The sequence below is a fragment of the Papaver somniferum genome, chromosome 9, assembly GCF_003573695.1.
Source record: "Papaver somniferum cultivar HN1 chromosome 9, ASM357369v1, whole genome shotgun sequence".
Lineage (NCBI taxonomy): Eukaryota > Viridiplantae > Streptophyta > Magnoliopsida > Ranunculales > Papaveraceae > Papaver > Papaver somniferum.
In genome coordinates, this window is record NC_039366.1 from 7,904,216 (window position 1) to 8,017,372 (window position 113,157).

The 113,157-nt window shown below is 37.6% G+C and overlaps 6 protein-coding genes, 3 long non-coding RNA genes, 5 other non-coding genes and 1 pseudogene across 16 annotated transcripts; 6 read left to right on the forward strand and 9 right to left on the reverse strand.

Moving 5' to 3' along the window:
• Positions 1 to 2,216: 2,216 nt before the first annotated feature.
• TRNAV-CAC lies at positions 2,217 to 2,290 on the reverse strand. Its single transcript has one exon. It is a non-coding gene; the product is annotated as a tRNA-Val (tRNA).
• LOC113309390 (B3 domain-containing protein Os01g0234100-like) lies at positions 2,247 to 4,793 on the reverse strand. Of its 2 annotated transcripts, none has more exons than XM_026557812.1 (6): positions 4,604 to 4,793; positions 4,289 to 4,356; positions 4,086 to 4,215; positions 3,791 to 3,997; positions 3,464 to 3,554; positions 2,247 to 3,376 (listed from the first exon to the last, which is right to left on the reverse strand). In XM_026557812.1, exons 1-6 carry the CDS (start codon positions 4,631 to 4,633, stop codon positions 2,637 to 2,639), a joined length of 1,266 nt encoding a protein of 421 aa, XP_026413597.1. In that variant the 5' UTR covers positions 4,634 to 4,793; the 3' UTR covers positions 2,247 to 2,636. The 2 variants fall into 2 exon arrangements, with proteins under 2 accessions (XP_026413597.1, XP_026413596.1); XM_026557811.1 differs by having other exon boundaries at positions 2,247 to 3,367; positions 4,595 to 4,793.
• A 4,678-nt stretch (positions 4,794 to 9,471) lies between these two features.
• Positions 9,472 to 14,298, forward strand: LOC113309993 (serine/threonine-protein kinase ATG1c-like). 2 transcript variants are annotated; one of them, XM_026558529.1, is made up of 14 exons: positions 9,472 to 10,032; positions 10,290 to 10,407; positions 10,504 to 10,562; positions 10,727 to 10,791; positions 10,966 to 11,059; positions 11,145 to 11,225; positions 11,324 to 11,432; positions 11,521 to 11,593; positions 11,703 to 11,864; positions 11,950 to 12,077; positions 12,322 to 12,545; positions 12,968 to 13,235; positions 13,454 to 13,524; positions 13,655 to 13,941. In XM_026558529.1, exons 1-14 carry the CDS (start codon positions 9,760 to 9,762, stop codon positions 13,883 to 13,885), a joined length of 1,956 nt encoding a protein of 651 aa, XP_026414314.1. In that variant the 5' UTR covers positions 9,472 to 9,759; the 3' UTR covers positions 13,886 to 13,941. The 2 variants fall into 2 exon arrangements, with proteins under 2 accessions (XP_026414314.1, XP_026414313.1); XM_026558528.1 differs by having other exon boundaries at positions 9,473 to 10,032; positions 12,190 to 12,545; positions 13,655 to 14,298.
• A 150-nt stretch (positions 14,299 to 14,448) lies between these two features.
• Positions 14,449 to 14,522, forward strand: TRNAV-AAC. Its single transcript has one exon. It is a non-coding gene; the product is annotated as a tRNA-Val (tRNA).
• An 11,446-nt stretch (positions 14,523 to 25,968) lies between these two features.
• LOC113308278 lies at positions 25,969 to 27,047 on the reverse strand. Its single transcript, XR_003339632.1, has 2 exons — positions 26,670 to 27,047; positions 25,969 to 26,372 (listed from the first exon to the last, which is right to left on the reverse strand). It is a non-coding gene; the product is annotated as an uncharacterized LOC113308278 (long non-coding RNA).
• A 1,204-nt stretch (positions 27,048 to 28,251) lies between these two features.
• LOC113307667 lies at positions 28,252 to 29,600 on the reverse strand. The gene is made up of 3 exons (XM_026556115.1): positions 28,906 to 29,600; positions 28,704 to 28,810; positions 28,252 to 28,615 (listed from the first exon to the last, which is right to left on the reverse strand). The coding sequence occupies exons 1-3, from the start codon at positions 29,246 to 29,248 to the stop codon at positions 28,397 to 28,399; spliced, it is 669 nt and encodes a 222-aa protein (XP_026411900.1). The 5' UTR covers positions 29,249 to 29,600; the 3' UTR covers positions 28,252 to 28,396.
• A 4,129-nt stretch (positions 29,601 to 33,729) lies between these two features.
• LOC113308194 lies at positions 33,730 to 35,270 on the reverse strand (annotated as a pseudogene).
• Positions 35,271 to 41,849: 6,579 nt separating this feature from the next.
• TRNAV-AAC lies at positions 41,850 to 41,923 on the forward strand. The gene has a single exon. It is a non-coding gene; the product is annotated as a tRNA-Val (tRNA).
• Positions 41,924 to 45,048: 3,125 nt separating this feature from the next.
• On the forward strand, positions 45,049 to 45,122 carry TRNAV-AAC. The gene has a single exon. It is a non-coding gene; the product is annotated as a tRNA-Val (tRNA).
• Positions 45,123 to 45,502: 380 nt separating this feature from the next.
• Positions 45,503 to 47,745, reverse strand: LOC113314176. Its single transcript, XR_003342315.1, has 3 exons — positions 47,468 to 47,745; positions 46,121 to 47,223; positions 45,503 to 45,991 (listed from the first exon to the last, which is right to left on the reverse strand). It is a non-coding gene; the product is annotated as an uncharacterized LOC113314176 (long non-coding RNA).
• A 1,451-nt stretch (positions 47,746 to 49,196) lies between these two features.
• Positions 49,197 to 50,336, reverse strand: LOC113307795. Its single transcript, XR_003339321.1, has 2 exons — positions 49,971 to 50,336; positions 49,197 to 49,653 (listed from the first exon to the last, which is right to left on the reverse strand). It is a non-coding gene; the product is annotated as an uncharacterized LOC113307795 (long non-coding RNA).
• A 5,517-nt stretch (positions 50,337 to 55,853) lies between these two features.
• LOC113311287 lies at positions 55,854 to 56,363 on the reverse strand. Its single transcript, XM_026560127.1, has one exon. The coding sequence runs from the start codon at positions 56,361 to 56,363 to the stop codon at positions 55,854 to 55,856; it is 510 nt and encodes a 169-aa protein (XP_026415912.1).
• An 11,218-nt stretch (positions 56,364 to 67,581) lies between these two features.
• TRNAV-AAC lies at positions 67,582 to 67,655 on the forward strand. Its single transcript has one exon. It is a non-coding gene; the product is annotated as a tRNA-Val (tRNA).
• A 495-nt stretch (positions 67,656 to 68,150) lies between these two features.
• On the reverse strand, positions 68,151 to 72,727 carry LOC113313842 (probable pre-mRNA-splicing factor ATP-dependent RNA helicase DEAH5). Its single transcript, XM_026562631.1, has 2 exons — positions 69,310 to 72,727; positions 68,151 to 68,746 (listed from the first exon to the last, which is right to left on the reverse strand). The coding sequence occupies exons 1-2, from the start codon at positions 72,585 to 72,587 to the stop codon at positions 68,353 to 68,355; spliced, it is 3,672 nt and encodes a 1,223-aa protein (XP_026418416.1). The 5' UTR covers positions 72,588 to 72,727; the 3' UTR covers positions 68,151 to 68,352.
• A 1,686-nt stretch (positions 72,728 to 74,413) lies between these two features.
• LOC113311288 (receptor-like protein 46) lies at positions 74,414 to 78,459 on the forward strand. Its single transcript, XM_026560128.1, has 2 exons — positions 74,414 to 74,798; positions 75,653 to 78,459. Exons 1-2 carry the CDS (start codon positions 74,414 to 74,416, stop codon positions 78,457 to 78,459), a joined length of 3,192 nt encoding a protein of 1,063 aa, XP_026415913.1.
• Positions 78,460 to 113,157: the final 34,698 nt, after the last annotated feature.

Genomic DNA, 113,157 nt, shown 5'->3' on the forward strand with positions numbered 1-113,157 from the left:
ATTTCATTATAATTAGGATTTTTGAATCCAAGGCTCTGCAAGAACATGATTCTGAGCAGATTAAAAAACTGATAAATTTATGTTGATTCCATGATCAAAATTTTTATTTATTATACTCGACCCAGCAGTCAGTATCTTAAATTAATATTTTATTTGGTCCCGCTACCAACAATTCATCAAATGAGCAATATTCGCTCAAACCGGTAATATTTGCTCGAATTAGCAATATTTTCTCAGATTCAAGAATATTGATTCAACTATCAATATTCAAAAATTCAACAACGCAGTTTGCTCGTCTTAGGTAATCAACATAATAATACCTCGTCTCAGCAGACATATTTAATTCATGAGTTTCAGAACATTTGCAAAATCATGTTCAACTAAACAATACATGGACTCATCGTCCCATAAAGTCAGCAACTGACTCCACAATCATGAGATATCAATCGTGTCACATGGGGGGATATTAATTAGGGTTTTGGTCTAGCAGTTTACGACACGTGTGTTCACCCACGACGAGAATGTGATCAAGTCGTGCAATCAGTTGGAAGAGTTAGCAAAGTAGTGGGTGGAAAATTAACCAAGTCTCCGCACGATGAGCAACTGGTTTTAACACGATTTCCCACTTCCTCACTCTCTGATTCCAGCAACTGTCGCACTTCATGGGATCATGGTGTTTTCAACTCCGGCATTATAAAATGTCTCTGAATCCTGATTGAAAATACAAGATTCGAATACTCGAACATTCGTCTAAAACAAACAAGTAATTTCTCGGCAAGTTCATATAGACAATATTTCGTCTACATGAACTCATCGTCTGAGCAATCACTCTCATTTGAGTAAAATTCAATCATTCAGAGCAATCTTACGCTGAATTCACAACACACCTACAATCTCAGATCACCATTGATCCCACAATTTCTCAGCTTCCCTCCTACAGATCAACCCATCCTCTCTTGTGACCGAATTGACTCTGGAACGACCATTGTTCTTGGTTTAGGCCAGAGTCCTACAGATTGATCTCTCGAACTTCAAGCACTCCCTTCTTGCAGTGCATTTGTGTGAGGTTCAACATTTCGTCGGTTCAAGGAGTCTCCACACGGACATCTCTTCAATTCCGTAAAAACCAGCAAATCGTTTTTCCCCATCTACAACGACAAATATTAAGTCTAATATCCAAATGCTGGAAAATGCATATCAAATAAAAATTATGCCCGTGCCGTGTTAATCCCTAGTCAAGAAATATAGTACAAAAGGTTTATAAGCTCATTTTTATCAAAAATATTGGGAATAACACTAGATTTTAAAACCATGTGCTGAATGCGGGAGGATATGTGCCGAAAATTCTTTATTCGAGCTTCTTTTGCAATGTAGTCCGCCGCGGAGTTATATTTCCTGTTTATATACTTTACCTGTGCTTGCGGAAGTTTTTCCAGTGTTGAGCTCACTTCTTGTCCGCGGTCCAAGGAGAATCTTTGCAATACTTGTTGGTCGTCTCCGCCAGAGTTTTACAATCTGTTGCTATTGAGACAATGGATAATATATTTTTGCTTAACCAAGAAGACGCCGTTAGCAAGGCTTTTGATTCTGCATGGAAGGCTGAAGAAGCCCAATCCGAACCAGCTTCAATCTACATGAAAGTTTCGCCGTCCACTGAATAAGGTAAAAAAGCATATCCCATGGTCGAATTCTCTTTTTTGAAAACCGCATCAGTAAAAGTTATTCAATAGATATTTCTTCTTTCTATCTTCATTGTTTTTTGGATCCTTTTTAAAAGCGGCATCAATAAAAATTATCCAATCCCAGAACAAAACTGGTCATAAAAACCCAAGGTGACCAAACTTGTGGTACAAAAACTCCACTCAAATGTTGGGATCCATTAAAACTCAATCGTAAACAAAATTGATACAAAAACCTCAAATTTTTAAAAATTGATACAAAAACCCCAAATTTAAATGATGAAACCAAAATAAAATTTGATGAAACCAACATTTAAATTTGGGGTTTTTGTGTTAATTTTGTTTTGATGGGGGTTTTTGTGTTACTTTTGTTTTGATGAGTTTTTTGTGGAAGGATGGTGACACCTATGGGGTTATATTTATTCCAGAATGAATCTGGCCATTTTTCTTTAGAGATATTTATTCTTTCTGGACTTATTTTGTTAAAGAGCGATTGATTTCGGGGCAACAAAAAAGAAATAAAATAATAAATGTTTTTGTCTAAGCCCAGGTTCGAACTGGGGACCTTTTGCGTGTGAGGCAAACGTGATAACCAACTACACCACCCAGACATTTGTTGTTAAGGTTACACCAAAAATTTTATTACAGCGTGGCTTTTCATCCAAATAGACAGCACACAAGCGCTGCAGTTTTAGCATTCCTAAACGAACAACACTTGTAGAAGACTAATTTTAAGGCGCTTTCATTTGTATTTAATAATTACAGACACTTGGAACAGTCATTGAGGCTCTTCAACTACCTGAGGAGGTCCCGAACATAGGAAGGCCAACCGGAAGGTGCTCCCGGTTAAGACTTGGCACCAACAGTTGCACAAAACAGATGGAATTTGCGCTCCGTACCTTTATCATGAGTCAAGAGCTTAAGAACAGAACAGTACCCCATGGCAGCCAAGTAAAATCACCAAGGAGAGTTTACGATACTTTGGAATGCTGATTCGTGCTTCTCTCTGTTGCTTTTCAGATTTCTTAGTTGTCTTTCCAGTCTCACCCAGTCATTTCTTAATTCAAGAATTTTTACACGGCGAGCTGCTATCTCCTCTTCCAGACGGTTTTCTTCTATCACTGCAGCGTTGTAATCGAATGCTGAAGATTGTTGCAGAAGTATGGTCACACGAGCCAGCAAGAAATCGACATTCATTCCCATGTGTTTACAAGATTTTAGGCTCTTCTCCCATGCTTTAAATTTATCCTTGGGAGTACTGAGCTTACTGCTAGATCTGATGGCATCCACAATATTTACTATTTCGGAGATGATTTCGGCAATGATTCTACGGTTTAGTCCCTCGACAAGATGTTTATGAAGATAAGATTTCTGACTGCAGCAGAGCTCGTGGTATTTAGTTCGAACATCTTCAGATATCTCGGTATCTATAAGCATTCCGTCAACTACTATCTTGAAACTATCCAAGCTCATGAAGAATTCTGTCTCCACAGCACTAGTATGTTCATCATGCTGTTCAAGCTTAGTTTTAAGGAAAGGGATCGAAGGATGAGACTCCATGTGCTTTTCTGCAGGAGTTCCATAAGTTGCATTCACTTCACCACAAGTTGACGGGATAACCATATGTTGTCCAGAATGATATGTTAGGTTCCCTGTGCTTTTCTTAGTTATTTTCCTTCCAGTAGCACCTGCGGCACCAAAATCCATGAAAAGAAAGAGTGAAGGCACTTAGAATCACAACAATGAGGATACGGGGGGAGAATGAGGGGAGATGTAAAAACTACCTCGGAGACTCCCTTGTGGAGGAATATCACTGCTTGGAAGATCACAAGGAAGGTCAGCATCTGCCAAGCCGCATGCTCTGACTACGTAAACCTATAAATTGGAAGAAAGAAACTTAAAAAGTGTTGAGCCAATTGCTTAAAATCTCAGAATGCTAACAGTGACCGTGCCAAACATAGGATGGAACAGATTCATTCAACAGAAATCAAGACGCGCATTGTATTAATAATGTCTGCAGCGATAAAGGATTAGGAAAAATCTGTGACATGTGTTATCAAGGAAGCAATTGGAAGGCAAATTAAAATAAGAGACCAAATAATGATAATCACCTTGAATTTATAAGCCTCGACTAAATGGAAAACCAAGGCATCTCCCTCAACTAACTTGTGTGCAGTGGCAAACCTTGACCATCCAGCACTCAGTGCGAACCTTGGAGCAACGCATTTGACCGTGTATTCATCCCCTTGTTCATCCAACAAAGTAAGAAGAATGTTCTTTCTTGGTAGATTCGGAGTGCAGAATGCCTTTGGAAGTTTCTGTTAATAGGAAAGCTGGTGTCACTAAGACAATTTGGTTCTGAGTTCGAAAATTATATTACATGGTTAGATGGAAATTTGTAATTACCAGCCAAAAAGACCCACTGACATGTGAACGGAGCAACTGTTTGATGAAGCTAGGGTAATTTGGATTCAAACCGGATTGAATTTCTTCAGCTTTATCAAGTACTGCTGATTTAGGAGGCTTAACTATTCCCCTTAACAAAGACAACATTTCTTCGTTAAGAAAACATAAAACAAAATGATTAAATGTAGCAAACATGAACTGACCTTGATTTCTTCTTGAAAGAATTGGTGACTGCCGATTCGATAGTAAAAGGAGTTTGCCTTTTCAAATCCTGAAAACGAATTATGGTGATTCAATTTACTAAAAATAAACAAATCCAAGAGACAATCAAATGCTACAGCATTGGGAGTTAGAATTTGGGTACTCAAAAATACAAATTTTATGTGATTAAATTTTAACTAAAAATTAGTTGATTGATCATAGGATTAACATTAATCAGAGAACAGTGAGAAGATTTGGGTATAAAAATCTAACGAAGCAAACAAATGAGAAGAGGGAGAGCTCAAAACCTTGGTGACCCTTGGAGGGATTTCTCTCTTTAATTTCATTTCCAATTTTTGTTTCAGATTTTGGATTTTTCTCCTTCCTTTGAACACAGTGAGTAGGCATATGTTCTTCAAACTGTGCTAAAGATAAGAAAAGCTGCAATGTTGCATTTCAACACTCTTTGGTTGCAGAGAAAGGAAGCGACTCGAATAAAGAGAAGAAGACTTGAAGTTCTGTTTTTGATTGTTTTCGCATCTGGGAACACGTATTAATAACACGATGATTGGACCAAACACGCCACTAATTTCTTTTGTTTTTTTATACCAAAAGTAAAAGTGAAAACTACCCATTTTTATACATTTCCCTACCGTAAAATCCACGCCCACAAAATTTCACGGGCGCACCCAAAACCGGCCAACAAATTATTCGTTTATTTTATTTTTTATTTCCCAGTTTAGCCTCAGTTTCAGTTTCAGAGATTTAGGCGCAGATATTTAGATCCAGAGATTCAGTTTCTGAGAGATTGAGAAGGAGATAGAATACGAGCGAGAGCGAGAGCTGAGAGAATGAACTATCGATAGCTGAGAAGGAGCTGATTGAGATATTCGATTTACTCAGAAAAGATAATTCAAGCTTTAGCCTCACTTGTTCAGATCGAGAGATTGGTTATCGAGAATTGTCCTTGATTACCGAGATTTAATTTACTCACCAAGCTTTAGCCTCACTTGATTACCGAGATTCAATTTACTCTGCAAAGCTTCAGGTTCGTTCGTTTTCATTCCAATCTTGATTCTGATTTTTTTTTAATCTTGATTTGATTCTATGTTTTAGTTTCTGTAAGATTAGGATCTATTATTTTAGGTTTTCAAAGCTTAATTTAGTTTTTCGAATCGTTTTTTAGATCTTTTAAGCTTGTTTTTGAATTTTTGTTTATTTTTTAGGTTTTGAATTTGTTAACATCAATGTAGATCTTTTCTATTCAATTTTTTTGTTTCGATTTCATGTTCCGATGTTGACGTACCAATTTACTAGGTTTTGCTTCTGTTCTGTTGGATTTTTTATTTGATTTGTTTTTTCATTCTTATTTTTGATCTGTTATCTGTTACTGATTTTGATATCCTGTCGATTTCTCATCTGATTATGGTTAATGTAGATTGTTTGCTGTTGTTGATTTGATCCTTTAATTTTGAGTAAGAATTTTTGTGAAGCAATATGCAGGATATATATGTTTGATTTTTTCTCTTTGTGTTTTGCAGGGTGAAAATGCCTGTTGGTAGTGCACTAGCTGTAATTCACTACTTCCGTGAATTCTTAGCACACCCTGTTGATGTCAACACAACTTTGGAGTCTTTGAAGACAGCCGTTTGCCAGAAGTGGACTCGTTTATTAACGCATCATGTTAGATTTTCAAGAAGGCACAATATGTTATGCACACCATATTATGCATATTTTTTAAGAAGGCACAATATGTTATGCATTTGGTTTTTTAACAAGCATGATTGTTTTACATACAAACAAGCAGGTAAATGATAAGAGAAGTTTATTAACTGATGCATAACAGGAACATGAAGGAATTCAACACACCTAGTTTATAAACAACACATTGCTTATTAGATTCTTCTTCCTCTTCCTCTTCCTCTTCACTCTCGGATATTTCTATTTGCTTGTTCTTCATCCTTTTCAGGTCTTTCGATTGTTTGGGTTCATGTCTTTTTCTTTTCTTCTGATGATCAACAACTTGCCTCACTGAAACTGACCAAATCAATATTGAAACAAATCAATGACACCAATTAAAAAATATATCACACAGAAGATACCAGAAGCAAATCTTACCATCTTCGGCATCCTCATTATCTGTATCATCAACCAATACTTCCTTTGGCGCAACATTAATTCTTTGCTTTCTTTTTTCCCTTAGTAGCTTTTTCAGGCCTAGGTGAACTAGGTGATACTTGAGGTGACACCTGATCTTTTAATCTTTGCGACTTCCTTGACAGGGTTGTTTCAGGATCTTTTCAACACACAAATAAATAAGCTATTCATATTAAGTTTTGCAGTAACTATGGTAAGCTTAGGTTATGCAGTAACTTTGGTAAGAAGAACCTGTTATGCATCTGCATAACACGTTATGCACATTTTTCTACAGAATTTTGTTATGCAGATGAATCACAGACACACGAAGGAACGTAAATGCATACCCGCGACTTTTCTTTTCTTCTTCACAGCGTCGTGCTTTTCCTTGGTTCTTGTCTCCTTTGGTTGCTGGTCACCAGCAGTTTCCCTTTTTTTCTCTTCTAGGTTATCATCATTAGCATGTAAAAATGATGTTAAAATTTAAATAGATGAAAATTAAAAAACAACACTTAAAAATGGGTGTTATGCAGTATTTTTTTTTGTAAGCATAACCTGTCATGCATCTGCATAACAAGTTACACACATTAATTTGATGTTGCATACCCTGTCATGCATCTGCAGAACAAGTTTTACAGATTTATGTTATGCAGTTTTTTTTTATGCAGAATCAACACATCAACTAGTGAGGATGCATACCAGAGACTTCCAATCTTATCTCAACATCCTTCTTTGCCTTCTTTTTCATCTTTACCAGTGTTTGATCGCTATCACTTTCTCCTTTTTCATCTTCAACATCTTCAGGTAAAATTAATGTTAAAATTTAAGAGTGGGTAAGTTATATAGAAAAAGAAATTAGGGGTATACATATTTAGGATGAAAATTTCACCAGAAACAATTTTCTTCTCAGATTTGTTCTTCTTTTTGTTCTTAGAAATTAGGGGTAAACATATTTAAGATGTTACCTCATTAAAACCTTGTCAGGAAAAACCACATGGGAGAAAAACTGAAACGAAGGAAAAAGAGTACAACTTTTGACGATTCATGAATGCTAACTCAACAATATGAGTATCATAGAAAACAAGCATCAAAATCATAATTATAGTCTACATCATAGACAAGTTTCAAGCAAGCATAATATTTAAACTGCAGATTTAAGAAATAAAAGAAAAAAAAACATATGTTTCTAAAGCGTGGATTTTTGTGATTTTAAGGACTCCTCAAGAGACCAATAAAGTTGATATCATCAACTAATTAATCCGGATTTTCGGATTCGTACCAAATTTCTAAAAACACATAAAGGATTGTTAAACCTGACGTAAACGAGGCAGATGGCCGCCTGGATATAAATTAAATCCTATAAGGATTACAAATTTGAATATATTTTCCGAATGCAATACGAGTTCAAGGACTACCACGCCAAATGCATTATTTAGGGAGAAAAAAATATTGTTGAATCAATCCTAGGGTAGAAAAAAAATGAAACCCTTAAATCGTTTTTACAATAAAAAATTTCTCGTATAACGCATTATGACTACACTAGCCTGTAATTTATAGGCTTGGCATTTTTAAAGTATTAAGTTTTGGATCCAAAAAATTGCGTTAATTGAGAAATTAATCCAACTTAATTTGGATTGTATGCCAACCAATCACATATGTCGATATTCCTCTGCAGAGGGGTTCACAATCACCATCATTTATTTCAGTAGCTACTTTAAATGACTATTCGACAATAATTTAGCTTGCTATAAGCCAATACAATTCTCAAGTGTAAATTTAATCAATTACTGGTACCAGAGTCCGCGGATATTATAATCTCCTCATATTCAAGTGAGAAGATATTATAATTGAGAATGTGGATTCGGTACACTCAATTGGAGCACTACGTGTAGCCTCTTATAGAACACTACTTATCTGTTAAATGTGACTGGATTTCCTCTTAAGAGGCAAAAACTTAAATAAAAGCAAAACGAGAAATTTCACGCCAATCATATAATGAAGCCTACATCGATTTGATTGTGATGAGAGAGAAATTGATATAACATTTAAGTTAATTACACAAACTTCTGATAGTGTATAATCTCCCCCTGATTATGGCGAAAAGTCTTTTTCATCTCATATACGAAAACTTCAAGTTTCGTAAAGTATTATCCGATTAATTCGAGACATATATACTTAGAATAATTTATGGATTTTAAGAAAACCACATTGCACAGTAGATACTGATTTCAAAATCCATAAAAAAAATGTCCAAAAAAATTGTAGTTCATTCAAATTAAAGATCAACCATGGATTTTATTGGTTACATGAAAAATATGCACATAAAATCTCCAATAATTGTGCTCCCTATAGAGCCGATGAGATAATTATTGAGAATAAATTTATGGACACATTCTTTTTCAAAGAAAATTATATCAAGATAGATATAGTCACACAAGGACTAATTATATGGCCTAACACCCATTGATCTTTTGTGTCCGGTCATATTCTAACTACAAGTAGAACAATCTCAATTATGGAGATTAGTACTAGGAGAAAAAAATGCTCTATATCCCTCGGGAATGCAACAATTCCTTGTATTGGTGTTTGCAATTATGAATAACATGATAACGATGTTTAGCCCCTTTAGGATTGATAGGGAAAAACCAAATCTAGTTGGTTTATATGTTTCTTTTTAAGAAAAATAAACAAATCATCATCGCAATTCTTTGTAAAAAAATATAATGGTTGATTAACGATGGTTTATATGTTTCTTTGTAAAAAACAGGGTACTTTAAAAAAATATCCCAAAATTGTTTAACCACTTAAAACAGAAATAACTCCTAAATTCCAACAGTGAAAATGCAGTGGACCTTGTGAAGTAGAGTGAATAACCCAACCACCACACCGGTGCCGTCTTATCCACACTTCCTAGTAAGAGAGAATTGGGATGGAGGGAGTTGTACCCCACAAATTACATCTATTAGTAGTCTAGTCTAATCTAGTGCACGCCTTAGGTTACGTCAATGATGGACCAAGTCCCGGCAAAAATAAATGAATTAATGATGAGTCATGACTCGTACTAAACATCCACATTAACTGCTCATGTTCCCTGTCTTCCTCCCTCCCACACACTTCTTCTGGTTCAGGCCTCGCCGTCTCAGGCCGACAGACAGAGAATTTAGATCCAAGTTTAAAATAACTAAACGAAACCACCCCCATGTCCATTATTTATCGAATCGAATCGACTCATTTATCCAACTCTTTCTCTCTTTAGATAGACTGTCACTGACTCAGTAATCCCGTCATCCATCCATCTTCTTCTAGGGTTTTGATTTTGATATCGAGACACAACATAATGGCTCAATCATCATCAAATAGAGGAACTAGTAGTAACAGTAATAGTAATAGTAGGGTGGTTGGGGATTATATTGTTGGTAAACAGATTGGATCAGGTTCCTTCAGTTTCGTATGGCATGGAAGACATCGCGTTCATGGTCAGGAAGTTGCCATCAAAGAAATCATTATGGATCGGTTATCTAAGAAACTACAGGAGAGTCTTGTTTCTGAGATTGTGATTCTCAAGAACATTAATCATCCCAACATCATCAGATTACACGACATCATCGAGGTTGCTACTTTTATTCAATTCAATTTCCGATTTTTTACTATTTCTGTGGATGCATGAATGAAAATCACCAGACACTGTAATTATTCTAGTACTAATGATCCAAAATATTGCAAATTGGTGGTGGTGGTTGGACTAAATTAACCTTGATTTTTCTAGTAAGGAAGAAGGATTGAGTTGATTACCTTGAAACAGTTGGATAGAGTTGTTCTAGGATGATTCAATTCACAAAATTGATGTGCTTGATTTATGCAATTTAGGTCCAAGGAAGGATACATCTTATACTAGAGTACTGCAAGGGGGGTGATCTCTCTATGCATATCCTGCGGAAAGGGAAAGTTGCAGAAGCAACAGCAAAACACTTCATGCAGCAGCTAGGTGGGTATTAAGACCCAGACAACCCTGTGTTTTTTCAAATTACAACGATTTTGATTTTTGATTATTTTGGGGGTGTAACATTTGTTCCTTTAACAGCTGCTGGTCTACAAATCCTCCGTCAGAATAATGTTATACACCGAGATCTTAAGCCTCAGGTATTATTGTCAACATTTTTAGAACCCATTTCTAGTTTCCTCTTTCTCTTTCGTAATGCATACAAGAATTTGGTGTGGTCGTACATTACTAGTTTCTCCACTTGAGATGCTACTCTTCTAGCTTATGTAACCTTAACACTGTGCTCTGTTAATTGCCTTCTCAGAATCTCCTCTTGACCACGAATGATGATCAAGCGGTATTGAAAATTGCAGACTTTGGTTTTGCAAGGTCAGATTTCTTTGCATTTGAACTTGTCCCACTCGTCTGTTTATTTCTTGTCAATGGTCGAATGTGAAATCGAAAATGCAGAGTCACAGCTTTGAACCAGAAAGGACTTCGTCAAATGTATGCACTTTCACTTGTAATCCTCATGGTGGTTGCGTGTTTTTCTTTTCATTGCAGGTCGTTACAGCCTAGAGGTTTAGCTGAAACACTGTGTGGTTCACCTCTCTACATGGCTCCAGAAATAATGCAGTTCCAGAAGTACGACGCAAAGGTGACACATAACCCTAACATGAATGACATGACAATCTTTTTCTATCTCCGTTTCTTACCTGATTTATCTTATTCTGTATATGCAGGCAGATCTCTGGAGTGTAGGTGTTATCCTTTATCAACTTGTGATAGGGAAAACCCCTTTTACTGGGAATAACCAAATCCAGGTCTGACAGTTGTCTCATTACTTGTGTCTTAATTTAGTTACCATTATGCCGTGCTTTTGCCAACTCGTGATAGATCCTTCTTCTCGTTTCCTGTGTAGTTGCTGCAAAACATCATGAAATCAAAAGAATTGCAGTTCCCTCCCGATACTAAGGAATTAAGCTCTGACCTCACAGATTTGTGCCGAAAGTTATTACGTCGTGATCCAGGTATGATTCTTGTTGTCATATCTGTACTTTCCCTTTTTTCTCATTATCCCTGATCTACTCCCTGATTCTTGCATTTACATGCATCCAGTGGAGCGATTAACATTCGAAGAGTTCTTTGGCCACCTGTTTCTTTCTACCCACAAATGTAAAGAACCCTCAAGGTAATAAGAACTCCACTTGCCTGTTCTAGTGAATGGGACTATAATTTTGCTAAAGGTATCTGTCCAGATTTCAGTTACAAATTATGAGATCTTCTTTGATGAAAAGCAGGACAGAGCCAAGGACCAAAGTTGTTAATGCGGTGGCTGAATGCAGACTTGGAAGGCATCCAGAAGCAAGTTCTCAAGACGATTGTCTGCCTTTCGTTTTAGATGATGATACTAGTGGTCCTGATGCCAGTCCATCCAATCGTTCATTGATCGGATCAATGAGGTTTGCTTTATCTATCTTCATGTATTTCCTTGATTTTGGGAAGTTTGTTACGGACACCTAACATCATTGTCGGTAATACCTACAGATTTGGTGATGCTAGGCACAGTCATGAAACAGTTGTTTCAAATATTGAGCATCACATGGCTTCGTATGGAAATATCAGAGAACCCACTACAACCGCGGACCAAATACCATCAGGAGCTTCTTCCAGAGGTAGCCAGATTTTACTATTTTGGACTTCATCTTATTATCTTTTTCTTGTAATTATTCAATAGACCTAGAAACTCGGTATTTGTCTAATATCTAGTTTTCTTGGAATTCACAGTTATGGATTCCCTAGAAAACATTGACCTGGAGTATGTACTTGTCCCTGTGCACTCTATGGAGGACTCATCTTTATCATCAAATGCAAGCCGGGTTCATCATTTGCCTTGCAAATCTGATAGTTCTTCTACAGTTTCTCTATGTAAAAACAGCGTGCCAGTGCCAATCAGCGGCACAGGAACAAAGAACACCTATGAAGCTGGGAGCATGGAAAGCCACAACTCTTTACCTTCCGGGTCATCTCAAGGATCCATGGATGTGGGAGATGCTTTGGATCAGTCATATGCTCGTTGTATGACAAGGATTAGGTCGTTACAGCAATCTGCATCTGCGATAACGGAATTAGTTAATCAGAAGGTAAACCACTATCTTTATTCATTCCTCCAGAAATTTCTGTTTGTGTAATTGAGAATCAGAATAACTAGAACACTAAAGTACTGAACTATAACATGTTCTCTAGTCTTGTCACACTTAATATGTCTGGTTTCCAGAGGAATTGCAGTGGTCATGTATGTACTATGTCATCCTGAGGCTTGGAACTCTAAAATTTCACACCGCAGTGTATATCTTGCTTATAGTGGTGTATCTCTGCTGATCTGAAGATTGCTCTGTCCAATACACTGCTGTGTTTGTGACAGCTGAGAATGAGACCAGAAAACATATAGAATTCCGGATGGTACTTTTAGTGACAGATAGTGCAACTTATAATTTGATTAGCTAAATGAAGTTCTGCGTGTGAAGTTGTGGAAACTCATGTTTTTTGTTTGTTATTTGAAAAGATTGACTCAGGTAGCCAGTTAGAGGCCTTCTCACTCCAGCTGGTTAATCTGGCAATTTGGAAGCAAGCAATGCATATTTGCCATACTCTGGCTGCGTCAGCTATTGATGGAAGTCCTACCCAAGAAACAACTCGATTCAGGGGAGGAAAATCTCCAAACTTTGTTGGCACTCAAGGGCCTGAAGCAGTTTGTTCCCAGATCGAGAAGGAGTTTCTTCTTGAAGTAGGACATGCTGAGGAGCTTGCTACGGGTATTGTCCCAGTTGATGGTATGTGAGACTTTTCACTGTTTAATCCGTTAATTACGCTTCCTGAAACTTCCAGATTTGAGATCCCAATTACTTTCTGAAGGCTATGTATTCTTAATGTGATTATATTATTAAATCTGTAGAAGAAATTCTATCTAAACCTGGTGCTTGAAAGAAACAAATTTTAGATATTCTGAATTCCATTAGAGAATTTTTTTAATTGTACAATATGGTTTCAGGAAATGTGGAGATGCCAGACGCCATGGAAATAATATTCCAATCTGCTCTTGCATCAGGCAGACATGGCGCTGTGAGTATTATTCTCGTAAACATATATGCATTTTGAACAAGCTACAATATACAAAGAAAGATGAAATAGATCAAGAACTAATTACTGGTAAGAACCTGTTGTGTTTTTCTTGTTTTGTTACGGGTGCCAGGTGGATGAGCTGATGGGGGAGATGGACAGCGCGGTTGGTCGGTATTCTAAAGCAGTACATCTCTTGGTGTTTCTACTGGCGGAGGCACCTTCACTAATCCTGAATCCTCCCTTCTCACTCACAAATTCAGATAGGTTTCGGCTCCAGTCGTACATTGAAATCCTAAAGAACAGGCAAAACCAGTCGAGATCTCAGAGAATGTCCGTCTGCAAGAGTGAGGACCAACAATGATATACTTGATTCTCTGCTCTTTACTGCTGCTGCTGCAATGCGTTGCTTGGGCTTTTTGATTGGGTTGAATTTTTTCGGATCATTTATTGTAGTCTGCAGATCAATTATTGTACAGCATTCTTATTAAGTCGCCCTTAATCTCTCATATGATGACGATGGTGGTGGTGGTGCTGGTCACCATGTTGAGTTGTAGACTTTAGCTTGATGGACTAACCGATGGATGCTAATATTTTCATTTTTTTTATCCCCCAAGTCTGTATATCCTATGAATCCAATTGTGCAGGATGGATGAAATCCCTGGAGTGTCTTAGTTTGCTAAATTTTTGTGGATCTGGAGGCCACAACCACCCAAAGCATGAACATAACTTGGAAAATTCTAATTTATGAAATAAATAATGTACATACTAGTTTATTATTATTTTTTTTTTTATGTTCATTGTGAAATGTTAAAGGAAGTATGAAATGATGTCTGAATGTGCATTATGCAAGTCCTTGTTGTGGCAGTCAGATAATAACTCCAAGAAAGATCAAATAGCTAGAACATCGTGAACAGCAACAACAAAGGTTTCGTGGTGTAGTTGGTTATCACGTCAGTCTAACACACTGAAGGTCTCCAGTTCAAACCTGGGCGAAGCCATAAGATCTCTCTTTTTTACTCCAGATTCATCTTAGATGCGATTTCTTCTTCATTTAGATTTTGTGGAACAGGTCCATTAAGAATCTCTACTTTAAGCTCTTTGATTCGGCCTCCTCGGATTCTGATTATATGAAGAATAACATCATCTTAGATGCGATTTATTCTTCCTTCAGATTTTGTGGAACAGGTTAACCACCTATTTACCAGCTCGATAGCTCCGGTTTTTTCCGAGTCCGCTCATACCAATAATTATCAAGGCCGCTTCTGAGTTCTGACAAAATTACTCCAATCTGAGCTTGGTGTTCTTAACCCCAGCTGATCTGGTGCTAATTCTGTTGGAAAAAATTGGGTTTCACAAAGGATGAATGAATCAGAGAAGAAAGTGTTGCACTCCAAAACTTTCAAGGCTTGTATAAATTTCTTTTAGACAAATATTTCTACCCTCCCAATAACAATTGGCGATTACAACAGGTATGCGAAATATTGCCTTCAGGATACAATGAAAGCCCTGCAACGAAAACTGAATTCAAGGTTTGTACCCCTTGATTCAATCAAGAACACACAAAGAGATTTCTGATTTCTGATGATGCTTTTTGAAACAGAGAAAACAGATTGATTTTTCTTATATGTTAAACGAAACTGGGAGAAGCTATTTATAAAGGGTTTTGCACCTGTTGGGAATAGGTTTTTATTCGCCAACAGGTTTCTATTCACGAAACGTCAGGTTCCTTCATCAACAGACATCAATGGTGTCTTTTGGATTCGAAATTTTCGAACAGGCTTTTATCGGCCAAATTCCCCAGGACCCCCCTTTGGTTAGCGGCGTTGAAAATATTCCAACAAATTCCCAAGTCTAGGACAAAAAGAAATAAATAAATTTATATATGGTTTAGAAAAATTATTAAGCACGGACCAACAACAATTGCATAAAAGACTGCTATCTATCAACATGATCTCAACATGCATGCAATTGCAAGATAAAGGTACCCAATATAACTGCATAAATAATAATTCTTACACGTTGGATTTTTGGAGAGAGGCTTATAGCTCCAGATCTTGCAACAAAATCTTGACTGATATACTTTAAAGAAGAAATGATTTTTGTTTCAGGAACCGAAAACTGGCAGGGTAAATTGACGAGGATATATGTGGTTGATGTATATGAATACACAAGAAGCTGCTTGAATCCTTGATCGAAAATTTTGAACAGAAAGCAAGGTGATGAAAAGTTGATGTGATGATCAAGGTGATGGAGTTATAGTGTAATGTGATGATATTGGATACAAAAGAGAGACATGTAGCTCTTCTTTTATAGACAATTGCTGTTACAGCTAGCTAAAAGATGATAATGAAGGTTGTTGAGTCTGGTATGCATGAGATGTTAAATGCAATTTTGTTTCTAGAGAACAATAATTAAGAATGGGGAATGATGACTGAGAGGAGTCAGTGTTGGGTTTAGACTAGAATTCAAAATTCAATTGAAACCAAAAGAGGAAACAAGTTCGAAAGCAGAATAGTCTTTTTCAAGGAAATGGTAAAAGGATGGGCCATTGCCCCCCCAGCAGTACAACTCCACTAAAGGAACTATCAGCAGTATTATAATTAGTGGAAGGAGAAATTGACTAATTAATTGTATAGGAGGAGGAAGTCATCCCGGTAGGTGAACCTACGTAGAATAATCCAAGAAGAATAATCTGTAAACCCCATGAGAGTTCGTTCAACCATTTACTTACTTGATAGACGAGATTCATGAGAATGAAAAACCGGTGTCGTCAATAAAACTCAATCGATGTGCAATGATGGGATTTGGCCTGCAAAGTTTGACAATGATTTTGATGGTCGTTGGGTAATCTGGTGGTAGGAAGTTGAATTTTTTTGGGTAAAGCAATGGAATCTAAACACAGGGAAACCTCACATAATAGTCCTCTAAATACAATAGATTAACTCAAGAAGATAAAGACATCAAACGAATAGTTAGGTTGGTAGTGGGGGTTAATGGCCATTAATTTCTTACAGAAGACGAATCGGTTTGTTTTGAGCTTAGAAGAAAGTAACTAATGACTAAAAGTCCCATGTGCCCTCCTCCCTCCCAAGTTCAGTAAACTTCTGCAACAGCATTAATCCCCCAACCAAACTTTACTACTGTCATACCCAAGGAGATGGTGAAATGTCGTTGTTGAGGTGTTTGGTGGCAGAATGCACATTCATAGCTAATAACAAACCAAAACCCAGACGATATGCTACTTTTTCATGGGCTGAAAGAAACTGCCAAACTACTAACAACTTATACTGATTTAAGAGAATGGGCATGGAAAAATAAATCAAAGAATATACAAAACTGGGATTTCGTTACTAACTCGAGGAACATGAACACAACACTAAAGTCCAGCTACATTATCTTTTTACAGAATACTCCACTCTGATCGTTTCTTTGAATATTATAGCTGAAAAAGAAAATAACGTTACAAAAGCATGCACGTTATTTTGCTTGCTCAATGAAATTGGAGTCTCCTAGTTTGCCGAGGGTTTGGTGGTCATATTTCATTTATCCTTGACACTTGGTAGGAAATTGTAGTTGTCACAAATCTGACAATTACATTCTACTATCACTAAATGAGAATTTAGGTAATCATCTTCTTATTATATGAAATGTGGATAAAATTACAAAAATTGATTCAACTATTACAATGACCTGTTTGCCTTAGATTTACTTTCTCTCTCTATTTCTCGGCCAAGACTCACACACTAGAACCCTCCCACAAGTAATGACTTCTCTCATTTATATAGGATTTTACATAGTGGACGACAACTAAGAAACCCACTATTTTCGGGATCACTATGCAGCACATTCGCTCATCTTCGCATAGCGTACCTCTTCGCACAATTCTTCACACTTTACTCGTGACTTTGTTGACATCATCTGGTGCGTCATCTCAACTTTGCTGTGTGTGATGCTGTTCGCTTAGATTGTATTCTTTACTTCGCTTGGTTACTAACGTGTGCGATATTTTACTCCTACATTTTGCCTCTTCTCATTTCGCTTATTCTTCAGAGTGAGCGATATGAGAAACTTCCATCTTATGTCATCGCACATGTTAATCCTTTTATGTTTTATTTTACCGACAATTTTCCTGATTTCAAGCTTTCTTTATGTACACGTGTCCTTTTAACCGCTCATATTCCGACACGTCCTTTTAACCGTATGTTTCTATCCGTTCAATTCTTCGCATTAATGAGAATAAATCTCGAAAAACGGGTCGCGCTTTCCTATATACTCTCTTCTACCTTTTTTCTTACTCCTTTTATTTCTTTTATTCTTCTTCACCTTCTCTGCAAGTTTATACTCTTCATTCCCATTCTTCAATGGCTCCCACTGGTAAAAAGATGGAAATTGAATTTAACAGATTAAAAACCGAATTCAATCACAGGGGTTATGAAATTTCTCTTCCTCCTTCATCTAATTTCGCATGAAAACTTAACCTTGATCTAATCAAATCTGATCAATGGAATAATCGAAAAATTATCGTTGCGTTAGGTCAACTTTAATTTCTACCAATTCCTCTATATAACCCCGAGATTCCTCTCTTCTATAAAATTCTTGCTGATGATAGATTCGCACGAGGAATATTTCCGTTGAGTGGTGATGCTATTAGGATACCATTAGAGTATGCTCGTCGCACATCTGGTCTTGGAAATTCTTACCCTGATGAAGTGCAAAAAGAGGATCATCGTGATAGAATTATAGATCCCGCTGAGTATACCCTTGATAATTTATTTAATAACTATTACGTCGCTTTTATGAAAAGTAACGTAACTAAATGGGCTATTCGCATAAGAAGAGTAGATGGTATCACTGAAGATAAGAAAATTATGCGAGATGTTGACTGGAATTCAAATTCTAACCGAGCTGCTCGCAGATCCAATGATTCTAGTTGGCTTAATTGCCCTGTAATCTTAGAAGGTTCTTTTGTATCTGGTAAAGCTGAGGATGGTTCTGACAATCCTCTGCCCGAAGATTTCCCTCTTTACCAACCTTGGGAGTTTAAATTACTCGAAGATGAGGAAAAGAAAGTAGCGGTATGTGATCCTCTTGATCCAATTTGTAACTTCTCATAACCTTTCTTCTTATCTCTTATTTCTTTTCCTTCGCAGGGTGCCAAAAAGGACAATACTTCGCGCAAGGTATCAACTTCGCAAAATAAGGAAGTAAGAAACACTCTTTCTATTTTTAACAATATTGTTGCCTCTGTTTCTTATCTTGATTATTCACGTAAGTGAATCATTTGAATGACAAAACTTTAGGCAAGGGCAAGAGCGTTCCTAAAAAACCCACCTCAAAATCTATATCCAAGATAACTTCGTTAAAAGATGATGTCTCTAGGAAGCGTGCGAGATATGATTCTTCCTCAAGTTCGAAATCTTTAGATGAAGGTACTTTTATTTCTGAAGAAGAGGTATCGATCGATTTGTATCGGAAGAAGTTATCCGATCTTTTTTCTGGAGATGCTTTTGCTATTCTTGAGGATAATGAAATGGATCGTGCCTTCAAGATGGTCTCAAAGATTTGTACCGCTTCTAATTGGGAAGATCGATCTCTTCGTGGAGCTGCCTCTGCGATAAACCCAGATTTTCAATTTGTGATGAATGGCTTGGTAATATTTTGCAACATTTGTCTTTTATCTTTTCCTTAATATTTCTTCTTTTATTTATAATGCTTCTTTTATATTTTCACAGAATGCCCGCATATCTTATGCGATTTGTTTAGACAATGAAAGAAAGCTTCGCAAGTTGCAAGATGAGAATGCCAAGCTGAGACATGAGAAGTCTAATCTTTCGGATGCGAATGAAAATCTTACAAGCGAGAATATAAAACTTAGAAATGAGAATTTAACTAATTATAAATTGATTCTCAAAACCCGAGAAATAAATAAGGAACTCATTGGTATGTAACTTATATTTTCTCACTCCTTTTCTTTTATGCGATCATTCGCACTTCTTACTTAGTTATCTTCGCAGACCTGTATGATCTTTCAGATGAAGCGGCTAATCTTCACGATGCTGAAATTCTTTTAGAACACCTCAATTCCTCTTTAAATAGTTATCCTACTCAAGGATTTGAAAACCTTATCTTGGAAGAGTTAAAATTAAAATATACTACCCTTAGACCATGCCATAAAGTGCAGTATCCTCTGCCAATAGTTTTAAACGGCGTTTTTATGAGATGAGGGAACCAATTCAAGTACTGGAGGCGAAGAAGAACAAACTTATTATTGAAAAAGATGAAATCGCTCTTAGGGGTGCGAAGGCACTAGAACATTTTCAAGAATCTATTATTGAAATTAAAATAGACGTGATTCATATTTTCGTGAGAGGAACATGCTTATCGAGGAAAAAAACTTAATTCGATCTCAACTCCTTATAAAGAGTGAAGCTGAGTTTAACTGGGATGCTAGAGTTCTGAACGATGCTAGGAATAATTTAGGTGTAAATGTTAGTCTTCAAACTGAGCATTCCACACTGATTGCAGACGTTATTTCCAATTATGAAGGTCATTTGTTGTTCTTTAATCTTCACTCATACTTTTAAGAATACTTGTTCGGTATTTTAACTCATTTGTTGATACTTCGCAGAGAAAGCGAAGGAGTATCAAAAGAGAATTGCAGAGTTAGAAACTGGCTTAGCTGCTAAAGAAGAAGAATCATCCGCTCGTAACTCCAAGTATCAGCAATTGAAGGAAAATTGGTTCAACTTAATCCAAAACAGCAGTAACGATGCTAATCGCTCTCGTGAGGATGTTGTTAAAAGAGTTTGTCTGGAGAATGGTATTCCTTTGTCAAAGTACAGTTTTCCAGTGATTCCTGAAAATGTACCCATTCCTGATATCCAAGTTACTGATGGAGAAAAAGACTTTGAAGAAGATTTCGAAGAAGAAACTAATAATTCTGAAACTGAGCGAAGTGAGGAAGATGAAAATTGATCGCTTCTTCTTGTTGTAATTTTTTGTTGTAAACTCTTGTAAATTCAACTTTCATCTTTTTAATATAAATCTTCTTTTCTTCGCTTCATATTTATGACCTCTTCATATGTATATAGGACTATCAAAATGGGGCAAATAACACTTCCTTTACATTCCCATTCTTGCCTCTTTTTATTTGGCATATCTTGATAGACCAAGTATGATTGTTATCCTCTATCATAAACTTCTCTTGGTGCAAGCACATGTGGAACTTTATGAAGAATATTTTTTTTCTTGTATTATTTATGAGGTCTTATTTTTGCCTTCATATGTAAAGGTATTATCTTGCCTCATTCTTGTGCGACGAGATCGCAGGCGGTCTTTGTATTTTGGTACATCGACCCATTGATATCGTCTTATCTTTTTCGCTTGTATTATTTCCTCTTCAGGTTTGTCGCATAAATATCACAAGTCTTAATAATCGTACCAGTTAAAAGTCTTATGACATTTACGACTTTTGACACAATTCAGCTCCCTAATGGAGGGTGCCGTCCTTATCTTCCACCTGGTTGCCCCTTCAAGGAAGCTTACCTCTATCGGGTTAATATTATGGCTCTTCCCATCCAGTTATTCAACAACCAGTTGATTTCGCAGTCTAACATACACTACAGATAAGGTTTATGGAAGCAAGACCGCACCCTAAGTGGGGTATCTTCGGACCGAGTGCATCATAGTCAGGACTTGTCAAGAGTGGCAAGGTACGCTCTAGACGCCCCGAACACTCTTGACTCAACCGTATACCTCGGTGCCCTGATCGAGTTTCTGCACTCCTTGGGAGAGACTTTCTCACCTTAGGCTCTCAGTCTAAGATTACTATCTTAGACTGAAAATTTAAGGTATCTCTCCCGGATGGGAATTATCGTTCAATTCTCACCCCAAATATCCACAACTCAAGTTCCGGGGTCGGTGTAGCCTTCCCTTGAGTCATGCCTTCTAGGTCTTTCCAATTATGACGTGCGATAGGTATTACTATATTGCCTCTTGCATATGAGCGAACTAGGGTGCACGCCAGATTCAGATTCCTTGCCAATCTGATAATAAATATCATTTTATGTAGACTTTTATAAAGGTCTTATTATAAAGATTTCTCTTTTTGTTTTCTCATTATGGATTTACCATATGAAATTAAAATATCTCATTCCAATCTTTTAATTCGTACAACTCTAGTACATAAATACTTTTATCGAATCATCTTTTTCAAAGAAAATCAGATACACTTCATCCTACTCATTTGTCTTCTACTGTTTTTGAATCTTCTTAAGTTCGCGTATGTTTTCCAGAATATTCATTCGCATAATCATTCAGTTGACTTCGTGCGAAAGTCATTGTGCCCTCCAATTTTTGATATTTTGCCTCTATGCCTTTTCTTTCCATAGAAACTGTGTTGCTAATCTTGATTAACATTCTTTATTCGCAGAAGAATCTATTCCAGCACTTCGCATACTTGTTTCCCCAACTTCGTACACCGCATCAACCATTAGTCTCTCTGCTCTTTGACTATCTGCTGCATATGTTTTCCAATTCCGTCGTTTGAATTCTCTTGCTTCGCATTTGTCAATATCAATTTCTTGGCAATTTTTACTTTCAATTGTATCTCCTCTTATAATGCCAACACCCTGAGGTAAAGGAAACTTGATGCATTGATGAAATGTTGATGCAACAGCTAATATACTATGCAACCATGGTCTTCCAATGAGAGCATTATAAGGCGATTCGACATCCACCACACAAAATGTGATATCTGTTGGTAAATTTTGTAGAAGAATTCGCATAGTCACTTCTCCCTTTGGTTTATTCGCAGAAAAATTAAAGCCATAGATTTTGTATGTTGAAGGGATTAACTCATCATCTCTTCCACCCATGGTTTTATATGTATGATAAAACATAATATCTACAGAACTTCCAGTATATATAAGTATTCTATTTATCTCCCAGGTGTTTTTCTCATTTTCTTCCTCATCTTCTTCCAACGGCTTCAGATTAATTTCCAATCGCACCACCAGTGGACACTCATGTGATTCTCCTCCTCCCGGTGTTTCATCTGCGCTGAACGAGATTTTCTGCTTTTGCCATTCCTTTAAGGGTGATATTTTTTCCAGGTTAAGGATTTCCCTTCCTTCAGTATCTCTTGCATATACTCGACTTAAGACATTATCATGAAAATCTTCAATGTTTTTGAACGAGTGTATGATCGAGTTACAATATAAATTCTCTGCCTTCGCGCCCACTTCAGTAACAAATGTATTCCTATCTTTCTCCTTTGCATATGTTTTTCCTTGAGGTGGTGGTGGTGATAAATTCCTTGGTTGTTTTAGTAAGAAATGGTCTAACTTTCCTTGCTCAATCATTCGCAATATAATCTTCCTCACATTTCTACAGTTGCTTGTTGTGTGACCATGGAATCTATGATAAACACAAAATTCTTTACTCATCCTCCCTGGCGGTGGCTCTTCTCCTACATTATGTGGTTCTGGAATATCATCCATTAGGAGAGCGGCTTCCCATACTTTATCCACTGTAGTATTCAACTTTGGCAAATTTATCTGTTCCCACACTATTCTTCCAGTTTTCTTGTTATAATGTGTTTGTTGTCCTGCATAACTTCCTGGTTGAACTGTATCAGTACCTCCACGATTTTGAAGTTGCTTGTCTCTGTAGTCTTTATCAAATTCTGCTTGATCTGCACTTCCCATAACTACTAACTTTTATCCATCTCTGCATTATTCCTTCCCTGACTTCCCTGCGATGTACTCGCAACAACATTTGTCAGTCTCGGAAGCAAACTTGTATTTCCACCTTTCGAATCAGATATTGCGACTGGGTAAGACTCCATATCTCTTTGCTTTTCCTCAAGTGCTATGTATTCTTCTTGAAATTCGCGCAGCTCCGACATTGTTATTGTATCCTTTATTCTGAAGATTTGGGTATATAATAGATCTGTTGCAAAGAGAGCATTAATGAATGCAAGAATAAGATGTCGCTCATTCACACGTCTTCCCATTTCACTACACATGGTTCTCCAACGTGTCGTTAGATGACGCAAACTCTCATTTTTTCTTCTGCAAAGTCCGAATGTTGTCTCAATTCCCGGTCTGGATAGATTATTACTTATGTATAGCCCCAGAAAGGCATTTTGTAAGTGATGAAACGAACCAACGGATTCTACAGGTAGTCCTTCAAACCACTTCAAAGCTTCACTTTCTAAACTTGCAGCAAAATATTTGCACATTACTGCATCATTATTTTCCCACTGCAATAAAGATCTTGCATAAGATTTCACATGTTGTATCGCACATGCACTTCCGTCAAATATACTTGTAAATGCCGGTAAACTGCACTTAGATGGTATCGGTGCTCTCTGAATTTCCTTTGTAAAATGGAGTTTTTCCAGTTTCCTCCACTGCTTCCTCTAGTTGTCTTCTTCCATCATTTCTTTTTGTAGTCAGCATTTCTCTTAATTCTGCCATCTCCTTAAGAATTTCTTTGCTTAATGATTGATCCAAATCCTCTCGCATGAGTCTTTTTAATCTTGCTTGTCTCAATCTATTCTCATGATTGTTTTGGCATATTGCTTCTTGTATCTCCTATTGTTCAGTTTCTTCTCTCCTTCGCCTATGCCTTTCAGTATTTGCTTCAATTTGTACTCTATCATGTCTTTCTTCGTTACCTGTACGATCATATCAATGCCTTGATGTCTCTCTTTCTTGTGGTGTAACCCGACCTTGTTCTGTATCATTTATGTGATGACGCTCGCGTCTCCTACCTCGATCATCATAATCAATTTGACGCAATCCGCTTTGTAATTCTCTTTCTTTTAATTCTTCCCTTCTTCTCTGTCTATCTCTCCAACGTGCAGTCTCTCGTTCGCGCTCATATTCGTCTCTTAATATTTCTCTGCCATGTAATATCATCTGTCCTTGCCTTGGATCCTCTTCTTCCCTTTAAAAATTAATATGTGCACGACGAAGAAGTTCACGTTGATGTTCGTACCGATTAGTTGCCAAGTCAACTATACGTTTCCTTTCCCTTTGATCTTCCAAATTTTCATTTTCTTGCGAGTTTTCTTCAATGACTTCCATGTGTTACCTTCTCCTATCATTTCCTCGATTAGATCGACTCTATCGGGAAGAAATTCTACTTGATCCTGACCTTGAGCTTGTAGCACTCCTTGACCTTTGTTCTTGTAGTCTAAGATTCTCTTCTCTTAAATCATCATTTTGACGGATTACATTCGCACGCTCTTCTTCTTCTCTTCTTAGTTCAATTAGTAATCTTTTCCTAAGTTCTGCAATCGTCACATTTTCTTCACTCGCTGTAATTGGTCCTTCATTCCTAATTCTCTGTCTTTCCTCTGTAGAATCCGTTATTTCAATATGGACACTCACCCTATCATAATCTATATCATTATTCTGTCCTTGTTCTCGCTGAGATTCAACTGGAATTTCTGTTCTTTGATGTTCGTCCACTCTTTCTTCTTGTTGCTCAAGATTTGTAATTCGTCTTCGTTCAGCAATTTTGTTACTTCTTCTAGTTGTCATTCCTTGTTCAACAACAGATTCAATCCTTACCATTTCTTAAATTTTTAGATCTCACTTTTTTCCTTAAGATCTATGGTATACTATCATGAATTATCATCCAGAGCTGTTTCTGGCGCCAACAATGTAGTTGTCATAAATCTGATAATTACATTCTACTATCACTAAATGAGAATTTAGGTAATCATCTTCTTATTATATGAAATGTGGATAGAATTACAAAGATAGATTCAACTATTACAATGACCTATTTGCCTTAGATTTACTTTCTCTCTCTATTTCTTGACCAAGACTCACACACTAGAACCCTCCCACAAGTAATGACTTCTCTCCTTTATATAGGATTTTACATAATGGATGACAACTAAGAAACCACTATTTTCAGGATCACTATGCGACACATTCGCTCATATACAATCGCTCATCTTCGCATAGCGTACCTCTTCGCACAGTTCTTCACACTTTACTCGTGACTTTGTTGACATCATCTGGTGCATCATCTCAACTTTGCTGTGTACGATGCTGTTCGCTTAGATTGTATTCTTTACTTCGCTTGATTACTAACGTGTGCGATATTTTACTCCTACAGAAATTGAATTTTTTTGGTGCTATTTCATTTAATACAATGGATGCATCATAACTCAAACTACTGAAGAAAATAAAGACGTCAAATTAATTGTTAGGTTGGTGGTGCTATGCCAATAACAAGTCTTTTTTCATGTGCCCTCCTCCTCACCCAAATTCAGTAAACTTCTACTGCTACATTGATCCCCCAGCCGAACTTTACTCCTGTGTAGTCACACAGAAGGTTTTCAGTTCAAACCTGTGCGAAGCCATTAACATTGTTTTTTAGCCAATCTAGTTTACAAACTGTGCAAGCAAAATGCAAGAAGAGTAAAACTGTAAAATGCAACTTAATTTTCATTAGCTTGATTTTCTGTGTCCGCTCATATGGAGATATTACATTTTCTTTTCTTCTTTTTGAAACATATATGGAGATATTACATGAAGATTAGTAACTTAGATATTTCCTTCCTCTTCTTGTTGGTATTTGGAAATCGGACTTTCCCTGGAATTGGTTCTGGTATTAATTGTAGAAGGTTCTGGGGAAAGTCGTTATCTGTTGGATTGAAGGACGCTGACTGGCCTATGCATTTCCGAGTGCGCTCATACCAATAATTACGAAGACAACTTGTGACAAAATGAACTTCGTGTTGCTTTTCCTGTTCCTGTCCCCCGCTTTGGTGCTAAATTAACCAGCATTTTTCCCTCAGAGTCGGTTTTGTTAGAATCCCAAGTCTAGAATAGATGCACAAAAAAGAATTAGTTTAGAAAAGTTATTAAGCACAGTGACCAACAACAAGTGCATAAGAGGCTGCTGACAATTCCGCATCACTAGATCTATCTATCTATCAACATGATCTCAGCATGCATATTTATTTTAGTCAACATCATGGAAATTGCAAGATAAAGTTAGAGACAGACAGGAATCAGGATGATGCACTTTATATTGAGCCTCAGAAACATACATATGCAGAGACAAGAAGAGATTGACATAATTATCAGCTACTTACAAACACTCCAACAAAATCTTACCAAATGGAGTGGATATGTTTGGGAAGCTTAGTTCCAGATCAAGCAACAAAATCTTGGCAAATTTGGTTTCAGGAACCGAAATCCCAACAAATGTGGTTGTTGAGATATATAAACGCGCGATTACCGCAAGAAAATCAAGCAACCTAACTGAAATCATGCAAAATTGTTACAAAGAAATTGCTTTAGTCCGTCGTCGAATCTGGAGATGAAAAGTGAAAATTTGGAGATAATTAATTTGAAGATACTTGTTGTTTCAGAGTTGAATGAAGAAAGTTTTTTCTTATATGTCTTGTGATGATTTTGATGAAGGTGATGGTCTTTTTTTTATAGACAAGTAGTTACAGCTACCTAGAAGATGATGGTAATGAAAGTAGCTAGCCAGAGTTAAGGCAGTTGGAGGGTCATGTTAGAAAGAGAGAGTTAGTGAGTAGTGAATATGACTGAAAGAGAGAGTCGGTGATGCATGTGTTATGTTTTAAAGTTCAAATTCAATGAATCCAATTGAAACCAAAATAGGAAAGAAGTTTGAGAGCAGAATACAAGTCATTTGAACAAACAAATGGAAGAGGAAAGAAAGCTTTTTCATTTTCAAGAAAATGGTAAAACAACCAAGGATGGGCCATTGCCCTCCACTAGTAGAAAAATTCCAAGTAAAAAAACCATTGGTACAGTATTAGTGGAATGTGGAGAAATTGACTAATCAGCTAGTGGTATAGGAGGAGGGAGTTAGTCATTTGCTTGGATAGATTAGAGATTCAGTTCAATGTGTAATGAGCATTGCCCTGTAAATTAAGTTTGACAATGATTTAAAATTTGGATGGTGATTTATGCTTTGGTGGTGGTATAGGAAATTAAGTTTGACAATGATTTAAAATTTGGATGGTGATTTATGCTTTGGTGGTGGTATAGGAAATTAAGTTTTTGGGTAATGAAATCTAATCACAGGGCAATTTCACAATGCAGTCCTACAAATACAATGGATTCTTCTTAACTTTAGTACTTAAGAAGGCAAAGGCAAAGGCATCAAATCAAATTGTTAGGTTGATGGTGGGGGATAACTAAGGATCACCATTAATTTCTTATAGAAGAAGAATCAGTTTGTTTTTTTCTTTTTGTTTCATGTGCACTCCTCCCTCCCAAAATTTGTAAACACTTCTGCAACTGCATTAATCACAGGGAAATCTCACAATGCAGTCCTCTAAATACAATGGATGCTTCTCAACTTTAGTACTTAAGAAGATGAAGATATCAAATGAAATTGTTAGAAGAGTGAATCAGTTTTTGTTTCACGGAAAGGGAAATTGATGTTTAATTTGGTTGATTTTTCCAATATGTAATGTGCCTTGTTCTTGAAAAATTCTGATTTATGAAATAGATTTTTTTTTTGTTCATTGTGATATGTGAACGGAAGTATGAAATGATGGTTGTTTGGTGGAATTTACCGGATTTTGAGTTCACTTCTTTTGACGGGTTGCTATCAGTGAAGAAGGGCTTAGATAAGCAGCTGCAGGATCGGCAGTTGGTGCAATCAGTTTTTTGGACTATATCATGAGGTTGTGTCTCACCGTGTGTCAACATCTGCTTGGAAACTGTCAGAGAATTGTATTAAATACAGATTTTATCGGTACAGTTTCACCATGTACCTTAATCGATCTTACATCAACAAAACACTCTTCTTTACACAAAGTAATCGAGAGACAACGTTGTGTGAGCTAAATTTTCTTTGTCTATACAAAGTAAGCTCTGTATTTTAGCCGTTGGGTTCTTGAAATCTTTCGGTCTCTATTAGCTCTATGTGCTCTAATCAGCTCCAACTCTTCATCTTTCCTCAACTTTTTCTTGAGGTCTTTCCCAGTCCAACATAAAGTTTTCCCAAGTTCTTTAACTACACGATGCTTCCCTGGCAAAAAGTCTTGATGCAAATTGATCAATAATATATCAGTCTCCTGCTTGGAATTACACAAAAATACATAAGCTTGCGAAAAATGTACAAATGATATAATTACAAACTCTAGAACAAGTAGACATATATACCTCCGGCATTGATTTTCCAATTGTGTATGTAAATGAAATCCTCACCAACTCATGCAGCAGAAATTCCACATGCTCAACACCGCAACACACTTTTTTAATGCAGTGCTCTAAGAAGCAGACAGAATATGAAAATCTAAATTAACATCCATCAGAATTATAAAAAATCAATGAATACAATGAAATAAGAGGACTGCAAAACTACCTTGTGGCTGTATGAAAAAAGCTAGGATTTGTGCAGCCATTTCCTTGACTATTTTTTGCTTGAATTCCTCACAATTGCGTCTGAGACACTCTGCCATCCCATTAAAACGTTTTTTTTCGAAGTTTGGAACAGTCATCTGAAGTTGTACCTGTTGAGAGGGAATCTTGAGAGAGATGCCTTGAACCAAGAGCGTTATAGACTCTGGTGCCAATACAACAGGATCATTTCTCAAGACCAACTGCATGAATTCTCTTAAACAAATTATACTTCGCTTCATGCATCTTCTTAACCATTTTAAACTCCGCTTTGTGGATCTTCTCAACCAAATTAAACTGTACTCCATGGATCTTCTCAACCAAACTAAATTTTGCTATCTGAACGTACCCTGCTAAATGTGGTGCTATATGTGAAAGAATTTGTGGCTGAGGTTTATGCAAGAGAGAAATTGCATAAACAATTCTTCCACAGGGGAACTTGACAAATTTGGTTTCAGGAAGTGAGAACTTGCTGTCGAGGAAATGTTGTTGAGATATGAATGATTCCCTCAAGGAAATCAAGAAACCTAACTTAATTACTCCATACTGAAATCATGCAAAAATACAAGAAATTGCTCCAGTCCTAATTTTGAACAGAAAGCAAGGTGAAAAGTTGATAATTATGAAGGCGATGGAGTTAGTGTAGTGTGATAGGTCTTGTTTTATAAAGAATTAATTGTTGTTAGAGGTAGCTAGCTAGAAGATGATGATAATAAAAGAGGTTGTGTAGTTTAGTAGGGTTTGTTAAGAGATGTTTGTTTCTAGAGAGGAATTAGGAATAATGACAAAAGAAAAAAAGACAATTAACCAAAAGAGGAAACAAGTTTGTAAGTAGAAGTCATTTAACAAACAACAAATGGCAGAAGAAACAAAGATTTCATTTTCTTAAGTACTTAAAGAAGATAAAGACATCAAATGAATTGTTAGGTTGGTTGGTGGTGGGGGTAATGGCCATTAATTTCTTAAACAAATCCAGTAAACTTCTGCAACTGCATTAATCCTCCACAACCAAATTTTACTACTACTGTGATACACAAGGAGAACCAATTTGTTTTCTTGTTTTTATTTTGAGTTTACAAGAAACTAATGACCAGAAGTCTTTGTTACGTGTGCCCTCCTCCCTCCCAAATTCAGTAAACTTCTGCTACTACTACATTAATCTCATACCGTGTAAGTTGGTATCAGATGTTGATTGCAATTTTCTAGTAGGTGACTGAGAGACTGGTCAGTGTTGTGTGTTGGGTTTTAGACTAGAATCCAAATTCAATGAATGCAATTGAAACCAAACAGGAAACAAGTTTGAAAATAGATTACTGTTGGTTTTTAGTGCTACTCTTTTTCAAGGAAATGGTAAAAACACCCAAGGATGGGCCATTGCCCCCCACCAGTACAGCTTCCTCGAAAAAAAAAAACTACTCCTGTACTATTAGTGGAAGGAGAAATGGACTAATCAATGGTGTAGGAGGGAGTGAGTCATCCCGGTAGGTGAACCTACGTTGATAGAATAGAGCGCAAAAATAAGATAAAAGTTGACGATGACGGATTTTATCATTATAACGCATCCACAAATGCAAAAATCTTTGGCATTTGAGTTGAAATGACATGAAATTTCAACCATTTCTTGCTTGATAGATGATAATGGAAAACTGGTGTTATCAAAATCAAAATCAACCATTGAGTTAAAAATGAAAATAGACCAGAGAAATCCAATAGAGCAGAGAAATCCAGTTCAATGTGCAATGGGCCTTGTCCTGTAAAGTTTGACAATGATTATTTGGGTGCTTGTTCATACTTTGACAACACCTGGTCGGAAATTGAATTCTTTTGGGTGCCATTTTGAATAGCATAAGTTTTTGGATAACCACAATGTGCAATCTCATGGCATAGTACATTAATCTTATGCATCTTTAATTTACTACACAAATAGTACTTAGTAAAATACGACATACATTTGATGGGAAATACAAACAACAACTACTTATTTTTATTGGCTTAATTTTCCGAGTCCGCTCATGTGGATACCAAAATACGAACCGCCACGTGGATATAGGGAAGACACGAGAATCCAGCCAAAATATCTTATACCGTGCCCCGAAAATCTTCGTCAGTGACTTGTCAAATCAAGTCAGAATCACCATGGTTGACTAGTAAGCGAAGTAAAAATCACATGCGAGATAGTATCTCACGACGAAGTAATCTAATAGAAGGATACGAGCTACGAAGAATCAGTGAAGTACCTTACAAGATACCAACCACGAAGCTGAGGCAGGCGAAATAAGCTATGTTGGCAGAAAAGATAACTTGCGAAGTAAATGTATTGGGGAGCAAGAAAAGATACAGGTGTCCCGACAAGATGTCAAGATGGTGAAAGAAGGGGAAAAACTTTATGGAAAATGGACTGGGAGAAGCATAAAGCACCCCCGAAAGAACCTGGCGAAGTAAAATGAGCTGTATCCCATTAGGGTTGATTGGCCTATAAATAGAGGTCCTTGGGAAAGGCATGAGGGATCGGATTTTGGAGAGAGAAAAGAGCTTAGTGTAGAGAGCGAGATTAAGGTTTCCTTGTGTTCAAGAACTTGTATTTGTTTCCCTAGAATTCATCAATAAAAGATTTCTTAGTTTGTATTACTTAAACATGTCTTAGATCTTGATTATTTTCCTTTTGGGTGTACTACTGGATTTCCAGTAGTTATATTTTGGCGTCCAGAAACACGAAACTTAGATTGAGGATTCATCCTCATCTAAGAGTTTGAGAGAAAGAAAACCATCTAGAGACCGTAATAGCTTGAGATCCAGGCGAGTTGTTTTGTGTAGAAAGGTTCCATAGACTTAGCAGCTTACTCGTGTCTGAAATCTAAGATCCGGAAGAGAAATTTGGAGAGGCGGCAGACGGAAAATCATATTCAACCGGGACCGAACGATGGCAGGAAAAGCAAGACAAGCGAAACCCCTAGCGATGGTGAGAATATTGAGATGAGTCACCAGTGAATAATATAATTTCAAACAGATGTACAGACACTCCATAAGCTCTGTCCAATTGAAACAAAAATATGAAGTGCTCAACCAACTTTCTCACAGCCATCACGAATATGAAGTTTGCTTGCAATGTGGCTCATGATGGTATACTAAACATGCAAAAAGGCTGGGTATAGATCAGATGGTAAATCATCCAAGAGGGTTAAAACTTTGACCCATCAAATACTAAATTACTTACTTCTTACATAATCTCTTGAGTCGAGCAAATTGTAGAATGGAGATACATACAACCTATAGGAACCTACTAGTTCTGTCATCTAATTAGTGTACCAACACCTGTACACTCTCTGGCAGGTGGCAAGAACAAGAAACAGGAGATATACTATTTATGACATACCTGAGCATTCACGTCAGAATTCTTGCTGAGAAGCAACTCTACCATGTCAAGGTGGCCTCGGTCTACAGCCCAGTGCAATGGAGAGCGTCCCTCGCCATCTGCAATTATTCCAATTTTGGCAGAAGACTAGCATATAATTGTTTCGGATTGGTAGATACAATGATTATCAACAGGCCCTAAACCTCTACCAAAACAAAGAAAGTTCACAATAAATGCAAAGGTGTAACTTGCTAAATAGAAGACAGTCAGACACAGCTTCTGATACTTTGATACATCAGATACATGCTATTGTAGTCCTGTTCTATGTAGATTGCAAAACTGTGCGTGCAGTTTAAGTTGGAATAATTGCTGATATAAGACTGAACTATGCAAAGAATGTTGCAAAATCAGAACAAATATGATCAGAGTCCTGAAAACATGAGTTATTTCAAAGTGGCATAACCCTAATATGTCCTGCAAGTTAACACTAATGTGTCCGTACAATAACTTCCTACTAAAATTAAGGAACAGCTTTCACAAGCCTCATTCTCACTTCCCTGCAAGAACTGGAAACAAAAGCTCCAGTGTGCTTTCGTTCTTATGTTTGCAAGAGCTAAAGTTTCAAGAAGAGAACCACAGGCATGTGAAAGAGCTTTCAGTCATTCATTCTTTACACCGTAACAATAACTTGACCTAGTTATTCTTTTCCAGAATGGGTCATAGTTCATGGACTCTAGATAATCTGATATTTGTTAGAAAAAATTCTAAAAAGTCGTCATGTTCAACCAAGATGAAATCACATCAGAGAGAGACAGCTAGGGGTCTAGTAGGATGGGGAGCAAGACAAGAGACATACGGAAAAATTATCTTGATTAAAATAACAAAGGAAGTTTGCAATAGATGCAAAGAAGGTGAAATCTTCCAAATAGAATACACAGGCACACAGGTTCTGATACTTCAGATATATACTACACTAGTACTGTTCTACGTAGTTTGCATAACTGTGTAGTTTAAGCTGGACAATTGCCAAGATAAGCCTAAACTACGGAAAAAATGTTGCAGAATCAGAACAAATGAGACCACTGAGTCCTGAAAACCTGAGCTATTCGAAGAGGCTAAATAACACAACACGAATATGTCCTGCAAGTTCATACAGGGATAGATTTTTTTAACTGTTAAATGGTGAAACACCAATAGCTCCAGTTATATACAAGCACTTGGCTTACGAATTCTCGTTTAGGGCTGGTAGAAGAAAAAACTGCATACGCTCGACAAGACAGACATGTAAATACTGAGAGACCAATCTGTTGATATTCTAGTCGTCAAGGTGGTCGAGACCTTATCCTTTTAAATAACTTTTAACGGATAGAATAATGAATCAGATTCAGCTAACTGTTTTCAGTAAATAAATAACATGTTTCAGTATTCAATTAGCAACTAACCCTTAAGATTCACCGAAACACCACTCTCTATGTGTTTCACCAGATTCTCCAGCTCTCATTCTCTTGCAGATGTATGTATAGCTTCCATCTTACTGAAACAAGAAAAGCAGATGATCAAGAAGATAGTCGATATCATTTCAAAGTTCAACCTTCAACGACTTATAAGAAAAGGAAATAGAAAAAGTAACACTTCATAGCTATTCTATATATGAATCGAAAGGCAAGTAAAATTGTTCCAAAGTTTCCTATTCTGATCTAGTTTCATAATTATAATTGAGGTAGTTAAAGACCTAAAGAAACATTCACACTCTAAGAACCCATACATATTTTAAGAAGTTATTTGGACACGAAACAAGACCCAACAATCATCAAGCACATTATTCAGTCACAGATTTAGACATTCCAAACAAACAAAAATAACCTCATAAACATCTAATCCTTAAAAGACCTTACAGTTCATTATCGGACTCTTCCTCATATGCAAATGAGCTGAAAACAGGTCCCATAAGCCCCTTCGAATCATTTCCCCACCATGCTTCTTCTGGTCATCCCCATGTTCAAATTTCAGAAAATCAAAATCCAGAACTATCCAGACATACAAACACAACACAACCTAAGCAAAATTCCCATCAACAAAACAAACAATACACTTACCACAGAAGAACCAGATATCCAAGCAGGATAAATCTCGCTAACAATCGTAATGTACTTCTCCATCGCATCCTCCGGTGGCATTGCACCAAGTTTCTGCCAAGCATTCCTGCACAGAATAAAACAACCAATTACACCACATCTTCAACTTAATCAAATCAATTCAATTAAATTCAAAATACCTAAAAGCAATCAGAGACTGACCATTTAACTCTAGCAGTCATTTTGATAGCAGAAGGTTGAGGAGATGTACAAGGACCTTCAGTGCAAACCATACAATTCCAACTGAACATCATTTGATACTTTCTGTGACAACCTATCAGCAGCAGCTGTTGCTACAAATGCAGTAGCAGCACTAAATATCTCATCTAATTCAGTACTTTCAACTCCTTCTCAATCATCATCATCACTCTCACTTACAACTCTAGTAGTAGCAGCAGATTTCCTCTTCTCATCAGATTCAACAATCTTCTCATCAGGTTTAACTTCTGGTAATGATGTTGATTCCTGATTAGGTTTTGTATTGTCATCTTCTTCTTCTTGTTCGCGAGTTACTTTCAGATTTGCATCTTTGATTGAGATTACCATTGAAATTAATTTGGCGATGAGGAATGAGAAGATTAAACCGATTATGATTGATTGAGTAATCTCTTGCCAATCTCCTCCCATGATGTTGATCATCATCATCGTTCTGATTTTGGAAATTTTGGATTGAATTTTGTTTGAGTGAAATTGATTATGTCGATTTCACATTTGAAAGAGGAAATGAAAGTGACTGAGATAATAGAACACCGCTGCCACGGTGGGAGGGCCGACCGAAAAAAAACGAAACACTGCTGCAATGGGAGTGTAAAAGAAAATTTGTGATCCCCGAAAAGGCGAAGACAGATGCAACCAATTTGCTTTTCTTTACTTGCAAAAATGTTTGAAGAAAAAACATCTGAACATCATCACATTTCAAATTGAGATGGTGTATTAAATCACTCAAACTATACCGTACAATTTACTACATTCAACCAGTGTACACACCAGATGAATTGTATAGTGGTAAGAACTTTCAGCCACTCCAGAGGTGTTCAAGGAGAGTAGTAATTAGTGAAAAATCCCTACACACTGAATGGTTTAAGAGAGTGAAAAATGAAGCACCCATGGACCCCTTTTGGTTACACTAAAGTGAAAATTACCCTTGGTATACGATCTGTCAGAAACAAATTGTGTCAAAAAGTGAACTCAAAGAGTTTGCTGATGGGTTGCGTGGATACTTGAGAATTATGTATGAACACGAATCGGATTCTCCGATACCCGTATCGGATACTTCCAAAGGGCTTATCAAAAATTATTAGTTTTTCTAAAGGTTTTTTCTTCAGTTTTTCTTTTTAAGGTCTCTCTTGCTTTCACGTGCTTTGTACATGTAAAGAGGAGAGAAATACTTAAAAAGTAAAAAGAGAATGAAGGAGGTTACTTCCCTCATGATGAGGGTTGAGAGAGGAAATTTCAAGTTTGCTAGCAATGTGAGACTGAAATGTTGTGAACCATCCAATACCGGATACGTAGAATGCTATAAGCAGATACAAGTAAAGCTTATATATATAGACATCCAGTACACCTGTTGGCAAATGGTCACGTCAGTCTAGGACGTTTTTGGATCCTCTCGTCAATTTCATATCAACAATCCATCTTAGCAGAAATCATCTTCCTATCCCTCTTAGCAAAACTCAGTTTTATCTTAATACTCTATGTTAATTTTATTCTATGCTTGGTGTAATTTGAAAACTCTAATTTTTTAGGTTTTTCATCATTATCTCAATTCACTATTCTTTGGTATTTACACAGAATATTTCAATTTCCATATTACTAAAAAATGAGATATTGTAGCAATATAATGAGATACAAAATGAATGTTTTCATGTTTATCTAATTTTTGTTTTAATCTAATATACATTCCGAACATAACACACTAAAATAAATCATGATATCTTAGGAAGTACCCAAACAATTTTTCTACTTTTCGACTAATTACTTAGGTCGGTTGGGGTGGCCCGGACACGTTTCTGATTGTCCACCCCAATGGAGCAAAATATATTAGATATGTGTTATATGTTCCGGATTTGGCACAAAATTTGCTTAGTACTTGTGGAGCTTGGGTACGCGGTCCATTTGAAGATGGATATTGTACCATTTATGACAAGAAGCACAAGAACAAGAGACATGTCATGAAGAGTATCAAGATTGAGAAGAATAGAAGCTTTCCAATTGTGTTTGAAAAGCAAACAAATGTTGCAATGAGGATGGAAACCATTGATTGAAACATGGTTATGGCATAAAGCACTTGGGCATTTGAATTTCAATAATCTCAAGGTGCTTTCCAACAAGAACATGGTGCAAGGACTTCCACAACATATCAACCACAAGGATGGAGTATGTGAAGGTTGTGCACTTGGGAAACAACATCACCAACCATTCCCAAAAGGTGTAGCATGAAGAGCAAAAGAACTTCTTGGTTTGGAACATACCGATGTGTGTGGACCAATGAAGACACCAACTCATGGAGGTAATAGATACTTTATCTTATTCATTGATGATTTTAGTCGTATGACTTGGGTGTACTTCATGAGGCAAAAGTCCGAAGTTTTTAGCATCTTCAAGAAGTTCAAGAGTCTTGTTGAAAAGCAAAGTGGTCACTACATAAAAGTTTGGAGAAATGATAGAGGCAAAGAATACAACAACAAAGCGTTTGATAAATTTTGTGAAGATGAGGCTTAGAAAGACAACTAACCATGGGTTATACTCCTCAACAAAATGGTGTTTCCGAGAGAAAGAACCAAACCGTTATGGAGATGGCGAAGTCCATGCTTCATGACAAGGGTATGCCTAAAGTGTTTTGAGCCTAAGCCGTCAACACCACCGTCTACTTGATGAATAGGTGTCCAACAAAATCCGTATGGGATAAAACTCCAATTGAAGCATGGGGTGGAATAAAACCATCGGTAAGGCATCTTAAAGTCTTTGGTAGTGTATGTTATTCTCAAATTCCAAAGGTGAAGAGAACAAAGCTTGATGAATCAAGTGAGAAGTGTATATTCATTGGCTATAGCCTCCAATCAAAAGGTTATAGGTTGTATATCTTGAAGAACAACACAATGATCACAAGCCGTGATGTCTTGTTTGATGAAGGAGCTTCATGGAATTGGGAAGAAGGTAAAATTTAAAAGAGAACCATTATTGTTGATGAAGAGCAAGAAAATTCAGCAACAAATGAAGTTGAAGAAGGTGAAGAAGATGAGGAAGAACTACCTCAAACACCACCAAATACAAGACAAGGAGCATCTCCAAGTATGTCTCCAAGTACTAGTGCATCAACATCACCACCGTCGGCACCAAAGAAGTTACGAAGGTTGAGTGAAGTGTATGAAAGATGCAACTATTGTGTGGTTGAACCGGAAAATTTTGAAGAAGCATCAAAAGAACCAGTTTGGATAAAGGCTCTGGAAGAAGAAGTTTTTGTCATCGACGAGAACGATACATGGGAGAACGTAGCAAGGCCAAGTGACAAAGAAGTTATTGGTATGAAATGGATCTACAAGGTGAAGTACAACGCGTATGGATCGGTTCAAAGATACAAAGCAAGGTTGGTGGAAAATAGGCTGTCAATGGATACCCGAATATCCGCTATCCGTTCGAGTTCGTTTGAATCGTTAGGATATTATCCGAAGTTTCGGATATCGGTATCGGTGTCGGATAATCATATCGGATAATCACCTATTAATGTAACAGATTCGGTTGTGTTAGTATCCGACGAATAATTATCCGTATCCGATAGCGAGGGTATATATGTAATATACATATACCCGTAACCCTATTGACTATCAGGGTAAACTAAAAGAAATTCTAGAAACTAAGAGTCTAAGACTGAGACTCTAACTCAGAGACAGAGAGTAGAGCGACTGGTTTCCATTCTGAGTCTCAAAGAAGATTTGATTTTTTCCCGATTCATCAACATCTCATCCTCAAAAGCTAACACAGTAAGTTTGTTTCTTACTTTGTTTGATTTAATCATAGGATTGTTGTTTGATTTACATTTTGTTAACAATTGTTTTTTTTTTTTGAATGAACAGCAGAACAAATACTCTGTTTTTCAGTTGTTCTTTTCATTTCTTTTTGTAAGAAAAAGATCCGCAGAGTTGTTCTTCTCTTTTCATTTCAACATTTTAACTGTTTTTTAATTTATTATCGGAAACGGATAATTAAAGGATATTATATAGCGAATAAAAATTTCAATATCCGTCGGATTTTATTGGATAACGGATATCCGATAAAATTAACGGTAACGGATACGGTATAGCAATTATCCATTTCGATAGCTACCGTTGACAGCCCTAGTGGCAAATGGTTACTCACAACAACCCGGTATCGACTACAATGAAACGTTTGCACCGGTGGATCGTCTTGACACCATTAGAGCCTTGATTGCTATGGTTTCCCAAAAAGGTTGGTTACTTTATCAACTTGATGTCAAACCGGCATTTTTGAATGGAGAACTCCAAGAAGAGGTCTACGTAGAACAACCACAAGGATTTGTGGTGGAAGAAGAAGAAGACAAGGTGTAAAAGTTGAAGAAAGCTTTGTATGGCCTCAAGAAAGCACCAAGAGCTTGGTATAGTGATATAGATGGATACTTCAAAAGGCAAAACTTCAACAAAAGCAAGAGTGATCCTACACTATATGTGAAGACAAAAGGTACGTTTATTCTCATCGTTGCATTGTATGTTGATGATCTTATCTTTACGGGTAATGATGCTCATATGATTGAGCAATTCAAGAGAGAAATGATGATGAAATATGAGATGAGTGACATGGGTTTGCTTAAGTACTTCCTTGGTATAGAAGTTCATCAAAGTGAAGATGGAGTGTTCATTTCTCAAAGCAAGTATTCCAAAAAGGTGTTGAAGAAATTTGGTATGCTTGGTTGTAACCCCACATCTACACCACTTGTAGTGAATGAGAAACTCAAGAAAGATGATGAAGGAAGAAAAGTTGATGAGACTTACTATAAAGGTCTTATTGGAAACTTGTTGTACGTTACACACACAAGATCCGACATCATGTTTGCCTCAAGTATGGTTTCTAGGTTCATGAGTGCACCTAGTCATTTACATCTTGGCGCGACAAAGAGGTTGTTATGGTATATTCAAGGAACTATGAATTTTGGAATCATGTATTCAAGAAATTTGGATGTCAAATTAGTTGTCTATTGTGATAACGACTTGGGAGGATGTCTTGATGAGATGAAGAGTACATCGGGGTATGCTTTTTCTCTTGGTTCGGGTATATTCACATGGGCATCGAAGAAGCAAGAAACCGTAGCTCAATCCACGGCGGAAGCGGAGTACATTTCGGCATCAATAGCTACATCTCATTTTGTACGGCTAAGAAGAATCATGGAAGACATTCAAGAGAAGCAAGAAGACAGCACAATATTCTTTTGTGACAACAAATCAGCAATTGCTATGTCCAAGAATTCGGTGGAGCATTGTAGAACAAGGCACATTAAGCTCAAGTACAATTTCATTCGATAAGAGGTTGAAGATGGTGAGATAGAACTCAAGTATTGCAAGACGGAAGACCAATTGGCGAACATATTCACCAAGGCACTTCCCAAAGGTAAATTTCAACATTTTTGTGAACTACTAGGAGTAGAAGAACATCACATTAAGGAGGAGATTGTTGAGAGTTAATGTAATGTTCCAGTAATGTCATGACCCAGAGACTTATTGTCACGACACTGGATCACATCTAAAACATCCAGGAGCCATTCTCTCTCCTCATGCTACAGTAATGTCATGTCCCATAGCTTTATTGTCATGACACTAGATCGAGTTTGTTTTAGTAGAAATTGTATGGACAAGAATAGTCCACATGTAACTCTTCCCTTGGGTCTTATATTGACCAAGTGAAGAAAGAGAATGTAACAAGATATTATTATCATCTTTTAAGTTAATGAAAACAGAGAGTGAGAAGAACTTATCAAGTTCCCACTTCTCCATTAACAAAATCATCATAAACATATCAAAAATCACCCGAAAACAAACAACAAGAAAAGCAAGTACATTGACTAAAATGCAATATATTTGATGGGGAATACAAAACTATAATAACTTAATTTTCATGTTGTTAGATTAATTTTTCGAGTCCGCTCGTACAACTACCATCAAAATTAATAGCTTAGATAATCCCTTCAGTGTTAACTTCCATAGATTTGGTTATCGGTAGGACTTGATTCTTGAGGTTTTAAGAGCTGGTTCATCTTTTTGAGGAACTTTTAAACCAAAGAATTTGTACTTTGATTTAATTTCCATGACCCTTGTTTTTGAGCAGATAATAACAGGGATTGTCACCACTTGCAGGCCACTCAAGAAGATCTGCCTTTTTGGAGTCCGCTGAGACCAATAATTTATCAAGACAATTTGTGACAAAGATACTCCAATTAGTTTGAAAACATCTGAACTTGGTGTTTCTAATTTTCCAGTTCTTGTCCCCAGCTTTGGTGCTGAATCACCCAGCATTTCACCCTCCAGTCGGTTTTGTTGCAATCCCAAGTCTAGATCATAGATGCACAAAAACAAGAATTTATAGTTTAGAAAAAAATTCGCCAACAGTGCAAGGAACATAAGTGAAATGCATAAGTAATTTGTTTAAAAAAAAAGAAGAGAGAGAATAATACTTACGTAGTGGATTGTTGAGAAGCTCGGTCCCAGATCTAGCAACAAAATCTTGACTGATATACTATAAAGAAGAAATGGTTTTGGTTTCAGGAACCGAAAACTGGCCAGGTAAATTGACTTGAGGAGAAAATGTTATTGAGATATGATTATACAAGAAATTGCATCGGAAAATCTTAAACTGAAAGCAAAGAGGAAAAATAATTGACAAATAAATATTACAAAAGAGCCCAAGATAATAGGTCTTATTTTTGATTCAGAAGAGGGAGATAGGTCTTGTTTTATAGATAATGAAGGTAGCCACTGGCCCACTGCTAGAGTTGGAGGGTTTGGTATAATGACTGAGAGAGAGAGTCAGAGTTGCGTTTTAGACCCAAAGTGGAAACAAGTTTGAAAGTAGAGTAATACTGTTCTTTTTTTTTATAGGTAGGTTTAGGTAGAAGAAATTAAGCTTTCATTTACTTCCAAGAGAGTTCAACCATCAACAAATAACAGCTGAATTATGACGGATTTTATTATGAAAAATGATTTTTAACTAGCCACTCAACTAGCTTTTAGTTGTCATCACGGCATTGGTTCATAACATTCAATCATGGACCGATCGCAGGCCCTACAGGTTCACCATTCTCAGTCCAAGGTTCAATCTATCTGCAGCAAAAAAGCATGTAGTAATTGTGATTTGTGTTCTAACTTACATATACTTTATTAAACGTATTATAAGAGAAAATTGGACATTAACATCTGCGGTTTCGTGGTGTAGTTGGTTATCACGTCAGTCTAACACACTGAAGGTCTCCAGTTCAAACCTGGGCGAAGCCATTTCACGTTTTTTCCACCAAAATCTTTTCACTGTACCAACAAAAATGCAAGAACAGTAAAACTATTTTTTTATTTATTTTCACTTTAGGGCTATGGGAAATTTAGATAGATTAGAATTTCAGTTCATTGTGTAATGGGCATTGTCCTGTAATGTTTGACAATGATTTTAAGTATTTGGATGGTGGTTTTGTTTTGAGTTTTAGCAGAAACTAATAAAAGTCTTTGTTTGGTGGCACCACATGCACATGCCCTTGAAATTCCTTTCTTGATTATCTTGACTGACAATATACACCCACCTCCCCCAATCCAAAACACACTATGTTACTTTTTTCATGGGGCTGAAAGAAACTTCCTAACAATTTAAACTGATTTTTCACATCACCATTCCTATTCTAATGAACTTAATGACCTCAACTGCTGGGAGAAGCGGGAGAAAATCATGAAAACCAAAACATCCATGTTTCCCAAACTTATGGAGAACAACAAACAAAGAACATACAAAATCTTTTCTTTTTATTTATAGCAAAGCACATGTACTTTCAGCAAGACTGAAAGGAAATTGGATATCAATTAACCGAATGCAATCTAGTTTACAAACTGTGTCCGCAAAATGCAAGAAGACCAATAGCTTAATATTTCGAGTCCGCTCGTACATATATTACATGAAGACCAATAACTTAGATAATCCCTCCGGTGTTTGTAGTTAGACTTCGATAGAATTGGTCATTGGTAGAGATGGTTCATCGTTAGTGGAACTGGTACCTTGACTACAGCACCACAAGGATCATAATCTACAATACGCTGACGGAATAGCTCTGTGTTTTCCGAGTTCGCCCATACCAACTATCAAGACAATTGCTAACAAAAATACAAGGACATCTGGTCTTCCTAATTTTGCTGTTCTTTCCCCAGCTTTGGTGCTAAATAACCAAGCATTTCGCCCTTGAGTCAGTTTTGTTGCAATCCAAAGTCTAGAATCTAGAAAAGATGCACAAAAAAAAAGTAACTTATAGTTATTAACCACAGTCCAACAACAATTGCATATAAGAGGCTGCTGTTTAATTTCCACACACTAGATTGATCTATCAACAAGATATTATAGCATGCATATTTCAGTAAACATCATGGCAACTGCATTATAAAGTAAGAGACAGACAGACAGACAGACAGACAGACAGACAGACAGGAGTATGCACTTGATATTGAGACTCGAAACATAATTATGAAGAACTTAACAAGTACTACAGAAATGCATAAATAATTCTTACGAAGTGGATGTTTGAGAAGCTTAGCTCCAGATCTAGCAACAAAATCTTGGCAAATTTGGTTTCAAGAACGGGAAACTGGCCAGGTAAATTTGGGAGGATATGTTGTTGAGATATGAATGATGATCGAAAGAAAATCAAGCAACCTAACTAACTAAACTGAAATCACGCAAAATTACTTCAAGGAAATTCCGTGATGGAATCTTGAAATGAAAAGTGAAAACTGAGAGATAAATAATGGTTGTTTCAGAGTTGAATGGAAAAAGTTTTAGCGTATTTTTCTAAGTCTTTTGATGATGATGAAGGTGATGGAGTTTGTGTAATAATTGTAAGGTGATTGTCTTGTTTTATAGACAAGTAGTTACAGATAGCTAGACGATGATGATAATGAATGAAGGTAGCTATCTAGAGTTAAGACAGGAGGGTTTGGTGTGAGATGTTGAATGCATATTAGGAGTACTAGGATAGAAGAATAGATGATGATAATGAAGGTACCTATCTAGAGTTAAGACAGGAGGGTTTGGTGTGATATGTTGAATGCATATTAGGAGTGGGATAGAAGATTCAGTGAGCAGTGAATACTGACTGACAGAGTTGGTGATGCATGTGTTAGGTTTTAGAATTCAAATTCAATGAATGCAATTGAAACAAAAAGAAGAAGAAACAAGTTTGAAAGTAGAATATATATAAGTCATTTGAACAAACAACAAATGGCAGAAGAAAGAAAGTTTTCAGCTTTTTAAGGAAATGGTAGAAACACCCCAGGATAGGCCATTGGCTCCCCACCAGCACAACTTCCAAGGAAAAAACTACTGCACTATTAGTAGTAGTATTAGTGGAAGGAGAAATTGACTAATCATTTATTGATTTAAAATTTAGGAAGTGAGTCATTTGCTTAGATAGATTATTAGAATTCAGTTCAATGTGTAATGGGCATTGTCCTGTAAAGTTTGACAATGATTTAAAATTTGGATTGTCATTACTTGACACTTGGTCCTCTGGCAGGTGGTCGGAAATTGAATATTTTTGGTGCCATTTAGAATGGCATAAGTTTCTGAATAATTAATGGAATCTAATCACAAGGAAACCTGGCAGAGTAGTCCTCTAAATACAATGGATGCATATTAGTAGGAAATTGCATTTTTTTTGGGTGCCATTTTGAATGGCATAAGTGGTTTGGTTTGAATGGCATAATTTTTTGCAACCTCATGCATGGCACAGTATATTCACTGCTCCTACTACATAAGTCCCCCAACCAAACTTTGCTACTTTAATACTCAAGGAGATTAAATGTCCTTTTTGAGCTGTTTGGTGGCCGCACATGCATCGCATACCCTTCAATGAAAACCTCACAAAATCAAAAGAAGTGCATAACATCACATCATTGCTAATAAACTTAATGACCTCAACTGCTGGGAAAAACAAGCATCTCTCTGATTTAAGAGAATGGGCATGTAAAAATCACTGGGACTAATTTGTTACTAAAAGATATTTACATTTTCCCCCAAGTTTGTATATTATAATAATTATATGCATCCAACTATGCAGGATGGATGAAGTTCCCGGATGGTTGCAACAACCACTCAAAAATATGTTTGGGGTTTGATACTAACAAGTATTTTGGCACATAACTTAGGAAAATTGTATTTGTACATTGTTTATTCTTGTTGTTCATTGTGAAGATATGATTATGAGTATGAAATGATGTCTGCGTAAAGTTGGTAAAGTTTGACTAACTGTAGACACTCCAGCATTGTGTGAATCTGTATGTTGGTTGATCAGGAAACAATCTGGGGTAGGATTCCTAATGGCTTTTATAACATAGTAGAAAATGCGAGGTCTCGGAACCTTAACAACTGCGGTTTCGTGGTGTAGTTGGTTATCACGTCAGTCTAACACACTGAAGGTCTCCAGTTCAAACCTGGGCGAAGCCATTTCTCCCTTTTTGCACCCAAATCTTTTTTATACTCTGCAGATTAGAATTTCAGTTCATTGTGTAATGGGCATTGTCCTGTAAAGTTTGACAATGGTTTAAAATTTTGATGGTGGTTTTGTTTTGAGTTTTAGGAGAAACTAAAAGTCTTTGTTTCATGTGCCCTCCTCTGCCTCCCAAATTATGTAAACTTCTGCTACTGCATTAATCCCACCATCCAAACTTAAAGTCTTTGTTTCGTGTCAAAGAAAACCCACGCACCTCCCCCAATCCAAAACACGTACTATGTTACATTTTTCATGGGGCTTAAAGAAACTGCCTAACAATCTGAATTGATTTTTCAAAACCAAAACATCCATGTTTCCCAAACTTATAGACAACAACAAACAAAGAACATACAAAACTGTGTCCGCAAAATGCAAGAACACTAAAAATGTAAAAAGCTTTTTATTGGCTTGATTTTCCGAGTCTGCACATACGGATATTACATGAGGATGAATATATTAGATAATGTCCAGTGCTTGTAGTACCTTTGACTTCCATAGAATTGGTCATCGGTAAAGATGGGTCATCTTTGGTGGAACAGGTACCTTTTAAACCAGAGATTCTATACTCTGATTTGACGACCTTAATCCTTCTTCCATGGCAAAAAGTAAGGACCACAACACCACAAGGATCATCATCTAAAATACGCCGATGCAATAGTTCTGCGTTTTCCGAGGCCACTCATACCAACTATATTCAAGACAATTGCTACCAAAAATACAAGGACATCTGGTCTTCCTAATTTTCCTCTTCTTGTCCCCAGCTGATCTGGTGCTAAATAACCCACCATTTCTCCCTTGAGTCGGTTTTGTTGCAATGCAAAGTCTAGAAAAGATGCACAAAAAAATAATTTATAAGCACAGGCCAACAGCAATTGCATGAGACGCTGCTGTTTAATTTAACAAACACTGCAGGAAGAAACAATGAAAGCGAAAATGCATAAATAATTCTTACTTAGTTCCAAATTTAGCAACAAAATCTTGTTGCAGGAACCGAAAGCTGGCCGGGTAAATTTAAGAGGATATGTTGCTGAGATATGAATGATTATCAAGCAACCTAACTGACCGAACTAAAATCATGCAAAATTACTTCAAGGAAATTATTGCGTGATGGAATCTTGAAATTGAGAGATAAATAGTGGTTGATTCAGAGTTGAATGAAGAAAGTCTTGTAATGATGATGAAGGTGATGGAGTTGATGTAATAATTGTAAGGTGGTGTGGTCTTGTTTTATAGACAAGTTACGGATAGAAGAATAGATGATGATGATGATGATGAAGGTAGCTAGCTAGAGTTAAGACAGGGGGAGGGTTTGGTGTGAGATGTTGAATGCATATTAATTAGGAGTAGTGGGATAGATGAGTCAGTGAGTAGTGAATACTGACTGACACAGTTGGTGATGCATGTGTTAGGTTTGGGAATTCAAATTCAATGGCAGAAACCAAAAGAAGAAACAAGTTTGAGTACAAGTCATTTGAACAAACAAATGGCAGAAGAAAGAAAGCTTTTCATTAGCTTAATTTTCCGAGTCCGCTCGTACACATATATTACAATTCGTAGTTGGAGTATTGTTTTTGCTTCATTCCTGTTTCTTCTTTTTCTTTTCATATAAGCTACCTCTGGTAGTTCTTTGTACAGTCTTTTTGTCTGAATAAATCTCTCTCTTGCGATTAAAAACTGATTCAAAATTTGACAGAACAGGTCCATTTCAAACCAAGACTATGAACTCTCATTCTCCCTTACTTGGGGAAAATTAAGGACCATATTACCACAAGGATCTTCATCACCGACAACGCAATTTGGAAGCTTTGCAATTTCCGAGTCCGCTCATACTAACAATTCTCAAGAGAATTTTTGACAAAATTACTCTAATTAATCGGGAAACATCCAAACTTGCTGTTGGTTTTTCCATTCTTGTCCCTAGCTTTGGTGCTAAACTTCCCAGCATATTACCCAAGTCTAGAATAATCATGTCAATCTCTTCTTGTCTCTGAAATATGTGAAGTCTACCATCTGAACTCGGTTTTGTTGCAATCCCAAGTCCAGAATATAGATCATCTACAAAAAAAAAAAAAAAAAAAATTATATATAGTTTAGAAAAACTACTAAGCACATACCAACAACTACTGCATAAGAGGCTGGCAATTCAACACACATGATATCTCCACACATATTTCAGTAAACATGGCAATTGCAAGATAAAGTTAGAGACAGACAAACAGGATTATATATGCAAAACATACATACAGAGACTAGAAGAGATTGACATGATTATTAAGCGAAATGCATTAATAATTCTCACCCAGTAGAGTGGATGTTTGAGAAGCTTAGTTCCAGATCTAGTGGATGTTCAGATTTTTTGTTGAGATTTCGAAAGAAAATCAAGCAACCTAACTAACTAAACTGAAATCATGCAAAATTACTGCAAGAAACTCCGAGATGGAATTTTGAAAAGAAAGCAAGGTGAAAGGTTGATGATGATGAAGGTGATGGAGTTAGTGTAATGTGATATTGGATACAAAAGAGAGACAGGTAGCTCTTGTTTTATAGACAATTGCTGTTACAGCTAGCTAAAGATGATAATGAAGGTTGTTGAGTTTGGTATGCATGAGATGTTAAATCCAATTTTGTTTCTAGAGAACAATAATTAAGAATGGGGAAAGAAGAAGTTAATGATGACTGAGAGAAGTCAGTGTTGGGTTTAGACTAGAATCCAAAATTCAATAAATTTCAATTGAAACCAAAAGCGGAAACAAAGTTGAAAATGGAATACTCTCTTTCACCTCAACAATGATATTTCACCGTCTCCGTAAGTCATAATACTCTTTTTATTATGCATCTACCAATGCAAATTGCCATTTTAGTTGAAATGATATATACATATATTACCATCTACTTGATCGATGAGGATGAAGAAGTGGTGTCAACAAAACTCTAATTATAAGAAAAAGAGCCAGAGAAATCCAGTTCAACGTCCAGTGCGAAGTTTGACAATCATTTAGAATTTGGATGGTACTATAGACACTTGGTACTTTGGTATGGGAAATTGAATTTTCTGGTGCCATTTTGATTCGCATAAGATTTTGAGTAATGGAACCTAATCACAGTAAAACCTCACATAGTAGTCCTCTAAATACAATGGCTGCATTTCAACTTTCATACTTAAGAAGATAAAGACATCAAATGAAATTGTTAGGTTGGTGGTGGGGGATAATCACCATTAATGTTTTATAGAACAATCAGTTTTTTTTTGTTTTTGTTTTTGTTTTCAGTTTATAAGAAACAAACTAATGACTAAAAATCTTTGTTCATGTGCCCTCCTCCCTCCCAAATTCAGTAAGCACTTCTGCAACCCCAATAACACCCAGCCAAACTTTACTACTGTAATACTCAGGTAGATGGTGAAATGTTCCTGTTGAGGTGTTTGGTGGAAATGGCAAAACACCACAACTTCCTAGGAAAAAAAAGCTAAAATGGTACATGAGGGAGGGAGTCATCCCGGTAGGTGAACACAACCATCTATAAACCCCGGGAGATTTCAACCGTCAACAATTAGTAGCTGCATGGGGGGATTATATATTACGGATTTTATGTTATTGTGCAAAATTTGTGTCATATGAGTTGAAATGATAGATAAGAATGAAAAACTGGTGTCATCAAACTTAACCAATGTGCAAAGTTTGATAATGGTTTAAAGTATTTGGACGGTCATTTATACTTGGCACCTCACATAATAGTTCTCTATGGATGCACTTTAACTTAAATACTTAATTAAGAAAAACTGGAATTATGAAATGTTGTCTGAAACTCTGAATGTATAATAAAGCTAGGAAATTTAAATTTTGTATTAGTGTACACGACTCTCAGGCCAACATTATGTAAATCTGTATGCTTGTTGATTAGGAAACCCATCCGTGCCGAAAAGAAGGCTCTTTCTCTTCTCTATTCTTCTACAACTTATTTGCAGCAAAGCATGTACTAATTAGTAATGGTTTTTATCAGCTTATTTACTAATTTTACATACACTTTCAGAAAGCATAAAAAGAATGGGTTTTAAAATTGGACATCATTAACAACAAAGGTTTCGTGGTGTAGTTGGTTATCACGTCCAAGCCAGTACTTCTTTTTTTTGGCCAATCTAGTTTACAAATTGTGCCAGTAAAATGTGAGAAAAGTAAAACTGTAAAATGTATACATATTTTGACTCAGAAAGAGTAACCATTAGCTTAATTTTCTGAGTCCGCTCATACAGATATTACATGAGGATTAATAACATAGATGAATTCTCTTCTTTTTTCGTTATTAGGCTTCATAGAATTGGTTGCCAGTTAAGTTATGTGTGTAACCGATATGCCAACAAGAAAGCTCTGCGTTTTCCGACTCCGCTCATACCAATAATTATCAAGACAATTTCTAACAAAACTACTCCAATTAATCCGAGAACATCTGAACTTGGTGTTCCTTATTTTCCTGTCCCCAGCTTTGGTGCTAAATAAGTACACAATAAACAATTTTACTATATATATACAGTTAAGAAAAATTATTAAGCACATACCGGCCAACAACAGTAGCATAAGAGGCTGCTGACAATTCCACACACTAGATCTAATCTATCTATCAAATTGATCTCAGCATGCATATTTCAGTGAACATGGCAAGCAATTGTAAGGTAAAGTTACAGATAGACAGGAGATCATGCAGACACAAGAAGAGATTGATATGGTTATGAAGAGTACTTAACAAACACTGCAGAAACAAATTGAAGGATGAACATAACGAAAGCGAAATGCATAAATAATTCTTACATAGTGGATTTTTGAGAAGATTTGTTCCAGATCTAGTAATAAAATCTTGAATGATAGACTTTCAAGAAGAAATGATTTTGGTTCAGGAACCGAAAACTGGCCTGGCCGGGTAAAATCTTGAATGAATATACAAGAAATTGCTTCAATCCTTGATCGAAAATCTTGAACTGGAAGCAAAGGTGAACAATAAGTGATGAAAATTGACAGATAAATATTACAAAAGTGCCTGAGATAATAGGTCTTCTTTGTGATGATGATGATGAAGCGTAAAAATTGTAATGTGAATTCAGAAGAGGGAGATAGGTCTTTTTTATAGACAAGTAGTAGTTACATCTAGCAGATGATGATGAAGGTAGATACTTACTGCTAGAGTTAAGGGCAGCAGGGTTTGGTATGAGATGTCGAATGCAATTATATTTCTAGAGAATTAGGAAAAAGAGTCAGTGCTGCATGTGTTGGGTTTCAGACTCAATGAATGCAATTGAAACCAAAAGAGGAAACAAGCTTGTAAGTAATCTTTTCAAAGAAATGGTAAAACACCCCCAAGTTTAGGCCATTGCCCCCACCATAATTTTCAAGACAGAAACTATAGAAGAGGGAGTCATCCTGGTAGGTGAACCATCAACTATTAGTAGATGAATGTAACTATGCATCTATCAATGCAAAAATTTGTGTCATTTGATTGAGTTGAACTTTCAACCATTTTACTTACCTATAGATGAGAATGAAAAACTGGAGTCATCAAACTTAAGCATTGATTTAAAAACATAGATCCAGTGAAATCCAGTTTCATGTGCAATGGGCCTTGGCCTGTAAAGTTTGACAAAAGTATTTGGATGGTCATTTGTACTTCACAGTTGAGTTGGTACTTTATTTGCTGGGAGGAGCAGGAAAAAATCCTGCAAACCAAAGCATCCATTCTTCACAAATTTTGGGAACAACAAGCATCTCCCTGGTTCAAGAACATGGGCATGGAAAAATTAATACCATTGTTTCTTTTTATTCTATTCTGTTGTAACTTGACAGTTTGAAAATTAATACAATTGTTTGTTTAGAAAAAAAAATGGGCATGGAAAAATAATTCAAAGAATATAAAAAATTAGGATTTTGTTACTAACTTGAGGGACATGAATACAACACTAAAGTACAGCCACATTATCTTTTACAAATTACTCCAGTCTCATCCTCTCTTAAAAGGTAAATTTAGAAAGAGAATGTTGAGAATGTTGATTTATGAAATGGAATGTGGAATTGGAATTTAAGAAGTTAGCTATTTGATTTTAATATTTTGTTGAGAATGTTGTTAATGTATTTTTTTAATAATCAATTAAATTCATGTATAAGAATAATGCGTTATGCTTATTGAAACAATTATATGAAAATAAAACTTTTAGTCTCTTTCTGATCCGTAACGCTTCGAGTTCGGATCTCCATGTGGGTTTGACCCTGGTCCGGAGCTCGGGGTGTTACATTATATGCGGTCGTCTTTGCATGATATCTGAGGAGTCGTACGCATGCTAAACAGGTGTGTCGTATTCTGTACCCACATTTTTCCTCTTCTTATATTGTTCTCTCGGTAGAGAGAGCGGTACGAGAAATTCTAATTTATTCTGCCGCATCCGTTTATCTTTTCATATTCTTCTTGACCGACATGTCTCTGTGATTTCAGCTTAACCGTCTACACGTATTGACTCTCCCCCTTTTTAACCGGCACATCTTAAATTAACCGGTTGTCTTTTTTCTCTATTTATTAACTGGGACGAGAAGAGATGAAAACTTTTCTCGTTTTTATCTGATCTTCTTCTTCCTTGTGAACCTTCTGCAAATCTACTTCATTTTTGGTAATCTTCTGGTATTGTCTTCCTTCAAACCTTATGGATTCAAGGTGAGTGTACTCTATTATCGATGTATTTTGTTTTTCCGTCTTAAATTTCCCACTGCTATCGTTGGTCTACTATTGTTCTGCTATTGTTCTTCATATTCTCATACTGGTTTTATTGCAGCAAGTGTTCTTCTTCTGGCAACTCTCATTTTACAGTTCCCAACCCCAGATCTTCTTCGGGTTTTAAAGATGATGAATAATAATGATGATTCTCACAAGCGGAAGCCTTCACATAACAAGGTAGTAAGAAATACCTTATTTTCTTTAAAACAATATTGTTGTCTCTGCTTCTTATCTGTGTTGTTCTTCGTAGGATGTCGAGAGCGAGATTGATGGTGCGAAGAAAAAGAAAATTAAAATAGTTCGCAAAGCCCCCACAGTCAACACTTCTCTTTCCATTCCAGAACTCGAATATCAACCCCGTTCTCAGAGCAGGTTTCTTCCGATGACGTTGTTAGTATCCATGTTAGAGATGTCATCACTTAGACTGACGTGAATACTCCCGCATTGTCGATAGATACCAACCCCCCTAATTGTGCTACTGGTTCCTCTTTGGAGGGTTTTGTTGCCTCAATTCCCTCGGTCTCTACTCCTTCAAAGGAAACTCCTGCTCTCAAGGAAGCTGCCTTGGTGGATGACGCCATTATATAATCTCTTGAGAATGTATCCGCACCCGTGGTGGATAAGACTGTTTCAACTTTTGTGAATATTCCTTTATCAGCGAGTATTCCCGCATCCATGAAGGATATTGCCTCTTCTGCGCCTGCTCTTCTTCCTCTAAGGTTACTTCTTTCTCTTTGGAGGTCATCTCTGCTGATAAGGGGGTCTTGGAGGGAGTAAACTCTGCTACTCAAGCTTTGTCAAATATCGTCAGTGTTGTTTACTCATCCATTAATGATCCTTTTAAGCTCTGCATTTGTGACGCTCTGGTCAATATGCTATATGATTCTCCACCAAATAAACCAACAAGGACCGAAATCTTCTCTCAGATTGATCCAAGTTTCCATATTGCTCTGGATCTCTTGGTAAATACTATTTCGATTATACTCTTCTGTTTGAACTGTCTTACTGCATATTCATGCTTATCTTATTTCTCTTTTAGGAATCTCGTCGTCGCGTGGTTCTGGCTAAAGGGTTTTCTGAATTTATCAGTACCATATTAGACCTCTCTCGTCAAAAGGTCGCATTAGAAGAGGAGCTTAGTAAACTAAAGGGGAAACTCCAAGCTGTAACTCTTGAATTTGAAGATCTGCGCATCAAGAATCGAGACCTCAGAGGTATGTTTACCTCTACCTTGTATTTCTTATTAATTACTTAAGATAAGCTTTCATTCATGTCTTGAGTATTCTTCGTGCGTTTCTTAAGACTTAAACCAGAAGCTTGTTATGGAGATATTTTAATTATCAACATTCTACTGAAGATGCTCGCGCGGGCAATGTGAAATTGCAGAATCAAGTAGATCAATTAGTTAATAATCATTCATATTCGCTTGATCATATTGAGAATCTAAGAAATGAGAATCTTCTCTTATCTAATCAGAATGAATTTCTGGACTCCCAAGCATCCTATCTGTATGAAATGTTGTCTAGTGTTGATTTAAGACATCAAACTTTATGAGATGAGAATCAGATTATGGCCTCAGAGAAGCGTTATTTTTTAAAGAAAGAGGTGATGTTTTCGCGTCAATATCTTACTTTCCAGAAGGTTTGTGACGATCAAGAAGAATCCCTTCGCGTACTAAGAAATCAGTATGATGAATCTACGAAAAAATTAACTTTGGAGAAGGAGAAGATCATCCAGAGCAAGATAAATTTGACTGTGAAGATGAATATACTTCGAGAAGAATATACACAACTAAAAGGGTCTCACGATATCCTTGAGAAGGAAAAGTTTTCTCTTTCTCAGGATGAAAAGAAAATTCGCTCTCGTCATCAGGATTTAATCGATGATGATTTTGATACGGTTATGGAAAGTATGAAAAGTAGTATCCTTGCCTTATCTCAAGACCTCATCTCTCAGAGGGAAGGTAGTTACATTAAGCTGGATACCTCAGTTTACTTGCACTTTCTAATTACTCTCATCTTGTGCATGCGAAAATTTCGCTCCGATAATAATTAGATATCTTTTTTGCAGAATCTGAAAGAACGCACCAATCTACCATCTCCAAATTGAGGTCTTATTTGACTAAGGCCAACAGAGAACGTGGGAAACTTTCAGTAGCACTCGCCTCTTCCCGAGACAGAGCGAATAAGAGATGTTCGTATCTTGAAAATCTCATGAAAGTTTCCCTAGAAAACACCAAGAGGGGTGATGCGCGAGATGCTCATGTTAAGTCCCAAGTTATGCAAACCGAGTTTTCCTCGATAATTTGATTCCTCCAGTAGAGGTGAAACCTCTTGATGTGGATGCAGATGAGGAGCTTCCTGTGCCTGATAGCGATTACTATTATATGAGCGATGATGATGAAAGTGGAGACAATAAAGGCGTAGAAACTTTTCTTGAAGAGGGTCATCTTAAAAAGGAAGGGTCTTGCGGTGATCTTCCTAAACGCCAAAGTCCTGATGTTAATCCCAATCCTGAGGTTGGTGCTGAAGCATCTGCACCAGATCAGAACATCTCTTCAAATGATGCTTAGCTTTTTTCTTTCTTCGCTTCCTTGTGTGTCTGGATGTATTTAATCTTTGGATATTGATTCTTGACCATGTAGAAGTACCCTTTTATCTCTGCTATTTTTATGTGAGATCGTTTTGAACAAGGAGAATAATCCCTCATGTTTGTTATTCCTATACTAGCCTCATATTATTCTCCTTGCGAGAAATATCCTTTGTCTTTTCGTTGTGCCTCATTATTTCCTGCAAAACAATATCAGTTTCAACTTTATTTTTCTCGTGAGGTCTTATTGAGCCTCCCTAAGTAAATTTCTTATTTTTCCTAAGATATGATTTTATTATTGTGCGGCGAAAACGCAGGCGGTCTTTACATTTTCATGTAATGACCCATTGATCCCGCCTTATCATCTTCTCGTATTATTGCCTCTACGGGATGTATTGACGCGCAAATACGAAAAGTCTTATTACTCCCGTGAGTAAAAAACCTCATTATATTTGCGTGTTTTGACACAATTAAGCTCCCTAATGGAGGGTGTCGTCCTTATATTCCCCCTGAATGCCCTTCAAGGAAACTTACCCCTACCGGGTTAAGGTGGGTTCTTCCCATCCAGCGATGCAACACTCAGTTGTTTTCGCGGCCTCTTATCCCTCCGCCGATATGGCTTGTGGTTATGAGACCGCACCCTAAGTGGGGTTTCTTGAAGACCGAGTGCATCATAGTCAGGACTAGCCAAGAGCGGCCAGGTACGCTCCAGATGCCCCAAGCACTCTTTACTCAACCGTGTACCTCAGCGCCCTGATCGAGTTTCTGCACTCCTTAGGAGATACTTTATCACCTTAATTTTTCGATTAAGGCGCCTCTCCTGGATGGGCTTTCATTTCACCCCAAATCTCTATGACTCAGGTTTCAGGGTCGGTGTAGCTTTTCCTCGAGTCATGCTAACTAGGTTTTCCCCAATTCTGACGCGCGTTTGGTCTTATCGTTGCCTCTTGTTGTATGGGAACTAGGATGCACGCCACAATTGGATGCCTAGCCTCCCTAGTTAGAGTCTTTACTTCTTTTGCATTCTATGAAGGTCTTATTATAAGGTCTTATTTTTTCCTTTTTCTTGAGATATATATATTATGTATGAGGAAGGGAAATCATTAATTTATTCATTCGCTTGATTAGTACATCTTTGTTGAGTGTGAAAGACTTCGCATCTTCAACTGTCTGTACTTCATTTGAGTTGCATGTAATTGTCTTCTTTATTGATGCGGTTACTACCGCATGATTTAAGGATAGTATTTTTTTCAAATATAATATGTTCCATGGATGTTCCAGTTTGCAACCCGTGCTTCTCCCTTCAGGATCCATCAACTCATATGTTCCATTTCCTACTATCCTCTTTATTATATATGGTCCATCCCACTTTTTTCCAGTTTTCCGTCTCCTCCTTTCAGATAAGGCGGTATTTCTCTCAGCATTAGTTCTCCCGGATGGAATTCTCTTACCTTGACGCGCTTGTTATATTCTCGAGCTATCCTTTTGTGGTAATTTTGCATATGTTGCAGAGCAATCTCTCTATTTTCTTCTACATCAAGTTTTGTTAATATCAAGTCCGTGTTCAAATTCTTCTCCCATGCTTCTTTTTTGGTTGTAGGAATAATTACTTTAGTTGGCAGCACCGCCTCAACTTCGTATGTTAGGCAGAAAGGTGACATTCCTGTAGCTTCTCTCCGTGTCGTTCTGTATGCCCATACTGCATTATGCACTTGTTCACACCATCCTTTATTGTATCCTTCCAACTTCTTCTTCAATATATATGCAATAGTTTTGTTGGTTTCCTCAGCTTGTCCGTTGCTTTGCGGGTGTAAAGGAGTTGATTTTCCGCTTTGGATCTTGAACGCGTTAAACAACATTTCTATGTTTTCTCCCTCAAATTGTTTTCCGTTATCAAAGACCAATTGCATAAGAATTCCAAATCTGCAAATGATATTTTCAAATATGAATGTGAACACATCTCGATCTCGAATATGTTGCACCACTTTTACCTCTGCCCATTTTATAAAGTAATATGTTGTTACTATTAAGTATCTCCTTTGCGCACTTCCTGGTATGAATGGACCTACAATATCAAGGCCCCATTTTACAAATGGACATACGCTTGTTGATGAGTTTAGCGTCGTTCCAGGTGCATGTATCTTATTTCCATGGCGTTGGATGATGGACGCATTTATATGTCTAATTTGTCCTCAATGTTATGTATTGTTAGTACTCGATTTCGTACTTATTATGGTATTTTGTGTGTTTGTAGGTATTTTTTGGAAAAATGGGCTCGAAAAGTTGTCTAAAGCACCTGGAGGACATGTGTTATTTGGACTCTCACATTTGGATAGGGGGTACTCAATTACTAAGGGGCACCTCTTTTGATAAGGGCCACCGTCTTTACTATTCACACCCCAGGGCGTCACCTGCTAAGGGAACCCTGACTCTGGATAAGGGGCACCCTTCTTCATCGTTTAAACAATGCAAAATGGTGGGAACATATTTCAGTTTGCTGTGTACTATTCTGTTGGATTTTCGGAGGGATTACAGTAAGATTAAATCATTGATTTCAATTGGGATGATCTTGATAGGCCCAAAAAATGTTGGTATGGGTGTTCGAATGAATTTATTTGGGTTAGATAATCCGTTGGGATGCAAAACAGGAGAAGCTAGTTTTCTAGGGTTTTCTGGGAAAGATTGGGCAAAGACTTACTTGGATATTTTCACGGATTCGGACTTGTATGGTCCAGTTGAGTCACAACAGGATTGGTATGTGTTTTTGAATCGTAAAACTTGGGTTGTATGCGTGTCAAGTTGGATAACCGAAAGAGGAGGTATTCATATGATTCTTGGGTTTATTCTGAGAAAGTTACGTGCAGAGTTGTTCCCTGCAGTGAGTTTAAATCTGTCCGAGATGAGTAGCAGAATGTTGGAGTGTGCCAGTTCCAAGATAACACAGGAGAACGCGTGAATAAAAGAAAAATGGAAAGAAATATTCTCGTATCTGCACATAATTGAAGAGAGGATTATATGGAGTTAATACGGAAGATTTGATGCTGGTGAGGTATAAAAAGGTCCCTGGGATGTCTTAGAAGAGGGATGGAGATTTTGGGATAGTTTAGAACACTACAGAGACGCAACCAATCGAGTTGCAGGAAACTTGCATTGCTGCTGCTGAAGAATGAACGAAGAACATAAGACCCACCCACAACTGTCGTATTTGCTTCAGTGGAAACAACAAACAGATATCAGTCTTATAAGCTATAGTAACAGTGATAGTTATCATTTATCGTACTATGTAACAGTTCGGTTTGTAACAAATACAATTGTTACAAACCCGGTTTTATTATTTTCCTCCCATTTCATTATTGTGAACACCTTTTATAGTAATGAAAAATTCCTTTGAGCGTGTTTTCATCATGCGGAGATAGAACCCATCACTGGGACAACGGAGGAAGCAACTTTTCATGATTGTGGTAAATGAATTAATTATTTATATGACTTTTTGCATAGATTTAATTGCTTTATGATTTCTATTAATCAATTGTTATCTTGTTAGATAGTGTATGCTTAGTCATAGGCGCTTTAGATACACTATGCTTGTAATTTATAATTGACGTTTTATGAAATCTATTGTTGGCAAAGAATTAGAGTCACAACTTCTTTTGTTTGAGCTATATTGTCTAAAGTTAATGACCGAACCACAAGAATATGAAAAGTAGTGAAATCCTGCGTCCTAGTGTCTGTTCATCATGTGACAATATTTGTAGATATATTTTCTTATTTTTGAGTACGTTTTATATTTAAGCCTAAAATCAATTCCAACAAAGTCCGAGTGAACGACAACTCTTCTTACCACTATTAAAATTCGATCATTGGCATTCTTCGCATCGCCTGGATACCTCCTTTGCGTCTTCATGCATGTAGGTCCAGTAATACCCTTGTATCTTTGTTCTGTAGGCTAAAGACCTTCCTCCACTTAGTTCCCTGCGTCACCATAGTGTAGTGCCTTTAGGATTTCCATTCCTTCTTTTCGCGTGAAACATCTAAGTGATGGTCCAAGGAATGATTTTCGATAGAGCACGCTTTCTCTCAATTCATAATTTTTCGCTCTCCTTTTTAGCTTGTGTGCTTCTAATCTGTTTCTTGGAATTTCTCCTTTTTCCGAATATAGGTGGAGTCGTGTTCTCCAATCTGCGTCTTTGTCCGTTTGGCTTTCTTGTGTATCTTCCACCATCAATGTGTCAGCGTTTTCTTCTTCTTCTTTGTTAATTGAGGGGAAGGAGAGCGTCGAGCGTCGTTATTTTTATATACCGCGCAGTTGGGTCCACCATCATTGAAGAGGTGAATGCCAGTACGTCTACAAGTCGATTATATTTCCTGCCTATATTCCTCCAAGTTATATTTTCAATTTTCACTGAGAGCTCTTCGACGAGTTGTTTGTATTTTTGGAGAGATGGCTCATTTGTACTATACCAACCTTGTATTTGTCATATTACCAATTGCGAATCACTTGTTATTCTAATCTATTTTAACTTCATTTCAATTGCCAGCTTTAACGCGTGTACCACTGCTTCATATTCGGTCTCATTATTGGTTGATGCGAACTCCAATCTGAAGGAATAAGCCATTCTTGCTCCTTTTGGTGAAATGAATACTATTCCGAGTCCATTTCCCTCTCTGTTTGATGATCCATCCACCAATATCTCCCATCTGTTTGAGTTACTATCTTTTAACAAATCTTTAGGATTCCCTTTTTCTTCATCTATATCCATCATTTCTTCTACATTTTCGACTTCTTCTAATGGAAATTCTGCCAAAAAATCTGCGATGACTTGTGATTTGGTGAAGATAGTACTTCATACTTTATTTCGAAGTGGCCAACTTGTGCATTCCATCTTTCTATTCTTCCTGCTCTTTTCGAATTTCTGATCACTAATTCAATTGGTACCTCTGTCAGCACCTTAATTTTGTGGGCTTGAAAATAAATTCTTTGTTTTTGTGTTGCATAGACCAATGCAAGTATAAGCTTCTCGATCTTTGAATAATTTTTCTCTGCGGAATTATAGGTCTTGCTGATGTAGTATATTGGATTTTCGACTCCTTGATCCAATCGAAGCAATACAACACTTAATGAGTGCGGTATTGACGCTAGGTATATTAATAGTTTTTCTCCTGTCTCTGCTTTCTGCAAAATAGACAAATTTATTAGGTAGTTTTAATATTCTGTTCATTCGAACTTGGTCCCCTTCTTTAAGATGTTAAAAAAGTGTTTGCACTTGTCTGATGAGCGCGAAATGAACCGCCCTAATGAAGCTAGAAATCCATTCGACTTATGTACATATTTCATAGTCACGGGTGATGCCATGTCACGAACCACGCTTGTACCTTTTCTGGATCGACTTCTATTCCCTCCTTTGATACAATATAACCTAAAAAAATTCCCGACGCGACTCCAAAGATGCACTTTTCTGGGTTTATCTTGATGTTGAATTGCCGCATCTGCTCAAGTTGTCAACATGATCTTCAGCTTTTTTACTCTTCACCAACATATCATCAATATAGACCTCTAATGTTATATGTACGCATTTTGCAAATATCTTCTCTATCATTCTTTGATATGTCGCACCTGCATTTTTCAAACCAAAAGGCATTTTTGTGTAACAATACAATCCTATGGGTTCAAAAAAAGCATTATGCTCTTGGTCTTCTTCAGCCAGAGGAATTTGATTATAGCCTTTGTATCCGTCTAGCGTGTCATTTCCTGATGCTGCCTCTACCATTTGTGGTATCTCCGGTAATGGAAAACTTTCCTTTGGACACTCCTTGTTTAAGTCACTGAAGTCGATGCAAATCTGCATACCTTTGTTCTTCTTTAGTACCACTACCATGTTTGTTATCCATTCTGGGTACTTTGCTGGTCTTATTATTCCTGCATCTAACATTTTTTATAACTCCTCTTCTATTTGAGGATGATATGTTGTTGCTATCTTCCTTATTCTCAGCTTGAATGGTAGTGCGTTCTTGTTGATGTCCAACTTATGGCATGCGACAGAAGGGTTTATTCCCAACATCTCGGCCATTCTCCATGCGAAGATGTCTTTATACTCCCGCAAAAAGTTGATCGTCTTTTCTTCTTCTTTTTTGCCCATCTTGGTTCCGATTTTCAACATCTTTGGTTCTTCTTCTGTACCAACATTTATTTCTTTTGTTGGTTCCACTTCGGTGAAATTCGCTTTTGATTCGCCTGGTGGTGATGGTTCTTTTATACTATGCATCGGTTCACCTTCTTTTTCTGGGATTTCGCTTGGTATTCCTTTTCCCTCCTGCGCTCTTATCATGTATATCCTCAGTTCTTCTTCCTTATTCAATTCTTTCGCCCTCCTCCATCGATCTTTTCGCTTCTTCGCGCGTCCTTCATATTCTTTACATCTATTTGACTGCATATTTTCGCACTCTTTATATCACCTTTGATTTCGCTTATTCCGCTTAGTATTGGGAATCGCACACACTGGTGGAGAGTTGATGCCGCGCCTTTAATCGCATGCACCCATGGTCGTCCCAATATCATATTGTATGGTGATTCCACGTCAACTACGCACAATATTACTTGCGTTTCTATTTCTCCCTATGAAATTCGTATGGTTACCTCACCTTTTGGTTTTGTCATCGTTTTGTTAAACCCATGAATGTTGTATATAGAGCGCGTCAGATCCGCATCCTTGTATCCCATTCTCTTGAACGCGCGATAGAACAAGATATCTACCGAACTGCCTGTATCTACTAAGGTTTTTTCAACCACCCATTCTTCTGATTCTTACTAATTCTCATTTCTTTCTTTTCGTTCTGCGGTTACCGTAATCACTAGGGGTATGTTCGTCTTAAGTTCTCTTCCGGTATCTCTTCTGCTGTGAACGTTATTTCCTGTTTTTCCCACTCCTTCAAAGGAGATATCTTTCCCACTGTCATGATTTTCCTTCATTCAAAGTCTCGCTTATGTATTTTTCCTGTGACTCCTACATGAAAATCGTTGATAATTGTTTTGGTTATTGAATTACACTGTACTCTCTTGCTTCCTTCTTTTGCTTTGATGATTTTGATTATATCTGTTCGTCCATCTTGTGTTTTAGCACCTGCTTGGTTTCTGCATCTGTTCTTCTGTTGGATCTGCTCTTGGACTTGCTGAAGATTGTTGTTTCTTTCATCCATTTGTGCGAATTAAAACTTTTTTTTTTGTTAAAGAAATTCACCAACAGGGTATTATCATTCCGAGCTGTTTCTAGCGCCAAATGTAGTTGTGACAAATCTCACAACCACACCCTTAGTAAATCTATGAACAATTTATGTAATCATTATAAGAATCATAAGAACTTTTATTGAAATATTTCGATTAGATACAAAGTTTTCGAGAAAACCCTAACTTGGGAAGCAAATAACCTTTTCTCTCTTATAAATATCTTGTCTAAATTCCCCCAAAAGACCCCCTCCACACAAGGTCGCTCAGCTCTATATATATGAGTTTACATAGTGGAGGTTCAACTAATAAAGCCCCAAATTTCGGATCTGACGTGCGTCAATGTCGCATAAGGATTTATCATTGCCGCACGATTTCTTTACTACCGCATAGATCTTCACACTTTACTCGTGATCTGGTGACGTCATCTGGTTCGTCATCTTAGAAATGTGATATGCGGTCGTCTTTGCATGATATCTGAGGAGTCATACGCATGCTAAACAGGTGTGCGGTATTCTGTGCCCACAGACATGAATACAACACTCAAGTCAAGCTCCATTATTCTTTACCCAGATCTAGCAACAAAATTTTGACGTCAAATTTGGTTATAGGAAATGTTGTTGTTCAGATGTGAATGATTTCCGCAAGAAAATCAAGCAGATTAACTGACTGAAATAAAATCATGAAAAATTACTACAAGAGCACAAAAGTACAAAAATTACTACAAGAATACAAGAAATGCTTCAATCCGTGATTGAATCTTGAAATAAAAGAGATAAAAATTGTCCCCCACCATTACAAAAATTCCAAGAAAAAAAACTACTCCTGTAATATTAGTGGAAGGAGAAATTGAATTCAACGTGTAGTGGGCATTGTCCCGTAAAGTTTGACAACGAATGGGTGCCATTTTGATGGAAATTTTTTTGATCGCCCACCTGCGCAAGCAAAAATGAGCGAACACCTCTTCCACCATCGGATGATTAAGATGTGATGTCATCTAACATGATGACCTTACTCCAACTTATTTTTGACATCACATCTTAATTTGATGACATCACATCTAACATGATGACTTTCCTTGGTTATCTGACTGACTAAAACACAGCGGTTTCATGGTGTAGTTGGTTATCACGTTAGTTTAACAAACGAGTCAAGGTCTCCAGTTCATTCAAACCTGGGGAGCGATGCCATTAATTTTTTGTTCTCGGTTACAACTATGCCATCAAAATGCGCATACATGATATATGAAGTGCTGCCATTTTTCTACTTTTAATTAACCAAGAATAGTAATATGCAATATATTTGATGGGAAATACAAAAGGATAACAGCCTAAGTTTCATGTTGTTAGATTAATTTTCCAAATCAGCTCATACAGCTACCATCAAAATTAATAACTGGTTCATCCTTTGAGGAACTTTTACACCAGAGAATCTGTATTTGATTTAATTTCGATGACCCTAGTTTTTGAGCAGAAAATAACAAGGATCGTCATTGCTGCCACGAAACTGAAGATCTGTCTTTTCCGAGTCCGTTCATAACGATAATTATCAAGAAAATTTGGGCCAAAGATACTCCAATAAATCCGAAAACATCTAAACTTGGTCTTTCTAGTTTTCCTCTTCTTGTCCCCAGCTTTGGTGCTAAATAACACACCATTTCACCCTCCAGCCGGTTCCAAGTCTAGAATAGATGCAGAAAAAAAGAATCTGTAGTTTAGAAAAATATTCCAGGTCTAGAATATAGGTATTCTTTGTGATGATGATGAAGTGTAAAAATTGTAATGTGAATTCAGAAGAGGGAGATCGGTCTTTTTTTTTATAGACAAGTAGTTATGGCTAAGCAGATGACGATGAAGGTAGCTAGAAGAGTTAAGGCAGGAGGCTAGAGTTTGGTATGCAATTTTAGACTAGAATAGTACTTTTTATTTTATAGGTAGATAGAAGATACTAAGCTTTCATTTTCTTCAGTTGTCTTTTTCCAAGGAAATGGTAAAACACCACCAAGGATTGGGACATTGTAAGTCTTGTGATGATGATGAAGGTGATGGAGTTAGTGTAATAATTGTAAGGTGATGGTCTTGTTTTATAAACAAGTAGTTACAGCTAGCTATACGATGATGATAATGAAGGTAGCTAGCTAGAGTTAACGCAACAAGGTTTGGTATGAGATGTTAAATACATATTAGGAGTACTGGGATAGAAGAGTCGGTGAGTAGTGAATACTGACTGACAGAGTTGGTGATGCATGTGTTAGGTTTTGGAATTCAAATTCAGTGAATGCAATTGAAACCAAGAGAGGAAACAAGTTTGAAAGTAGAATATATACAAGTCATTTGAACAAACAACAAATGGCAGAAGAAAGAAAGTTTTCAAATTTTAAAGAAATGGTAAAAAGACCCAAGTATAGGCCATTATCCCCCACCACCACCAGCCCAAGTTGTAAAAGGCTCTGGGCGAGGCGAGGCGCCCCAGGCGAGCGCCCGAGATTTAGAAACCATCATAGCAAGCTTTATTTTGGCGCCTGGGAGCTTTTTTACCCGGGCGCTGGCTCTACGCTTAGAGCGCCAAAGGGGCTCGCCTTTGACAACATAGCCACCAGCACAACTTCCAAGGAGAAAACAACTGAGCTCTTAGCAGTATTAGTGGAAGGAGAAATTGACAAATCAATGGTATAGGAGGGATTAGGTAGTTAGTCATTTTCTTAGATAGATTATTAGAATTTCAGTTCAATGTGTAATGAGCATTGTCCTGTAAAGTTTGACAACTATTTGGGAAAATTTGGATGGTCATTTATACTTGACACTTGGTCCTCAGTTGGTCGGAAACTGAAATTTGAATGGCATAATTTTTTGGGTAATGGAGTCTAAGCACAGGGCAGCCTCACATAGTAGGAAGTCCTCTAAACACAATGGATGCATGTTAGCTTTAGTACTACTCAAGAAGATAAAGACATCGAATGAATTGTTAGGTTGGTGACCATTTATGTTTTGTAGAACAATCAGTTTGTTTATTTTGTTTTTTAGTAAACTTCTGCAACTGCATTAATCCCCCACCTAAACTTCACTACTGTAATAATACTCGAGGAGATGGTGAAATGTCCTTGTTGAGGTGTTTGGTGGCAGCATCACATACTCCTTCAATGAAAACCTCTCTAAAAATACGAGAAATCAAAAAAGAGCACATCATACCCTTTATCACATCCTTCTTGGAATTTCTTGGCTATTGGCTATCTGACAATATCCATGTGAAAACCCAACTCACCCGATCCAAAACACACTATTTTACGTTTTTCATGGGGGTGAAAGAAGAAAATTCCAAAAACCAAAACATCCATGCTTCACAAACTAAGGTAACAACAAGCATCTCTCTGATTGGGCGTTGAAAAATCAAAGGATATATACAAAATTTCTTCAGAACATTTATTGTACAACATTCTTATTAAGTCGCCCTTAATTTCAAATGATGACGATGGTGGTGGTGGTGGTGATCACCATGGTGATGCATGTGTTAGGTTGTTGACTAGAATTCAAATTCAATGAATGAAATTGAGACCAAGAGATGAAACAAGTTTGAAATCCAGTTCAATGTGCAATGCGCCTTAGCCTGCAAAGTTTGACAATGATTTAAAATATTTGGATGATCATTTCATTATACTTGACAACACTTGGTAGGAAATTGAAATTTTTGGTGCTATTTTGAATGGCATAAGTTTTTGGGTCATGGAATCTAATCACATGGAAAGCTCGTAATCCAATTGGATGCATCTGTACCATGCGAAGGCCAAAAGATGATTTGGAAGCTGCGAAATTTCCAGGAAAAGACAATTTAGAGGTTGTGCAATTTCCGAGTCTGCTCATACCAATAATTATCAAGACTTGACCAACAACAATAATTGCATAAGAAGTTGACAATTCCACACACATGATCTCTCAGTAAACATGGCAATTGCAAGATAAAGTTAGAGACATACAAACAGGATTATGCAAAACATACATACAGAGACAAGAAGAGATTGACATGATTATTAAGTGCTTAATTAACAAACTCAGCAGGAACAAAAGAATGAAAGCGAAATGCATAAATAATTCTTACTAGCCCGGTAAATCGACGCGGAAATGTTGTTGTGGGAAAATGAATGATTACCGCAAGAAAATCAAGCACTGTCCGAACTGAAATGATGCAAGCATACAAGAAATTGGGTGATCGAATCTTGAAATGAAAAATGATAGTATATAATTTGAAGATACTGGTCGTTTGAGTTTTAGCGTTTCTTGTATGTCTTGTGATGATGATGAAGCTTATGGAATTAAAGAGGGTTTGTGCATAAAAGAATTGTGTTATTATTATCAAATCCAAAAGAGAGAGATAGGTCTTGTTTTATAGACAAGTAGCTAGAGCTAGATAGAGTTAAGGCAGGAGGGTTTGGTATGAGATGTTGAAACAAGAGTAAGAAGAGTCGGTGATGCATGTGTTAGGTTTTCTTTAAATTCAATGGTAGCAGAAAGAAAGCTTTCATTTTCAATGCTTTTTTTCTTTTTCAAGAAAATGGTAATGGTAAAACACCCGAGGATGGGTCATTGGCCTCCACCAGTACAACTTCCACCAAAAGAAACCAGTGGAAGGAGAAATCGACTAATAATGGTCATTTATACTTGACACTCGATACTTATGGTAATTTTGAATGGCATAAGTGGTTTGGGTAATGCAATACCAACCTTACATAGTACTTAAATTTCATTAGCTTAATTTTCCAAAAATTGTTAGGTTGGTGCATGCTGGGGGATAATAACCATTACTGTCTTATAGAAGAAGAGTCGGTTTGTTTTTTTTGTTTTTGTTTTGAGTTTAGAAGAATGTAACTAATGACCAGAAGTCTTTGTTTCATGTTCCCTCCTCCCTCCCAAATTCAGTAAACTTCTTGAACTGCATTAATCCCCCACAACCAAATTTTACTACTGTAATAATACTCGAGGAGACGGTGAAATGTCCTTGGTGGCAGCACATGCCCTTGAAATTCCTTGGTTATCAGACTGACAATATACATTTGAAAACCCAGTTCTTCCCAATCCTAAAGGCACATTTTTCATGGGGCTGAAATTAAGAAACTGCCTCACTACTAACGATTTACTACGGAGTAATAAACTTCATGACCTCAACAGCTGGGAGGAGCAGGAGAAAATCCTGAAGACCAGAACATCCATGCTTCCAAACTTAGGCAACAACAAATGAAAAATCAAAGAATATACAAAAATGGATTTTGTAACTAACTTGAGGGACATGAATACAACACTCAGTCCAGCTACATCATCTGTTACAAATTACTCCGCTATGATGCTTTCTACATAACGATAAAAATGTTTACTCAAACGCCACGAATTTGGCTCATGATATCTATCGTACAGCGGCTCAATCCTTACCTGTCGCTTTCTCTTAATTTGTGGGATCTGCAGCTTCTAAGAACCTTGGGGCCAAATCAACTAGCCATTTAGCGTCAATAATTGATGTTGATATTTTCATTTCCCCCAAGTTTGTATATTATATGCATCCAACTGTGCATGAGGATGGATGAAATTCCCGGAACTAGTTGGCTCATGGTTGCCACAACCACTCAAAAACATGTTTGGGGTTCGATGCCTAACAAGTATTTTGGCACATAACTTTGGAAAATTCTATTTGTACATTGTTTATTCTTGTTGTTCATTGTGAAGATATGACTAAAAGTATGAAATAATGTCTGAATGTGTAAAGTTTGGCTTAATGTAGACACAACGCCATTGTGTGAATCTGGGTTTTGATATACAGTACAAGGGTTTTTTTATATACTACATAAAGCATGGTCTCGGATGCTTAACAACGGCGGTTTCGTGGTGTAGTTGGTTATCACGTCAGTCTAACACACTGAAGGTCTCCAGTTCAAACCTGGGCGAAGCCATAATTGTTTATTTTTTTCTTTTTTACAATAAAATGCTTTTCATTGGCTTGATTTTTTAACGAGTCCGCTCACAAGAATACTACACGTAGAAGAGCATCATCTTAGATGTATTCTCATCAAGTTGGGAGAACAGGATCATGCAGGTTTTGTGGAACAGGTCAATTTCAAACCAAGAATCTCTGCTTTAAGCTCGACAACAGCACCACAAGGGTCGTAATCACCTTCACCCAAACTAAAAAGCTTTGTGTTTTCCGAGTACGCTCATACCAATAATTATCGAGACAACTTCCGACAAAATTAATCCGACATCTGAGATTGGTGTTCTTAATTCTCCTGTTCCTTGGTTATCTGCCATTTACATGTGAAAGAAAACTCACCTCCCACAATACAGAACACACAGTATAAGCTACTTTTTCATGGGGTTGAAAGAAACTGCCTCACACTGCTAATAATTTAATCTAAAAAACCAGAACATTCATGTTCCATAAACTTAGGGAACAACAAGCACCTCTCTGATTTAAGAGAATTGGGCATGTAAAAATCAAAAAATGTACAAAACTGGGATTGTGTTACTAACTTGAGGGACATTAATACAACATGAAGTCCAGGCTGTCCAGCTACATTATCTTTTACAAATTACTCCACTCTGATCTCTTCTTAAAAGGTTAAATCAGAAAATGAAAATAACGGTACAAAATCATGCACGGCGCTTACTCAAACGCCATGAATTTGGCTCATGATATCTATCATACAATGGCTCAATCCTTTCCTGTCGCTTCCTTTTACTCATCTTTGTGGGATCTGCAGCTTTAAAGAATCTCGGGGCCAAATCAACTAGCCATTTAGGGTCAATGACTGTTACCTCGCGCATGTATTCCTTCGTAGTCATTACCAGCTCGTGGTAGATCACCCAATCTGGCTGACGCTGAAACAGAGCACTGCTTGGGTGGATGTAAACTGGTTGGTTCTCGACTAGTGTCCTGTAACCCTCCTGGGGATCCTTTCTAGCTGCATGGAAGAAGAATCCTGCTGCAATTGCCTTTCTGATCTTGGTAAAATTCTTTCCAGCACACACGACATCAAGCTTATACCTGAAATTCCAAAGAGAGCTACGTTCAGCTATGTTTCCAAATACAATAATACATAACTTCCAATCCACCCAAGAAGCAAAAAAAAAGGAGAAAAAATGGTATAAGAGATTGAGCAAAATGACAGCAAGATAAGAAATATCTGAACAATTTTTAGTTAACACAAATATCTGTCAAGATCATAGGTGTGAAGCAAACAACAACACAAAGAAATTTTAATCAATGTGTTTAAAGAAGTGACAGTGAGCTGGGAACAAACTATAACTTTTCCTCCTAGTTGAAGACTTCTAACAAGTCATGACAGAGGAGTTCTCGGATCGTGAAGCATGATCAAAGACACCTAATTATCCTGCAATCCAATGCGGTTTATCATGAATCATGAGTACAATCTCTCCAGGTTTCCATGAAAATAAAATCTAGTAAGATAGTATTTGATATAACCTCATTTTACCCTACCCCAACTAAAAGCAAGATTTATGCCAGGTAAAAGTGACTTGGAGAAAAAAAAAGAATAATCAGCCTCCTAAGTAACAATATAATGATATATCCAAGATTAGTTACCATACCTGTCCATAATGGTGAGAAGTTGTTTCCTCACATCTTGCGCCCTCCTCAAAGATCTCGACTGGACAAAGTTTTCAAAGCACCATGGTCCGGAAAAATTCTTCGCCTTCCATGCCTCATAGACAGCAAGAAGTGTGAGATGATCTCCCTCGGGCTGAAAAAACTTTGCTCTCTTCTGATCTGCTTGTGCTTGCTTCTCTCTAGGCCTGTAAAAGATGTTCCCCGTCTGAATCATGGCAATGATTGTCAAAATCTCATCACTGCATCCGAGGTCGACACTTGCGAGGAGCATCTTACACATAGGAGGATCAAGTGGAAATTCTGCCATTTTTCTACCCAACTTGGTCAGAAGCCCCTCCTCATCCAAGGCCCCTAGACTGTATAACTGCTCCATGGCAGATATTAGAGCTTGGGGTGAAGGAGGATCCATAAAGTCAAAAGAAAGTAGATCATTGATACCCATAGCCTTCATTTGCAGCGTAGTAGATCCAAGGTTTATCCTTTGAATTTCTGGTATGGAAGTAGGAGACATCTCATTACGATAAGCACTCTCAGTATAGAGTCGATAACATTTCCCAGGTCCAGTACGACCAGCACGTCCAGCTCGTTGCTTAGCAGATGCTTGTGAGATGGGAGTGATGATAAGTGAATCAAGCCCTTGCTTCGGGTTATACACATTCTGCTTTGCAAATCCAGGATCAATGACATAGAAGATACCATCGATAGTCAGAGATGCCTCAGCAATATTAGTAGCAACGACCACCTTCCTCTTCCCAGGAGGAGCAGGATCAAATATTCTTGATTGCATTTCACTAGGAAGAGCACTGTAAACAGGCAAGATGATTAGCTCAGGTACATTTTTCCCGAGCCCCTTCATCCTCTCGTACAGGGACTGACAAGCATGATCAATTTCCTCCTGACCAGTTAAGAAGAGAAGAATATCACCCTCAGGTTCTGTCAAGTGGATCTGCAGCACAGTGATCAATGACGCATCCAAATAATCACTCTCCGGCTGTTTTGTGTACATGATCTCAACTGGAAAGGTTCTCCCAGGAATGGTGAAGATATTACAATTGAAAAAATAACCAGAAAACTTCTCAGCATCTAGAGTGGCAGATGTAACAATCAACCGAAGGTCAGGTCTTCGATTCAAGAGTTGCTTGAGTAAACCAAAAAGAACATCAGTATGGATCGTCCTCTCATGAGCTTCATCAAGCATGATAACAGAGTACTGGGAGAGGCTTTCATCAATCAAGATCTCCCTAAGAAGCATACCATCGGTCATATACTTGATAACAGTATCAGGTCCAGTGCAGTCCTCGAACCTGATAGCATAACCAACTTCTTCACCCAAACGGCAACCAAATTCTTCGGCCACCCTTTTCGCTACTGACATGGCAGCAACCCTACGAGGCTGTGTACACCCAATTTTACCTTTGGTTGTGTAACCAGCCTCGGCAAGATACTGAGTCACTTGAGTCGTCTTTCCTGAACCTGTTTCTCCAATGACAACCAGCACCTGGTTGTCGTGCACGGCTTGAACAAGCTCTTTCTTCAACTTATATATCGGAAGACTCTGCCTTTGTTCCTGGAGGGAGAGCTTGGATCTCTGTCCAAAAGTCAGTGCTTTCCCATAGGCATCCTTCTTCCATTCAGGCATATCGTACGCTGATAACCCAACTCCTCTCAACTCCTGCGCAAGATGTCTTTCTCCCGTCTCCGGCATTGGGTCCTCCCATGGACGATTGAGATCCTTTGGGATGGAATCAAGCATTGTCCGCTGCTGCTGTTCCCGTACCTCTCTACGCTCCTTTATCAGAGCTGACTGAAGTGCTGCAGCACGACTTAAAGAACCTTCAGGATTCTTGAATATCTTAACTGGTGACATATCCATAGAGTATCGACTCTGCCCTTGCAAGAATGCTGGTTCATCTTCATTCAGCTCAATCTCAAGCTCCTCCTCGCCTCCCTCTTCTTGATAAAGCATTCCAGGCTCCCCATCTTCATCAAAATTAGGAAACTCACTAGCATCCAAAACACCAGAAGCAATTAACTGTTTTGCTTCCCATTTTTCCGGCGAGCTCATTCGCTTTGATGGACGGCGTGAAGGAACAGTTTCGTCATCCTCTTCCAAGATCCTAATCCCTGAAATCCCCACTTTAGAATTCGGACCACGATTTGAACCTTGAGGATTTGTCCTGGTTAATTCATCCTCAGCAGTCTTTTTAATAGGAATAAGATCTTTCCCAGTATCCTGATCAACATCCCTCATCGATAGACTCATCTTCTGCCCGGACAACGAAATCACCTTGACAAACACACTTTGACCCCGTTGCACAAATTCTTTAGCGTTCGCAACCCTTCGAGTCGCCATCTGTGATACATGAACCAAACCCTCTTTTTCTCTGAAATCATTCAACGACACGAAACACCCCGTTTCCATCACCCTCGCAACCCTACCAGCATACACATGGTACAATTCAGGCTCATTCGATTGGATTTGACGCCTATCAATCTTTTCATCCCCATAATCTTCATCTCCTCTATTAACATCATCATTCTCATCCCTCCTCCTTCCCCTGTCTCTACCACCACGCCCACGATCCCTTTCCCTTCCTCTATCATCCCTCCTATCATAACCTTGGTCATCCTCTTCCCCTCTAAACCTTTCTCCCCTTCTATCATCTCTTTCATCATATCTATCTCTATCTCTATGCCTATCTCTCCCACCACCACTCCGATAATCCGCCTCCCTGTCTCTACCACCATCTCTATCTCTACCTCCTCTACCACCATCTCTATCTCTATCCCTACCTCCTCTACCACCATCTCTATCGCGATGCCTATCATTATTATCTCGATCTCGATCTCTATCCCTATCTCTTTCGTTGCGTTTAATCTCATCCTCTTCTCTCTGTCTCTCTCTAGCTTCTCTCTCAATCTCTTTCTCTAATTCCTTAACCCTAGCTTTACCATCAGCAATCGAAAGAGATTTAAACACCGGCTCATCGTCTTCCTTCTTAGATTTAGTCGGTAAAATAGCATGAATAATTGTAAACAGTGTACGAACGAAATAATCAGGCATCTCAGCACCTTTGTTTTTCAATTCAGAATCAAATTCATCGACAGATTCAGCATCACGACCAATTTCAGTAATGAATTCGGCTAATACTTTGTCTGAAAAACCTAGATGCGATTCAAGTTCGGTACATACCTTTGATACCAATGACATGTACTCCAGTTTCTTCAAATCTTCGGCTACGCTGTCTAGTGTCGCCATGATTGATTGATGATAAGAACTTCAGAATCCAAGATTATGGAGATTTTGAGATGGAGAAGGGTTTTCGGGTGTAAACCCTAGAAAAGAAGAAGAAAAAAAGGACTTCAGGATTTGATTTTGTTGGGAAAAGAAGGAGAGGGTGTGTTTGGAAACATGGAAATCATTGACCCGGATCCATCCCACTTATATATGGGGGAAGGCGGTTCAGTTTTGGAATGGGTTTCGGTTTCTATTTTGTGCCACCGACCAGACCACGGACCATGGTTTGGACCTTTTGTTTTTGGTTACATGGGAAGGATCCGTTTTTAGCAAATATCGATATGTCGGATTAAACGGTTTTTTTTTTTGGTTTCCTAAAAAAAACGAGGAGAGACTCGTGAGAGTGAGAGTGAGAGTGACAAATGAGCAAGCACTAAACTTTCGGATTAAGATTTAAAGCTTATAAAAGTGTTTTGACCTAGGGGCGACAAATCCCTGAAAAACTAAAGCTTAATTTGTAATTTGAGGATTCTAGGGAGGACAACTCCATCCTAACATGGATCCGCCACTGGGCAAAATCATCCTATAAAATTGTGCACTTTCTTCTCCAAAGAACAAAATCGTTTGCTAAATGTGTATATTATTCACATAATTTGAACTTTCAAGAGAAAATAAGTTGTGATTCCCAATGTTTATTTAAAAGTGTTGCTATGTTTTTTGTTTTTTAAGCTAAAAGAAAATAGGGCCGCAAGTATTTTTAATATAAGAGAAATTAAAAACCAGGATTAAACGTATGAATATAATGGTATATTTGTAGGACTACACAAAATTGCTTTACCTTTGTTTTCTTGACAAGCCAAAACAAGTTGTGGGATAGAGTAGGCATCTTACTAAAAGTACATTCTTCATCTCCAATTAAATCTTTTTTACTTCAATTCAATTTCAATTTTCTCTGACATTTCAATGGTATGACTAGTACATTGGATATATTTAGTTGACATAATTGAGCTTGATTATTTTTTCTTAGTTGCTATTGTCACTTAGATAAGTATCCTAGCAACACCTACAAAAATTACTGACACATGAAAATTACATGCCATAAATAATTTTGTGATAAGGCTAAGTCATGTAGGCTAGATATCTAGCTTCTAGATTGGCCATCCACATCAGCATGGACAACCTCCTAAGTCCTATGAGATGGTGGATCTAGCAGCGAAACGCTGAACAGTGCAGCGTCCAGGTGAACGCTGAACCGAGCAGCGTTTGACTTGGTCAGCTAGGTTGAAACGCTGAATCGAACAGCGTCCAAGAAAAACGTTTATCTTCACAGAAGATCGACTTCTTCCCCATTTTCACATCTCACTCTTAAACTACCGAAAAATGCATGTCCATGAAAATGAGTTATAGAAGTTTTTTTTTCAAATTTCTTCTATGGGTTTATTCTTCATCAGATTTGTGATTGAATGAAGGTGGTTTGGTGTGATTCCATCCACGAAATCATTCAAGGTAAGAAATTTAAGTTTTAGGTTTAAAGTTTTATGATTTTTGATTTTTTGTGTGATTTCAATGAATTTGATGATTGATCTTTCATATTTAGATGATGTAGATGACATGTATATGATTTAATTTGATTTGTTTTTTTTAGGGATTTAATTTGATTATGTGTGATGAATAGAAATGAAATTTTGATTTTTCTGATGAAATTGAATTATAATTTGTATGATAATTTGATTAGTTGTATGATGAAAATGAATGATAATGAATTTGTATGATAATTTGTATGATAATTTAGTATGATTGATATTTTTTTCATTTTTGTTATTGATTGTAGTATGGATGAATTGAATATGGATGAAATGCTAGATCGGTTGGATGTAGTTTCATCAATGAAATGTAGTGAACATGTATGTCAAGATGTTACTAAATCCCCTCGCAAAGTAAGCTTTAGAGGTAGTTTGAATGATATCGAAGAGTATTACAATATTGTAGTGAAAGATAATCCGGAAGCAAAACGATATTGTGACAATTGTGCATTTTCTTCTGTTTTTGAGTTTGATTTCGCCAATGGGGATAGAGCCTTAGTTGAATCCATAGTTGAGAGTTGGTGGTCAAAAATAAAGAGTTTTCACTTTCGGGAGTTTGAAATTGGCCTCATTCCTTTAGATTGGTACATGTTAACTGGAATTCCCACTGGTGACCCTAGTAAACAGCCAGTACTTATTCCGTCGTTGGGTAGTCATCTAACCTTGTTTTGCAATGCAATTAAAAATTTCCCTTTACTTTGGTAAATTCTAAAATTTGAAACAAACTACCATTGAAACAAATTGGCAAATATATAGAAAATGAAATTCTAGAAAAAATAGTCGTTGGAGGAAAAGAAAAAAGTCAAGCGCTGAATAGTGCAGCATCGACTTCTAACGCTGAATGGAACAACGTCGAGAGGAGCGCTGAATTGTTCAGCGTTGATGCCCTGAAATATTCGCATAACGCTGAACCGTTCAGCGTTTGAACCACTTTTTGAGCGCTGAACAGTTCAGCGCCTCAATCTCGCTGCTAGTTGAACTGCGAGCAAATGGTAGGAGAGAGAAATATCCAAAAGGAATCAAGCTTGGTAATTGTCCAATTGAATTTGATGGAAATTCTACGGGCCTTTTAATTTTTGGACTTTTGTATATTTGTTCTTCTCAATTTTATGTCAGTTTGAGGCTGTTGTGTCTATATTTGATGAGTGTTAGATTAGTCTTTCATCACACCATGTCCACGGGAATCTCAAATCTCATCTCTAAAAGAAAATTCCACAAACACATCAATCATGGGCTGGGACACGCACTAAGAAAAATTAGCTAACTGATGAGTTTCCAAGTCAAGCTCTAGTCGTTGTGAAGGAAAATTCAAAGTGATTTGGGGTAATTGAACAAGCTGGAGTTCTTACGCTTAAAATGCAGTGAATTGCTGTTTTTATTTATACCGAAGCCATTCTGCACATCGATTCATCCAGCAAACACTTGAGTTAGAGTTAGCTATGAATTCACTCTTTCTACATTTCTTGCTCTTTTTATTAATTAACATCACTCACTGCCCATTAGCTTGCCATGAACAGGAAAGAAGAGCACTCCTTGATTTCAAATTCTCATTGGAGGATCCTGCGAATCGTTTATCTTCATGGCTAGATGACAACAAATATCGAAACTGTTGCGATTGGCAAGGAGTGGGATGTTCCGGTGATTCATCTCATGTTATCTCCATAAACCTCCGTAACACAGACCTTGAAACCTTCTACAATCAGTATCTCATTGATTTAAATCTGTACGATGTGCCACCACAGCCAAATACTGCATTACAAGGTAAATTCTCTTCCTCCTTTGTCAACCTTAGTCATCTCGAGTATGTTGATCTTGCCTTCAACAATTTTGAGGAATCGAAAATCCCCTTTCTATTTTATGCTCTCACGAAACTCGTGCATCTTGATCTCTCCCACTCAAACTTCTCTTCTCCAGTTTCGACACCATTAAGCAACTTATCGTCCTTACGATACCTCGACTTATCTTGTGGTTCAGATGAAAGATACTTTGTAGATACTGGTTCTTGCTTAGAATTGTCATCTATAAAATGGTTAAGAGGGTCAGTAAATCTAAACGTCTTAATATTGAGAGGCATTGATTTACATGAGGCGGCGTCTTCCGAAAAGAATTTTGCTGAATCAATTTCCTATCTTTCTAATCTTAGGATTCTTGATCTCAGTGATTGTAATCTACCAAGCACAGATTTTCCCACCCATGAGTTTTACAATCTTTCTCGTCTATATTCTCTCACGTTGAGTGACAATTCTGATCTATATTTCCACATACCAGTACAGCTAGTCAATTTAACTTCACTTTCTATTCTTGACTTATCTGCTTGTGGACTACAAGGTTCAGTTCCTTATCTTCCTCAACTTACAAAATTTGATGTGAGTTTGAATCCTAATTTTCGTCCTGATCTAACTAGAATGTTTCAACAAAAATGGCCTAAACTTCAAAGACTTTCCATATCAGTTACTAATGCAAGTGGATCAATCCCGGACTCAATTTCCAATGCGCCATTATTGCTCGATTTTGAGGCTTTTTATTGTCGGTTTGAAGGGTCATTACCTTCTTCATTCTATAATCTTTCCCAATTGCGATCTCTCGACCTCTCTTTCAACTCAATAACAGGTTATATCCATTCCTCAATATCCAATCTAAAATCCTTAAGGACGCTCGACTTGTCTGAAAATAATCTCCAAGGTTCCATTCCAGAATCAATATCCAATCTAAAATTCTTAAGGACGCTCGACTTGTCTTACAATGATTTCAACGGTTCCATACCCAAATCAATGTATTCTCTTCGATTCCTTTATTTAAGTAATAATACGATAACAGGATTCATACCAAAATCAATCTGTAAAATGAGTAGTCTAATGTCTTTGGACTTGTCTCATAATCACCTAACTGGAATTATTCCAACTTGTTTCTCCAAACTCAAATTCAGAAAATTTGATCTGTCAGACAACAAACTTCATGGTCGACTGCCTCTTCCACCGCAATCTCTTTATACCGATTTATTTTCATCCTTTGATGTATCATATAATAAAATCACTGGTGAAATCTCAACAGATTGTGGAAAACGACTTTCTAGTTTTGTTTCCATCAATCTAGCTGGCAATGAACTTTCAAGTTCGATTCCATTTTCCATATTTTCAAGAGATTCAGAGTCTTTTACAGAATATATAAACCTTTCAGACAACAAACTTTTCGGGGTTATACCTACTAGTATAGGGTACTCGCGGAATCTTAGATCTCTAAACCTCGGCAACAATAACCTCACGGGAAATGTTCCAAATGAGCTTCAACAACTAAAATCATTGTCATATCTTCAACTAAATGACAACATTCTGGATGGTAATCCTCTTAGCTTCATCAGTAAACTTCCAGAGTTGCGAGTTCTCAACTTAGCGAATAACCACTTCGAAGGCAGTATACCCAGTGCATTTGGTTCGGCTATCGGATTGATGATTCTTTCCTTAAGGTCAAATAAGTTCAATGGGTCAATCCCTCAAGAGTTCGGTCATTTGGTAAGACTCCAAATATTAGACTTATCGGGGAATAATCTAAACGGGTTAATTCCTAGGAAAATAGGAAACTTAATGATGCTAAGAAGTAGACCTAACGATGCATCTTTGCTACCTGGTACAGCTGTGGTAGACGGTTCAATAATTGATGTGCAATTGCAGATGGTGATCAAAGGGATCATGATACAGTTTAAGAAATTGTATGCATATAGTTCTGGGATTGATCTATCTTGTAACAATCTTGAAGGCAATATCCCAGAAGAGATTGGTCTACTGAAAGGGCTTTCCACACTTAATTTATCACACAATCGCTTTTCCAGCGTTATACCACAAAGTATTGGAAGCATGAATGGTTTAGAATCCTTGGATTTGAGTTTCAACAAATTAACTGGACTTATCCCATACTCTTTACCATCAATGAATTCTCTTGAGAGACTGAACCTATCTTACAATAACTTGAGTGGTACGATCCCAAGAGGACCACACTTTGATACATTGAGTGGAGATGGTTCAGCATATCTCAACAACAGTTTGTTGTGTGGCTTCTACACAAATAATACTTGCGAGGCTGATCAGAGAACTGACACTACTGATGGGAATTCTCCAAATGAAGGTCATGAAGATGATAAAGAGGATGCAAAAGATAAGTTGTTGCTGTATGCTATAGTTTCCTTGGGGTTTGCAGTTGGATTTTGGGGTCTATTCTTTGTTTTGCTTCTCAAGAAACAGAAATGGTGGTTCCCGTATTGGAGATTAGTAGATGTGGTTGCAGTGGGAGTCGCTAATTGTATGTGGAAAAATTAAATATGGTCGTGTGCTAAAATGTTAATAAATGATACTAAATCTTTTACCATGTCTATATCTTTCTTTTACTGTAATTTCTTTTACAGTTCCCCTCATTTGCACCGAAGCAATGCTTTCTCAAAGCTGCAAACACGTCGGCCTCCACACTTGCTGAATATAATGTAGTATCAAGCATGTATATTTTACATAAACAACGGCATAAGACAACAATGAGAAATACACGAAAAGGAACCCTGACTGACAAAATTTCATTGCAGATATGGTACATCAACATTACCCCATCCAGCAAGAAAAACATTACTAATAGCTCAAAGATTATAAAATAATTACACCAAGAAAACCATATTTTGCACATATGAGAAATCAGCTTTACCCGTTTTAACAAGAAAGAAAAACACCCCTAACTGCTCAAAGAGCAGCCAATATGCATACTATCAAAATAAAAAATAAAAAGATGGGAATATACTTGTACAGATGAGGAGGGTTTGGAAGAAGAGTTCTTGAAATTGAGAGCTAGTCTGTGGAGTCCAAGTTCTGCTATCCTCTTCATATTCTCTTCAAATTTCGCCAATCTTTCCTCCTCGTAATCACTTTTCTGATTAGCAGCAACCATTATCTTCTGATTTCAGAACCGCACTATGAATCAGAGACCGTCTCTTCCTTGTGTGTTTGAATAAGAAGAAGAATAAACCCTCATTTTGATCTGAGGCATATTGTGGAGTAGTGGGCGCTAAGATTGGGGATTTAAAACGGAAAAGATCTCGTGAGAAGTTGGAATAAGGTAAGACTATATTCACAAACGGTAACAATCAATATTTTGGTGGAAAAAAGATTTCAATTAATTCCCAATTCAAATTTTGATTTCATCCAAAATTCAAATAATTAGGCAACAGGTAGACACCATGAAAATATTCCAGTCATGAGGGAGATTTTGAAATATTGAGTCAATATTTGACCAAATAAGTCTGTTTCTTGGGGTTCAGAACCTACTTCAAATATATGGCCATTCACAAGACCAAAATGTATGTACATGAGCACCCCACATTTGACATGATGTCAAAAATTAACAGAAAGTACGGACTACATAATAATATGACATAATAATAAGGATCAGCATTCATAAGTCACACTGTGATATCAGAACTGAATAATAATATGACATACCTCTGCAACTTAATAAAGTGTCAACAGCTGCGGTCATAATATACTTGTAGACATCATGCGCCTTAAGTTTTCATCAACACTAATCATGGCACCAACATTATCAAATTCCCCAATAGTTGGCTGCAGAGAATATTGTAACAAGCTGCCTGCCCGCAAAGAATTCATACCCATCCTCTACAGCCTGCACCGTAGAGCCATCTCAATAAGCAGCAAATCACACATAACCAAAAAAAAAAAAAAATAACTGTAAAACATGGGCTTATCCAGTTTAGTAGCTGGATAGTCGACTAAGATTGCATAATATAATGTGATATCATGTATATTTTACGCAAACAATAGCATCAGACTACCAGACATGGGTTAAAAATGGAATCACCGGTGCAGATACCAGTTTTCATCTAGACATTACATTGATCATTTATTTGCATTGAAAACACAGACGGCCTGTATTGAAGCTTTATAAAAGACAAACAAGTCGTTTCGTGGGGATCATAACTATAAGTGTATGGTCGCATACAAGACCAAAATGTAGGTATCTCGCCCAGACAGCTGACTCCTTAGTAAACCTCTGTGCACCGGAGGTTTACCAATCAATGAAAGCCGAAGATAGCTCATCTTCAACTCTATTTTATTTTTCAGTGGAATCTTTCCTACTGCCAATGCGAACAAGCCTACAATATATAGAGAGGGATTTATAAACTCCACTTATGGACACAGGTTTTTGAAACATGAAGCACAAGGGATAACTATATGCCAAATAGATTACAATTGATCATTATTGGTAAATCAGGAAACATACAATCATCCTGCACAGAGTCTCCAGAATGTCTGGTAACTGGGACCTTAACTCTCAAGGGACAACTATATGCCAAACAAATTACGACCAGACATCAACAAAAGTACTGTTATGACTGAACAATAAAGAAGTTCAGTTATGCAGTAATTATCACATTATATACCATTCTCTACAATGGGTTTGAAATGGCTGTCTTAGACACAGAATTAAAGAATATACTCATGACATACGAAAGGAAGCTCATTTGACAAGAAAAAACACCATTAAACCCAAGAACACCACTAATTCTCAAAGATTAAAAATAACTACACCATTTAAGCATCAGCGAAAAAGTTGATGCTGAAATTCCAAATTTGTTGCAAGGCGTCAACATTGGATGAGTTTACGATTGCAGATTTGGCAAATGATTTTGAAATTGCAGAAAGCAAACTTTCCCTTGCTCAAATGGTAAATCTTCCTTAACCTGTTTAACATTAAAATACATCCCCAACTGCTCAAAAAGCAACAGAAATACACCAATTCAAGAAATGTTCGATCAGCAACTTCTGAATATACATAGACCAACTTCTATTCAGACGCAAACTATATACACCACAGCACTCCCAAGTCCTAAGACATACTGTAGTGGAGCTCCAAGATTCAAGGGAAGCCACGTCGCCAAAATTCAACATTTAAGCCTTATGGGCAACACTTTTTCCCTTGAATGTTGAATCTATAGGCTCCACTACACTAAGTCTAACGACATGCCACACTCTAAATCTAATTAACATGTTAAATCTAATAATTAACATGTTAAATCTACAGGCTCCACTACACTCCAAATCTATAGGCTCCACTACACTATGTCTAACATGTTAAATCTAATAATTAACATGCTACACCCTACTGGAAACAATGAACACCAAACTTCCATTTGCAACTACATACAATTTGTAGAAGAATACTAATCAGAAGTTAACTTATATATTGTTTATCTGGAGGAGTGGAACTCCTGATGTACTTGTAAGGGAATAAGCGAACTACCTGATACTCTTCCAGAAAAGAATATGTGAACATATATTCACGAGATAGAGAGGGCCAAAACATTAGAGTTTACTGAAGTGGAGACCTGGAAAAAAAAAAAAAAAAAAGGGACTCCGACGCCCAAGTAAGAAGGAATTTTAACCAAAAGTTAGTGAACACAAAGTTGGAGTTGAGCAGCATGAGTACCTTTTGAGTTGGAATGTACTGTTGCTTTATCATCTTCTCCATCAATTTTTAAAACATTATTACAAAAACTACATGATAAAATAGATTTTCCATCTAATCATGTTCGTAAGAGCATATAGTAAAGATTTCTCGTAGCAGTATACTAAATTGTAAGGATACTATCGGAGTGACAGCATGTATTAGGGCAGGCAAAAATCTATCGAACTCAATTTAAACTAGTATTCTGGAAGGGAGACTGAAATATTGGTTTCATGTTCATGGAGGTATATGAAGATCATGAAAATGGATAACCACATATGGTTTCATCATACACCGCTTCCCAACACACGTTCTCATTACACACCATCTAACAACACACCGCTTCACCTCACACAGTTTCACTACACACCGGTCACCTCACACGGTTTCACACAATGTGTGGCAATGGGTGTGAGGCAATAGGTGTGCAGCAATGGGTGTGAGGCAATAGGTACGAGGAAATGAGAGTGTAGCAATGGGTGTGCAGCAATAGGTGCTAGGCAATGGGTGTGTGGCAATAAGTGTGGGTAATGGGTGTGCGACAATGGGCGAGCAGCAATGAATGTGGCAATAGTAGTGAGTGAATTGCCCCTTCAATTGAAAGCAGTAATATATGTTCAGAATAGGTTAAACTAGTATTTAGGAAGGGAGACTGAAACATTGGTTTAGTGTTCACAGAGGTACATGAAAATTACCACACACCACTTCACACGATTTCATTGCACACAGCTTCACCTCACACGGTTTCACCACATAATGTGTGGAAATAGGTATGCAGCAATGGGTGTGTGGATAAGTGTGGGATATTGGATGTGGGCAATGGGTGAGAAGCAATGAATGTGGCAATAGTAGTGAGTGAATCAATGGCCCCTTAATTTGAATGCAATAATATATTTTCAGTATAAATTTGTTAAATGGTGAATAAAGTTCCAAGACTAAATAAACTACTCTACTACTAGCACTGAAACAAGAACATAATTATAATTAAACTTCAAAAAGAGTGCATCAATGAAGACAGAGGCAGAGAGCAGACTACTTAAATGTAAATCCTTGTCCATCATTAGCAGCTTTGTGAGTAGTATCTATCTCAGTAACATCCCTCAAAAGCAGTATATCTGAAACATGAATAAACCCATCAGTTCCTTACCAAATAATAACATGAAATCAAAATCCACCCAATAAACTTGTGAAAAACATGGAAAGGGGAAACAAGGATTTCTTAGGTTACCTTGACAATTAGCTCAAGGGACTCATCAACATCAGCTTTTTGAGTGTTACCTATCTCAGTAACATCCCCAAAAAGCAGTACATCAGCATTGCTGAAACATGAACAAATCCATCAGTTTCTTACCAAATCCCACATAATAAAATTCTTAAAAACAATCAGCTCAAGATAATCATCATCATAATCACCAAGATTTGGACCAATCTGTGTTGTTCATCTTACCTACAACAATAAGCAACCAAAATTTGATCAAAAATTCTGACGATACATGAAACATCAAAAAACAATTGCAAAAGCAGATTGATTTATACCTTTCAGATCTGATTCAGAGTTTAAGATTCCCGGTCAAGATTTTTGGATATATTTATGGGACATTGTGTCTGATTTTTGTGGACAAGTACAGAGTTTGGGCTCTGGTCCATAGACTCCATACTGTGTGTGGGTAAGACTTGAGCGGAGATATTGCCAAAATGAGTGGCAGCCATAATTATAATTTCGGCTACCTGCCGATTTGGTGGCCGTGAAAAAAAAAGCTGTCAAATAAAAGGGGAAGAACGCAGTCCAGCTATATTATTTGGGTCCAGATGGAAGTGGAACCAATTTTGAGTTCCCCAGCAAGACAGTATGGGAATGGCAATTAAAAGTAATAGCCACTCATCTGAACCGCCACACCGGTTCTTAAGCTTGAAAATTTCAAGTATGCAAGTTCTACACAAATAGCAATACATACACAGCAATGCAGAGAACAGATTCTAAGATGAGATTGATTCTGCACCGTTTTGCAGAATAAAAGACACTGGCAAGGTATGAAAAAACAAACAAGTCTGTTTCTTGGGGGTTGAGAACCTACTACAAATATATGGCCATTCACAAGACCAAAATGTATTTACATGAGCACCAAACAATTATTCGCACCAAATATATGGCATTTTTTCATCTAGACAGTACACTCAAACAATTATTCGCATTAGAAAACACAGGCGGACTGTTCTGAAACATTACAATTAGAAATGGTTGTCTTAGCCACACAATTAGAAATACACTCGAAGCGTAAGAAAAGGAACCCAGACTGCCAACATTTCCTTGCAGATATGGTAATTACACCATCTGCTAATTGCAAATTGCAAGAAAAAACACCACCAGCAAATTGCTCAAACATTATAAAGTAATTACACCATTTCAGCATCAGCCTTGACAAAGTTGATGCATGTCGCTAAGGTTTGATACCCGATGAGAAATCATCCTTAACCATTTTAATAGAAAGAAAGAAGAAAACCCAATAACCCTAACCCTAACTGCTCAAAGAGCGATCGAAAACTACACCATTTCGGCGTCAACATAATATCCCTCCTCTGCCAATAACACAATAATAGTCTAATAAATAAAACCTTTTCATGTAATTTAGGATCAACAACTTTTGAATATACGTACACAAACTTCTATCATGACACAAACGATATAACGATCAAAGACATACAACATTTCAAAAACTACACGTTGCATGAATGATTACTATAACACCCCTGGAAACAACAAGAGTAACATGAAACTGTCGTTAGCAACTACACACAGTGCAAAGGAAACTCGCCAAAATAAAAATAAAAAAACAGCTAAATTTGAATTGTAAACCAACTTGTTTGAGATTTCAAAGGGGAAAACTGAATTACTGAGTTTATTCATAGTATGCACATTATGTAACAAGTTAGCATTGGGAGATGAGACGTGTCATGTTATTTTGGTGCCTCTCCTTGGAGACTTGGGCCTGGTTAAACTGCAGCAAAAGGGACTAAGGTAGTAGGTCTTTGTATAAAATGAAGTTAGTTTTATATGACTATCTTTTCATTTGAAAATTTTTACCGGGGGAAATATATGACTTGAGCCTGGTTAAACAACAAAATGAAAACAACAGCTAAAGTAGTATCTCCAACCTCTTATATAATCTCCAACCTCTTATGTAACAAACAACGTAACTCCAAAGGTAACCATCTTAAGCCAAAGGGTGGTGTCTCCAAAAACACCATCAAAGGCGACTGCTATAACTGTGGGAAAACTGGTCATATGGCCAAAGACTGTAGGGCACCTAAAAAGACCAAAAATGATCCTAAACAGAAAAATAAAGCAAACGTAGTAGATGATTCTGGATATTTTACTGGCATGGTGTCTGAAGTCAACCTTGTCTCTAATGTGACCAATGTGAGAGGAATCAAGCCACCAGGCATGTCTGTAAGTTCAGAAATGTTTTCTCCTCCTATAACAAAGTAGGAGACGATGAGAAATTGTTTATGGGAAACTCTTCTACCTCTAAAGTGGTAGGAAAAGGCAAGGTTGAAATGAAGCTCACTTCAGGAAAAACTCTCGCATTGAATGACGTGTATCACGTCCCGGACATATGCAAGAATCTTATCTCAGAAACCATCTTACTTGGGAAAGGTTTTAAATTTGTAGCTGAGTCTAACAAAGTTGTAATCTCTAAAGGTGGTGACTTCGTAGGAAAAGGATATGTCACTGAAACATGATTAAGCTTAGTGTACTTTCTTTGAACTTGAATGATAATGCATCTTCTTCTGCTTATGTTTGTGACTCCTCACATGTTTGGCATGATAGACTAGGACATGTTAATTTCAAATCTATTGAAAGACTTGCTAAATTAGGCTGCATTCCTAAAATAAACTTTGAAGAGGTCATAAATGTGAAATTTGTGTTGAATCTAAATATGCTAGAAAACCCTTTAACAAAAGGTTGAACGTAGTACAACTCCCCTAGAACTAATCCACTCGATTTGGGAGATTTGAAATCAACACCAACTAGAGGAGGTAAAAAATGGTACATCACTTTTATAGATGATCACTCAAGATACTGTCAGGTTTATCTTCTTAGAAGTAAAGATGAAGCCTTAGACGCTTTCAAATTATATAAACTTGAAGTAGAAAACCAAAGAGGTGTTACTATTAAAACTCTTAGGTCGGACCGAGGCGGTGAGTATGTGATACCTATAGGAGAATTCTGCAAACTTAATGGCATCATTCATGAAACTACTGCACCTTCTTCACCTGAGTCGAATGGAGTAGCTGAAAGGAAAAACCGAACACTCATAGATATGGTGAACGCTATGTTAGCTAGTTCAGGGCTACCTTCGAACCTGTGGGGGGAAGCAATTCTCTCTGCTTGCTATATCTTGAACCGAGTTCCATTTAAGAAATCCGACAAAACTCCATATGAGTTATGGAAAGGAAGACAACCGTCCTATGCATACTTTAAAGTGTGGGGGTGTTTGGCCAAGGTGGCCACTCCTCGTTCCAAGAAAACCAAAATAGGACCTAAAACTGTAGATTGTGTTTTCCTAGGATATCCTGAGCACACTAGTGCTTATAGGTTCATGGTAATTGGTGAGAACACCATAATGGAATCCAGAGATGCAGTGTTTTCGAACACATTTTCCCTTTAGGGTCTGGACCTCATAAAAGGGTCCGCGATGATCTCTCAGATGTTCCTTCGACTAGTCAACCCCCGTCTCTAGATGCTGAAACCGAACCTAGAAGAAGTAAGAGGGTCAGAACCGAGAAAGGTTTCGGTCCAGATTTTGTGACTCTTACGGTAGAGTCTGAACCCCAAACCTATAAGGAAGCTATGACTTCTCCGGAAGCTCCCTTCTGGGAAGAAGCTTCAAATAATGAGTGGGATTCCATTCAACAAAATGAAACTTGGGAGCTTGTAGACTTACCTCCTGGTAGTAAAACCATAGGTTGCAAGTGGGTCTTCAAAAGGAAACTTAGAACAGATGGAACTATAGAAAAACACAAAGCTAGGTTGGTAGCTAAGGGGTACAGACAACAGGAAGGATTAGATTTCTTTGATACCTATTCACCGGTCACTAGAATCACTTCTATCCGGATGCTGATTGCTATTGCTTCTATTTATGATTTGCATATACATCAGATGGATGTTAAAACTGCTTTTTTATATGGTGAATTGAATGAAGAAATTTATATGGACCAACCTGAAGGTTTTGTTGTGAAAGGTTTGAAGATAAAGTATGCAAACTGAAAAAATCTTTGTATGGTTTAAAACAAGCACCTAAACAGTGGCATGAAAAATTTAATCATGTAATGATATCTAATGGCTTCAAGGTTAATGAATCTGATAAATGTGTTTACATTAAATCTGTGGATGATTCTCATGTTATTGTGTGCCTATATGTTGATGATATGCTCATATTAGGTAGTAACCTTGATAGTATTAATACCACTAAAAGCATGCTTAACGAAAACTTTGACATGAAAGACTTAGGCCCTGCTGATGTAATCTTAGGGATGAAAATCAGAAAGATGTCTGATGGATATAGTCTTAGTCAATCTCATTATGTTGAAACTGTGCTTAAGAGATTTAATCATGAAAATGCTAAACCTGCAACTACTCCTTATGATCCCAATTGCAAATTGAAAAAGAACAAGGGTGAGGGTATTTATCAACTTGAGTATTCTCGTGTTATTGGCAGTCTTATGTATTTAATGAACTGTACAAGACCTGATATTGCCTATACTGTGAGTAGATTAAGCAGGTACACTTGCAACCCTGGGCAGGATCACTGGAATGCTCTCTACAGAGTTCTACGGTACCTGAGAGGAACTTCAAACTATTGCTTAAGTTTTGGGAAGTATCCTGTTGTGCTAGAAGGGTATTGTGATGCTAACTGGATATCAGACTCAGATGAGTGCAAATCCAGTAGTGGGTACATCTTCACACTTGGTGGTGCGTCTGTGTCATGGAAGTCTACCAAACAGACATGTATAGCCCGATCCACCATGGAGTCTGAGTTTATAGCCTTGGAGAAAGTTGGAGAGGAAGCTGAATGGATACGAGGTTTCCTGGGTGGAATTCCACTCTGTCCCAAGCCTGTGTCTTCGATCGCAATCCACTGTGACAGTCAAGCTGCTATTGGATGCGCAAAGAATAGTGTATACAACGGAAAGTCTATACATCTTCAAAGAAGACACAAGACAGTGAAACAACTACTCTCTACTGGCATCATCTCTATAGACTTTGTAAGGTCTAAAGAGAATATTGCAGATCCTTTGACGAAAGGGTTATCTAGAGAGGTAGTTAGATCCACATCGAAGGGGATGGGACTCAAGCTCATAGAATAAATCGCCATGAAGGACACTCAACCTTGTGAATGGAGCTCCAAGATCAAGGTTCAATGAGATAACTAATTTTTGGTGATGTCGAGAGAGAGCACTATCTTTGTCCCTCCCTATGGTGTAACCGTATGACAGTGTTGCCTGCATGTTTTAGGATGATCTGTCAAGATCTTAATGAGTTCCATGGCTTTGCTTAAAGCGGAGTGTGGCAGGACACTCTTAATGGACTCACCTATGTGGATGTTGGAAGTGGGGCCGCTTCCTATGAGAATTTGAGCTTTTTCTCTAGAGACATTCATTAAATCCGGGATTTAGCCCACGACCAAAACGGGCACAACGGTAAGAGCTTGGAAGCTTTCTTTGAGACATCAAAGCGCGGTTGTTATTTCTGAATTGCACTCACTGTTGACGGTTCAAGACATTGTGTTCACCGTAACAACAAGCAATTCCGGTAACCTCTCACTAAGTTAAGGTTCAATCTCTGGGACACCTTAGCCTAATATTGATGTATTTTGTTTTCTCGTATTTCGTCGATATGTTTTATCATTCATGTGGGGGATTGTTAGAAAAAACGCTTTAAAAATACCAATTTTTCCATGGACTATGTTTTGATCCCTAGACCTATTGCCCATTAATTGTTTTTTCATTTGAATAGATAAAACAATAGTCCCACATTGACTAAAATCTAAAGAGTTTTAGACTTAAATACCATAGAATTGGCTATAAGGGCATGGCCCTTGGGTCATTAGAGTTTTGTGCTTGGAGGGAAGGCCTAAACTAGGTCAAGGTTGCCTTTCCCGTACGCGGTGCTTCGCACAGAAGCACGCACGCCGCCGCCGTCCGTCCGGTCGGTCGGTCGGTCGGGTCGGGTTCGGGTGTGGGTTCATTAGATCCTATCTTTTTGCTGAAATTTTTGGTACGTGTTTTCCACACAAATAGAAGAATCTTTTCTTTGTCTGTACGTGTTTTGTCCTGACTTCTTTGTCTGAACGTGCTTTTCTTGGCTTCTTTGTCTGAACGTGCTTGTCTTGGCTTCTCTGTCTGTACGTGTTTTGTCCTGGATCCTTTGTTTGTACGTATTTGGCTTGGCAGCAACACACTGCTCCATGCCTGACAAAACATCTTTTCTTGCACTATCTTTAACCCAACATTACCAGTATTTCTGTCATAAGCATGGGTTTTCTTTCTTGTTTGTAACTACACAAACACTATATAAGAGAGTAGTTGTAAGCTCAGAAAACACACACCACAGAGAAACATCTCTTCTACTCTCCCTCTGTTTTTCTGTAAACATCTCTTCTACTGTTTTAAGTTCTGTCAAGTTCTAAGGGTACCCTCATTGTATGCTACATTGAGGGGTACTAACTGTAGTTGTATCCTGGAGGTGACTCTCCAACTGTTGTAGCATCTCAGAGGAGTGGCAGGCGATATTGCCTTTAGGACAGCGTATCGTATACGTGCCTCTACATTTTCTGTGCATCTCCAGCAACATCGGTTTGAGCTAAGTATCTTCTTCTCAGTTACATTATTAGTAATTTTCCCAAAAATATATTCACGAGATAGAGAGGGCCGAAACATTAGAGTTTACTGAAGTGGAGACCTGCAAAAAAAAAGGAACTCCGACGCCCAAGTAAGAAGGAATTTTAACCAAAAGTTAGTGAACACAAAGTTGGAGTTGAGCAGCATGAGTATATCTCGATTGCATATGTAGAATGAATCATGTCATAATGACTTATCCTCTCAAAAACACACTATAACCATAACCAGGTTGTTCCAAAGAAAAGGATGAGATCCGCTGTAATGTGTAGTTTCGCATACTCACGACTTGTGAGATTTTCTGAAGACTACACCTTCTTAGGTATACTGATTGGGTTCAAAAATTTATTTTTGGGGAATTTTTGCTTCAATTTATGTAGCTTTGATCATAATGTTAAAATGTTCGACCTTTTTTTAGTAAGATGTAAAAAACGCTACGTGTGCGTGTGTTAAATCAATGGAGTTTGAATTTTTATAGGTTATACATTCAGTGAGATAGATAGTTCCCCCCTTTTCAATTGCTTTGGCCTGTATCTAAATAGTGTTATTGCTTGCTATTTTTCCTGCAGGTGTCATTTCTTTACATGGTGGTTACTTGTGCGGATAAAACGGTGCAAATACTTGTGCTGTTGTTTAGGTGTTTCCATTCATGTGTTAGTCCAGGTGACAACAACAACAACAACAAACTTATATAAATTGTGCTGTATTTTTATTTTTCTACATAATCTCTTTGCTTTAAGTATTATGATATTTGATATTTGTGTTGTGAATTTTGATATTTCATACAAATATGTATTGTTTTGCAGGGAAATTAATATTTTTGATGAACCACTTGGATGGCATTAATGGCAACTTGTAGAACAAGACATTCTGGTATTGCTTGAAAGAGTAATTCAATGGCAACATTGTTTTTGTCTGGGTCCAATGTACCAGGATCAATTGTTTCCCAAACTTTGTAGATTTTCATCAGTACCTTCATTCTCATGGCCCATACTGTGTAGTTTGTGGCGTTGAGGATTGGAACTTGTATTGATGGTGGCGTGAACTGTTTTGCACCCACAATGGTGGTTTCGTTTTCCATGGCTCAGAAACAAGCTCTGATACCAATTAATGACAACTTCAAGATCAATGTTAGCTTATATAAAGACAACTCTCTTTATTGATGTTTAGAATATCTCACAAAAGTAAACACAAAGCTCTAATCTTGCTCATATGATCAACCACAACTTTGGAGATTCATATATATAGGATTTAGGATTTCCTTTTCCTAACCTCATTCCTTTACTACATGAATTTCTTTTTCTTAGAACTAGTTAGTACCTAATTCCCTTTAGGAATACATGCTAGGCTTTCCCTATTCTAACCAAACTTGTTAGAGACTATCTCAGCCTCAATGTTGAAGTTAATCCAACAGGCATGTTCTACAACTGAAACTTCCTTGCATAGAATTGAAGAGACGGCAACACATCGCATCTTGAACTTAGGAATAGAACGAAAGAAAAAGCTAGTGGGTAAGAAAATTAGATGAATTAAAGCGAAAGAAAAAGTTAAAGCAAGTTGTGAATGGAAGGAAAGCCCGATAGGTTGAAGAACAAGTTTTTGTCAAGCAATTAATGGAAGACAAGAAAGAGAAGAAGACTGAAATGGATGTTGAAGCAAGTGAAAATTGGATTACTGGTGAGGCTATATATATATGGTTGGATAAAATTATTTGTGTGTTTTGTTATTTAAGAATGCTATAAATATAATTGATTATCTTGTGCATTAGAAAGTGATTTTGTACATATGCTGGGCAAAGAATGTGTTTAATAATTGGATAGTCATTAAGAAACTTGGTTCGTAAAACAGTAATAGTCACACACAACACGTAAGCGTTATAAATGAAACGGTAAAAACAATTTCTACACACAAATTACATGGTTCAGCAAATTCATCTATGACTTCTAAAAATCTGAGTTGGGAGCTGAGAGTTGTGATATGAAATTATAAGATTGATTCAAGCAAAATGAAGGAAAGAACCCCGTTAGCCTCAATTGACAGGAAAAAAAAAAAAGAAAAAAAGCATACCAATGTGTTTATATTAATTATCTATTGTTCAACTATTTGAAAAGCTTCTTACTTCCTGTGAAGACTAAACAGTTTAAATGTGTGGTGCTTGTTATTAGCTAATCTGTTCTGAAGTAAGTCAGAGATGGTTTCTCTAAAAGCACATTTCATGCCTCTCCTGAATATAGACTTCCTTTGTAAAATCAACGTAACCCTTTATGACATCCGGTCTTGTAAAATCGACAAAGCATGAAACGTTATCTACTTGTACAAACTTCAATAATGTCAAATTCTTAAACCGCTCTTACCTTGGTCAATAAGTTAAACAAAATTTGTTTTCCCTACATCTGAACCAAAACACGTTTTTGTTCAGTATCAAAATCTAACGATTGACCTGATTCTGTTGGGGTTTCGTTAATCAAATGGACACCTAGAATTGGTGCACATGTTGCATATCAAGCCCGTTGAACGTTGCACTGTATTAAACAAAGAAAAGAAGTAGACTTTATTTCATAAAAAAGAACAAACAAATAATGCCGTCGTCTTTTTGACACAATTACTCGAGGCGAACTCAAGTGAACTTAAAATGAATATCAACAGTTAACAAATAATTCGAAAAGAATATATACTTTTCAGCATATCCAATCCAAACACCCAAAAATTATTAGAATCAAGAAAAGATACAAAGAGAATCCAATGCAAAGGGCCATCAAGTTCTTCGGGAAATATTAAATTTTAACAATCCTCTAATAGACTTTCTGTTAACAAACCTTTATTTTGTGCGTGCAATAGATCAGGTACTATATCAGACTGAATATGTTTTGATCATATTTGATAAGGCTTTCTGTCTATACAATTGTGCTATCAATCTTCGAAACACACCCTTCATGGTTGTGTCTTTTCGAGGGCCAACTCTCTTTAAAGGCTTCTGACGTGGCTTCATAATTTTTGAGTATTCGTAAGGCTGAATATGGTGCCGACACGTCAGCAAAGTTATTCTCCTTTATATAATAAAGAATTGATTGATGTATTTTTGGATAGAAAACTTGTTTTCTTAGTTGCTATTGGTATTTTTGGAAACAGAATTCATGGGAATCAAAGACATGTGTCAACATATCATTTGTCTCCCTTCGGATTTCTCCCCCATCAAAAAGTTTCTCACATTAAAATGGTCAGAAAATCCTGTCAACTTTGTTGGCATTACCCATTTGGTCGGTTTGATCACTATCATGGCAGCCACTGTGTTCCACTATTCTTGGTTTGTGCCTTACATGGTTTGATCACTATTTGGGCGAACCTATTACCACATCCTGCAATGAGGCGTGAACTATACTAACGCCTAAATGAGGCGATTGTATATTGTTCGTCTCACAGGGACGAACCTAATATCTACGCCTGTCATGGGGCGTACATGTTACCAACGCTCCATCGAAGCGTACTTTATAACTTCGCCTCACCATGGAACGAGGAATCTACAACCGCTTCACATGAAGCGTACTTTATAACTTTGCCGCTTAACAAACGTACATTATACGTCGCTCGACTATATTTGGTTTTGGTCTTGGTCCCAAACCAAATATAATCTGAAATTTGATTTTCGTCTAACTTTTACTCTTTAGTCCATCCCTCTATGTCTCGTTTCTGGACCATAAGAGGAAGTCATGACTCTCGACTAGCATTTTTGTTCGGAGATGGAAATTGCTTTGAATTTTCTGGATCACGTTTCACCACTTGCACTTCTACAAGTCAAACTAATAGTTAGATTAGTCTTTCTTTCATCACAACCACAGGTTGACTGTATAGCTAGATTAGTCTTTCAGTCCACGGGAATCTCAAATCTTATCTCTAAAAGAAAATTCCACAAACACATCAATCATGGGCTGGGACATGCACAAAGAAAAATTAGCTAACTGATGAGTTTCCATGTCAAGCTCTAGTCGTTGTGAAGGAAAATTCAAAGTGATTTGGGATAATTGAACAAGCTGGAGTTCTTACGCTTAGAATCCAATGAATTGCTGTTTTTATTTATACCGAAGCCATTCTGCACATCCATTCATCCAGCAAACACTTGAATTAGAGTTAGCTATGAATTCACTCTTTCTACAGTTCTTGCTCTTTTTATTAATTAACATCACTCACTGCCCATTAGCTTGCCATGAACAGGAAAGAAGAGCACTCCTTGATTTCAAATTCTCATTGGAGGACCCTGCGAATCGTTTATCTTCATGGCTAGATGACAACAAATATCGAAACTGTTGCGATTGGCAAGGAGTGGGATGTTCCGGTGATTCATCTCATGTTATCACCATAAACCTCCGTAACACAAACCTTGAAACCTTCTACAATGAGTGTCTCATTGATTTAAATTCTCTTCAGTACGATGTAAAGGAACAAGTAAAGCGGTACTATACTAACAATATATCGATATTCTACAGATGTCTAATTTTTCAAGTAAAACTAAAAATCTTGCATACTAAGCAAATATGGATACTGAGCAAATATTGATGATGTTGGCAGAACAGCCTTTTCGTAATGCAATCAAGTCTATCCCCTCTATTGGGTACTTGCACAGTTACCCAATACCCACTATATAGTGGGAGTTTCCCACAAACCTCACACTAAGCAACAACAAAAGAACCAATTCAGAGACATGAATGTTATGGATAATTTTCTATATTAGAACGCTGGTTTACTAGTTTAACCTCAGCCTTACAAGAACGAAAAACTCAACTGTCTAACGCCATTCACAGCTTTATAACCAAGATTTTCAATACGAAAACGATCAACTCTTTCATTTCTATGCCTAAAACCTGCTATAGAGTGACCTTGTTATATCTGCTGTGATTTCTAATGACCTAAAACCTGTGTGATTCAAAACAAGTAACACCCATTTCTATGCCAAAATACAAAAGAAGAAGTGAATATCTACCAAGTGCGCACGTGTGAATCCTACAAAATCACAAGCAATAGCAGAGCTAGAATTGGTCACTGAAAAGAGGCAATTGCCTCTGATGGCCAATCCTAGCTCCGCCACTGCTGGTAATTCCGTTTAATTAACACTTGTATGATCCCCCACGAGAGTTAAAAACATGCAAAGTAGACTGTATGCAAAGTAGACTGTAGACACGATTATCAAAAATCTCATCATCACAAGAATACCAAGCACATGAAAAGGCAAGTGAAGCAGTATTATAGTAACAATGTATCGATTATTCTGCAGATGTCTAATTTTTCAAGTAAAACTAAAACTCTTGCATACTAAGCAAATATGGATATTAGCTGAAAGAAAATCCAACAAGAATGATGTTGTCCATCATGGAAGAGATAATCTCCTTAAATAAAATTGATAACCATGTTCCTCGACAGTTATAGGAATTGTCTAGACTAACTGATGTGTAGATTGTGTTATACCAAGATAATATACCCTAGAAGATTAAACAATTACAGCTCGTTCAGTTGGGAGAATTGGAAACCTAAGAATTCAGTTATGGGGTAATCCAATTCTTTGAATTCACCCCGGAATCCAATTCCATTGCACTATTGGACCAATGCAATGGAAATTTATTATTTTTGGAATCCAATTCCATTACACAGGCTAGGCCTGTCGCATTGTCGCGAGATGGGGATCAAAGCAAATGATAAGACGAGGTGGATGGATTATTATTTGAAAGAATAATAAGCGCCTGATACTTCGTCGAAGTAAGATCCTTCAAAAAGGATGGGGCGCAATAAGACCTTAATTAGGAGGCGCATTAAGACCTCGGAAAGTAAGTTATGAGTGAGCAGCATTAGAACAATATATATAACAAAATTATCATGAAGTATGTAAGAGTAGGTAAAATAAGACAATGGAGATAGGTTAAAAAAGTCAAGGACAACGCGAGAGGCATAGGCGAGAACTCAAAATAAGAACATGCAATGAGGCAGATGACAAGATTTAAAGACTGTGTGTGAAATAAAATGCGAGACATCAACTTTCCATTTTGTGTACCTCGGAAATACACAAAAGAATAAGAGGCAAGTATATACTTTACGTTTTGTTATTCTTTTGAGTATTCCCTCGGCAAGCATGTACTTGGTGAAATTATAATACGACGAAGTGAAAAAATCATAATATTGACATAATAACCAACCATAGTATTACTCATAATACGACGAAAGAAGTCAAGGTGTTTTGCCCCCCAAGCTTGGGAGCGCTCAGAAAGAGAAATTATTTCCAAAGCAATTAAAGATGAGACTAGAATATGGAAAAAGAAAAACTAAGACGGCTGTTGAAGAGGAACGCTGGTGGGATTCTAAAAGTCCTACAAATGATAACTGCAAGTGCACGGTGTCGAAAGTGGCAAATGTGCAAGTACGAGTCGATCCACAGGGACAAGGGAGAGCAAATGTTATTTTCTAGCTTCTCTAGCTGCTTCCTAAGCTAACATGGAGCTGAATGGACTGATGTATGAGAGCTGAATGGGGGCAGTAAACAGTGAGTGAAACAAGTAAAGTTTGTGGTGTTAAGACACCACTGTGAGCATGAGGGGAAAACAAACAGTGAGCAATGAAGGTAAAATAAATGAAAGAAAACAGAAAACAAGCAAAACAGTTGAAGATGGAAGTGTATGGAGATGGATGAGAATTCTCTGTCACCTAGCTAGTTCACCTAGGTTAAATCCTTGTCCCTAATGGACAAGAGGGTCTAGTTCAAGCTAGTCTCTTGGCCAGGGCAATTCATGTGGCAAGTTATCTAACCTAAAATACTTAGATTAACCCCTAGCATTGCCTATCTGATTAAAGCATAAACAATCACAGGTCATTTAGGTTTCTAGGTCTCTAACTAATATGGCTGGTTAATCCCTTAGAACTACCACTAACCCCTAGCATTAGTGGTCTTTTTACAGCACCACTAATCACAAGTCAGTGAGGCTTTTAGGAATTTAGCTAGCCTAGACTATTTTGAGTTCTACAAGAATCAACCTAAAGGCTAACCAACATGGCTTAAGGGTCTTCTCACCCTAGTGGTGAATTAGAACATGCTGAAGTTAGGAATTTTCATGTTTGTCAAGCATTAAGACTCAAAACAAGAACATGTGAGTCAAACAGGGGAATTACATGAACATTAACGTACACAAGAACATGAACATAACATCAGAACAAAGTTTAGAACACAAGAACAAAATTTAACAGTGAAGAACATATACTGATAGTATTATGGAATTGAAATTGAAATTAAACATGAAATTAACCCAATTAGGGGGTATCTCGGATAACCCAAGAACCGTTTAAACATTCTACATCAGTTTCTATTTATAGCTTACATCAAATCCCTAATTTCTAAAAACCCTAATTTTGAAAACCCTAAATTGATTTGGGGAAAATCAAATTCTCTCACCCATGTGTGAATTCTGCTCGACCCATGCCCTGTTGCTGTTCCCTCTGCTCCTCCTCAGCTTGAACTGCTCCCAATTGCGTCTACTGATGCCCTAGCTTTTCTCTTTCTTATTTGTAGCACTTAGGGTTGATTCTAAGAACAAGAGAAGGAAATACTAGGGAGCTGGATGATGGTGATGGCTCTGATTTGGTCGGGAGAATGGAGATGGTGAAGCTCGAGGTGGTGATGGAAGATATGGTGGTGGCAGTGGAGTTGCAGGCGGTATGGTGGTAGGACTGTGGAGTTTTTGGGGAAGATTAGAAGAAGAACTAGATGGAGAAGAAGGGTCTGTTTGGTTGGGTAATAGGGTTCGGTGACTAGGGTGTTAGACGGACGTATCAAAGGTTGATGCTCAGCGAAGCGAAAGCGTAGGATGAAAAGATGATGGAATGATCCAACGGCGCGATAGGAACGACCGTTGGATGATGAGATACAACAAAACTGACGGCTTCAGATGGAGTTAGGTACTATAGTGTTTGACAGGAGCTTCTGATTTTGATGCACAATGATGAGGGGACCGTTGGATGACAAGATGGATCCAATCTGACGGCTCTCATGGAAATGGGTATGGATAATGGAAATGGATTTGGGTAAGGGTTTTGGGTCTTGGGTATGTCAAGCCCATATCTTCTTTAAGAACAATTCTTCCTCTTCAAGCCCACTTCTAGTTGATCCGGCTCTTGCAAACATCATTCTCCGCTTCCTCCTAGCGAGAGTCTTTGCCGTTCCTTTGCTCTTTTCGCTCCGTGAGATAACCAGGCTTTATTTAGTACCTAAAAATGCAAAATTAATTAAGAAAAGTATTTATTCTTGAAAACAACGAAAACACAGAATATGGGATAAAATGTAGAATTAATGCACAAAAGATGAGTTAAATGCCAAGAAAAATATATAGAAATATGCACTTTTTAGCACTCATCAAATACCCACAAACCTGAATTTTACTTGTCCTCAAGTAAAACAAAACTAAGGAAATCCTACCTATACCACTGTCGCTGGTCTCTCGATTGCATTTAGCGAATGCAATAAGCCTTTTAAACCACTAAGTGTCCCTAGTGGATGAGTGAAGTCTCGTGAAGGTTTGCTTAGAACGTACCTACAAAGTTCTAGGACAAAATATAAGCTCATATTCCATCAAATGTGACATGTGCAAGACAGTTTAAGCTCACAGCAAAATGGAGATGTCAATCTAGCTATCAAAGGCACAATCCTAGCACTGATAACAAATAAAGACATGTGATAAGAGTGTAAAGTGTATCTACACATGTGTAAAGAAAGATCGGATGTTATGACTACTAATCACCAAGAGATAGTTTCTCAGGCTAAGAACCAAGGTCGAAATCTAGCTAGCTGTCCGGACTTTACGAGAATTGTGAATGAGTTGGAGGTATTTCACAATTACTCGCGTTGTACATCAATGGCATACACCCTTCCTTGCTTATTACAATGAAACAACAAAATGACTCTTTACATGACTCTTATTTACATTGACTACTCTCTTTTATTTTTGGAACAAGAGAGGATGGAATTGATAAATACTTGATTTTTTTTATTTTTCTGATATTTTTTTTAATACATCGTTTTTTTTTTTTTTTTTTTGATAAGGAAACACTTTTGATACATATACAAAAGGAAACAAAAATTACATGACACTTTGCAAGAGGTAGCCCTTTTTGATGCACCCAGTTAAATTCGATGGTTGTCTTTCTTAATGTAACCTCCACCTTCTATCCCAACCAACCAAAGAACAAGCTAGTCAAGTTTCGTTCAGTATTCTAAAGTGATTGGCAACTAAAACTTCCGATAGAACACCTCAAGGATGAGGCTATACATGTATTGGTAGATCGTGCGCGTGCAAGTTTTTTATCACTATGTGAATTGTGCTAGAATCAGGGTGCCTAAATATCTAGACTAAGATTCCTAATAATTACATATTTGCACAAGAGTCAACATTTCAAGGTAAATGAGCTCCATTTTTATGTTTTTTTCAATTTTTAAATTTTTTTTTTTTTTTTTCATTTTTTCATTTTTTTCAAAAAGAAGGAGTTCTTGTTTTCAATTATGGCATATTATCAAAGTATCTACTTTTCACCCCCAAACATAAACTAAACATTGTCCTCAATGTTTCAAAATATGAACAAAATTATAATACAACATATGAAGAGGATCATGGTGAGTAGAGAAAAAGGAAAGAGAATACCCGATTTCGGCGAAAGCAATATTAGAACTCCCTTATTCAAGGCAAGAATCCAACATATGTCAGCCGAGATCATATTGGATTAGCAAAATATATACAAAAGGAACAAAAGGGTTTTAAGAAATTTTATCTACTGGATTATATACAAAAAATTCACCATACACTAACAATCTAAAGAGTTGAGGATCAACCCAAAAGACAAAGTGTAGAGGTTTCAACAGCTTCACACAAATATAACAGGAAAGAAACGCAAGTGAAACTGTGAAACAAAATGAGCTACCCCCAAACCTGGATTTTTCAACGGATAAAATTTTGGAAACAAAATCTCGCAGTTTTGGGGGTTCATCATGTACAAGGTCTAACTCAAAGTGAACTTGCTAGGGACGGGCAAACATGCTAATTCCAACTGTGGCCCTCAAAGATATTATACTTAGATGCAAAATAGTCCAAAGGACTTGGGAAGCACACAGTTCCAAACCTAGATTAGGGACTCTCAGAAAAGTCGGTTTGACAATATGGGTACAAACCAAATCTAGGTTGGGTGGAAGGCCATCAGATTGTGACTTATGTAGGACGATAGGCACATCATTACTAATCACATCAACATCTCCTAAGTCTTCTACACGTGTCACAACATGCTCACAATCATCAAACAAATTGGCAAGATCACAATCAGAGTCATCAACATCATCAACAATTTATTCTCATGCATCGGCAAATCAGGAGAAATATCACAATGTGACCTAGGTAGAGAATCAGACACATCAAATATATTTTCATGCATATTAGCATTAGTGTCTACAGAAGATTCAACTATTCCTATGTCATGCTCATCTTCGCAGAATAATTGTACGAATCCCATGTCAATATCAAAATCATATGAATTACAATGAGTATTAGAAAAAACAACATTCATGAAGGTCGAGGGCGAGAAGCCATATGTTTTGAACCAACAGGTTCCACAATATTTTCATGTTCTTCTAACATATCATCATAATCATCATCATGGTAGCATGCATATTGGTCCTCATTAACAGTGGTGGTGTCATTAGTCGATTCATGTTCCTCTAAATTAGGTTCATATTCAACATCATTTACATGAATGGGACTAGACACTTCATTAGGGACAACATACATTTCCTCATGAATTTCCTCCTTTTGTAGGTGAAGCAAAATCTGATCTAAATATGCATGAATTCGTGATGTAGATCTATCAAAGTTTTGCTTACTGAGTCTTAAAGCTTCTGTGGTGGAGTCTAAATTCATGGGAGTACAAAATTCTTCATGTTCAAATTGTGGTGAATGGTACATGTGTGCATGGTCATTAGGGTTTACAAAATATTGATCGCAACCCTCAAAGGATTGATTATGGTCCCAATGACTACCATTCTCACAATTTATGGGCATTTCATACCTTGGATTTTCTCTAGATTGCCTAAAATTATGCAAAATATGACAAAACAGAAAAATGGAAAAAATTATCACAAGCCCACAAATTAAAAATGGAAGCCCACAGGTTGGGTTCTCTTAATGGGTTTAGGCTTACTTGCTTAAGCACAGCCCAACTGCTCAGTTTGGTTGCAAAAGCCCAGTTGGGCTTTGGATCATCCTAAGCTTTTGTTGAAGCCCAGTTGGGCTTGGCTTATGAATGGCAGCAGCACCACTTCAGGCCTAGCAGCAGGAGCAGATCAGCAGCAGCAGCAACAGCACAACAACAGGCTTTGGGTCAAGTCACACAGCAACAGGTGCAGTAGGCAGCAGCAGGAAGCAACAGGGAAAGTAATAGCCTCAGTTCCACCAGTTCACCAGCAACAGCAGAGGCAGTGCAAGCAGCAGCAGCACCAGGTTCAAGGCAGAACCAGCAACAAAGGTGCAAATGGGATAAGCAGTTCACAGCAGTGCACTAAAGCAACAGGCAAGAAGATGCTCTGATGTTGTGCAAGAACAACAAGCAAACAAATAGATGAAGATGCAAACAGCAAGAATGCACTGTAAACAGCAAATGATGCAAGTGCAGCTGCAAGCTAAGAGCAACAGCAAGCAAATGAGCAAGTAAAGAAAAACAACATATGCGCCGCAACCGAGTCCCCGGCAGCGGCGCCAAAAACTTGGTGGGATTCTAAAAGTCCTACAAATGATATTACCGCAAGTGCACGGTGTCAAAAGTGGCAAATGTGCAAGTACGGGACGATCCACATGGACAAGGGGGAGCAAATGTTGTTTTCTAGCTTCTCTACCTGCTTCCTAAGCTAACATGGAGCTGAATGGACTGATGTATGAGAGCTTAAAGGGGGCAGTAAACAGTGAGTGAAACAAGTAAAGTTTGTGGTGTTAAGACACCACTGTGAGCATGAGGGGAAAACAAACAGTGAGCAATGAAGGTAAAATAAATGAAAGAAAACAGAAAACAAGCAAAACAGTTGAAGATGGAAGTGTATGGAGATGGATGAGAATTCTCTTTCACCTAGCTAGTTCACCTAGGTTAAATCCTTGTCCCTAATGGACAAGAGGGTCTAGTTCAAGCTAGTCTCTTGGCCAGGGCAATTCATGTGGCAAGTTATCTAACCTAAAATCCTTAGATTAACCCCTAGCATTGCCTATCTGATTAAAGCATAAACAATCACATGTCATTTAGGTTTCTAGATCTCTAACTAATATGGCTGGTTAATCCCTTAGAACTACCACTAACCCCTAGCATTAGTGGTCTTTTTACAGCACCACTAATCACAAGTCAGTGAGGCTTTTAGGAATTTAGCTAGCCTAGACTATTTTGATTTCTACAAGAATCAACCTAAAGGCTAACCAACATGGCTTAAGGGTCTTCTCACCCTAGTGGTGAATTAGAACATGCTGAAGTTAGGAATTTTCATGTTTGTCAAGCATTAAGACTCAAAACAAGAACATGTGAGTCAAACAGGGGAATTACATGAACATTAACGTACACAAGAACATGAACATAACATCAGAACAAAGTTTAGAACACAAGAACAAAATTTAACAGTGAAGAACATATACTGATCGTATTATGGAATTGAAATTGAAATTAAACATGAAATTAACCCAATTAGGGGGTATCTCGGATAACCCAAGAACCGTTTAAACATTCTACATCAGTTTCTATTTATAGCTTACATCAAATCCCTAATTTCTAAAAACCCTAATTTTGAAAACCCTAAATTGATTTGGGGAAAATCAAATTCTCTCACCCATGTGTGAATTCTGCTCGACCCATGCCCTGTTGCTGTTCCCTCTGCTCCTCCTCAGCTTGAACTGCTCCCAATTGCGTCTACTGATGCCCTAGCTTTTCTCTTTCTTATTTGTAGCACTTAGGGTTGATGCTAAGAACAAGAGAAGGAAATACTAGGGAGCTGGATGATGGTGATGGCTCTGATTTGGTCGGGAGAATGGAGATGGTGAAGCTCGAGGTGGTGATGGAAGATATGGTGGTGGCAGTGGAGTTGCAGGCGGTATGGTGGTAGGACTGTGGAGTTTTTGGGGAAGATGAGAAGAAGAACTCTATGGAGAAGAAGGGTCTGTTTGGTTGGGTAATAGGGTTCGGTGACTAGGGTGTTAGACGGACGTATCAAAGGTTGATGATCATCGAAGCGAAAGCGTAGGATGAAAAGATGATGGAATGATCCAACGGCGCGATAGGAACGACCGTTGGATGATGAGATACAACAAAACTGACGGCTTCAGATGGAGTTAGGTACTATAGTGTTTGACAGGAGCTTCGGATTTTGATGCACAATGATGAGGCGACCGTTGGATGACAAGATGGATCCAATCTGACGGCTCTCATGGAAATGGGTATGGATAATGGAAATGGATTTGGGTAAGGGTTTTGGGTCTTGGGTATGCCAAGCCCATATCTTCTTTAAGAACAATTCTTCCTCTTCAAGCCCACTTCGAGTTGATCCGGCTCTTGCAAACATCATTCTTCGCTTCCTCCTAGCGAGAGTCTTTGTCGTTCCTTTGCTCTTTTCGCTCCGTGAGATAACCAGGCTTTATTTAGTACCTAAAAATGCAAAATTAATTAAGAAAAGTATTTATTCTTGAAAAACAACGAAAACACAGAATATGGGATAAAATGTAGAATTAATGCACAAAAGATGAGTTAAATGCCAAGAAAAATATATAGAAATATGCACTTTTTAGCACTCATCAAACGCCATCAGTAACTGTTGGTTCAGGAATTTCATCACCAGCACCAGTATCTGCATCAAGATTCGAAGGTTGCACTGGAAAACTCATGGAAGCAGAGGCACCTTTAGACTCTTCTTCCTCAACCTTTGCCTCATAGACCTTTCGCTCGTCGTCACCAGCAGTGAGCTTCTCTTCACCAGAGATTGTTCTATCGCCCGTCGGATGAGGAATGCCATGCCCGACGCAGAAGTCATCAAAGAGTGATACCATATAGCTCTGGGTATTCTTGCGAGAAAGCTTCGCTACTCTTGCAGCATCTACTATCATCTCGTCAATATCAGCATTCAAGTCCTTAACCTCATCTCTGAGGCGAGAAACCTCTCTGCGAGACTCATCCCTTTCATTGGATAGGTGAAGGACTTGATTGTTTTAATGCTCTTCGGATTCTGCAAAGACAAGACAAAACCTTATCATAAACCAGAAAGTTGACACCATCAATAGTGTCTCGCATTACACCTAAAGCTACCTTCCATTTGCAAGATAGTGGTGTTAAAAGTCTCTTGGATATCGGTATACAAGTGATCCAGCCTGGAGATCGCTAAATATGACTCTTGGAGTTAGACGCATAGATCGTGATATGCATTATCCCAACCTTTACCATGACCATATTTCGAAGTGTCTTTGCTAGGTTGAATGACGAGAGAACCCTTGTTCTTGCGAAGATCTGCGGACTTGGTTTGGGAGGAAGATTTAACATACTTAGAGCGTGAGGAATTATCCAACTGAGCCTGAAGAAATTCCACCTTTTTCTTAAGATAATTAATGGTATTTTTTTCAATGTTGTTGTAATAAATAAGATTCGAACTCTAAGACTTGTGAAGATTAAATTTAATGATTTAATGAAAATAAAATATAAAGAAAAGCGAGAGTTACTAGGACTAGGATTCCACCGAATTCATCACATAAGGCTCAATTATTTATTCTCAACAATTATCGTTCAATAAATAAAACAACACCGACTCTTATTTTGCCAAGGTAGATTCTCAAAATATTAGTTATAAATCGTAAGCATGGGACATCAAACATTTAAGCAAGCATGACCCATCAAATAAAATAATAACTAATTAATTCAAATCATAATTCTATTTTAATTAATGTAAAGTGATACGTATGATCTATGTACCTTGGTAGCTAACCCCAACAGCTATTACTATAAAGGCGGAATTCAGAATAATAATAGACGAGAAACTTAGAAGAATACATAACACAATGTAGTAATTCGAAGAAACATATTTTCTCTAGATTATGAACAAGAAAACGATTACAATTCTCTCTTTGTTACGCTCACAATCTTCTCTAACAGTGGATTAACCTTGAACTGTTTGCTAAGCTTTCACAAGAATTGTCGCAAGCTTTCTCTAGGTTTTCTGTACCTAATATCTGTGTGTCCTTAGCTGTTAGCCAAGGCCCTCTATTTATAGGCTTCATCGTACTCAGCCGACCAAGGATTTCTATTAGGAATGTATTTCCTAAACTAAGAGTATTTCCTAAAACAAAACTATTCTCTATCTAGGAATTCTGCCTAAACAAGGATTCCTTCCTAGAGTGGGATTCTTCCCTCAAATTAGCTTGAGGTTAACTAAGTTCCTTAAAGGAGTACGGATACACCTGTATCATGGGTCCCCCTTTTAAGAACTTGAACTCCTGTGAGAGTTAAAAATGAAGATTAGGGAACTCGAGAGTCCCTTTTTATTTGTTAAACCACTTGGCCTTTACATCCAATTAGGAAAGCTTCCTTCTCTCCTTGTCATGTTTTAGTCACTCTTCGCTCCAATATGCAGTCTTCCTTGAGTGATTCTTCTCTATCAAACTATAAGTCTTCTACTCGTGGTAAGATCATAGTGTCGTCGCCGTCATCATCAAGTAATGGTGGTTCAAACAACTTCAAGTACTCTGCATTTATAACAGAATACATTCCTACATAAGGTGGCAGATCCAGACGAAAGGCATTGTCACCAATCTGGTCGAGTATACGAAATGGTTCATACCTCAATGGCTTCAACTTCTTACCTTCCCCCTTCAGTCGTTCCTTACCTAACTTTAACCATACCAAGTCACCAACACCGAAATTACAAGGCACAAGATGATTGTCATGCTTTGTTTTGTATCTGGCTTGTGACTTCTTTAAATGTGCTTCAACGTACAGTTGCATGAATCTGAGATATCTTCTCCAAGAACTTTTGTGTCTTTTGTCGTCCACTTCCTTCCTTTCCCCCCATAGAGGTGTCACTAGAAAATACTAGATCAAAAGGGATAGGTGGTAAGTAACCATAGCACGTCTCGAAAGGAGATTTTTCCGAAGAACTGTGAACTGCTCTATTGAAAGCAAACTGTAGATATGGTAAACTCTCATCCCAAGTTTTAGGATGATTAGAATTATATCCCCTTAACATGTGAACCATAGTCCTGTTGACCACCTATGTTTGTCCGTCTTTTTGTGGATGAAAAGTTGTACTCTTCTTCAACCTAGTGTCCATCATCTTCCATAAAGAATCCCAGAAATGACTAAGAAATCGATTATACCTATCAGAAATAATTGAAGTAGGTAAACCAAAATTATTCCACACATGCTCAAAGAAGAGCTTGGCCGCACCGGCTCCCGTTACCCTCTTTGTACATGGAATTAATGCGATCATCTTGCTGAATCGGTCGACCACAACGAACAAATAATCATGACCAGACTTGGTCTTCGGTAACCCACCAAGAAAATCCATAGTAATACTTTCCCAAGGCCTTGATGGTACTGGTAATGGTAGATATAACCCAGTTTTCTGTTGGAAGGTTTAGATGTGCTGCACAAATTACACCTTCTAACCAACTTAGCCACATCATCTTGCATCTTTGGCCAAAAGACATAACGCTAAGGGTTAAGTAGAGTTTTATTCATCCCAAAATGTCCAGCAACTCGGGAAGTGTGTGCCTCTCTCAACCACTGTAAACGATCTTCATATTCTGGTATGCAAAGTAACTGACCTTTGTATAACAATCCATCTTGGAGTTCATACTCGTTTTTCATACCACTCTTTACACCTTCTAACACCTTCTTGAAGTCTTTGATGGATGTGTATGACTCTGCATACTCTTGTGGAATAATTGGCTGAATTAGCATGGCCACCATTAATGCTCGAATTGGAGGTTGAGATAACATATCTGCCAACTTGTTGGTTACTCCCTTCTTGTACATGATGATAATATTGAAATCCATCAAGTAAGACATCCACTTCATGTGTCGGGCTTGTTGTAGTTTCGTCTGTGCATATAGATACTCCAATGGTTTGTGATCTGAATGTACCACTACTTCTTTACCTAAGAGATACACTCGCCAATGCTTGATACATTGATATAAAGCATAAAATTCTTTGTCATAAGGTGCGTAGTTTTTAATAGCACCTGAGAACAATTTTGAATGGTACTCCACCGGTTTACCATCTTGTGACAACACTCCTCCCAATGCATAGTTAGAAGCGTCGGTCTCAACTTCAAAAGTACGTTGTAAGTTAGGCAATGCTAACACTGGTGCTTCTGAAATCTTCCTTTTTAGTAACTGAAAATCGTCTTCATGGGTTTGCTGCCATTCAAACTTTGCCTTAGCTCCCGTCAAACCATGTAATGGTCTTGCAATATTCGAAAAATGCCGGATAAACTTACGCAAGTAGGTGAAATCCCCTAAGAAACTCCTGATTTCAATTACGGTACTAGGTGTAGGACCATTACTGATTACTTCAACCTTCCTTGGATCAATCTTCCGTTGTCCACCACCAACAATGAATCCGAGATATACTAACTCCTACTTACCAAACTCACACTTCTTTACGTTCAACTTAAGATGGCCTTCAGGTAACACTTTAAGCACCTTCTCAAAGTGAACAAGATGCTCTTCCTAAGTTCTGTTATATATTAGGATATCATCCAAGTAAACAATCATAAATCTTCTATAAAAAGGTCGTAACAAATCATTCATCAAACGCATAAACTTCGTTGGAGCATTACACAAACTAAAAGGCATCACCAACCATTCGAACAAGCCTTGTTTGGTTTTGAAAGAAGTCTTCCATGTATCATCTTCTCGAACTCTCATCTGGTGGTATTCGAATTTGAAATCCAATTTTGTAAAGACTCGAGCTTTTTCCAACTGATCCATCATGTCGTCTATCCTAGGTAGAGGGTAACGATTCTTGATTATGATCTTGTTTAATGCTCTATAATCAATACACATACGCCAGCCTCCATCTTTATTTGGTACCAACAACACTGCTGATCCACAAGGTGAAGCACTTGGCACTATCATTTCTAATTCTAGAAGTTCCTGGACTTGTTTCTTGATCTCATTGGATTCCTCTACGGTCGTGCGAAAAGACCTACATTAGGTAGAGAACCCTCCCCTGTCAACATGATCTCATGCTCCACACTCCTCTTTGGCGGTAATCCCGTGACATCCGAAAATAAATCCTTGTACTTCAACTTCAACCTTTCTAGGTCATCTTCTTGTTGTGAAGACAAGGCTGCCAAACAAATTCTACTCAGCTTCTCCTCAAGAGAACGGATCACAAGGAAAATGAACTTTGTTCTAGGATTAACCAACCGCTTAGCCTGAGTGGCTGTGATTAAGCTTGCTCCCTCAAGAGGAGAATCTATAGCCCGAATCACAAAACTTTCCCCATCTTTGGTAAAGGTATACTTTTGTTCCCTCCTGTATAGAGTTGCATCTCTATCCCATAGGTAAGGACTACCTAGTACTACCTGGCATACATCCAGAGGAACTACGTCGCATGTAACTTCGTCAATATATGACTCATCTAGAGCAAATTTGAACGTGCACTGCTGTGATACTTGTAAGCCTCCTTCCTTTTGAAGCCATCCTAAAGGGTATGGTCTTGGATGTTTGATAGTCTTCAATCCTAACTTATGCACCAAAGAGTTTGAAAGTAAGTTCTTCTGACTTCTTGGGTCAATAACAACATCAACTAGTGATGTTTTGACTTGCATCTTCACTGTGAAGAGTCTCTCCATAAGATCATCTTTTGAAGGTCTTTCTTTTGCCCCTATCATAAGAGAAAGCTTTGAATTGGGTTCCGTTAGTCTGTGGACTTCTTTTGGAGTTTGAGTGACTAGTGCTGCCTTATTGGCTTCTTTCCTCTACAACCCTTTAGGCTTTAGATGAGGGTTCTTAATCTAACACTTGTCGACTACGTGGCATGTTTGCTTGCAATGAGTGCAAGTCAAACTTTATTTGTCACTAGACTTCCCTTCTTCTTTGCTCCTTTCACCTCCTTTCACAGTGGTACCTCCGGATTTCAACTTAGTATTTCCATTTGAATAAGATTTCTTAAGCCTGCCTTCAATGTCATTAGCTTTTATACTTGCTTCGGAGATAATATCCACCAAAAACATCTTCAACTCCTTCCGTATATACTCATGGAACCCGAAATATACTTCATATAGATAGCATGATCTTCCAAGTCTAAATCAAAAACCATAGCTTGATTCTGAAATTCCGAAGTATATTCTTGCACAGTTTGGTTGTAAGTCTGCTTCATGTTTTACCACTTGAACCATCTTTCCTCAAGGTAGCCAATCAGATAAAACTGTTTCCTTACAACTGCCTTGAATCTTTTCCACGACAATGCTCCCTTTCCTAGGTTTTGTCTTTGATAAGATTTCCACCAGGTTAGAGCATGCTTTTGTAGCTTCAATGCGCGAAATCAATCTTTTCCTTTGAACCATATTGAAAGAAAGAAAAATACGTCTTTAGACGTTCAATCCAGTCATCCAATTTTTCTACATCGACACTTCCATCGTAAAGTGGAATATCAATACGAAAATCAATTTTCAGACTCTTACCATGTGGTTTAGTTGATGTAGGACTTTTAAGAAAATAACTTTTCTTCTTATCATCCTCATCCTCATCCTCATCTTTTCTTCTTCTTCTTCTTCTTCTTCTTCTTCTTCTTCTTCTTCTTATCCTTCCTCATCCTCTTCTTCCGAAGCTACAGGTGAAGGTATAATCTTTTTCTTCTCCTTCGACTTGGGTGTATGAGAACGAACACATTCAGTCAATTCTGTAAGGGTGCTTTGAATCGACTTCATGTATGTTTGCAGCGTAGCCACCTTTTCTTCCATAGTTTGTGGTTCGTTTTGCTTAGGATCATCATCTGACTTTGTCATCCTTGATCCCCTTGTTTTCTTAACGTCTTCTAGCTTCTCGAGTACCTCACCAAGCTTTATATAGAGATATCTATTGAAAACCATAAACCACAGGGATTTACCATAGAAACTAACCTTGATCGTGATGCCAACTTGATACGTATGATCTCTGTACCTTGGTAGCTAACCCCAACAGCTATTACTATGAAGGCGGAATTCAAAATAATAATAGACGAGAAAACTTAGAAGAACACAGAACACAAAGTAGTAATTCGAAGAAATATATCTTCTCTAGATTATGAACAAGAAAACGATTAAAATTCTCTCTTTGTTACGCTCACAATCTTCTCTAACTGTGGATTAACCTTGAACTTTTTGATAAGATTGCACAAGAATTGTCGCAAACTTTCTCTAGGTTTTCTGTACCTAATATCTGGGTGTCCTTAGCTGTTAGTCAAGGCCCTCTATTTATAGCCTTCATCGTACCCAGCCAACCAAGGATTTCTATTAGGAATCTTTTTCCTAAACTAAGAGTATTGCCTAAAACAAAACTCTTCCCTAACTAGGAATTCTTCCTAAATAAGGATTCCTTCCTAGAGTAGGATTCTTCCCTCAACTTAGCTTGAGGTTAACTAAGTTCCTTAAAGGAGTACGGATACACCTGTATCAAAAAGTCAAATAGAAAATAAAATAAATTCACCCATGTATGAAATTCAGATTCCTCCGTTGACCCAGTGTCGTGCTTTAGCTTCTCATGATGAAAACACACTCAAAAATATAATTCATAGCTCAAATGGTGTTTTTATTGAAGAAAATTAATAATACAATGAATCTGCAACGCTGTATTGGCGTTACAGAAGTCACCTTTACAAGAGTTGTTGCAAATTCATAATAAGCGTGCCAAACTGACTGTTACGAATACTGTTTATAATCGACAGTTCTCTGCGACAGTCAGTGGACGTTATAAATTCTTCTTCTTTTTTTTCTCTGCAGCAGCAGAGAAATCTGCTCTGCAACCCTCTGTTCTTCACCCCTATCACCCGATAGCCTTCTTCTCGACCCCAACAACCTATTTAAACTCGAAAACCTCAAGAATAATCTGTAATAACTCTCCAAATCTTCTTCTTTTATTCTCTGAAATTACGGGAATAAATATTTTCTCCTTAATTGTTCACGCGTCAAAGAGGAAATTCTCTCATGTTTTCCTGTTAATGGCACGTTCCATGCTCGTCTCAGTTGAGCGAAACCTCCGGATATCTCAAGAAAATGCAATAATATTCCCTTTATTCCCTCTGCCAAATCACCGAGAAAATCACCTGAGATTTAATTCCTTTATTTTCTTCTCTTCTTCCGTGTGTCTGCAGCTGTCGACCTATCTTCAGGATAATAATAAATCAAAACAGAATATATCCCTTCCATTTTCTTCCCAAGTAACTCCCAAAATAGCAATCTAAAACAGAATATACTCGAGTTATTTTCTATTCCCTGTCTCGTGAAATCTTCCTTATTGATCGCAATCAATGCAGTTACCATCCTGTTATGATACGACACAATATTTCCAATCAATCCAAGACAATATTTCCGATAATAATTCTCCAAATCTGGTCCATACAGTTACGCAGCAAACTGTCACATTTTCCCGCCAAAAAGCTTCTCAAACTATGAAAAAGATGGGAGCGCCCCTATCCAGAGTAGGGGTGCCCTTAGCAGGTAGGTTCTGAGAATCAATTTGGGATGTACATAACCATGGGTGCTGAGAATGAATTTGGGTTGTACATAGACATGGGTGCTCCTTATCCAAACTTGGATTCCGCTTAGCAAATGTCCTCCGGGGTGCCTTTAGCAGTTTTTCGAGTCGATTCTTCCAAAAACGTTTATTTCTTAAAAATACCTACAAACAAGTTTATTAGTGATAAAATGAGTCCCAACAAATGTATTTATGGGTGAAAATGCGTCGCACTTTCGTGCTTATCAACAATCATTCTCTTCATTTAAGCCAGCCACCTTGTTGCACGATTTACGAAGATCAAACCACAACCTGGTTTTTTCTACTAATCATGCGCTCTTTATCCTCCTCCATCCTCTTATAGGCAGCTAACACCGAGGAATGAAGATTCCTCGAAGTAGTAAGGGAATTGTTAACCCGTTGAAGCTCTGACTTGAAGCGCTCATTCTCGTCATGAAGATGAAGATTCATCTCCTCGTTACGAGAACAATCGGTAGACAGACGTCTCACTTGCGAAAAAGGGTCTCGACCTTCTCATTCAAAATATGGTTTTCATACACATAGCAATCATTCTGAGTCATGAGGTTCAGATTCTCAGCACGAATATCCTCGAGCGAGGCGAAAGCTTCAGAGGCATCCAGTTGACGTTGCATGCATCGAGCTTGACAAAATACAAAATAAAAAAATAACAGAAATAAAAAACAAAGGAAAGGAATAGATCTGCAAAGGGAAGGAACTTACTCTGAAGCTTCTCCAACTTCGTGTCTTTCTTGCTGGAATACTCCTTCTCCTCTTTAAGCTCCTTCATAAAAGCCTTGCTTCATCCTTCTTTTCTTTCTCGCGAATAAGTCTAATCTCCACGAGGCTAGCCATGTAACGATTTACCTCCTGCGAATCGATAAATCAAACTTAGAAAAAAATCCTGGAACGAGGAGAAGGGACATCTGAAGGAATGTAAAATACTCACCAAGTTCATTAGGCGAGACCCTTTGCTTGCCCTTCTCACGAGGAGAGGGATTTTCAGGGGATTCCTCAACATGCACCACCAAAGTAGTAGGAACGGGAGGAGCAGCAACTTTCGGAGAAGTAGTTACACGAGGCTGGGTAGATTGACACTTGGGAAGAACAGGATGACTTAGAGCAGCAACAGAACTCCTAACTGCAGTTAAATCCTACAAATCCAAGACTCTATGTCGCCTCTTGGGCTCGCCAGAAGAGGGAGCGGGTAAGGCATCTGTCTACGAAGTAACAAGTTTAATATAGTCAAATAGATAAGAAGGACGAAGTATACAAGTGTTGATGGTGGTTTTTAGTTTAGGGTTAAAATCGTAAAACCCTAGTCAGACAGTGACGTCACAGAACTTGAGTAATAATGTCTCCACCAAGCACATTTATTGGACCCTTTAATATGTCTGCGAGAAAATTCCAGGGTACCTTTTTTTTAATGCTAATTAGGGTTTCGATATGCCAAAACCCTAATTCTCACACCACATGTGCCAATGGCATGCCGTGCCAGCCACATTTCCGCGCCAAGGCATGCCAACCATGCCAGCCACACTATATGTGCCAATGGCATGACGTGCCAGCCACATCTCCGCGCCAAGGCATGCCAACCGTGCCAGCCGCACCACCGTGCCAATGGCAAACCATGTCAGCCACGTCTCCGCGCCATGGCATGCCAACCATGCCAGTCGCACCTCATGTGCCAATGGCATGCCTTGCCAGCCACATCTCTGCGCCAAGGCATGCCAACCATGCCAGCTGCACCACCGTGCCAATGACAACCCATGCCAGCCACGTCTCTGCGCCAAGGCATGCCAACGATGCCAGCCGCAGCACATGTGCCAATGGCATGCCGTGCCAGCCACATCTCC

Coding starts and splice junctions, on each gene's coding strand:
- LOC113309390 (XM_026557812.1), bottom strand. CDS start 4,633: ATGAAATTAAAGAGAGAAATCCCTCCAAGG. Junction 4,216..4,288: donor TCTTTCAAGAAGAAATCAAG/GTCAGTTCATGT, acceptor GTCTTTGTTAAG/GGGAATAGTTAAGCCTCCTA. Junction 3,998..4,085: donor TCAGTGGGTCTTTTTGGCTG/GTAATTACAAAT, acceptor TCCTATTAACAG/AAACTTCCAAAGGCATTCTG.
- LOC113309993 (XM_026558528.1), top strand. CDS start 9,760: ATGGCTCAATCATCATCAAATAGAGGAACTAGTAGTAACAGTAATAGT. Junction 11,433..11,520: donor GTTATTACGTCGTGATCCAG/GTATGATTCTTG, acceptor ACATGCATCCAG/TGGAGCGATTAACATTCGAA. Junction 11,865..11,949: donor TCATTGATCGGATCAATGAG/GTTTGCTTTATC, acceptor TAATACCTACAG/ATTTGGTGATGCTAGGCACA.
- LOC113307667 (XM_026556115.1), bottom strand. CDS start 29,248: ATGGAGTACAGTTTAATTTGGTTGAGAAGATCCACAAAGCGGAGTTTA. Junction 28,811..28,905: donor TTTTTTCATACAGCCACAAG/GTAGTTTTGCAG, acceptor TCTGCTTCTTAG/AGCACTGCATTAAAAAAGTG. Junction 28,616..28,703: donor TTGGAAAATCAATGCCGGAG/GTATATATGTCT, acceptor AATTCCAAGCAG/GAGACTGATATATTATTGAT.
- LOC113311287 (XM_026560127.1), bottom strand. CDS start 56,363: ATGTTGTTTAACGCGTTCAAGATCCAAAGCGGAAAATCAACTCCTTTA.
- LOC113313842 (XM_026562631.1), bottom strand. CDS start 72,587: ATGGCGACACTAGACAGCGTAGCCGAAGATTTGAAGAAACTGGAGTAC. Junction 68,747..69,309: donor CTTCTCACCATTATGGACAG/GTATGGTAACTA, acceptor TTGGAATTTCAG/GTATAAGCTTGATGTCGTGT.
- LOC113311288 (XM_026560128.1), top strand. CDS start 74,414: ATGGATGAAATGCTAGATCGGTTGGATGTAGTTTCATCAATGAAATGT. Junction 74,799..75,652: donor AGTACTTATTCCGTCGTTGG/GTAGTCATCTAA, acceptor ACTGCCCATTAG/CTTGCCATGAACAGGAAAGA.